Source organism: Mesoplodon mirus (assembly GCF_964341445.2).
Source record: "Mesoplodon mirus genome assembly, chromosome: 12".
NCBI lineage: Eukaryota > Metazoa > Chordata > Mammalia > Artiodactyla > Ziphiidae > Mesoplodon > Mesoplodon mirus.
In genome coordinates, this window is record NC_138988.1 from 84,871,153 (window position 1) to 85,013,735 (window position 142,583).

The 142,583-nt window shown below is 41.0% G+C and overlaps 17 protein-coding genes and 1 long non-coding RNA gene across 18 annotated transcripts; 10 read left to right on the forward strand and 8 right to left on the reverse strand.

Moving 5' to 3' along the window:
• Nucleotides 1–15,787: 15,787 nt before the first annotated feature.
• LOC309813786 (histone H2B type 1-L-like) lies at nt 15,788–16,168 on the reverse strand (the record flags this gene model as incomplete). The annotated part of the gene is made up of 1 exon (XM_082638923.1): nt 15,788–16,168. The coding sequence occupies one exon, from the start codon at nt 16,166–16,168 to the stop codon at nt 15,788–15,790; it is 381 nt and encodes a 126-aa protein (XP_082495049.1).
• Nucleotides 16,169–16,472: 304 nt separating this feature from the next.
• On the forward strand, nt 16,473–16,887 carry LOC309813903 (histone H2A type 1). The gene has a single exon (XM_082639095.1). It carries the CDS (start codon nt 16,482–16,484, stop codon nt 16,872–16,874), a length of 393 nt encoding a protein of 130 aa, XP_082495221.1. The 5' UTR covers nt 16,473–16,481; the 3' UTR covers nt 16,875–16,887.
• A 1,105-nt stretch (nt 16,888–17,992) lies between these two features.
• On the forward strand, nt 17,993–18,403 carry LOC309814039 (histone H3.1; the record flags this gene model as incomplete). Its single annotated transcript, XM_082639369.1, has 1 exon — nt 17,993–18,403. The coding sequence occupies one exon, from the start codon at nt 17,993–17,995 to the stop codon at nt 18,401–18,403; it is 411 nt and encodes a 136-aa protein (XP_082495495.1).
• A 5,693-nt stretch (nt 18,404–24,096) lies between these two features.
• Nucleotides 24,097–24,408, forward strand: LOC309813581 (histone H4; the record flags this gene model as incomplete). Its single annotated transcript, XM_082638567.1, has 1 exon — nt 24,097–24,408. One exon carries the CDS (start codon nt 24,097–24,099, stop codon nt 24,406–24,408), a length of 312 nt encoding a protein of 103 aa, XP_082494693.1.
• Nucleotides 24,409–25,278: 870 nt separating this feature from the next.
• Nucleotides 25,279–25,689, forward strand: LOC309813652 (histone H3.1; the record flags this gene model as incomplete). The annotated part of the gene is made up of 1 exon (XM_082638714.1): nt 25,279–25,689. One exon carries the CDS (start codon nt 25,279–25,281, stop codon nt 25,687–25,689), a length of 411 nt encoding a protein of 136 aa, XP_082494840.1.
• Nucleotides 25,690–27,965: 2,276 nt separating this feature from the next.
• Nucleotides 27,966–28,787, forward strand: H1-5 (H1.5 linker histone, cluster member). Its single transcript, XM_082637347.1, has one exon. It carries the CDS (start codon nt 28,079–28,081, stop codon nt 28,757–28,759), a length of 681 nt encoding a protein of 226 aa, XP_082493473.1. The 5' UTR covers nt 27,966–28,078; the 3' UTR covers nt 28,760–28,787.
• A 670-nt stretch (nt 28,788–29,457) lies between these two features.
• LOC309812943 (histone H2A type 1-like) lies at nt 29,458–29,957 on the reverse strand. The gene has a single exon (XM_082637348.1). It carries the CDS (start codon nt 29,924–29,926, stop codon nt 29,534–29,536), a length of 393 nt encoding a protein of 130 aa, XP_082493474.1. The 5' UTR covers nt 29,927–29,957; the 3' UTR covers nt 29,458–29,533.
• Nucleotides 29,958–29,999: 42 nt separating this feature from the next.
• On the forward strand, nt 30,000–30,984 carry LOC309812944 (histone H2B type 1-L). Its single transcript, XM_082637349.1, has one exon. It carries the CDS (start codon nt 30,244–30,246, stop codon nt 30,622–30,624), a length of 381 nt encoding a protein of 126 aa, XP_082493475.1. The 5' UTR covers nt 30,000–30,243; the 3' UTR covers nt 30,625–30,984.
• Nucleotides 30,985–36,123: 5,139 nt separating this feature from the next.
• On the reverse strand, nt 36,124–45,764 carry LOC309813870 (histone H2B type 1-N). The gene is made up of 2 exons (XM_082639045.1): nt 45,292–45,764; nt 36,124–38,994 (listed from the first exon to the last, which is right to left on the reverse strand). The coding sequence occupies exon 1, from the start codon at nt 45,693–45,695 to the stop codon at nt 45,315–45,317; it is 381 nt and encodes a 126-aa protein (XP_082495171.1). The 5' UTR covers nt 45,696–45,764; the 3' UTR covers nt 36,124–38,994; nt 45,292–45,314.
• A 255-nt stretch (nt 45,765–46,019) lies between these two features.
• LOC309813435 (histone H2A type 1-D) lies at nt 46,020–46,412 on the forward strand (the record flags this gene model as incomplete). Its single annotated transcript, XM_082638298.1, has 1 exon — nt 46,020–46,412. The coding sequence occupies one exon, from the start codon at nt 46,020–46,022 to the stop codon at nt 46,410–46,412; it is 393 nt and encodes a 130-aa protein (XP_082494424.1).
• Nucleotides 46,413–50,837: 4,425 nt separating this feature from the next.
• Nucleotides 50,838–51,149, forward strand: LOC309813653 (histone H4; the record flags this gene model as incomplete). Its single annotated transcript, XM_082638715.1, has 1 exon — nt 50,838–51,149. The coding sequence occupies one exon, from the start codon at nt 50,838–50,840 to the stop codon at nt 51,147–51,149; it is 312 nt and encodes a 103-aa protein (XP_082494841.1).
• A 7,360-nt stretch (nt 51,150–58,509) lies between these two features.
• On the reverse strand, nt 58,510–58,839 carry H4C11 (H4 clustered histone 11; the record flags this gene model as incomplete). The annotated part of the gene is made up of 1 exon (XM_082639097.1): nt 58,510–58,839. The coding sequence occupies exon 1, from the start codon at nt 58,819–58,821 to the stop codon at nt 58,510–58,512; it is 312 nt and encodes a 103-aa protein (XP_082495223.1). The 5' UTR covers nt 58,822–58,839.
• Nucleotides 58,840–60,636: 1,797 nt separating this feature from the next.
• LOC309813925 (histone H2B type 1-C/E/F/G/I-like) lies at nt 60,637–61,017 on the reverse strand (the record flags this gene model as incomplete). The annotated part of the gene is made up of 1 exon (XM_082639120.1): nt 60,637–61,017. The coding sequence occupies one exon, from the start codon at nt 61,015–61,017 to the stop codon at nt 60,637–60,639; it is 381 nt and encodes a 126-aa protein (XP_082495246.1).
• Nucleotides 61,018–61,328: 311 nt separating this feature from the next.
• Nucleotides 61,329–61,715, forward strand: LOC309813395 (histone H2A type 1-H; the record flags this gene model as incomplete). Its single annotated transcript, XM_082638258.1, has 1 exon — nt 61,329–61,715. One exon carries the CDS (start codon nt 61,329–61,331, stop codon nt 61,713–61,715), a length of 387 nt encoding a protein of 128 aa, XP_082494384.1.
• A 10-nt stretch (nt 61,716–61,725) lies between these two features.
• On the forward strand, nt 61,726–67,216 carry LOC309813396 (histone H2B type 1-M-like; the record flags this gene model as incomplete). Its single annotated transcript, XM_082638259.1, has 2 exons — nt 61,726–61,776; nt 66,845–67,216. Exon 2 carries the CDS (start codon nt 66,854–66,856, stop codon nt 67,214–67,216), a length of 363 nt encoding a protein of 120 aa, XP_082494385.1. The 5' UTR covers nt 61,726–61,776; nt 66,845–66,853.
• Nucleotides 64,016–64,445, reverse strand: H3C10 (H3 clustered histone 10; the record flags this gene model as incomplete). Its single annotated transcript, XM_082639370.1, has 1 exon — nt 64,016–64,445. One exon carries the CDS (start codon nt 64,443–64,445, stop codon nt 64,035–64,037), a length of 411 nt encoding a protein of 136 aa, XP_082495496.1. The 3' UTR covers nt 64,016–64,034.
• On the reverse strand, nt 65,987–66,544 carry H2AC13 (H2A clustered histone 13; the record flags this gene model as incomplete). The annotated part of the gene is made up of 1 exon (XM_082637767.1): nt 65,987–66,544. One exon carries the CDS (start codon nt 66,542–66,544, stop codon nt 66,152–66,154), a length of 393 nt encoding a protein of 130 aa, XP_082493893.1. The 3' UTR covers nt 65,987–66,151.
• A 13,588-nt stretch (nt 67,217–80,804) lies between the features above and the next one.
• Nucleotides 80,805–86,638, reverse strand: LOC309813191. The gene is made up of 3 exons (XR_014295450.1): nt 86,212–86,638; nt 84,687–84,787; nt 80,805–82,195 (listed from the first exon to the last, which is right to left on the reverse strand). It is a non-coding gene; the product is annotated as an uncharacterized lncRNA (long non-coding RNA).
• Between the last annotated feature and the right edge of the window lie 55,945 nt (nt 86,639–142,583).

Sequence of the window (142,583 nt, forward strand, 5' to 3'; positions counted from 1 at the left end):
GGCCTTGGAGGTTCTTCTACAGGTGCTCAGGGAAGTAAGTACTGGGCATGTAACAGAAATGATCTCAGCAGATGATCTGATTTTGTGAATTAACATGTTGCTTTCAAATACCTTCAATATACATTACCTGCTAAAGAGAAAAGCCCCTTGCCTTTGGATCAATTCTGTTTTCTGGGTCTCAGTTCCTCCTCCTGAAAATGAAGGAAGTTAGGCCAGATCTCATCCATCCCAGGAAGCCTTCCTTCTGAGAAATTTTTTCCTCGGTGCCACTGAGGTGTGACCAGACCATAAGTCCTAAGTAGCATTATTCTTTTCTCTGACCAGCTTGTAGCTGGAGGACTAGCCCAGTCACCTGTCTCCCAGGACTTGGGGACCCCAAACTACAGAAGAGATCCAAGGGCCACCCTCATGCTCACCCCACAGGACTCCCACACGGTTTCCTGATGTGGCTCAGCCCAGCTCCTGCCTCTCCAAATCCAACTTCAGAAGAACGTTGGTTTGATGATCGAACGGTCATTCTAGAGAACTAAACGGCCCGTACAGTCATTGCAACGGTCAGGGCATGAGTTTTTGCTTCAAGTGACGGGTCAGGGCGTGCTGGAGGCAGGTTGGGGGTGCAAGGGTTCTTTCCACCCTCTCTGCGGGACAAGCCTATGCCTACTGCGCTGGCTCTGGTCCAGCCTCAGTTCTTCTCCTGGTTGTGCTCCGACCCACATGATGCTGGCAGGTCTCTCCTGGCGCTTCTGATTGGCTGCCCACCTCACTCGGTTCCCTGACCCTCTCACATCCATCCTTGGACCATCCTTTCTTACCCTAGCTGCTAGGTAACACCGTGCTCATGGAGCCTGGTGTTGACCTCCGCCTTTTTTCTTGAGCTCATACATTAGATACTTAGATATTTGTTAACCTGTCCCTGCTCTTTATGTTTAATTCTTCTGTTGGTTTAATTATTATAGTTTATAAGAAATCTTACTATCAAATCGGCCAAGACCAACTTTTTCTTTTTTGTAAAAATTGTACTGTTCTTTGGTTGGCTCTTCACATTTCCCTAGGAAGGTGTTCAGAGAATGCCTCCCCAAAATATCCATGCTGGCATAAGGATTATTTTGAGCTGAAGTCAATTGAGAAGAAGCAGACAGAAAAACTCTCCTCTCCCACTCTAGCAGGAAGGGCAGGAGGATTCTTAATCACCAGAGACAACTCTAGACTCATCAGCCCAGAGAAGGCATAGAGTTGGATCCTACCACCATAGTGCCATATAAAAATTTTGTCACCCTAAAGATTTCCTTGTGTGGCCCCCTGCAATAACCCTTTTGAGTCACGGCCCCTTACAAGATTAAGAAGGAATGCTATCTTTTAAGGACTTGTCTTGGTGCTGGGAGAATGTTGCTCTTTATGGTTGAGCAGGTTTGGCCGATGCATCATGCTGGTGCACAACGCACAGTGGAGGGGAGAGAGGAGGCCAAAGGGCAGAGAAAATTTTTTATGTTTAAATTTTTCTTGTCTTGCTGTAAAATGTGAATTTTATTTCACATTACTAAGTCCAGATTTGATTTTTTTTTTTTTTTTTGATGGCCTAACCCTTCAGACGTTTGCAGAGCTTGTGGTCAGAGTGTTGTCTCTACTGCTATCGCTGTACTATTGTCCCTACAGGTTCAAAATGACGTCACTTGTGCTAAAGCCCATGATACTAAACCTGGACTTTAATATCTGACTTTGCTGCTTCTGCCTTCCCCAGAAATCTTATTCGACCAGCTTGGAATTTTCTGGTCAGCACTAATGAGGTAATCTGTCACATGGGCCCTCTCCATTCCTCCCCCTCTCTGTAGGAAGAGGAAATCTGCATGATAAAGACCTCTGCTATTTCCTAACCCCCTCCCCCACCAAAAGAATTTCCTGGCCCAAAATAACATTTTCTTTTCTTTCGCTAATGGCTTCTTTGCCCCACCTTCCTTTGTATAAAAGCCTTCCATTTTGTACCTCCTCAGAGAGCTCTTCTAGTTGTTAGATGGGATGTTGCTCTATTCATGAATCACTGAATAAAGCCAACTAGATCTTCACATTTACTTAGTTGAATTTTGATTTCTTCTTCTTTTTTTTCTTTTAAAACTGCAAAGGTCCCCTTTCTCCTATCATGGTAGTTACTCTCTCCTCCTCTCACCCTTCCCTCCTCCAAACCCTGCAATAATCCACTTGGATAGAGCCTCTCCTTACTGAGTCTGGATTAGCATTTTATTTGACAATATATCCTGGATGAAAAAGTCTTTTATCAGATAAGTTAGTTGTAAATATTTTCTGCCTGTCTGTGGCTTGTCTTTAAATTCTCTAAACTGTGTCTTTCACCAAGCAAAAATTTTAAATTTTGATATAATGCTGAATTGTTTGCTAACATTTTCTTTAGAATTTTTCTAGCTATAAAGGAGATTAGCCTATAATTTTCCTTTCTCTCTTAATCTACTTTAGATATCCTTAAAATCTGGAGCATTTTCCCCCTTGCTTCTTTTAAAAAGAGTTTGTGTAAGGCTGTGTTCTCTCCTATGAGGTGGTTGGAAGGAAAAGGGGACTTGGGTCATGTCACTGTCAGGAAGAAATTTTCTTCTACTCTTCTAGGTTCTTGTGGCTGGTCTAAGAATTAAATTGACATGACACAGATTAAAAGTGTAACAGGGAAGAACAAACGCTGACTCCATGTTGGATCTGTTTCTTTTACTTTAACCTTTGCTCTCTGTTGCTTTCTGTTACTGTAATCACTAAAAGGATGTTGTCTATAGCTATTAGCATACATAATGACCTCCATCAGGGAACCCTGCCCCCCTGCCTAAATGTTAAACTGAAATGCCTTTGTTCAGCTCACAGGGAAACATTCTGACCCTGCTCACCTTCCAGTGGCTGCAAGAAAGAAGAAATTAACACATCCCCTACCCGAGGCTGGTCAAACTAGGAGATATTTTGCAAGACTTATGGCCTTTTAACTTTATTTCCTAACCTCCGCCTCCCCACCTCCTTCTATAAAAGAAACTAGCATCCAGACCCCAATGAGATGGTTCTCTAGGACATTAGTCCGCCATCTTCTCAGATGCCCAGCTTTCCGAGTAAAGTTGCTATTCCTTGCCTCAACACCTCGTCTCCCGATTTATTGCCTTGTCTTGTGGTGAGCAGAGTGAGCTTGGACTCGGTAACAAAAAGGAGACAAAGTTTAATAATATGTATACATGGAAGAACCCAGGAAAACTGAGTAACTTGCCAAAATGGCCAAAGTTCCCACCTTAAATACCGTCTTCAGCTAAAGATAAAAGAGGATGTTGAGGGTGAGGAGAGTCTGTTATGGGAGGTTACCAGGAAAAGCATAGTAAACAAAGGTGATAGTGATAGAGATTTGTCATTGTCTTCTCCATTGATAAAAAGTTTCTAGAGATTTGGTCATTCTCCTCTTTCAGGTACAGGCAGGGAGACACACTTACAAATAAAGATTTCCCTTAAAAATGTAAATGTTCCATATAAAAGGGCAGCTCCTACTTGATTTTCAGAGCCCTCCTCTGAAAGTTCGTGTGCCCGATGCACAGTGAGGCCAAACAAACTGAAAGTTTGAGCAGAGAAAGGTTTATTGCAAGGCCATGCAAGGAGACAGGTGGCTCATGCCCTAAAAAGCCCCAAGCTCCCTGAAGGAAGTTGGGGGGAGGGGGGAGGGTTTGCAGGGTCCGTGATCAGCTTGTGCACAATGCTCTGACTGGCTGATGGTGAGTTCGCAGGGTGGTGTCACAGGGGTTAACATTATCAGTCCTTAAGCTCCAGGAGGCCTGGGTCTATGTGCTTACGGTCCTCAAGCAGTTAACATCTTCCATTTGTTTGAGAGGGGGAGGTTTTTTACATCTGCAAAACAACCCAGGAAATGTGCATCAAATGCTATTATCTAGGTACTTCAGAGAGGATCTAAAGCAGAGGATATGGAGGAAGGCCTGTCCTGGGAAGGCTCCATGGGGTCCTGCTCCTTTACATCCCTTGTCTGCTGTTTCTCAGAATATAACCGGCTTAAAACAATTAATATGCCAAAGACATATTTTAGGGTGGCAAATTCTGCTCCCCTACACTGCAACAAATATGGGCTAGGCGTGGAGTGGAAACTCGGCAGGTGTTACAGATCAGAGACCACTGTCTCTGCGTGACCTAGCAAATATTTTTTAATTAAATTAATTTATTTCTTATACAGCAGGTTCTTATTTGTTATCTATTTTATACATATTAATGTATATGACCTAGCAAATATTGGTTTATCAAATAGTACCAAACTGCAGACACAGGAGAAGCTCTGAAAACTGAGTAAAAGTTCCGCTTTTGTAAGAGACATATTTATAAGGGAAACCTCTATCTGCAAGGATGTCTCCCTCTCTGTATCAGGAATAGCAAGATAACCAAATCTCTAGAAACCGTTATCAATGGAGAAGGCACTGACTTAAATATGCATAACAACCATACCCTGGTTGACCCTGCTTTGCCTGAAAACGGCCCATAACTGATCTAAACCTGGTCACGATCCTTGTCCTTCAACAGGTCTCAGTAATTAATGATCTAAAGGGAACAAAAGAATGCAGGAACAAAGGACTGTTATCAGGCAAGAGAAGTGACAATAGCAAAGATAGTAAATCAGTGGTAAAGACTCCCAGTTCTGTTTCTGTGGTAAAGATTAGCCTGAAGCACATTCTCCAGCTGGCTTGCAGAATTTAAATCCAAGTGCTCAACCACCAGATCAACTGGAGCCTAAGGGATGATGATGTTGACCCTTTATGACCCTTGTGACTTTGACTAAAGCTGCTGACCTTTGCCCCAATTCTAGGCTGAATTCTCCTCTGTTCAAGCTCCTTCATGAATATGCATGTACTCTTAGCTTAAAATTTCCCCAGTTTTGCTGCTCTGGGAGACACTGCTTTGGGAAAGAGCCCTGGTGTTCTCCGGACTTGCTGCAAGTAGTAAATCCTTCCTTCTCCTGATCTTTGGTTTGGTTGTGTCTTTTGGCTATACTCGCTGAGAGGTGAACCCAGTTTTCGGGTAACAACAGATGTAGAAAGAAAGCTTGGAACTTCCCTTTTCTGACTAAAAGCAGAAAATTCTGAGAAATGAGGACTGCCATAAATCCCTTCTCCAGGGGAATTTTATGACCATGAAGAAGATGGAAAGTCAGCACCAAGATGAATCTGCACAAAGATACTTCACTAAAATAACCCTTGTGTTCTATTAATTTTCCCGTGTATTTTCTTCCCACAATTTACATATCTGAAGCAAGGTCCTGGTGCGACACGCCAGCGGCAGATGGCTGGCAGGACACGCCAGTAGTCTTCGTTCCCAGGGGAAGAGGGAGGTTACAGGTTATGGGGGAATTGACATCCGATTGGCTCATCGGTTGCCAGGGAAACCAGCAGAGGGCTGTGCCCCTCACCGCTCCTTTGATAAGCTATCATAGTGGAGATAGTTAACGATCTAAAGATTAGAACAGTCACTAGATGGGGCCGGGGCAAGTACATAGGTATTTACTGATTAGGATGTATGATTAAGAGGGAAGGTCAGTCAGGTGAGTAGGGTGTAGATGAAGCAGGCACTGGTCGAGTGGGGGACGTAGGTACAGAGAGCAAGAGAACAGCCACCTTGGGTGGCCTAATCATACAACGTGTGTGTAGGTTGGGGTAAGGCAGGCATGTAGGGCATTGGACATGATTTTAAGGAATGTAGGTTGATCTACACCTAGTTATACATTAGCTCCCATCCACCCCACCCCTAAACTACGCTGAGCCCCTGAGTGGGGCCTTCATAAAAGAGAAGCTGCAGTTCCTGAAGTGGGTGATGGCAGGAATGAATGAATGAGAAGTATGGAGAGGATGGTACTTAATGAAGGCCACCTTCCAGGTTAAAAGAGGGAGAGCAGAGACCCTGGAACTACTGGATCACGGACTGTTATCCTAGGCCCGAAACCTGAACTCGAATGCAAATGTGTGTATGTGCACACGTTTCTAAGGAGTTTATCCAGGTCTTTCATCAGTTCTTACAAGGATCTGTGAACCACCTGTTAAGAATCCCCCACCCTAGACTTTAAGGGGAGATGGTCAGAAACAGCAGACCAGCGCCCTTCGCTTTGAGCTATGGTGAGCTTTTAAACGGTGTGTTTAATTTGAGTTTAGCCCTTCTGTCTGTGCTGAGTCTGCAGAATTTTCCTGAGAAAGGGACTGTCAGGGAAATTTGTGCTTCAAAGGAAAATTATAGCGCACCCTTTTGTGTCATCTGATTCTGTGAGAGCTATTTTAGAATTCTGTAGATTGTAGATATCTGATAGCAATAGAAAATAACTCCTGTCTATAGACATGCAAATTAATTGTCTACTGGTGGGACATTTTCTCCCTCTCTAGTCCACCCTCCCCACCAGTCCCCAGCCGTGTAAAAGCCGGTTTGGGCCCTATTTACACTTTAATTTCGATATTCCTGATCTATAAATGGCCTCCTTTCTTCGAATTCTCCTTTGAATTGTAGTAACACCTCACCAGTTACCTCGTTAATGAGTTAAAATTTTTTCAAAGGGATTCAGTTTTATACTTGTATGAGAGTCACGATTGTATATTTTTGGGGAAAATTACCCTTTAATAAGACCTTTGTTCTTTATTTGACTGGAAGGAGTTTCTAGTGCCACCTCCATAACCATGGCAACCGAAGCATAAGGCAAACAAACCCACAGAATTCCTAAATCTCCCACAGCCTACTATCCTTTGGGGTGACCAGAGGGGAACAGCACTAGGCTCCTTTCCCTTCCCCTTCCCTCTCGTTCCTCCCCTTCTTCCTCCTTTTGCTCCCCACCCCCTTCCCTTCCTCTCTTCGATTCTCTTCCTCCTCGATCCTCCCCTCCCTTTTCTTCTTGCTTCCCGCCCCTGTACCCCTTTTTTTCCAACTCCCTTACCTTCCACAACCCGCCTGGACGTGGAGCCCCTACACACACACACACGAACACACGAGCCCCTACACATGCGAGGGCGCCCGCGGCCCAGGGTCCAGCATCGTGGGGGGGCGGCTACCGGCCGCTGAGACGCGCCCGAGACCCGGCCGCCCACACCCGGGCCAGCCTCCGGTGTCGCAGGGGGACGCTCTGAGCTTGCAGTGGAAGGGAGGGTTTCCTGAAAAGAAGGAACATTACAAGTTTCTAGTCAGTAAGAGCAAAAAGTAAACATTTTTTTCGGCAAGAAAACTCAGATTGCTTCGATGTAGCGATAAAAATAACAGGTAAAAGCCATGTAGAAAGTGTGCAGGATATTGCTGCGTGAGCATTGGTGGTTCAGTGGTAGAATTCTCGCCTGCCACGCGGGAGGCCCGGGTTCGATTCCCGGCCAATGCAAGGGACCTTTTGTTTTCAAAAAATCCTTCCAATTTCGAAAATGCTCTGGTTTTGAACTCGGATACTTTCTACATTCGAATTTTGACCTACTCATATATTTTGTGACCATAAGACCCGGAGTCACGTCTGCTAGGTGAAAGGGGCAGGCTGGCTGGAGACGGGGTGTTTTCCTAAAAGAAACATCCAGTTTTCTGTGTTCAGAATATATGGAGTCAATCTGCTCCGGATTCATTCTTCTGTTTGAAGCATGAGTAAAGGCAGCGAATGGGCTCTGAGGGAAAGAAAACTGGTTCCAACTTATAAAAACAGCTCCCTTTAAATAAAAATATAATAAAGGAATTACTTTTAACAGCTGTTGTTGCGTTTAGCAGAGTGGCGCAGCGGAAGCGTGCTGGGCCCATAACCCAGAGGTCGATGGATCGAAACCATCCTCTGCTAGATGTTTACGGGTTTTTTTTTTGGGGGGGGAAACGAGGTTCCGTAGTCTTAGCAGCCCAGTTTCCCTTCTTTCTGTACCTCATGAAAATGTGGGTAATTCAGGGGTAGATTTTTATCCCAAGAAAATTTTGAGACGAAAATAATTCACAAATCAGAAAGTCTCTAATGTCAGGTGCCCCATCTCAGAGAGCAGAGAATTAATATTAATCCATCCGCTGAAAGGTGCCCATCTTTACCTACTACTGTATTGTAAACGAGAATTTAAATTTAGAGTTAAAAAGAACCATATATAGCTGATTTCAGTTTCAGAGATTTAGTTAAAGGGAGTTGGGGTTTATTTAAAATGACAGTTTTCAACAATCTCTCCCCCCTGCTCTGTTTTCCTCCTTAGCACTTATCACTATGTAATATATATATCACTATGTAATATTCAGTATTTAGTCCCCCTGTGGTTCCTGTAGTATCTACAACATGGCCTGTCACATCTTGGGCATTGCTCGTTTGTTAAATCCGTTAAAAGCTACCATTTCTAATACACCAAAGACGACTATTCTTTGTTATTCTTCACCTTCTTCTTTTACCTTCTAAAAAATTACAAAAGAGTACAAAAATTACCACACAGAATCTATCTACTATTTAACATTATGGTATATAAACTACAAATGTCTTTTATATTTAAGGAAAACAACAACAACATAAAATTGAAGTACTCTTCAGCTGCAAACCCAGTCCTAATATCCCCTTTCTCAGGGCAACTCTACCATGAATTTGATGTGCATATCTCCCATTCCTTTTTTTTTTATGAATAATTTTTATTTGCAAAGAGTCTGAGAAAAACTCATATTAAAGTTTTCATTTAAATAACACAATGCTTATTTTCAAAAACATTGACAAAGTGCCCACATAAAAGGCTTTCCTTTATGATACCATTGACAGTAAGTCTATTTCTATGTAATAATCTATAACCAAACATATGAGTATACCTAATGTCTACCTAAGTGTCTGGACTGAGAGGCCAAAGGGCCATATTTGATTTTCAGTTGGTTCTAAAGTGAAGGCAACATCTTTATGAACCTGGCAATAGCGGTTTTAGAAATCCTGTCATTAAAGTTCTCTTATCAACTGTATTTAGTTTTTTTCCACATGAAAGTCCTATCACAGTAAAGAATCACTTTAGGTACCAGGTGAGATCTCATTTCATTTTCAGTCTTGCTTACGTGGATTCCCATGGCAGACACAATTTCCATCTGAGGTATTTCATTAACAAGCTTTTTAATCTCACAGATCACCAGAGGAACATGTGATTAATCAAAAGGAAAAAAAATTGCCCAGAAAGATGAAACATTAGTCACTATTTTCTTCTGGGTTCTATTTAAGAAATAAATTTTCAGTTGGTTCTTGGATATTGTAACCATAGATTAAGCATCTTCTTGCAGTGTCAAATTCATGCTTACCTAGAATTTTATTGACATGCATAAAAATGAAAAGAGAAGAGCTCTATTATGATAGTGTCGACGAACAATTAATCAGCTGATCTCAGAAAGAAATGGAAAACTTTATTCAAGCCAAATTGAGGATTATAACCAGGGAACAGCCTCTCAGAAAGCTCCAAGAACTGTTCCGCCCATTAGAAATCAAAACACAGTTATACAAGTTTTTTGAGACAGAGGGCTGTACATCAAACGACGTATTATTGACAGTTTACACAATTCAGATCTGCAAGTACGAAGTTGTGGGTCATCATGGCTCCTTACAAGATCAAGAAGGAAGGTTTTCTTTTAAGGAGTTGTCTTGTTGGTGATAGGAGAATGTTGTTCTTTACGGTTGAGGCCAGTATTTCTGCTGATGGGAGTGGTTTGGTGGATGCATCATACACACAAGGCACAGTGGAGGGGGGATGGGAAGGGGGAGGGAGGTGGGGGGTGGGGGCGCGGGGAAAGCAGCCCAAATGGCAGAGAAAATTTTTTATGTTTAAATTTTTCTTGTCTTGCCATAAAATGTGAACTTTATTTCACAATAGTCATTTTATTGTGGGGCCTCCAGGCACACTCTCTGTGTATAGCACAGCTCCCACAAAAAGCATTTTGCGAGATTGAAACAAAGTTTGTCATCTGTTACATTTGTTAGCAGTAGCTTCAAGTGACCGGCAAGAAGGAGATTTATTTTTAGAAACAGATTATTTCTGCTGGAAGAGAGACTTCAGAGATCACTTTTAGTTCAGGAACAGACCAGGAAGATGAGACCGTCCAGTAAATTACACAGAATGTGGTAGCAGTGGCGGCAGGGTTGGGTGGTGGATAAAACCCAAGCCTTCTGATTCCGCAAAGTGTTATTCTTCAATTATAGTCTTCACTTCATAGCTTTGGATGCCGACTATAGAGATTTCCAAATCTCAGAATTTCCTAGAGAGGCCTAGAAACTGCTTGTGTGGGGCAATAATCCGCTGGCTGAGAGTTGAGTGTCTATTCAATAACGTTTGGAGGAAGAAAATGGGACTCAGACCAGTTTACCTTTGTCCTCCTCCTTCCTGTCCACACCCATCACCTGGAATCATTTGCATTTTATTAATTATCTACAACTTACATTCTATCTCTGAGTTGTAAAATAGCCTAATCATTCAAAGGCAATCAAAGATGCACACCTCCATAGATCATATAATCCTGGAGGCTCAGCCACCTGGCGCCACCCCACCGGGCAACACTGAAAGGACTCCCTGGGAGCTGTCGACTGAAAAAAAATGCACAACCTAAAAGTGGAGAATTATGTTTTATTCCGTGGACCTTCTGAGGACTTAAGCCCAGGATGCAGCCTCTCAGATAGCTTTGAGGGACTGCTGTGAAGAGGTAAGGGAGTAGCCAAGATATACAGGAGTTCAAACAAACAAACACCTGGTGGTCTAGCATCAAAATATTACTGCTAATTAAAGAAAACCAGATATCACAAGTTAATGAATTTAGCGCTTTTTTATGTGTGGGAAGATGCAAGAGTCTGGGCTCATTGAAATCATTCCTTTGATATGTATCTTAACTACCTAGGGCCAGTATCCTGCTTTTCTCCATCCTGAAGCCCCTCAGGGTGCACAGTCCCTGCGGGGCAGTGGCTGATGGCTTGATGGCTGCGGTAAAATCCTTCATTTACTGATATGGCAGGTGACATTTTTTGTCCACAGATCCCATTCACACACTTCCAAGTTTGGTAACTTATTCTGACAACTCATACACATTCTGTTAATAATCCTCCTTTCCCCTTTTACTTCTCCGATGCCAAGTTTTCATTCTCAGGCCTGCTTTTATTGCTATACTGACCAGTGGAATTCCAGGATCTAGCCTTGAAAACACAGACACTTTTTAGTGCTGGAGAGAGGAACAGATCCTGTAGGGCTTCGTAAAATGGCTATTTCTGATGATGTTCAAAGAGGTTGACCTCAGAGATTGTTACTATGACCTATGTTACTACGAAGTAACATTTAAATTGTAAAAGCCTGTAAGTGATTGTCTTTCTCAAAGAAAATGTCTTGCCCTAGTAATAAGCTGCTAATTGGCAGCTCCTTTTTTCCTCAAGATCTTTATCTTTTTGATATTTGTTAATCAGAAGAAGACAATTGTTTTTTCCTACTTCTCCCATATGCGTGGAGATAAAGTAAAAAAATATTAAAAGAAATCAGTGATTCACTAGAGAGCTGATTTCAACAGAATTTGAGTCTGTGCCTCATGTAAATAGAAGAAACAAGGAGCTAAAGGAGAGAGAGGGGCAAGCTGGGTTCAGGGAACAAGGGTGGGCCATTTGCAGAAGGCAGTGGAACCAGGAAGGGAAGAGGTGGAGCTTCCGCTAAATCCTTACCGCCTCTACCTTCCCCTTTCATTTTATTCATTGTAAGACAGGAGAAATAAGAACAGTTACTAAAAAAAAAAAAAAAAAAAAGGAGAAAAATTTGAAAGGACCAAAGAAAAGTAGGTAGAGGAGAATACATCACAGTAAGACAAATATAACATAATTAGAAAAGAATGAGTTTATTTATTAACTATTTAATCTACAATAAACTATTCCAAACAACTTTCACCACTTTTACCTCATTGTTGGTAGGGAGCTGAAATTTTTTAATTATTTGTTTAGTTCACTTTTTTATCCATTTACTTAAATTGGAAAAAAAAAAAAAAAAAAAAAGAGCTGTTGAATGCCTGCTGTGTGTCTGACCCTCTGCTCTGTCTAGAGCTGCCAAGTGAGAAACAGATTCTTTTCAGTTGAGGATTTAGGAGGATGGGGAGATCCAGGCATTTGATCTGGGTTTTGGTGGTATGGAGAGTATACTGGACAGCTTGACATGGACACAGAAATCTCTGTTAATGTCCAGAGTTCTCCAGCTGTGGGATTAAGGGTTTCATGAAGCTTTCAGGTGTTTTTTGTTTAGTCCACACTATTCTACATTTTTTATTAGTTGTGATGAAATAAAATTCATATTTTATGGCAAGATAAGAAAATTTTAAAGATAAAATTTTTCTTTGCCTATTTGGGCCTCCTCCCTCCCCTTTAGTGTGTGTTGTACATCTGTATTAACCAGATCTCCCTAGGAGATAACATTCCTTATTAATCTCATCAAGGGTCACTATTCCTTAGGAGATAGTCATAATCTCATAAGGGGCCATGATGGCCCTGACTCACTACTTGATTTGTATGCATAGATCTGGATTGTGTAAACTGTTAGTAACACGTCATTGTATGTACAGGTCCCAGTCTCAAAAACTTAACTGTGCTTTGATCTTTAACGGGTGGAACAGTTCTCAGAACTTTCTGAGAGACTGTTCCTGGGTTATCAGCCTCAATTTGGCTTGAATAAAATTTTCCATTTCTTTCTTAGATCAACCGATTAATTTTTTTGTTGACAATTGCCAATTTTGAAAATTTGAAGTATTCCTTATTAAAATGCAAATCCTCTTGAAAAAACTGAAAGACTCACTGACCCTGAGCCTGCAGCCCCACGAGGCAACAGTCAAGTGAAATCATAGGGCATAGGCTCTGTAGCCTACAGTTTTCTGCAGTTCCCACTGGTCCCCTTAGTTTCCAAGTGTTAGTTGGCATTTATCAACATCCTTGTGCTGTGGTTGTTTGTAGGGTAGTATTAAGAGAACAGTGAAACATGCTACTAAAACTGGGAAGGTGAAATACAGTGTCAGAAGTCTTTGTACTTCAAGAAAAATAGCAAAGAGCACCTTGTAGCCAGTTTTGCTTTTATCTGCTAGGACCCCATGAGCATTTGACTTTTAACCTCTGGTTTAGGGTATATCACAACTGTCTCTTTAGCTGCAGTTAAAGCTAAATGTAAACATTTTATGAAAGACAATTTGGAATAGAAAGTTGGAATCAAAGCATGGAAAAAAATGGCCTAAATGCTGTTATGGACTCAATCGTGTTCCCTCAAAATTCCTTTGTTTTGAGCCCTAACCCCAAAGTAACTATATTTGGAGATAGGGCCTTTAAAGAGGTAATTAAGGTTAAATGAGATCATAAGGGTAGGGTCCTAATCCGAAAGCCCTGGTATCTTTATAAGAAAAGGAAAAGACTCCAGGGGTGCAGACACACAGAAAAAAGAGTGTGTGAGGACACAGCAAGACAGCCAGCTGCAAGCCAAGGAGGGAAACCAGTCCTGCCAACACCTTAACCTTGGACTTCTAGCCTCCAGAACTGTGAGAAAATAAATTTTTGTTGTTTAAGACACCCAGTGTGTGGTATTTTGTTGTGGCGGTGCTAGCAAACTAATACAAGCATTTTAATAGGATGTTTGTTTGGACTTAGGCAGTAGAAACTGTCAAAGCAGGACTAAGAGACAGAAACATTTGGAAAGGAAAGAGTCTACCTGCAAAGAGGTCAAGAGTCAGACTTTGAGGAAAACACACACACACACACACACACACGTATTTAAAATGGTGTGTGTTGGAGGGGGGAGCTGCAAAATGACTGAGGTTACCACGTGCACATTGGCCTGTTCATGGTGGACAAATTGCAACTCACATGGTAATCATTATCTTGACAAGTCCTGACACATTTCTTCAAAGAGCAGTCTAGCAAAAATCAGGGTATCATTGTTCTGTCAGGTGTTTAGGTTTACAGAAAACATTCAAGTATTTATTACTTTGAGGACCAGAACTAGGGTGAACATGACCCTATTATTTTTTACTTATTTTAGGGTGCAGAATATTTTGATTTCTTTTTAAAATTTTATTCCTTTTTATTTCCACAGCTCTGACCAGAGCACAAAACAATACCTCTCTCCCTCTCTCACATGCGCACAAGTGACTCTTGAAGTGACTAACAAATCCGGCGGTTAAAGGGAGACAGAAATGATCACTCTTCTCATCCTAACTTACTGTTAGTAAAAAGTTGAAGTTAGGAAGCATTTCAGTTGGATCTGGAAAACACGACGCCTTGGATCGGTCCTTCTGTTTTCGTGCCACAAGATGGCAGAAGAGGGCAATACTTCTTATTTCACCCACTCTGAAGGTAATTATCCCTCTGGTCTCTTTACAGTGGAAGAAAAAAATCTCGGAAAAAGCAAATAATAGAAAGAGGGGATGAATATGATGCTGATGAGTTCAGGATGAAATTAGGGGACTGCTCTCCACCAAGTAGGGTAGCTTGTCGGTGGGTTTTGTCGCCAGCTCCCAAGACCTAATGACAGGGGCGCAGGGACTGGAAAAAGAATCTCATCTTAGAGGAGTGAATGACAAACCCGTATATTTTGCAGACCCATTGACCTGTTGACATAAATTCCTGGAGGCTTGTTGTCTGTGACAGGGACAAGACTGTTCGTCTGAGATAGGGTCTATACCTACAACTTTAAGGGAAGTGACAATAGGGAAAGACAGGAAATGTTACAGCCTGGAGGGGGGATGTGGTAGTAGGGGCTTATTTTGCTGTTAATGGGGGGAAAAAGATTTACAATAGCAGTCATTTACTGGTGAGAGGGGATGACAGGGTAGAGGAAAATGTTAATGCCTCCAACTGCAAAAAAAAAAAAAAAAGAATTTAGGCATTGTTGAAAGATGCAGGGGAGGGGGGAATTGAAGGACTTTCGATCATGCCTTGAGAGACTCCATTCCCTAATATTCCTAGCTAGCCCATGCGTTAAGTAAATACGCCCTTCTCTTAAATACTGAGTTCTCTGACTTCTATCGCGGGATTTTAAATCGTGGACTCTAAAATCACTGCCAGGTAACTACTCCCTCGGCCTAGCGAGTCCTGGCATATCTCCTTCCGGCACATCGATTAAACATTGGAAGAACGCGGCTTTCCCAAATTGCTGGGTTCCTTGTTCAACCTTTTCTCCTTAAGGAACGTCCCTGACCTTTAATATTCCCGTTGCACTTTAACATAAACCATTTCAACTCACCCTAAGATCTCCGTAGGATAGACAGGTCTAATGTTACCGCACCCATTCTGTAGTGGATGAGAAATAGACACCAAGAGGTTAATTTCGCCCAGGATCCGACTGCAGAACACAGTACCGTTGTCAGCTTTATGGCTCTTGGCTCCAGAGCCCGGTGCATTTCCGCAGATAAAGAAAGTCATCCTTTTACTTTCGAGAAAATCTCTTCAAAACGCACAACCCTGATGGCAGACTATCTGGCCAATTGCAGCCCACGGCGGGCTTTTCAAAAAGTGCATCTGCCCAATCAGAGACGGGGAGCGTTCCTTGCGTTGAAAAAGTGTAAACAAAAGCGAAATTTTGGCTATTGCAGCTGAGGGCAAAACTGAAAATCTTTTTCAAAGGACGCCAAAGAATCCATACTAAACTTGCATGACACTGCATAAATGCGTATACTAGAATGTTTACGGAGGGCTTAAGTTTTTACCCCGTTTTCCGCTCCCAAACCAACCCCCTACTCTCCCGAGAAAAACTAGACTAACAAGCAAGTGCACCAGCTATTTCTCTGAAAGTGTAGGTGGCTCTGAAAAGAGCCTTTGGGTCACGTGTGGCAGCGGGCCGTCTCACTTGGAGCTGGTGTACTTGGTGACGGCCTTGGTGCCCTCGGACACGGCGTGCTTGGCCAGCTCGCCGGGCAGCAGCAGGCGCACGGCCGTCTGAATCTCCCTGGAGGTGATGGTCGAACGCTTGTTGTAATGCGCCAGGCGCGACGACTCGCCCGCGATGCGCTCGAAAATGTCGTTGACAAATGAGTTCATGATGCCCATGGCCTTGGACGAGATGCCGGTGTCCGGGTGGACTTGCTTCAGCACTTTGTACACGTAGATAGAGTAGCTCTCCTTGCGACTGCGCTTGCGCTTCTTGCCATCTTTCTTCTGGGCCTTCGTCACCGCTTTCTTGGACCCCTTCTTCGGAGCCGGGGCGGATTTAGCCAACTCAGGCATGATGAAAGAAATTACAAGATTCCCGAGAAGCAAAGAGAGAATAGTGAATCGGTCGAGTCCTTTTTATTTACAAATCCATATGCAAATAAGGCTTAGTAAAGTTCTTCGTCTGATTGGTGAATATTATGATGACGTTGCTTGAATATTGTCCAATCAGAACACGCATTATTAGGAAATGCATTTGTCTTGTTTAAAATGGGACAGCAACTCTGGCCAATGGAATAGCTTCTTTTTCGCGCGCAGCTGCGGTTATAAGTTGGGCGTTTTTCTTTCTCTTTAGTCTTTTTGGTGTAGGTTGCGCAAGCGTTGCACTATGTCTGGACGTGGCAAGCAAGGCGGCAAAGCTCGCGCCAAGGCCAAGACCCGGTCCTCGCGGGCCGGGCTCCAGTTTCCCGTAGGCCGAGTGCACCGCCTGCTCCGAAAGGGCAACTACGCCGAGCGGGTCGGGGCCGGCGCGCCGGTTTATCTGGCCGCGGTACTGGAGTACCTGACGGCCGAGATCCTGGAGCTGGCGGGCAACGCGGCCCGCGACAACAAGAAGACGCGCATCATCCCGCGCCACCTGCAGCTGGCCATCCGTAACGACGAAGAGCTCAACAAGCTGCTGGGCAAAGTCACCATCGCTCAGGGCGGCGTCCTGCCCAACATCCAGGCCGTGCTGCTGCCCAAGAAGACTGAGAGCCACCACAAGGCCAAGGGCAAGTAAGGTCTGAATTAATACTCCCATCTCTAAGAACAAAGGCTCTTTTCAGAGCCACCCACAACTTCTGTGGAAGAACTGAACACTGTCCTGAAACCTATCACGAATCCCTGGCTAAGTTTACAGTACTGTACGTTGAAATAATGTAGTCCTCCTATTGATTTGACCGAGCATGCGTTAACTCATCTGGTAAAAACTAGTTTGCTCGATTGTGAAACCATGAAATGGCCGCATTTATTGTCCCCTCCCCAGGAACACATTTCCGGTGATTATTTGTTCCAGTAAATGTTAAATATGAAACCAGTTTTGTCTTGTTTCTGGGTCTTCATCGTTAAAACCCGATGGTCCACTAGGTAACTAAAACTGCCCCTACTCGAAAGCTCCTTTCAGAGCTACCCCTATTTACAGAACAACACCTAATCACTGGTCAATGTAAACGTATCATTACTCCAGGCCTGCTAAGTACACAATTTACATATTAAAGTCCAATCAGCCATTTGATTGCATCAAAATCAATTAATGAAGTCAGATAGTCATTTACTAGTATTTAGTCAAGCACACATCAAGCTCCCCCTTCCCCACACCACGCTGGGCAAAGTTCTGTGTTCAGGAGGCCGGTGTGCCAGAGTCTATTCTGAAATTCTTTTTTTAGGTCTTGGTACAGTCATTAAAAGTAGATCCTGATGCAGTTATGAAATGGAACTACTATTTAGAGAGACTAGCAAATACATTATTTTGCTGTAATTTCCCCCCACATTATCTGAAAAGGGAAAAAGTCTCCAATGAAAAAATGCATTTCTTTTAGGACAATTTAGGCGCTGACTTCCACAAATTCTGAGCCAGACTCGTTTTTTACTGGTGAAACCTTAACGTTTTGGTCGAAAACCATAAACTCAGGATGGAGTACAGCCATAATTATTTCCTGCGAAAACAGAAATCACAAAATTAATAGTATGGAAAACAAAACCTTTTCAGAGGCGGTAAAAACCAAATGAAGATAGAATTAAAAGCCAATCAGGTTACTCCCGCAAAGTTCTGGCCAATCAGGATCGGATCGTCTGTATAAAGTCTGGTCCTGGAAACGCTCAGCTGCTTGTCTCGCGGCATTAGCATAGAGGCGAAGCATGGCTCGGACCAAACAGACAGCTCGCAAGTCCACTGGCGGTAAGGCGCCGCGCAAGCAGCTGGCCACCAAGGCGGCCCGCAAGAGCGCGCCGGCCACGGGCGGCGTGAAGAAGCCGCACCGCTACCGGCCCGGCACGGTGGCCCTGCGCGAGATCCGCCGCTACCAGAAGTCCACGGAGCTGCTGATCCGCAAGCTGCCGTTCCAGCGGTTGGTGCGCGAGATCGCGCAAGACTTCAAGACCGACTTGCGCTTTCAGAGCTCGGCCGTGATGGCGCTGCAGGAAGCGTGCGAGGCCTACCTGGTGGGGCTCTTCGAGGACACCAACCTGTGTGCTATCCACGCCAAGCGCGTCACTATTATGCCCAAGGACATCCAGCTCGCCCGCCGCATCCGCGGGGAGAGGGCATAAACTGTCCTTTCTAATCTGGCTTGGGCGTATTTGCTTCCTCCCAAAGGCTCTTTTAAGAGCCACTTCTGTCCTCATTGAGAGTAGCTGTTATACTAGGATGGGTATTTAGAAAATGGGGGAGAAGGGTTCCCTTCAGAAACTACATATTTATCATGCAAAATGAGTATACAGAATACTTGTCCAGACTACACACACATACCGTGTTCATTTTGTTAGCTATTTAAAAGGACTTGCTGAACAGCAGCTTATAAGGGCAACAGTGTCTCCAGCAATAAGGTCACCTGGACCCTGAGTAATCAAAGATTTCACTAGAAGGAGTAAGTCAACAAAAGAACTTTCAACCAAGTAAACTGGGATTCAGAGCATAAATATTTATTAGCCAGTCCCTCCCCCACTTCGGATATAGTCGGGGTGCGGAGTTCTGGTTGACTGTTACGTGATGTATTCGCAGTGCATGGAAGGACATGCACTTTGCATGCCCTAATCAATTATTGATTTGAACTGTCCAGGGTCCCAGGAAGGCCAGAGTACATCTTGATTAAGCCAGACAATGTTGGTGGTTTGCCCGGGATCTAACAGTAGTGGGCTGACTTCTAATGTACTAATTCAGTTTCTTTTATACAACTCCAAAAAGAAAGAATGAATCTGGCTGAAGCTACAGGGTGTTCAAACTAAGCATTTTTGTTCTCATGAGAATTGCATTTCTAACTGTTTAGTAGTACCACCTGGTAACCCTACGGGATAAAGCTCTGAACTGTTTACTCTCCTTCACACCCATTCCAAGATTTGATACTGTAAAATTAACAAATTAACTGTTTTTTATCTGACAGCTTTCAGGAGACTCCTAATGCAGATGTGCACGAGGAGCAATCCACAGGCACTGTGCATGCCATCAACATCTGGTGACTTCCCTGAGGCAGAAGCCACAGTGAGCCCGTTTGGGACAGTAATACCCCCCACACCACGTGTGCACTTCCCCGTGTCTCCTTATCCCTTACATGAGGTCACACTCACAAGTATGAAATACTAGCTCCAGGAGCGTAGTCTCCCAACTCTGTGTGAACCTGTTGTAAAAGTCGAATTTTGCCCCCTTTTTCCCACCATATACATATAGGGCCAAAGATCTTTTCGTGTTCACTGTTGTTTCTGCAGAATAGAAAAAGCCTGACACAGGCAGGTGCTCATTAAATTCTAGTTGAATGAATGTATACCTGATTAGCAACCTTATAGACACAGATAGCCTCAGTCACTGAGTGCTTCCCACCTTCTGCATTACACACTGCATCACAGATTCTTTTTGAATTCTATGGGGAGTAGATATAATACTGACGACAACAATTATATAAAGCTTTATAGTTTCCAAAGTATTTTCACATGTCTTTTCACATGTGAACTTGGTAATAGCTCCCCGGGTTTAGATGAGGCACATATTAATCCTTCACTCGCTCTAGAAAAGTCTGTCTTTTCTAAAGGTAGCCAAGTATTGGGAGGACAAAGCCAGTAAATCTGTTTCGGATTCTTTCAACAAACCCTGAAAGGGGACGAGATCTGGGTAAGCCTCCAATGACTGTAGGTAAATAAAGGAGGAGAAGTCGTTTAAAAAAAAAGAAAGAAAGAAAGAGCTGGGCAGAAAAGCCTGATTTCCTCTAAGTGGAAAGGCAGAAGTCCTCCTCAGCAAGGACATCTGCTGGGATTTGGGAGTCTTTTGAGATCTGAACTTCAGATCTCAGAGGTGTACTATGGGTCAATGAGGACATGTTCTATTTGAAGCCTAAATTTGATTGTAGAAAAGGTGGTTTTAGGAAATATCCAAAAATTCTTTGATAATCTTCCCTTCAAAAAATGGAACCTAGGGAATTCCCTGGCGGTCCAGTGATTAGGAGTCCACACTTTCACTGATGAGGGCGCGGGTTCGATCCCTGGTTGGGGAAATAAGATCCCGCAAGCCACGCAGCGCGCAGCCAAGAAAAAAAAAAAAGGAACCTAATTCTTCTCCCCTTGAATGTGAGCTGGATTTAGAAACTGGTGTGGCATAAAGCCAAAGTGACAATGAGTACTTTGGAGACTAAGTCATAAAAGGTGCTGTGTTTCCTGCTTGCTCTCTCTCAGGTCACTTGCTGGGGATGGGGAGGGGGAACCCCAGCCGCCATGTTGAGAAGATATTCAGGCAGCCCTGTTGAGACACCGGCACGAAAAGAAGCTGATGCATTCTCCAACAGTCAGTGGGCAAGTACCAACAGCTGTGTGAGTGAGCCATCTCTGGCCCAGTCAAACCTCATGTAACTGCAGCCCCTGCTGACTGCTTGACTTTTCACTTCTTGAGAGACTCTGAACCTGAACCACCCAGCTAAACTACTCTCTGATTCCTGACCTTCAGAAACTGTGGGATAATACATTTGTTGTTTTAAGCTACTAACTTTTCTGGTAATTCACTACACAATAATAAATAACAGATGCAAGAGAAAAAACAAGAAGAGTTAGGAGTTATCTGACAGACTTCACTGGTCTAATACAAGGGAATAAATAAAATATAGTGGGCACATAATAAGAAATTCTCTTTCTTCTGAGATCAAGAAACAAATAAATGGCAAAAATAAGAGCTGAACCCAAGAATCAGTCCATACCTGGGCACACCTGTGCCAGGATCCCCAACAGCATTTTCTAGCTTTATTTTAAAAAACAAACAACAACAACAAACAAACAAGCAAATCCAGAATAACCACCAAAACCAAAGGCAAAAAATCTGAGTCCTTTTTTAAAGCATGACTTGCAGAGTACCAGTGTCTTAGTCTGCTCAGGCTGCTGTAACAGAACACCATAGACTAGGTGTCTTATAAACAATAGAAGTATTTCTCACAGTTCCGGAGACTGGGAAGTCCAAGATCAAGGTGCTGTCAGATTCAGTGTCTGGTAAGAGCCTACTTCCTAATTCATAGATGGCTATTTTCTCATTGTGGAAGAGACAATGGGGTCTCTTTTATAGAAGCACTAATCGCATTCATGAGGGCCCTCCACTTATGACCTAAGCACCTCCCAATAACCCTACCTCCAAATACCCAATACCCTCACATTAGAGATTAGGTTTCAATATATGAATTCTGGGGGAACAGAAACATTCAGTCTATAGAAACCAGTCTGTTTTTAAAGATTAGAAGCTTAGGAACTGTGTTCTTAGCCTCTGTCCCTGTTGTAAACCCAAGAGGGCGAGGCAGTAGAGGACACTTATCCCAAGGCACCCACACCTTCATTTTGATTCTTGTTTTCTCAGTATCCAACCCTGCAGATGCTAGTAAGTTGAAGTGAATGAAAGGGAATCAGAGTTTCTGGCAGCTATTGTTTGATATATTTCAGGCATGATATCTAGCTAAATTAGGAGACACTTAGAAGGGACTATAAAGACCATGGTATTATAAAAATTTGGAAACAAGGTAGGACATTATATAAAACAAGGAGGGAGTGTTAGGCATGAAAAGCTGTGTATATTAGAGAATACATTTAGGTTTTGAGAGAGTTTCAGGAGAAAGTAAGGGGTTTCTTAAAGGGTTTTGCAAATCAGATTTCAAGCCATGAGCAGACAAGAACAGGGCAGAGTGAACTTCAAGAAAGAGGGTGTGAGGAATTCCCTGGTGGTCCAGGGATTAGTACTCAGTGTTTTCACAGCTGTGGCCCGGGTTCAATTCCCTGGTCGGGGAACTAAGATCCTGCAAGACTCCTGGCACGGCCAGAAGTAAATAAATAAATAAAAAGAAGGTGTAGTAAGATGAAGAGAGGAAGAGGCCAGGAAGGGCAGTAGATTCTGCATCTTCAAATTTTTTAAATTGGTCTTGATAGTGCATGGAGGCATAAATGCTTAAGGAAACTTTAAAGATGAAAGCAAGGATGGTGATTGCTTTGAGGTAGGATCAAGAAAGAAGGGAAACTTTATGCTTCCAGTAAGGTTCCGACCTGGTAAAAGGCCAGTCTATGTGGAGAAATAAGACTGTATGGAATGGAAGGAAAGATTTGAGAGGTTAAGTTCATGGATTTGAAAAGACTCCAAATGGCTAGTGGTGTTTCGGATTAGTGTGTGTGTGTGTGTGTGTTTGGGGACAGGAGAAATGAGAATTAGGAAAGGTACTAGTTACTAGTCAGTAAACTAATTTTGAACGAAGAACAATAAAAGAAAAAAATTAAAAACAAAAAAGAAAAGTAAGAGATGTAAACACAATCTACCAGCTAATTCCAAAGGTTTAAGCAAAACAGAGAAAACAAAATCAAGTGTCAAGAAAATAAACGTGTGGCACATCAAATTGAAAATACAGTAATAATGGAAAGGATTGAGCCCAACACTTGGAACTAAGAACATTAAGAATTGTCAGCCAGACAAGTGTGAATCAGTAGCAACCCTCAGAACATTGGAAAAGCAAGTAAACCTACCTCATTTATTCATCTGATTGAAGGGAGAGGAATTCTATGGACTGTAAAGCATTGCCAACATTTCTCTCAGAAAAGAATATCTCTCCTAATGTGAGAAACAAACAAACAAACTCCTAAATATTTGTCCCAATTATTCAACAAGAATTTATCAGGCAATATCATTATTATTTGCTGAGAAAGACAAAAAGGAAGCATTTGAACAGTACTTAATTTAAATAAGATAACATTCTCAAACTTAATTTTTTTATTGAATTATATTTGATTTACATTTTATGTAAGTTTCAGGTGTACAAGGTGATTCAAATATATCTATATATCTATGTACATACAGATATCTATCTTTTTCAGATTCTTTTCCATTATAAATTATTAAAAGACTCAAATTTTTTAAGCTGAGAAATCTGCAGTCAGTTTGTTTCCTCCATGAAGGTGGGAGAAGAAACTTAACAAACTATTTTAACAAAGAGAATCACACCTTTGGGACACATGGATGTGAATATAAATATTTCCAGGGCAAAGCATTGGCAACTGTATTTGTAAATTAAAGGCATGGAGTTTTTGGGTGCACTTGATTTCTCAGTTCAACAAAGGAGAGAAGCGAGGGGGGGTGGGGGGAAGGGCGGTAATCCCTGAGAGGCATTTTTACTTGTTCATGGACTCACCAAGGAAACTACAGGTAAAAGATGACCTTCCTCAAACAGCTTCCTGAAGTGTTTCTAAGTGAGGTGAAGAAAACTTGAAAAAGCCAGTACTACCCTCCAAAATATGGCAGCCAGTGAGGGAAGGGAAAGTAAGGTGATAGGATGAGTAAGGAAAAGGGGAGAGCACCGACGCTGAGAACGGCGAAAAACCCCACCTGGAAGCTATCTATAATCAGGCGGCCAGCCACGAGGTTTCACAAAAGCTCCCAAATGCCTACAATCATCGCTCTTGAGATGCGCCCTTCATTCCAGCAGTCACAAGTCGCTAAGAGATGGCAGAAAACAAAACAAAACGGACGGTAAGACCTGACCAAACCAAAAGAAAGGTCTTCCAGGGGCGGGCGAGCGCAACACAATGTAGAAGTTGGGCTGAGGGATTTTTATTAGGCACCGGGTCTGACCAAGTAGTTTAAGCACCGCCCTTTCCAGTTTGCTGAAACGTGGGCGGGGCTTCGGGGCTGGAACCTCCCTGAAGAGACGCAGCTGGCTTGAGGGGTTCCCAACCAGGTCCGATATACCACTATATAAAACACCGCCTTTGCGAATTGGAGCATTGTATTTGATCGAATTGGTGAGATGTCTGGGCGCGGTAAGGGTGGGAAGGGCCTGGGGAAAGGAGGTGCCAAGCGCCACCGCAAGGTTCTGCGTGATAACATCCAGGGGATTACCAAGCCTGCCATCCGACGCCTAGCTCGGCGTGGCGGGGTGAAACGCATCTCCGGCCTCATCTATGAGGAAACCCGTGGGGTGCTGAAGGTGTTCCTGGAGAACGTGATCCGGGACGCTGTCACCTACACCGAGCATGCCAAGCGCAAGACTGTCACAGCTATGGACGTGGTCTACGCGCTCAAGCGCCAGGGACGCACTCTGTACGGCTTTGGCGGCTAGAGTTGTTCCAAGGCATCATAATGTCGCTTAAAGGCCCTTTTTAGGGCCACCCACGAAATCTATTAAAGAGCTGTAGGCATTAAGGCGCATTTGAAGTATTTTGGAGTAGTTGTGTTGGGTTGGTGGTTTGGGGGGGGGGGCTAAAAGTTAGAAGTTTAAGTAACTTGCGTGTTGTCGCGGTCCCCAGCCCCTCGTCAGCCTTTCCACCTGCAGTGGCAAATTCTCTGATAACTGCTGAGTTGCCAGTTTTTACAGAAGTTTAGTGTAAGCTGGGCTCATTTAACCTATGTCGACTGCGCTCGCACTCCCACGTCAAGGGCAAAGTAATGATACAGTATGACGAGTAATGCCTAAAATACTATTATATCTTTTTTGCAGAAAAAGTTGGCCGACCCTCGTTTTAATAAGCTGAGAGGTTCTTAAGCACGCTGAAGTTTGAGACCACTGGCATAGAACATGGCTGGATTTCGACTTTCAATGCCTCCGTTTATCATAAGCTGGTTCCCTTTTATGTTATTCAGTAAACTATTTTTGTCAAGAACCCAATCATGACATCTTGTACTGTATTTAAAATAGTGCAAGGCACTTTGAGATTCTCTAGATAACACTTTAAGAATTTTGATGCATCCTGCAGTCTTTTAAAGCCAACAAGATATCTCCTCTGTATATTATCCTAATGACCGAAGTAGAAGCGGGAAAACGCTTCCTTTTCTTTGAGGAATAAGCCTAGAACCAATTCTGTGGGCGGGGAAGGACGGGACAGGCGAGGGAGGCATCAGTTTATTGTCCAATCAAGGCGCGAGGGTCCCTATATATATTGGGACGACTGGTTCCTCTTACTACTGTTAAAGTAATTCGCGCCGCTTATGCATGGCTCGCACTAAGCAGACCGCTCGCAAGTCCACTGGTGGCAAGGCGCCGCGCAAACAGCTGGCCACCAAGGCGGCCCGAAAGAGCGCGCCGGCCACGGGCGGCGTGAAGAAGCCGCACCGCTACCGGCCCGGCACGGTGGCCCTGCGCGAGATCCGCCGCTACCAGAAGTCCACGGAGCTGCTGATCCGGAAGCTCCCGTTCCAGCGGTTGGTGCGCGAGATCGCGCAGGACTTCAAGACCGACCTGCGCTTCCAGAGCTCGGCCGTGATGGCGCTGCAGGAGGCGTGCGAGGCCTACCTGGTGGGGCTCTTCGAGGACACCAACCTGTGTGCCATCCACGCCAAGCGCGTCACCATCATGCCCAAGGACATCCAGCTCGCCCGCCGCATTCGCGGGGAAAGGGCTTAAAACTTACACCGCCTTCTATTAATATACCTCATCCGAAAAGGCTCTTTTCAGAGCCCCTCAACTGTCACCAAAAAGGAACTGTTCATTCTAGAGGATACATTACCCCCAAAATAAAAATGGCAGGAGGGTTTTGATGAAATATCTGTTGTGGGCTCAATTGTTACTGTGCCACTTGAGTGCTGCATATTCGGGGATTAAGCTGCAGACGGAGGTTACTGTATTCTGTGCTAGTCAGCCTATTGAGCTGTTTCTGGGGAAGCGTACTTAAAGTGATAACAACCATTAAACCTTTGGCTACACGAAGCGACTGAAGAAAAACTGGCCCATACCTTGTGAAAGTTTATTGGTTTCTGTGGATAATTGTGTAAATGGCAAATGAAGGGTTTTTTTTTGTTTTTGCTAAGTACCCTAGCTCCTTGACTTCAGAAAATGCGCCTCTTGCCTTCCTGTTGCGGAAAGAAATAGTGGTCGAGGTTCAAGCCTCACAGCTGCCAATTACTACTAGCTGTATAGTCTTTGCCAAATTACTCATCTTCTGTCTGGGACTCACCTAGAACAGCTGTAAAATGTAGCAGACGAATTAGTTTGTAGGGCATGCTTAGACTAGTTCCTGACACTTAAATGCTCAATGAATGTTAGCTCTTTTTATTTATTGTGCTCCTCTCCTGTAAAGCATGACTTCCCCCAACCTTCTCCCCCAATTTTCTGAAAGTTTTGTGATTGAAAAAGTGGGAAATACTTAGTTGGAACATTTTCTTGTTAAGATCTTTTCTTTAGATCTTTATTTGCATAGTCCTGAAAGAGGCAGGTCTGTAGCAACGCACCATGAACTGTGTCTGTGAGAAGGAATACAAAACAGCAAAAGAGCCAAATAGTAAGTATTTTAGGTTTTGCAGGCAACATATAGTCTGTCACAGTTTTTTAAAAATACAATTTAAAAATAGAAAAACTCAGTTCGACGGCCATACAAAAATAGGCCACTGTCTAGATTTGGCCATAGTAGGCTATAGTTTCAACTCCAGGAGCTCCTGAAGAGATGAAGTGTATTGGCCTACAGTTTTTCACAGGGGAGAATTGACTGTTGATTGCATGAGAGATCCTAATCATCACCCCATCCAGGCACAAAATCCTGTCCATGCCTCCCCCTCCCACCTCCCAATAAATAGGAAACTTCATCCTCCATTCCACTTCCTGGTCATTGCCTCAGTTCCCTTGGATGTTAATGTTTTCCTGAATTCTCTTAAACTTCTATAACCTCCAGCCCCTTAAGAGCCAGTCCACACTTATAGTCAGTGGCCAATTATTTCACTGGAAGATACAGGTCTATCTTCACTTAAACACACAAAAATATCCACAGTGATGTCCTACAAAAGAAGGTGTTTTGACCGTGTAATTTGTTAAATGTTGATGGAGGTAAGGACTTTGAGAGCATTGGGAAAAGCACCGTGAAAGAGGGACAAAGTCCCACGCCATCTAAACAGTTTGCGCTTTCGAGGGCTACTGGAAGACCTTGAATAATTTTTAGCAGGTTTCAGGGTTTTTTTCTAAAATACATTATCGGGGTTAAGCATTTTTCTTTGTTCTTATTTTATTGGATTCGCTTAGGAATTAAAGATAGAAAGCATCTCAATCAAAAACAAACCAAATTTGTTTGAATGCAGGTCATTGGATCCTGTAGCCAAAGCAATTTCTATTCCTTCTGGAAGAAGTCACTTTGGCAACAGAACTTTTCCTAGCGGCAAAAATCCCATTCTCTAAAGACAGTGGCACGTGGAAACTCCTTGGGAGGCAGAACCGGTTTTTAAAGTAAGATGTATATGGTTAATTTGGGGCTGTAGGCAACCAGCTGTCCTGCGCCTGTGTTACTTGCCGCAGTTTGAAACAAAGTTTATGGCAAAACCACGGAACCTAGTGTCTTTCCTCTTGCAAAAATCAAAGGCCGAACTTAGGGACAAAGCCTTTGAAAAAACGTTCACTTGGTACTTAGTAAAAATTTATTACAACATGCAACTAACTAGCCCGATGCCTTACGCCCGATGCACACATATGAAAAGCTGAAGGGATTTTTAAAAATATCTTTCATTAATTGAGCGTGATTCATAAAAACACAAACAAGTATGTGAACATGGAGGCTGTTTTCCTCCTTTGGAGCTTCAAAGAGTCAAATTCTGTACCACTGTTTTTAGCATTTAATCAAATTTTGGGACTAACAAACACAATTTGGGAGTCCAACCACGAAAGCCGGCTGCCTGAGGGCGGTGGATCGGACGCTCCACCAATCACAGGGCAGCACCGGCTTATATAAGCCCCGGGCCCGAGCAAGGTAGCATTGCAAAACTTGCTCTTTGGGTTTTGAATCTCTCTTCTTCTAGCAGTTTCTTCCATCGCCATGTCGGAAACCGCTCCTGCTGAGACGGCTGCCCCGGCGCCGGTGGAGAAATCTCCTGCCAAGAAGAAGTCTACTAAGAAATCCGCGAGCGGTGGCGCGGCTAAGCGCAAGGCGACCGGGCCCCCAGTTTCCGAGCTGATCACTAAGGCTGTGGCTGCCTCCAAAGAGCGCAATGGCCTTTCTTTGGCAGCGCTCAAGAAGACGCTAGCAGCTGGCGGCTACGACGTGGAGAAGAACAACAGTCGAATCAAGCTGGGTCTCAAGAGCCTGGTGAGCAAGGGTACCCTTGTGCAGACCAAGGGCACGGGTGCTTCCGGCTCCTTTAAGCTCAATAGGAAGGCGCCCACCGGGGAAGCCAAGCCGAAGGCCAAGAAGGCGGGGGCTGTTAAGGCGAAAAAACCCGCAGGGGCCACCCCTAAGAAGCCCAAGAAGGCTGTGGGAGCGAAGAAGGCGGTGAAGAAGACTCCCAAGAAGGCGAAGAAGCCCGCAGCCGCTGGCGTCAAAAAGGTGGCCAAAAGTCCCAAGAAGACCAAAGCCGCGGCAAAGCCGAAGAAGGCTGCTAAGAGCCCCGCTAAGCCTAAGGCAGTGAAGCCAAAAGCGGCGAAACCCAAAGCTGCCAAGCCCAAGGCGGCAAAACCCAAAGCTGCAAAGGCAAAGAAGGCGGCTCCCAAAAAGAAGTAGAAAGTTGGCGCTTAAGAAGCAAAACCCCAAAGGCTCTTTTCAGAGCCACCCAGAGATCTCTGAAAACAGCTGTGCACTGAGTAACGTATATATTTTATTCTCGGCTGGTCGCCAAGAAAAATTGCCCTCTACTTCCACTAAATGTTTTCACCTTTCCTCCTGCTTGGAACTCAAAGCGAAAAACATGATATTCCTTTTAAAATACAACAAAGTTAGAAATTTGACCTGGATCCAGTAACCTGCAAAATTGTCCACAAACATCTTAAATGTGAGTTGCTGACCATTTTCAGATATTTTGGTTCCTGGGTGTTTCGCTACAAGGAACTTTTAAAAAGCCCGCGTCACGTTCAGATAGGTCAATTGTTTCTGTTCAAATGGTAGACGTTTTTATGCCGGTTTATGCCCCACCTAATTCACTGCACATTGTTTTAAGCTCAACAAAAGATTTCCTGGACATCTATTTTAAATTTGATATTGCAGGAATCAAGGCACAGAGCTTAACTTTAGCACTGGCAGAGGCCGAGTAATTTTACATCTTGACACTGCACTTACTTCCTTACCAAAGCTCTTGATTTCTTCCTGACATTCCGAGGACATGACTAGGAGTCCGAAAAATGGCTCAAACTGCTTGCCAAATTACTACATGAAGTAATTTCTTTTCCCCAGGCAATTATGACAATGGAATTAAGTGAAACTACTGTCCCAGCTCCTCCGCAGAAAAAGTAGGTGGCTCTGAAAAGAGCCTTTGGTTTCGAAGGCGTTGCTCTTGAGGCCTTACTTGCCCTTGGCCTTGTGGTGGCTCTCGGTCTTCTTGGGCAACAGTACAGCCTGGATGTTGGGCAGGACGCCGCCCTGAGCGATGGTGACTTTGCCTAGCAGCTTGTTGAGCTCCTCGTCGTTGCGGATGGCCAGCTGCAGGTGGCGCGGGATGATGCGCGTCTTCTTGTTATCGCGGGCCGCGTTGCCCGCCAGCTCCAGGATCTCGGCCGTCAGGTACTCCAGCACCGCCGCCAGGTACACCGGCGCGCCGGCCCCGACCCGCTCGGCGTAGTTGCCCTTTCGGAGCAGGCGGTGCACTCGGCCCACGGGGAACTGGAGCCCGGCGCGAGAAGAGCGAGTCTTGGCCTTGGCACGAACTTTGCCTCCTTGCTTACCACGTCCAGACATAATGCAATATTTTAAAGCCTACACCAGAAGCAACTAAGGGGAAGGGAGAAAATCTCATGTTTTATAGCTGCAGCTGGGCGCGAAAAAGAAGCTATTCCATTGGGTAAAGTAGTAATTCCGTTTTAAAAGAGACGTGTCGGTCCTTTAAATGCGCGTTCTGATTGGACAAGATTTTAATGACGTCATTACCAGTATTCGCCAATCAGACATAGAACTTTACTAAGTCTCATTTGAATATGCAGTTGTAAGCGAGTCGGACTCGCCTCGCCCGTTGCTCACTCTTTGTTTCTCGAGGATTTTGTTAACGCCACTTCACCATGCCTGAGCTTGCTAAGTCCGCTCCTGCCCCGAAGAAAGGCTCCAAGAAGGCGGTGACCAAGGCTCAGAAGAAAGACGGCAAGAAGCGCAAGCGCAGCCGCAAGGAGAGCTACTCCGTGTACGTGTACAAAGTGCTGAAGCAGGTCCACCCGGACACCGGCATCTCGTCCAAGGCCATGGGCATCATGAACTCGTTCGTTAACGACATCTTCGAGCGCATTGCGGGCGAGGCGTCTCGCCTGGCTCATTACAACAAGCGCTCGACCATCACCTCCAGGGAGATCCAGACGGCCGTACGCCTGCTGCTGCCCGGCGAGCTGGCCAAGCACGCCGTGTCTGAGGGCACCAAGGCTGTCACCAAGTACACCAGCTCCAAGTGAGCCACTGGCTGCAAAACAGTTGATCAGGTTCCGTCATATCCAAAGGCTCTTTTCAGAGCCATCCACGCTTTCCAAAGAGAACTGGCACTTAGTTTAAACAGCTTTAGAGGTAGACAAAAGCAATATTAATCTGAAGCCTTTAGTAAATGCTGCTTAATTTGTGAAACAAATTATATTTTGGGTTTGTGGCATTTCAAATAAGATGATCTGATAACAAGTTGTACATGTTACAGCCATCATCCAAAACGAATTTTATTGTGCTTATTTCACTTACCGTCCAGCTCAGCTTTACTCTGAGGATCAATCTTTGAGTAAGTTAGTGGCTAGCGAATTTCAAATGCTCTTTTTTTTTTTCCTTTTTTTTTTTTTTTTTTGCGGTATGCGGGCCTCTCACTGTTGTGGCCTCTCCCGTTGCGGAGCACAGGCTCCGGACGCGCAGGCTCAGCGGCCATGGCTCACGGGCCCAGCCGCTCCGCGGCATGTGGGATCCTCCCGGACCGGGGCAAGAACCCGTGCCCCCTGCGTCGGCAGGCGGACTCTCAACCACTGCGCCACCAGGGAAGGGAAGGGAAGGGAAGGGAAGCCCCCTCAAATGCTCTTTAACTGAACGTTTACTTATCTTACATCATTTTTCAGCAGTCGTACACTTGCCATTCCATGCCCTGACCCTCACCATGCTTTGTAAATATCACCCCAAAAAAGGAATTAAAGGAAAACAAGCAGGTTGTGTCCCCTTTAGATTTTTCAAGTAATTTGATCCTGCTGCATTCTTGAGTTTTAATGTGTCACCCCTTTTGGGAATGGCATTTCTGTTCACTATTATTTTTACATGGTCAAAATTTTAATTGGGAAAAAGAATTTATAGAGTATCCGTTTCTTTTCTGAATCAGCTCCACATTTCATCTCACTCTGTTTTCTCTTTACCTTTTTTCCCCTTGTAATAAGGGAGAAACTCTAAATGAAAAGGCAGTCTTTGAGACCTGAAGGGTGGCATTTTTCTCCAAGGGAGAAGCGCAATCTCCCAGTGTTTAGGCCCGTATTTCAGAGCTAATTAGGCATTCTCAAGAATCAGTGTGGAAATATAAGTCCCAAGCATGCTACAGACTATCAGATATTAAGATAGTAAAAGCCAACATCTTTACTGTTTTTCTAGATATTATTCAATCTTTTCCCATTAAAGGACAGGAGGCCTTGGGCTTCTGGGAATAGAAAGCACAAAATTGGGGCTGAACTTATGAGCTCAGGAACAAAGGAGAGTTAAGCCAAAACTGTAGACAAAAGCCAGTGATTGCCTTCCCTGTAGCCTCAAAAAGTCACTAGAAACATGCAGAATATTTATGGAGTTTAATATTAGTTCATTTCTTTACTACATCAATTAACATTGAATATGAAATTAGAATTGTTATTGATGCAGTGAAGACATGACTAATATTAGGCCTAGAAAGATACAGTTATTTCCTGAAATGCACCATATAGCCGTTCTCCATTCTGTTTCTGTTAAGTCCCAGTTCCTCTATCATCTAAATCCTGTCTGTCCTGCAAAGCCAATCTCAAATCTAATCGCCTCTCTGATTATTCCAACTTGCATTGTTTTACCTTCTTGAAGTTTCTCCAGAGTTTTTTTCCTTTTTATTTCAACCTCTCCCACACACATACACCCTGTCTATATGCAAGCCGGGACCTCCCAGTCTTTCCTATATCTTTATGCCTTTATCTCCATTAGACCTAGGAAGTGTGATTTATTTCTAGAGTATTCTTTCAGTATTTAGCATTTTATTTTACAATATTTTTTTGAGGGGGGGGTGGGCCGTGCCATGGCCTGTGGGATCTAGATATCCAACCACTACATTGGAAGCACAGAGTCTTAACCACTGGACCACCAGATAATTCCCTTATAATTCATTTTTAATCAACATTACCTGTGTCCACTGTTATGATTGGCCTATGGGACCTACACTTGAAATTAGGAGACCAATTCCTAAAACATTTGCCACTTATTTTAAGAGGCCAAGATTTTGGCTTCTCTGAAACAGTTTCCCTATCAGTAAACTGGGCATAACAGCAATTCCTAGTCACATGACTATTGTGAGGATCAGTGAGACTGCTTTGTGAATGTCTAAGAATTATTATGCACATATTTTGTATATATTAAAAAGGAATCTTATACATCTATTTGGCATTTGAAAGGCTTAAGGTCACCTTCATTTATCAAACTGAATCTCAAAGTTCAGCCCGTACAGTGTTTTCTAGTTCATTTTTTCTTTCAATAAATATTTGTTGAGCACATATTATGTCCCATAAACTCTTCTAGGTGCCAGAAATATATCAATGAACTAAACAGAAAGGAAGTCATGCACACATAGAGTTTATTTTCTAATGTGGGAACAGACACGCACATAACAAAAACAACAACAAAAAAAGAGTGTCAGAAGATAATGAACATTAAACATTTGGGAGGAAAACAAAGCAGAAAAGAAGATAAAGAATGGTTTTGTATCTTCCATTTTAAATAACATAATCACAGACTGCTCATCAAGAAGGTGAAATTTTAACAAAGATGAAGAGACGAGGGAGTGGGGAAGATCCTTCTAGGCAGAAGGAAGCAGGAACAAGAGACCCCGAATGTATATGTGGGATAAGGGGGAAATACCCAGTGTTAGACAAGGGACAGCAGGTGGCCAATGTGACTGGGTCTGAGGTGGCAAAATAGCTGGAGGTGGGAAACGGTGCTGGGAACGGGGCCTTCCAGAATGTGTAGGACCGTATATGACAGTATAATGGCTTTGGATTTCATTCTTATGTTTCAAATTCTTAGTAGCTGCAGAAAGCTGTGGGTTTTGGGTGATCAGCTGTGACTCATTTTGACCCCTGATCCTGGACTTCAAAAGGACAATGGGCATGGTGCTCTGTGTGGAAGTGTCTTTACTTCTTTGCTGAAACCTCTCAGAGAGGTTAGAGAGAAGGACTACCAGGCCAAGTCAGGGCATCAGGGACCCCGGAGAAGTACCAAACCCTTCCTTACAGATATAGGAACTCCAGGCCTTTTACTCCCAACAGTTACTTTTTGTTCCAGAATAGTCCTCTTCTCCAAAGCCTCCTGAACTGAGGAAATTCCTCTGGAAGAATCACTGATTTTGAATCTGTTTCCAGTTGGGGGTCACCAGGGACCACACAAACAAGAGCCACTGACAAATAAGGCTCTTTCAAACATCAAACCCATACCCATCATTTAATACATGTGTCCACTCCTGAATCTTAACCTTTCTCCAACTTCTTTAGTTTTTTCTGGCCTTATTTCCACCCTTGTCTCAAGCCAAGAGAGCAAAATCTCTCATATTTCTTCTCATGGTACATTATCCACGTAACTAGGTAATAATCAAAGGGCCACTCTCACTTTTACGTTCCTAGTTTCTCACTCCTCTTGTGTCCAGTGGTTCCCAATTTTAATCATGCATCAAACTTGCTGGTAGAACTTTGAAAAAATATATTACTTCAGAGCTTTGCCCCTAGAGATTCTGATTCAATTTATCAGAGGAGGGGCCTGGACATCTGGGGTATTTGAAATTCCCCAGCTAATGCTGATGGCTATGAGGATTGAGAGGCACACTCTTCTGTACCAACTGTGGGAAGTAGCCTCTAAGATGGCACTCAGTGACCCCTACCTTCTAATACTGGTGCCCTTCCCACATTGCTCCAGCGTTATGGTCAACAGGATATGACAGAAGTAATGGTATGTCACTTTCAAGATTCGATAAGAGACTTCCATCTTGATCACTCCCACTCTCTTGGATCACTTGTTCCAGAGGAAGGAAGCCAGTCCTTGTCTTGAGTAACCTTATAGAGATATCCACATGGTGAGGTACTGAGGCCTCCAGCCAACAGCATTATAAACAAGCTTTTCCTTGGACTTCAGAAGCTCCAGTCCCAGTCAAGTCTTTAGAATCTAAAGTTTAGATGACCTGATTGCAGCTTTGTGAGAGATCTTGAATCGGACTACCACCAAAGCTGCTCCCAGATTCCTGACCCTAAGAAACTCTATGAGGTAATAAATGTTTGCTGTTTTAAGCTGTTCAATTTTGGAATAATGTGTTACCCAACATATTTAGTTAATAAGATACCAACTGAAACCTTAATGATCCTTTCAAGGTCAAATCTTGTTATACCTCTTCCAAGAAACTTTCCCAGATTGCCACATTCCAGAATAATATTATTCCCTCCAAGTTCCTACAGCAGTTAATATTAAATACAGTTTAATGTAATAATAATAAATATTAATTATATTACATTTTATATATACAATTATATATAAGTAGTGTTATATTAATGCTATAATATATAATTTATATATTTATATAACATATATAGATCTATAATTTATATAGAAGTATAAATATAACAATAGTGCCATTTTGCCATTTACTGGTTTATGACATTGCTTATTTTATTCAGTATTGTTCAAACTTCAGTTATTTGAGTTCCACTTTTATGATTTTTTCTTTTTTCTGTATCAGGGTGCAATCCATACTATTGTTTACTTAATATTAAGAAAACAAAATTCTTTAGGGGAATTCCCTGGCAGTCCAGTGGTTAGGACTCTGCACTTGCACTGCTGTGGGCCCAGGTTCGATCCCAGGTCGGGGAACTAAGATCCTGTAAGCAGGGCTGCTCAGCCAAAAAAGAAAAAAAAAAAAATGAAATCAATGTATTTTAAAAGATAACCATAGTGGAAAATTCCTGCCTCTGACCATGAACAGAATACAACTATAAAACAATATGTAAATATATGTATATATTATTCAATTTCAGTTAAATGCTATTTGCTGTCTACTACTTTTAGTCTGAAACTTGTTCTTTGTTATGAAGTTGAAAGACTGGGGAAGGGGGCAAGGATTAACAAGTGTTTGCAAGGTCTTAAAGATCTGCTAGCACCAAATTAATGCTTTCCCAGTTACTTAATCAGAAAGATTTAGAGAGAGTAGGAAAGAGAATGATATTTTCACTCTGTTTCAACATTTTAAACACCAAAGTCCACATACTATTTATGATAATTTTCCATGCCCCCAGTGATACTCAGTACAGATCTGAGAAAATACTGGTTAATTAATGTACTATTTAATTGAGCCACTATTATATGTCTTACTCAGGAAATATAAAGCTATATGACCCAGGGAAGCTCACTTTGTGGTGGAACGTTTATTAAATTATACTTATTTTTATTTCTCATATTATTTAATAATTATTTTGTTGAAAGAAAAAAAATCTGTGTTAATGTCTTTTTCATAGTAACTTTTATTTGTGCACCTCACCTGGGTCCCAAGAACACACTTGGAAGCAGGGTACATCATCTCATAAAATCCTTCTAAGAAAACTGGGGCCTTATTATTATCTCCATTTTACAGGTAATCAGAAGAATCACAGTGTTAGGCTGCACCCTGTAGGCCTGCAAGTCCTGTAATTGCCCAGCCTCGAGACCAAAGAAAATGCCTGGAGACAGCAACAGAGACATCAATGGTTTATTGAACAGGGGATCTTACATGTCTGAAGCAAAGTTCTAGAGTGACTCCCCACTCCGTACCAACAGCAGACAGGACATGGCAGCAGTCTTCATGGTGGGGGTTGGGTGGGGGGTGTACCAGTGTACCAATTATAGGGGGAGCTGATGTCAGGTGGGCTCATCAGTTACCGCGGAAGCCAGCAGAGGAGGACATCCCTCACCGTCCCTTTGGTTAACAACCATCAAGGGGGCAGATATTTCCCTTTAATAACTCAGCATGCTAGAGCCGTTTTGTTCTAAGAATCAGAAAAATTTCTGGTTGGAGCAGGGGCAAGCACTTAAGCAGATACTGATAAGCTCTATGATTAAGAGGAAAGGTCAGTCCTGTGAGTAGGGTGAGGTGAAGCAGGGACTGTTCGATCAGGGGATGTACAGAGAGCAAGAGAACAGCCATCTTGTGTGCCCTGATCATGCACACAGGCTCACTGAAGTAGTATCCAAGATAACCAGCTAACAAGCATTGGGCAGAACTTCAGTCACAAAAGGTTTTCCAGGGCCTATGTTCCTTCCACCTGTTTAGGCTGCTTTGGAGTAGGTTCTTTATTAATCCAGATTAACAGAATGACCTTCCTTTGGTGCTCTATTTGGTTTTGCTATTTTCAGCATTTTATTCCCGTTCATGTATTTCTCTTGCTTATCTCCAGTACATCTGGAAGTTCTTCATTTCGTTTGCTCTAATATTTTGTCATTTGAGGGATTATTGAATGTCAGAGTTTACGTCATGGCTCTTCACTCAAGGATCTGCCCTTAAGCAGTAAACTGTACGGCACTTACATCTTGCTTTTGGCATATAGGGGAAAAAAATCACAGTAGTTATTGGCTTTCATTTATTAAGTGTGCATTATCTTTGGATACTGTGCATTATCTAATTTATTTTTCCAATCTAATGAGGTAAGTGCTAGTGGTATCTTTGGTCTACAGCTAAAGAGACAGAGGATTGGGATTGTAACATTATAGTAACATATTGGCTGTTTTATTAGTTTGCTAAAGCTGTCATAATAAGGTACCTCAGTCTGGGTGGCTGAAAAAACAGAAATTTGTTTTCTCACTGTTCTGGAGTCTAGAAGTCTGAGATCAAGGTGCCAGCAGGGCTGTTTACTTCTGAGGGCTGTGAGGGAAGGATGGGTTCTAGGCCTCTCTCCTTAGCCTGTAGACGGCCATCTTTCCCCCTCTATCTTCACATGTGTTCCCTCTGTACTTGTCTATGTCCAAATCTCCTCTTCTTAAAAGGACACTAGTCATATTGGAGTAGGACTTACCCACTTTCCAAGGACCTCATTTTAATTTAATTACCTCTTTAAAGACTCTATCCCTAAATATGGTTACATTCTGAGGGTTTAGCGAGACGGGGGGAGGCGGATAAAATTCTCCCCATAATAGCTGCCTTCCTTTAAATAGAACAGCCAATAGGAATCAGGGGTGTATGACTACCTTCCCCGGACTAGGCCTAGTTTTGGTTCTTTGGAATGAGGAGGACAAAAGAAACTAAGAATAAGGATAGGTTAATATTTAAATGTCTACTTTAAAAATAACTACATTGTATCTACTGCAAATAATTAAACAGCATTCAGGTCTCATCCACAGTGATACTTTAGCCTCTCACTTGGGCAAACCTGGCTTGCTGAGCCTCTGGGAGAATGAGTATAAAGGGTCTTCCCAGGGGGGGCTGCTGCTTCAGGGAGAGGCCTCTTCTTGTCTATTTCATTACTGCTTTCAAGGCAGAAATAATGGTCAGATAAGAGATATAACAACAACTCCATGTCTCACGTGGCGCAATTTCAGTGGGCAGGTTTCTCTCTGCTCCTTGGTGGCACATATTTCCAACAATTGAAATACAGTGTGTCTGTAAAGCATTGTGTGAGTATAAGTTGCAATTTTCAAACACTGTCTTCTGGAAAAGTTACAGACGGAGTTTAGTTTGTCTTAATTTCAGTACTATAACCAACAGGCAGACTTTGCTATACATGCTTGTTTCCCACAGGAAAGGCAAAAGTTGTTAATTGTACGATGATGATAGGGTAGAGCTATAGGACCCTCCAAAGAGAATTTGACCAGTATTCTCCAAGGAAAAAAAAAAAAATTGACTTTTTTTTTCCTGTTCTTGGGAACAAGAGGGAGAAACTTTTTTTTTTTTCAAATAAAGAATGGCATCTTTTTCACTATTAAGACAGATATGAATGAGTCATCTCCATTTGTTTTGAAAGAATTTAGTTTGATGATAACAAAAGACTACAAAATCTATCATTTGTACACTGATGGCCACTACCAGGAGGCTTATAAACTGATTCTGTCATTGATCCTCTAGCTATTTAGAGAAAATACTCCCCTTCTCCGTGCATCAGTTTGTTCATCTAGAAAATAGGTATGGAATGAGAGTGGTCTTAAAGTTCTATTGCAGGCTATCATCTTCCTACATAGGATGGACTGAGGTCCAGGACACTGGAGCAGCAGGGCACGGTGCAGATTAATGGTATATATTCCTCTATATTTCTTAACTCCATCATGGTTTGTGGTTTGTAGAGGTCTATGTTCCATGGTGTGGCCACTGTGAAAATTTAACACTAGGCTTGAAGTAAGCAATAACTACAGTCTGATGTAGCCTAAGGAGATAAGCATCCCACCTTAAGAAGTCAGGATGTTGTTCAGGGATTTCCCTCCGCCAAGATTTTGGTTCCAACAAAAATATATCAGAGGACTGTCAGGATGGCAGAAGCGGAGAATCCATAGTAGATGTCATTCTGAGTACTCTGATGAGGTTAATTGTTCTGATGACTTCAAAAGGATCCCTTCTCAAGCACGAAGTGATGAATGTAGCTCTGGAAAACAAGGCATAAGCGAAAGTTCAAGGAAAAAAAGATGTGACTGAAGAGATGGTAGCTTTGATAAAAATGTCCTTGACAGTGAGGTAAAGGTGTTTGAATGTTAAGCTCTTTGGTGTGGACACTGCAAAAAAATGGAGCCAGAATGAAATGTCTAAACTTCCAGAGATTTGACTCAAATATAACCTATACTTTTTAAGGTATATCCTATTACCATTTACTGATAAGGTATTGCAGTTAATCTCTGTGTGTTTAAATTTTGGGCTTCACAGACACTTCATAAAAGTTATTGATTTCTTCAAATTTATAAACCTGATTTCTTGAACCAACAATACAGTGTTTAGTCTCTTCCTCTAGTCCTGTGACTAGTATTTATTTACATTCAATTTACCATCTCACTTCTTTGATCATGAACAACTAACCCACTATGGCAACTGATGTGCTAACTTGAGCATCGTTAGCAAGAACTTGAGTTATCACTGGACCAGAGGGTATGCCTGCAGTGACCCATATCAATTTTACACAACTGCATTTTAAAGATTTTAAGGATTGGAAGTCCTAGAGTAATTTATGGGTTGACATTTAAAACAACATTTTAACAAATACTATACCTTGATCCTATGTCCAGTAATAGTAGACTAGGCAACTCAGATAAACCCTGATGCTTAGAACAACTAGAAAACATCCGATTGGAGGGTCAGGCAGCTAGCAAGAAAATGAATTACAGAGCCAAGAATCAGGAAAAGAAGAAAGCCCAGGGTACTAGGCAGCTAGAAAATAAGAAAGGAAGAAAATCTCCATATACTATTGTGGAATGATCTTCAGGATATATATTTTAAAGGAAAAAAAAAACAGAAACAAAAAAAAACCCAAGGTAGAGAAAATTATGTGTAAGATGTTACTGTTTATCTAGTAGAGGGGTACTGGGACTTCCCTGGTGTCCTAGTGGTAAAGAATCTGCCTTCTAATGCAGAGGAAGCTGGTTCCATCCCTGGTCAAGGACCTAAAGATCCCACATGCCAAGGGGCAACTAAGCTGGCTCGCCACAACTACTGAGCTCGCACGCTTCAACTAGAGAGCCCGCGTGCCGCACACTACAGAGCCCACGTGCTCTGGAACCCGCGCCGCAACTACAGAGCCCACACACCCTGGAGGCTGTGAGCCACAACTAGAGAGAGAAAACCTGCACGCCACAACTAGAGAGAAGCCTGCACGCCGCAATGAAAGATCCCGCATGCCTCAGCGAAGATCCTGCATGCCACAACTAAAACCCAAGGCGGCCAAATAAATAAATAAATATAAAAAAATATAATAAAGGGGAACTAAGAATACACAAATGTATGCTTATAATTAACAAACAAATAATGGGAAGTTAAATCACAACATTAAAAATTGTTACTTATAAGATGAGAGAGGCTATAGGCTAAAGGAGAAAGACCTCTTTGAGCATACCTTGATTTGACCTTGGAACTATGTTAAAATATTTTATGTAAGGATAAGGTTAAATTTTAAAAAGCCAAATCCCTAAACATAACAGCAAAATGAAGCAAATGGATCTGTGTATTCAGATGGTAGCATAAGTACACAGGAAATTATTTCCAACTAATTTGAAAAACAGTAAATCAAACAGTCTTAGTGTGACATAATTTATTAAGGCAGCAGTTCTCAAAGTTTTCGACCCATGCACGTTTTAAAAGTATTGAGGACCCAAAGAATTTGTGTTTCTGTAGGTTACTACTATTGATATTTACCTTATTAGAAGTTAAAACTGAAAGAATATTTGTTTTATTAATTCATTTAAAAATGACAATAAGCCCTTTTCAACATACATATTTTATGAAGATAGTTATATTTTTCAAAATTAAAAAATTAGTAAGAAGATTAGCATTGTTCTATATTTTGCAAGTATCCTTTAAATAAGTTTCAGGATAATTGTGAAAGTAATTTTAGCTTCACAGACCCATTAAAAGGATCTCGGGGACCCCCAGGGGTCCCCAGACCACATTTTGAGAATCACTGCCTTTAAGACAAAGAGAAAGCTAACATTTTATTTATTTATTTAGTAAGCACATTGTTGGTGGTAGTGTTGGGGATGGCTGTGGCAGAAGCTGGGACACAGGACAATTTGAGAATGCCTTGGGAATTAGTGTTTGGATTGATTTCCAACAATGGCAATCATTAAAATGCAATTTGCTCTGCTGAAATTTTATTGAACAAAGCATCAGCGAGTTTCTCAGGGAGCTCTTTTTTGAGACTTGATCCTACAGCATTGCAGGAGGTGGAGTTTCCCCTAATATAAGAACAACAGAACCTTAAGACTGTAAAGCCAGGCACTTTCTGGAGAAGAAGATGCTCGTCTCAGTGACATAGGGCACAAAGACTTTGGAAAAGATGAATAGTGCGACACACCAGGTAAACTTCTTATTCAGCTCATCATAGTATTTGTTCCAATTGCTTATTATCATGGATTCATGGCTTTTTATATGCTGAATCTATTCCAGTAAACAACTACAACTGTTCTGTTTGTTTAGTTTTAATTCTCAAGTTAGCACTATTTACACCGTGGGGATTCTTTCAGGCTTTCTTGGCACTCTCCTCATAACTGTCTTTACTGTTACTCCAAACATGGGAGCTCATCCTTGCTTTCAGTTAGCATGGTGTTCTAGACCCTTCAGAATTTCCCTTGTCTCAAAACTTGTAATCAGTTCCTCTTTAAGGAATTTAGTTTCTTGAATAGAGGTGGAAATCTCCATACCAGGGTTTATGTTAGACTGTTTTGCATGATGCACCTGGCTGCATCAGATGACTTTGAGAACACGATGATGACAGACTAAAAACCCTGTTTTTAAAGGCTAAGTGCCTGTTACTCTTTTCACAGAAAGTCCTTTATCTTGTCTCCAAATAAATTATTTTTTCAATCACTCACTTTTCTTCTTGAGCTGATAGCTTCACTCTTCTTTGCCATATAAAACATCACCTCACCAAGGTTCATTTACTAGAGTTTGGGCTGCCTATCTAAACAATGTGTTTAAAAAACAGTGCTATTAAAAATTTTATAAAACATACAATGGACTTTTATCCAGGTATATATTTCTAAGATACACATAATACATTAGTAAGTTTAATATTTCACTTTGAGCTTTTGGAAGAATTAATATAGTCCACAGCTCATAAACATGAGGATGCTCTTACTATGTTTTCTTTTTGCAATGCATTGTCCCAAATGATTCTCCCAGTCATTATCATCTGTACACCAGTTATTTTAAAAGCAAATGAAATTTTAATTTTTCCAACACTTTCCACTTTCTGATTATTCTATTAATTCCATTAAATATAATAAAAATATAATAGAAATTAAAACTTTACATACATGTATGCATGTATAAAGTGTATCCTGGTTAATGGAATCTATAGCTAAAAATCTCAAACGTTTGGCTCTATGCTCTCCATCTCACTGCTGTTCCGTACCAAGAGCCTAAAATAATCAGACACTAGACAGTCAGTGCTTTTATATTTTTTGTCACCCTCTTGGAGTAAGAGTGTTGGAAAAATTAAAATATAACATATTTTAGTAATGTGTGTATAAATAAAACATATTTTATGTGTATATTATATGTATATGCATAAATATATGTACATATACATACATGCACACACTCATATTATGGTATAATTATTTTAATTGCAGAAAGCATTGAATTTCAATTTCTTAAGATTTTTGGTCACATACAGCTATTTGGCCAAATACAAATACATTAAAACATACAGAGTTATCTTAATATATCACTAGTTTATTTTCAAGATATCAGTTTAAAATGTTGGGGAAGGAGTAAATTAAAACGAAGCTACAATCAAATTAATACAATCAAATTAATATCAAGAATTATTTTTTAGGGGCTTCCCTGGTGTCGCAGTGATTATCCGCCTGCCAATTCAGGGCACAGGGGGTCGAGCCCTGGTCCGGGAAGATCCCACACGCTGCGGAGCAACTAATTCCATGCACCACAACTACTGAGCCTGCGCTCTAGAGCCTGCGAGCCACAACTACTGAGCCCGCGTAACACAACTACTGAGGCCCGCGCGCCTAGAGCCATGCTCCGTAGCAGGAGAGGCCACCGCAGTGATAGGACGGTGCACCGCAGCAAGGTGTGGCCCACTCTGGCCGCAACTAGAGAAAGAACGCGCGCAGCAACAAAGACCCAAAACAGCCAAAAATAAATAAATACAATGAGCATCTGAGGTAGTATTTGTTCGTCTCATTCCACACATGAGGAAAATAAGGCAAAAAATAAAATTAAATTAACTTAGCAATGTTATGCACATAAAATTTCTTTAAAAAATTACTTTTTAAAAGTCCAATGTTACATTTATACAATGTCACATATCAAATTTGAGTGGGATATTTTTATACAATTCATATTCTCAAAACACTGTTCCACAGAACCAACTAGTAAAAGACACTGATATATTTGAGCAATATTTTAGGTGCAACTCCAGTCACATCACATATACATATTCCTAGTACTAAATGAGGTGTAACTTTATAGTTTTCTTTTTTTTTTTCTTGGACATGTGCAAGGACTTTAGAAAGTTATCATCATTGAACATTTATCATTTTATGCATGAATGGGCCATGCCTACACTCTCAATTTTATATCCTGTATTATTTTCACAATTAAAGCAGACACGATATAAAAAGTCACTTTTAAGAATTAAAACATTAAAAAACCCCTAATTTATAAATGGATATTTTTCTTCATTCTAAGCACATGAGGAAATCCTCTGGGAAATATTTTGTCTCTATGTTTTATTATAACCTACATTAAAATGATTCTTTTTAATATGCCTAATATAAAGAGTCAGAAATTTGAAATTATAAATCACCTAGAAAAAATAATATAATACACTTTGCAAAGATGTAGGTCATACTTATTAATTCTGAACGTAAGCCCTTAAGCAAAGATTCAAAGTAGTTTCCCCATCGCAAGACTTTAGTCCTTAAGAGACTTTTCATGGCTAGTCACTCATTTGTCTTGGCATACTGCAAATTAAACATATTAGGTCACCTATGTATTTTCACATGCAATATGAACAAATGGTAATTTTTGCATCAAGTGATCACTTTGTAGAATAACATACTTTTTTGGGGAAGCATTTCCATGCTGATTCCCTGTAAAGACTAAAATAGCTTTAAATATGCCATTCATTCCTAAGGGCCTAAAATGAAGAGATGGATTTTGGTTTCCTGAACTGAGGATAGGGGAACAGCCCTTCTCTATTTTTAAAAAATTTATTCCAATGAATAGAGAAAAGTAAATGCAAGTGACATGCAAAAAGAAAGAAAACATGGAGAGGATCCTCACAGTAAAGGCAGGAGTAGGACCTAATCCCTCCCATACAGAGGAATTTCACTCAGAGAAATTAGGGAGTGCAGAAAATGGCAGAGTTCTTCCAACAAAGCCGCGTGGCCCAGAAATCTCCCAATCGGGATAGACTCACGAGGGACACCGTTGGTAAACTTCAAACTGCGCGCCCAGCGTCTGGATTGGCTATCGATAAACGTGACACCTGGTTGATGTGTGCGATAATTTGAATTGGATTCTCACTTCTATTTGTTTTTCTTCTGCCTTTCTAAATTAATATTTGGCAAACCCAAACCCAGGGAAAGGGGAGGAGAGCCAGCACCCCTCCCCAAAGAAAACATAAGTGAATAAAACGATTTGTACCTTTCTTACTGTGTGCCAAGCAATTCATTAGTCAGGTATGTAAACGTTAAAATTAAAGATGGAGCGCTCAAGCCATTGTTAGCAAAATCTTTTGCCGAGTTCAAACTTAAAGGCGAGCGGATTTTCCTTTGGGACAAAGTGCATTTTGCCTTCTTCACTACGTTTGTCTGATAATGAACCTCACCCTTTTCGACATAAAAACATATAAAAATGTCTCGAGCATTGCTGCAGCACCACCTATATTGTAGTGGAAGTAATTTCTAACAAGATGAAAATGAAACGCGAACAGAAGGAAGACCAAATGAAGACAGAAAAGATGACCATCTGCAAACCAAAGAGAAGCCTCAGAATAAACTACCCCTGCTGACAGCACATCTTGGCCCTCTAGCTTCCAGAACTGCAAGAAAATAAATGTTTTTTAAAGACAAAAAAAAAAAAAAAAGGAATCGCGGAACTTGTTATACTTTAAACCAAATAAGAAACACCTGCTGCATAAAGTGAGTGCCACTTCTCTTCAGAAGATTGAGTGGCTCTGAAAAGAGCCTTTGGGGTGTGGGCCTAGCCTTACCGCTCGCTCCGCTGCGGCCTGGCTCATTTGGAGCTGGTGTACTTGGTGACGGCCTTGGTGCCCTCGGACACGGCGTGCTTGGCCAGCTCGCCGGGCAGCAGCAGGCGTACGGCCGTCTGGATCTCCCTGGAGGTGATGGTCGAGCGCTTGTTGTAATGAGCCAGGCGCGACGCCTCGCCCGCGATGCGCTCGAAGATGTCGTTAACGAACGAGTTCATGATACCCATGGCCTTGGACGAGATGCCGGTGTCCGGGTGGACCTGCTTCAGCACTTTGTACACGTACACGGAGTAGCTCTCCTTGCGGCTGCGCTTGCGCTTCTTGCCGTCCTTCTTCTGAGCCTTGGTCACCGCCTTCTTGGAGCCCTTCTTCGGGGCCGGAGCAGACTTCGAGGGTTCAGGCATGGTGCGGAGTTAACTGCCAGGCAGTTTAAAAAATAACAGGAAGAATGAGAACCAGGCTGAGTCCTCTTCCTTCACAGCTTCTTAAACAAAGGAGGTAGTGAGTAAAGTCGAGCGTCTGATTGGTGGTGAATCCTGGAAACGGCACGTTACAGTGTTGTCCAATCAAAATAAGTGTATTTCAAACTCCGATTTCATTGGGTTAAGTAAAACTAGTTTTAGCCAATGGTACACCTTCATTTGCGCGCCCAGTGAAAACTATAAGTAGGGTAGCTCTCGCTGTATCTATTCAGACCTAACTCTTATTGGTGGGCTTTTACTTTCATTATGTCTGGACGTGGCAAGCAAGGAGGCAAGGCTCGCGCCAAGGCTAAGACTCGCTCCTCGCGGGCCGGGCTCCAGTTCCCCGTGGGCCGAGTGCACCGCCTGCTCCGCAAGGGCAACTACTCCGAGCGGGTCGGGGCGGGCGCGCCGGTGTACCTGGCGGCGGTGCTGGAGTACCTGACGGCCGAGATCCTGGAGCTGGCGGGCAACGCGGCCCGCGACAACAAGAAGACGCGCATCATCCCGCGCCACCTGCAGCTGGCCATCCGCAACGACGAGGAGCTCAACAAGCTGCTGGGTAAAGTCACCATCGCTCAGGGCGGCGTCCTGCCCAACATCCAGGCTGTACTGCTGCCCAAGAAGACCGAGAGCCACCACAAGGCCAAGGGCAAGTAGAAGTCCGTCGTTCTTTGCAACTCAAATCTTTCCAAACCAAAAGGCTCTTTTCAGAGCCACCCACCTTATCAATAAAAGGAGCTGTGCTTTCAAAGTCACATTGTTTTGGAAAGCAAGATGCTGTTGAATATTAATCCTATAACAAAGTTTGGCTAAGTCATTTACATCTAGGTTATTTTCCCCAAAGTACCTTAAATGCCTCCCCAAATGCAAAACATTTGCTTACATAATTTAGGTTAAACTTATGAGCAAAATTAACATCCCTGTGATTCCTCTACAGGGGCAAATGTCCATCTGAGACAAAAAATTTAGCACCATACGACTTTGGCCTACCTTCCCTTCTAATTCAATTCAGTCTTACTGCCCACCACACACCCTCCTAAATGGGAATAGAGTAGTAATCCAGACAGGTAAATTACTTGTTTAAAAGTAACTTCAGGCAGAGAATACATTTCATAATGGACTGTTAACATCAGTGATGGTGAAGTAAAGGTGGTATGAAACTGCATTAGGAAGAGGGTGTGCCTTAACAAATAGGAAAGGTCGACATTGTAAATCACTTACCAGGTTCTTATAGTCCTAGGCCTGTCAATGATTTTTGCTTCCCCTTTCCCCCACCATCATCGCTCTCACCTCTCAGATCACCAAGTCACCCTAGCTAGAGAGGGCCTTCAATTCCTCTCCACATCAGCTCATGTGTAGTTTTCCTTATGAATACATTGTAATGAAAATGAATTTCTATGGCAGTCCTAGTCCATTGGAATAGGTTTTCTGAGTCTCCTGAAATATTTGTTTTACACACACACACACACACACACACACACACACACACAGACCCCCTGCGGTGGAAGCGCCTAGTTCTAACCACTGGACTGCCAGGGAATTCCCAGTATATCCTATATTTAAATCTGAACCGCAATCACATGTAAATAATATTCCTTGGAATAAAAGTGACCTCAGCAATCACAAACAGGATGTAAATGTTACCTTTTTTCCCTTTTCTTTTTGGCTTCATTATTTGATGTTGGAAGACCCGAATCCTGATTTCAGTGAATCTAATTATTCAATTTTTCCCTCTTAAAAACTTATCTGCGGGACTTCCCAGGTGATCCAGTGGTAAAGAATCCGCCTTCCAATTCAGGGGGCGCAGGTTCGATCCCGGGTCAGGGAACTAAGATCCCACATGCCACATGCTGCTGGACAACTAAGCCTGCAACTAGAGAGAGAAAACTGGCACGCCACAACTAGAGAGAAGCCCGCGCACTGCAACGAAAGATCTCGAGCACCACAACTAAGACCCAACGCAGCCAAAAAATAAAAATAAATAAATAAATAAAATAAATTTAAAAAAGAAAGTCATCTGCATTACTTGCGTTTGTATATTTTAAACAACTATATCTCAGAAGTAGAACTGTCAAGTAGAGTAAGTGATACAGCTTCAAGGAAGGCCTATGAGTTCTTTAAATTTTTAATAATAAAATATGCTGTTGTTATCATTATTGACATTGATCATGCAATTACTAACACTTGCTTCATTGCATCATTATATTCCCCATGGCAAGAACCACCACATTGTTAAAATAATGCCTTTACAATTATTGATGTGGTTTTGATTGATAAAATCAATGAAACTATAATCAAATAGTTGATAAATGAATATAAATTTTTGTTTTAAATAAAATAAAATATTCAAGTGTGACATGTCATTGCTTATAATTCCACGTGTTAACTGAGTTTTTTAAATTAATGGACTATTAACCCAATTTCATTGGATAAGGCACTTACTGTTCTTTACTATCTACATAGTCAGAAAAAAAGTAAAACTTGTATTTAAAAATGGAGATAACAAAACCTTCCAAAAATCTTGCCAAAATAATTTAGATATTTCTAATTTCAATTAGATCCTGAAGAACTTTTTAGGACTCCATAGTTTATACTGTAAAGTTGTTTTCATAAGAGGTACAGTTCAATTTTAGTAGCACAAGATTTATGAAAGTATTATTTAAACTTTATTCCTGGAGTTGGTCTTCCCATTAATTTCCCTTTCTGCAGACTCTGGACTACCATGAAAGAACTTAACAGTATCTTCCCATATTAGATTTGTTGTATATTGTCGGGGAGCAAGGATTTTCCTCTACCCTTCTAAGGTTCTTTTAGCTGGTCTAATCATCAAATTGACATGAGATAGATTAACAGGAGAAAGTCGAATTTAATTCATACATACAGAAACCCCACATACATGAGAAGTTCAAAAACAGAAAGGTAAAATGAGGTATATATGCCATCCTGAGCTAAGGAATGGCTTAGTGCCTTCCAAGCACAGGAGGATAATTCACATGGGCAATAAGAGGGAAATCAAATATTGGGTAATTAGTTTGCCCTGCCATGCAGCTGGCTCACTTAGATAAAATTTTTCTCCGATAATAATTTTCATAGTGGGAAAGACCCCCCAATTCAAATCCTTCTAAGTAGTTAAGGCAGGGGCAGAAATTTATCTTGAGATTGCAGGATCTCAATTGCCTTTACCTCAAAATAATCAATGTGCAAATGTGGAACATTTGGGGGAGCTCTTTCTGAACACTTTTGGTATCTTATCCATTAGTGTACAAATTCCCTTAGAGTGGAGACTGGGTTTTATTCATATTTGCATATCCCCAGACCCTATTTCAATGACAAGCCCATAAAATATAGTCAAAAAATTCTGTTACTTTTATAATAATAAAAATCCTTATAAACTAAATAAGTGATATAAATAAAGGCAAAAAAGAAGTTGAAAGTTAAACAAGGATGAGATCACATGGAGGAAACTGTAGGGATTTTCAAATGAATAACTTCAAAGTAGCTAAACTGGAGGAAGGAGCCTAAAGATCAGAGGGGTCCAATGAGCAAAGACAAGTTGTAAAGAGTTACACTGCCTTTTCACTTCGTGATATTAATTTATCTGTAAAAAAATTGATCTGCATGACCTTATTAATTTGGTGTACCTCCTACTTCCTTCTCCATTCTAGCAACAGTCTCACATTTAAATAAATGCTACTGATGTTAATGACTATTAATTACCTGGTGGAATAATGAAGACACTGAGTGATTTTGGGGACCAGTAACTTGGAAGAAGGCAGGGACACTGGACAAGGGGCAGACATTAAGTACAGAGGATTAGGGAGCCTTCAACAATACGAATCTCTGAGGCTCCCAAACAATGCCTTTCCCCTAAGGTTGTTTTTTGTGGTTTTTATAAATTTCTCCTCTTCCAGACCTTTATCGATGCTTACTATTTCAATTGTTTATATGAAAACATTAGTTTCACTGGTTCAGTGGCTGACACCTTCCTGTAATTAAAAAAAAAAACAAAAACAGACTAACAAGAGAAAAACAAAGTTTAATACAGTGTACTTCTCATGTATACATGGAATAAACAGAGGGGAACTGAGTAAAACTCCCAGAAGTGGCCCGAACCGCCACTTTAAATATCATCTTCAGCTAAAGACAAAAGACATGGGTGTGTGTGTGTGGGGGGGGGGGGTTGTAGGACGTGACCCGGAAGAGCACAGTAAACAAGGGGAGGCCGATTAAATCCTGCACCTTCTCCATTGGTAAGTTTCTTGTGAGTTATCTTTCTTTTCCTGGCGCATTGAGTGCGATACCCTTACAAATGGAGATTTCTCATGTAAATGTAAATTTCCCTTAAAAAGGGGTAAATCCTATTTTGTTTTTAGAGCTTCTCCTGTATCTGCTTTTTCTCAGAAACAATCCGCTCAAAATAATCCTTATGCTAAAGGATATTTGGGAGTGGCGTATTCTGCTCTCCTTCATTAGAAATGTCAGTATAGTATAAACCCAAGTAGAGTGAAGAAGTAAATTTTTCTTAAATGGAAAAAAATAATTTATTAAAAAAAACACCGGCTGGTAGGGAGTTGGTTAAAACTGTATTAAAGAGTATTCATAAGAATAACAAGCATACATAAAAAATGTATTTTATCTTTAAATAAGGGAAATTGGTTAAAATGTAATCAAAGAGGTTCCAAAATGCCATTTGCGGCATTGCATACATTTTCTTTGAAAGAATATGTGCTTTTATCTGTTCACCAAAATATTGATACGAAATTAGCTACCAGCAATGATCTATGTGTGGTGAGATGAGTTTTGCCCTTTTCCACAATATTTATGTTTTGCGTTCGCATTCAAAAGCAATTGTTAAAGCCTTAAACACGGTAACAAAATAGTTACCACCGTGTGAAACACAATACAAAGGAACAAAAAAGGCTTTTTTTTTTCCCCTTTGGTCAAATTCCCCTCCCCGCTCCCGGGGCGGGACTTCCCGCTACATTTCTTCAGGTTCTCAGTTCGGTCCGCCAACGGACGTATAAAAGCCTGCATCTGGGAGGCCTGGAAGTTAACCTTTGTTAAGCCTCTAGGTTAATCAGCATGTCTGGTCGCGGCAAAGGCGGTAAGGGCCTTGGAAAAGGGGGCGCCAAGCGTCATCGCAAAGTTCTGCGCGATAACATCCAGGGCATCACGAAGCCCGCTATTCGGCGTCTGGCCCGGCGTGGAGGTGTGAAGCGCATTTCTGGTCTTATCTACGAGGAGACTCGCGGGGTGCTAAAAGTGTTTCTGGAAAACGTAATCCGGGACGCTGTCACCTACACAGAGCACGCCAAGCGCAAGACTGTTACCGCCATGGACGTGGTCTACGCGCTCAAGCGCCAGGGACGCACCCTTTACGGCTTCGGCGGCTGAGTGTTCGCGCTCTTTGTTCAACAAAAGGCCCTTTTCAGGGCCCGCATCTTTTCATCTGAGGAGCTGTGATGCTGGTTTGTTTTGAGCTTGCTTTTTCACGCTTCACATTCTCTACACCCTTGGCTCTTCGCTTTTCTCCTTACCCTTAACTGTTTAGGAGCACAACTTACACGCTTTACTGTGAAAGTTCCTTTGCTCGAGCACAGAAAGCTTAGATGGTCATAAGCTGGAAGTAAACGGGTCACCCAAATACATATGACTTGAGAATTTTACCAGAGTGGCATTTCTCTTTGTAGATGGAGTGCAAGCGAATGTTTAGAAAGGGATGGAAGAGAAGTGCACCTGGCTCCTCACTAATTCGTAGCATGTTTAGTATACATAAGGCCTTAACGATTCGATCACAATAACCTAGCTCCATGTGTCCTCTGCTCAAGAAACAAACCCGTGGCTGTTAAATAGGCTTTAACACTCCAGTATGGAAGGCTGATAAAGGACAGGCTCACTGTAATATCTCAGAATAGTTGGTGAGGGTGGGATGTGATTAAAAGGCATTTCAACTAAATTATAAAAGAAACAAGGTCGCATTACAGAAATGTTCTCTACGGTGAAAAAAATACAGGGCAGCCCTCTAAGCTAGGAGAACTAAGTAAAATAAGATCCTTGGCAGAATTTTTCCTAACACATTAGGAAATCCAGACCTAACCTCAAAGGAGGCCTTAGTATCTTCCCACAGGTCTTAGAAGCTATAGGAAAAAACCCAAAGCCAAAGGTGAAAGCTTGACTAATGCAGAGACACAGACTAAAGGACAATTGCCCACATGTACAAAAAATGAGAAAACAATGACCAGATTTACATATTTTATAGCTGAAGTTAAAAATTCCCTTGCCTCACCAGTAGTTAATATTCATAATGTCAAGCGCTAAATACGCATCTAGCCAGTCTCCCAACTCAGGAATGTTTTCTCTTTGAAATACAATCAAGGAAGATAACAATCTCTGTTCCGTAAAGAGACAGGCCTAACTTCCCTTACCACAAGATTCCATATTGCTAAGCCTACATAATGTTTGAATGGGTTGTACCCATTTAGCTGTATAAAAGAGATTTCTCTCTTTGCTTTGCCAATCCCTTTAGCAAATTGCCTGTGACGTGCTTCACATTCTGGTTTAATGCTTATGCAATAGTAAAACTTTTCTGTTCCTACTCCCTTTTTGGAGAGCTTTTCTGAATTGGGAGATTTTGCTTTTAATTATATTTCCCCAACATTTTCTGAGGGTCTATTACTATTTGTGGCTTTCCATTGATTTCTCGAATAATTTTGACAAAAGTCTCTCAGTTCTTTAAAAAAGAAAAAAAAAAAAACCCAACAATCAAAAAAAAAAAAAGAAAAGAAAAGAAAAGAAATCCCTAAGCATTCTGTGCATAGTTTAAATGCTATCTTATACCCAATATTTTAGTATTTGGCTGTAGAAATCTCTTATTACATTCATAGCCTGATTTCTTTTTGATCTTACTTTTTCTAAATCCAGACCCCCAAATTTTGAATAATGAAGCCATTAAGGTATTATCTATTTATATCTAAATTATTTTTGTAGCTGTGACCACTAGGCCACACGTAAGGTTTGTTCTCTCATTTATATTTGTAATGAAGCATATACAGTTGTGAGAATTGTTCTCTATATATTGTGCAATATTTGAAAAAAGAGGGCAAATCAAAAGAAGAAACTATACATCCCTAAGTTAACCAGATAAAATGTTATTGATATAAATGTTTAACTGTTATACTTTTTAAGTTGGGTAGACCATAATTATATGCATATAAAAGACACAAAAAACTGCCAACAGATTTTGTTCCTAGGTATAAATACCTTCTCATTTGGTGACAATAATAGCAAATACTTTATGGCATATATCAAAGGGCACTCGGAGGTATGTCAATGTCCTCACTATTCATAATACATACCTAAATTGGGGATTCTATCCTACTCCATACTGATAATGTTCATTAATATAATACATTGACCAGACGTTTTCTCTCTTATCATCAACAGATAGTTGCTGGTTTTCCATACAGTTATCTCTAAAGGCCTCTGCTACAAAACAGATCTGAAATTGAGTTTTCCAGAAGAAACTTCAAAAGAACTTTAATAAATAACTGTACCTGATACTGTCAGGCTTTACCACAGGTCTGATTTAAGATTTTGTAAGCCATATTAGAAGCAGGCTGCTTAACCCAAGATCAACAAAGCAATGATTAATCACTTTTTTTTTTGGCCACATGGTGTGAGGGGATTTTAGTTCCCCCACCAGGGATCTAACCTGTGACTCCTTCAGTGGAAGTGTGGAGGCCTAACCACTGGACAGCCAGGGAATTCCCAAGAATTAATCACTTTGGACTGAATGAACTGATTTGATTGTGGCTAAAGGTCCTTTACTAAAACCTTTTTATACTTTCAGTTGCTATATTTTTCAAGCTGACTCCTCAAATTTTAGAAAAATATTCCATTAAAATAACTTTTGATAAACAGTAATACTTAACAATGACTTTTGAAAATATAAAATATAGATTGATTGGCCCTGTCTACAAAACAGTACAGAAGAGTGATTGGATTTTATATAAAATCCTTTTTCATAGGAATGTGGTTATTAATATAGGCTTAGAACTAACCACTCATCTAAAACAAGTAAGCCTTCATCCTTTTTTCACAACTATGTCATATTAATAAAAAACAGACCAAGTTAAACAAAAGATAAAAATTTAAATACTCTATTATAAAATACCTATCTAAAGGTATGAACATACTTAATCAAATTCTTGGCTTCCTAAATATTATGAAATATGTATTTCTTATACTATTTGCAGAGATTTAATTCTGCTACAGAGAAACAAATGTGATGGATGAAACTCATAAGATGCACTAAATACTGTATAGATAAGTAGTTAGAAAGTAGAGCACATGTGTGTTAAGTATAAGGAGAAAGGACCAGGAGATCTGCACGATCCTTGAAGCACTAGTTATACCTGATACACCTGGACACTAAATATGCCTGGGATACATGAGGCACTAAATATTCCTGATACACAAAATATATTTGGGATATGAGGTATCCTTTCTGGCCCCCATGCGTCCTTTGCCCAAGATAACACAAATAAAACCCATGGCTATTTGGCAGGCAAATTGGTGAGCAACAGATGTGGCCAGGGGTAATGATCTCTCTTTGATAGATACTGACCAGGGTCTATCTGTGGACCTTCTTGCCCAAACCTGGACTCTGGGCTTCATAACCAAACCATCAGTAAGGAAGGTTGATGCAGCAGAAAGATACCTGAACATTGTGTAACCCATGATTCAGCTACTGTGGCCCATCTCCTTGAAACCTTATTTTAAGTCTTAACTTACCTCACATCTTTCCCCTTGTCTCTGGTTATGTGTTTAAATTGATTTAAAAAATCATGCATACCCAACATTTTGATTTAATTTGAGTCTTTTTATGCCATGGGAGAGCTTGCCTGGTAGTGTGTTTGGAGGCTACCAGGGCATCAAGGTACCTTCCCACAGGACAGTGGGGAGTCAAATGTGGAAGTAGGAAAAATATTAAGGAAACTGAAGCCAGTAACCTAGGGGAGAGAAGACGGTCCTCAAGCCAGGGTGGTAGCATAGTGGTACAGAGAATTGATGTTTCCATATATATTTTGAAGGCAAAATCAAGAGGATTTCTAGAAGAATTGAATAGACAAGAATGAAGTAATTATCAACTAAATGGGGGGAGTGTTTTAATGAAAGATTAGGAGGGGGGAATACCAAGTATTCTATTTTGGACATGTTAACTTTAAGATGTCAAACATCCATGTGAAGAAAAAATATAGGGAACTGTGGGGAATTCTCTGGCTGTCCAGTGGTTCAGACTCGGTGCTTTCACTGCTGAGGCCTGGGTTCAATCTCTAGTGGGGGAACTAAGGTACTGCAATCCACTCGCCCCCCACCCCCACACACACAAAAAAAAAAGAAAGAAAAGAAAAGAAAAGAAAAAGAGAAAGAAATTGGGTATATGTCTGTCTGGATTATAGGAGAGAAGCCTGGGTTGGCAATATAAAATTGGAAGTCATTACTGTACAGATGGTATTGAAAGTCTGAACTTGGTGAGATCTTCAAGCGAGTGAGTACAGAAAAAGTAGTAAAAACTTAGCCCTGTATCACCCAACATTAAGGGTCTGGGGAGAAGAGATGAGCTAGCAATAGATACAGAGCATCTGGTAAGAGAGACCCAAGTGAAGAAAGTATATCAAAGAGAAATTGTAGGGTCAATTATGTCAGTGTTTCCAATAGTTCAAATAAAATGAAGACTAATAATTGGCCATTGGATGTAGAAAAATGATTGTGTATTAGTTTATTTTCTGTCTTTCCCTAGTAAAAAGAGACTTTTTTTTCCTTGCTGTATCACCAGTGCCAAGTACAATGCCTGAAGCACAGCAGTCATTAGTAATATTAATGAATAAATGAATTAATTAACTAACATTCCTGATGCTATCGACTGAGAGCTTTACTGTATACTCACTAAGTTAGAGTCCTGAACAAGCAATGAAACTGTGTTAAGTAATACATGCTGATTCTCAGGGTATTTAGTCACGATACTTTTTTCTATTTGTTAAGGTTTTATTGTAGACTATGTTGTGCTTTTTGTTTTTTGGTCTGCATTGGGTCTTTGTCGCTGCGTGTGGGGTTTCTTCAGTTGCGGCAAGCGGGGGAGCGGGGGCTACTCTCTGTTGTAGTACGTGGGCCTCCCATTGCGGCGCCTCCTGTTGTGGAATATGGGTTCCAGGCGCGTGGGCCTCAGTAGTTGCAGCATGCGGGTTCAGCAGTTGCAGCACGTGGGCCCTAGAGTGTGCGGGCTTCAGTAGTTGTGGTGCACGGGCTCAGTGGTTGTGGCTCTCGGGCTCCAGATTGCAGGGTCAGCAGCTGTGGCACACGGGCTTTGCCACTCTCCAGTATGTGGGATCCTCCCCGACCAGGGATGGAACTCATGTCCCCTGCATTGGCAGGCAGATCACCAACTACTGCACTACCAGGGAACTCCTATGGTTTCTTTTCTAAGGGTAGTTTTCCCAGTACAGCTGGAAAGGAAAGCCAAGAAGTTGTCCATGGTTTCTGATGTCTCGATTCTATAACCGCTGAACCTAGCAGATATTTATAGCAAGAACTTTTTATGCAACAAACTTTAATCCATTAACCACAGATAAAATAAGCCCATGAATTTTGAACTAAATCCTCTCTTGGGAGAAAGGTAAGGACTTGAATTCCTGGAAAGGCCCTCTCATTGCAACAAAGGATGATTGATCCTTTGTCCCTTAATTTGGGTCTGAGCTTTGGGTCTGAGAGTTCCACAGCCTTTGAGAGCATTCTCTTAAAGTTGAAATTGATGAAAAGATGGTATTAAAACACTGAGATTTCCCCTTAGATCTGAAAAGGCCTGTGGGACCAGTAGAAGTGGGAAGTGCTAATGAGTTGTATTTGAGGTGACCCAATCCTACAGATTCTGATTAACTGGTCTAGGGAAAGACCAGTTATTATTTAAACAAACAACTTTTTCATAGTAATTCTTATGTGCCTTCACATAAGAGACAGATCTTTTGTCCACATGATGTCTGGGTTTCTCTTTGGCAGTTAAATTCTATGGCTATTCAGAAAAATGAGATGAGGTTGATAGAAAGTGAGAAAGAGAAATACAAATATCACAGCAAACCTATCCAGTTATGCTGTGATCATCCTCAGAAGGCTAAGGAAGGCTCCTCCTGCCTTTTATTTACCACCCAGAATGTGAGTACAAACTAACAGGTGTGACACTGTAGGAATAATCAAGATAATATCTCCAAGTGCAAAAACTGGTTCAAAAAACATATTGACTTTAGGGTATTTCCCATGGCCCCATAACAGACTAGAGAATCTCAGCTGGAATGTGGTTGTGCTGCAGTTAGGGATGAGGCATAAATGAGTAATAACTGCTTCACTTTGCACTTACTATTTGTCAGGCACTGGTACTTAAGCACTTTTCATTTATCAACTCATTAATCCTCAAAACAGTCCTTTGAGCGAGGTATCAATATCATTATCACACAGTTGTATAAATGGAGAAACTAAGGCCCAGAAAAGATGTGTAACTTAACCCGTTCTCACCACAAGAGAATGGTGGTATAGGTTTAATCCCAAGCCATCTGCTTCTAATGATTATGCTTAAACGTTTCATCATCTTGCATCCCTTTGGTAGTAAAGTCACAAACAGGACATTTACATCTCCTAAAATATTTATTTTTATCTTTTACATCCTAAACAGAGATTATTTTTTATGTCCAAAATATATGTGGGTCTGCTTAGCGGTGCCAAATCGGACGATTTTTCACAAGTTGAAAACAAGTACATTTTTCATTAACATGCTTACATTAGTGACAAAAGAATTAAGAAAAAATATGTCTAAATAAAACATGTGCTCTCCATACGTGGACCAGGAATTTTGTACTTTTGCTTTATCTGAATCCATTACTATAACTGTCCCTCCCCAGTTCTTGTCACCAGTGACATTCACCATTTCACCAAATACATAAATTAAGACTTAATGAGCACTAATTATGAGCCTCGCCTTTTAAAATCAACCAAAAAACCCTTTACTCACTTGACTCTATGAGTGGACTAATTTAAGTTTAAAATGTTCTCCCTATCCTTTGTGGTAAATAAGTGATCCTGACTATCCCTCCAGGCACATAGAACATGCCTGCGAGCTTGATTTGACAAGATAGTTATTACCTTTAGAGGGGCGGAGATGTCACTAACTAACCTTAAAGACGAATTCTTTTTCTATAAAACACTTTCCCAGTTTGGGATCTGAATACACTTTTTCCAGGTTACACTGCCAGACTCCAGATTGTGTGTGACTTCTTGCCAGTGGTACAGTGTATTAACTGATACAAAGTTACCCCACTTTTAATAGGTGGTTAAACTATAAAAATTACTTTGTAAAAGAAAAAGTTACATAGTAGCGAACGTAGGCATCTGCAAGAACTTTCCTCAGTACCTCCTTTAGCAAACTACACAACTAAAGACCCCGTACCAATTCAGCGTGAACATATCCTTAGGTAAAGAATTGACTGGATAGCGGTCCTAACGACCCCTGCTGTACCTAGGCAGGATTGGGAACACACGCGTCCCAGAGTAAGCACAAAACAATTTCGCAGACCAAAGTACAATAATTAAATGCTTTTTAACATCTCTAAGCAATGAAAAAATAAGAGAATCACAGCTCTTTACAAGCGAAAAGTAGGAAGCCCTGAAAAGGGCCTTTTGTTAACGGAACAGACACAAAACCGAACAATCAGCCGCCAAAGCCATAAAGGGTGCGTCCCTGGCGCTTGAGCGCGTAGACCACGTCCATGGCGGTGACGGTCTTGCGCTTGGCGTGCTCAGTGTAAGTGACAGCGTCCCGAATCACGTTCTCCAGGAACACCTTCAGCACCCCGCGAGTCTCCTCGTAGATGAGGCCGGATATACGCTTCACGCCACCACGCCGGGCCAAACGCCGAATAGCAGGCTTGGTGATGCCCTGGATGTTATCGCGCAGCACCTTGCGGTGGCGCTTGGCGCCCCCTTTTCCGAGACCCTTCCCGCCTTTCCCACGACCCGACATGAGGAGCACTTAAGAAGCTCAACAAAGCTTAGCTTCCAAGCCTCGCAGATGCAAGCTTTTCTAGTTCGTTGGCGGACCGAACTGAGAACCGGAAGGCGGGAAGTCCCTCCCTAAGGGGGGAGGGGAATTTGACCCCCCAAAAAAAGGAAAAGAGGCCTTCTCTGTTCCTTTGTACTGTTTCACGCTGTGGTAACTTTTTTGTTACCATGTTTTAAGCCTTTAACTGCTTTTGAATGCGAACGCAAAACATTAGTGTTGTGGAAAAGGGCAAAACTCTTTATCTCACCACACAGAGATCACTGCTGGTAGCTGATTTGGTATTTTGTTGAATAGATAAAAGCCCATATTCTTTCAAAGAAAATGTATGCAATGCTGCATATGCCCTTTTAAAACCTCTTTACACTGGTGTATTTAACTCAATTTCCGTTGAGTTTTTAATAACAAGTTATTAATGTCTGCTTATTATTCCTTCCCATGAATTCTCCATAGCACAGTTTTAAGCAATTCTCTAGCAATTCCTTAATCAGCCAGATTTTTTAAAATAATTCTTTTCTCCACCAATGAAATGCGTTTAACATCACACTTGGAGCTATTACTAAAATTCTATTGTGTTCTATATACTATGGTTTCCAAAATCTATTTGTTACGTTCAGAATTAATTTGGGGATAGATGTGTTTTTTTTGTCTTTGGTTGATCAAGTGGTCAGCAAGCAAGATTTATGGATTTATTTGCCAGTGATAAAGTACCCTCTTTAATTTCTGTAATGTACTGGGGACACTAGTTCTTCCTATTGTGTTTCCATTAAAATGTTTTAAACATTGTAACTTGTTTCAAGAAAAAAGAAAACGCCTTTGGGATTTTTGGAGGCACCAGACTTTCCTGCCAACATAGGAAAGGTATAATCATTTCAAAGAGAACTGAAGAGGTGAAGGAAAAATTTTTAAATTTCCAATTCTTTTCTCTTACAAGAGAAAGGACTCAGGTTTATTTTTCAAACTGCTCTTGTTTATTCCATGACTAAAAGCCATCTAATCCCTTTAACAATGCTTATCATTTTACAGTTACGTATGGGAGGTGGTGGAGCAAGGTGGGGTACTCATTGAAAGGAGAGGGAACTAGGTGAGAAACTAGAAAATGGAACAATCTACATTATGCTGTCGCATAACTCTTAAGTCATCAAGTCCTGTCAGCACTCGATCTTAAAATTACCCTAGCTTCCAACTATTAAGGTTGAGATTTTAATAATGCATAAGGTTGTGGGCCCGTTGCAGCTTAGGGAGGAAGCACTCAGACACGCTGGCTGCGAATTCGGCCTCCTTGTCAACTAATACCTTCGACATCTGAATCCTCCTTGGATTCCTTACTTCAATTTCATAGGCAGTAAGTAGCTAGCTAAGTAGCTTATTGGATAGGACCCAGAAACTAGGTAGCTTATCGGGATAGGATCGAGACAAGATTAAAGAAAACCCCAGGAGTTATTGCGATGCTCTGGCTACTTGCAGTGTAATGAGTTATCTTCAAATACTTCTGCAAACCGAAGGATACATGCATTATTATTTCTTCACTAAGTACACGAAATCTATTTATGATAGTGAAAGGTAACTGTAACGAACATGCAAAAATGTATGAGAATCAAGGCTCCCCCAAAAACGTACAAACTTTTAATCTAAAGCTATACCTACACATTCAAGAAAACAAGAAACATTTCAAAACAGACCTAACAACGGACAAGCTCTTTTTCGGAAAGTGTAGGTGGCTCTGAAAAGAGCCATTGGGTGTGAGAAAGTCTGATCAATCGCTCTGCAATCAGTGACTCACTTGGAGCTGGTGTACTTGGTGACAGCCTTGGTGCCCTCAGACACGGCGTGCTTGGCCAGCTCGCCGGGCAGCAGCAGGCGTACGGCCGTCTGGATCTCCCTGGAGGTGATGGTCGAGCGCTTGTTGTAATGCGCCAAGCGCGACGCCTCGCCCGCGATGCGCTCGAAAATGTCGTTAACGAACGAATTCATGATGCCCATAGCTTTAGACGAGATGCCAGTGTCCGGGTGGACCTGCTTCAGCACCTTGTACACGTACACCGAGTAGCTTTCTTTGCGGCTGCGCTTGCGCTTTTTACCATCTTTTTTCTGGGCCTTGGTCACCGCCTTCTTGGAGCCCTTCTTCGGGACAGGAGCGGACTTGGCAGGCTCAGGCATGGCGAAGAACTGCGATACAAAGTATAAACGAAGGACCAGGAAAACAACAGGTACCTCTTTAATAAAAAGGCTTTATGCAAATGAGGTGCGGTAAAGGTTTCTAGTGATTGGTGATTCTTCTCCAGTGAAGTCATAGCTCAGTTTTGCCCAATCAAGGTAGGCATCCTGCATAGTCGCGTTTCCATTGGCCTAAATGAAAGTAAAATGTTAGCCAATCGTACAGCTTCCTTTTCGCGCCTAGCAGGGCCTATAAAATATGCGTTTTTAAGTTTTTGCTTGTTATCTTTGATAGCGGTTGTTGACCCCGAACCATGTCCGGGCGAGGCAAACAAGGCGGCAAGGCTCGCGCCAAGGCTAAGACTCGGTCTTCGCGGGCCGGCCTCCAGTTTCCCGTGGGCCGAGTGCACCGCCTGCTCCGCAAGGGCAACTACGCCGAGCGGGTCGGGGCCGGCGCGCCGGTGTACCTGGCGGCGGTGCTGGAGTACCTGACGGCCGAGATCCTGGAGTTGGCGGGCAACGCGGCCCGCGACAACAAGAAGACGCGCATCATCCCGCGCCACCTGCAGCTGGCCATCCGCAACGATGAGGAGCTCAATAAGCTGCTGGGTAAAGTCACCATCGCTCAGGGCGGCGTCTTGCCCAACATCCAGGCCGTGTTGCTGCCCAAGAAGACTGAGAGCCACCATAAGGCCAAGTAGGGATCAAGTTTGGAAGCAACAAAAGGCTCTTTTCAGAGCCACTTCTATCATCATAAAAAAGGTGACACGACTTGGTACATTTTAAATTTGTTCTGTGAAGTACAGGACTGATACTCTCCAGTTAGGCTTCAGTCCTAGGGTAGCCTCATCTCTCCTGTTACACATTTCTGAGTTGCTATTTAGGAGTCGTCAACAAAGTTGACATTTGTGTTAGACTAATTTCAGTCACTGAAGCTACAAGGTTATTGACATATCTATCGAGGTCCATATGTGGGAGTTAGGCAAGTGGCATAAGTGAGTTTTTATGAAGCCAAAACATCTGTTGGAGGGGCCCTGAAGTGTTTTTTTGTGAATGATACACAAACTCATTGGGGGTGTCAGTAGAAAGATAGTAAATCCTGCATCTTAAAAAATTTGCTTTTAAAGAGTTGTTTTAAAACGCTTACGATACCAGTCGTTATTTAGGCTGGGAAAACTAAGTAGATATACAAATAGAACAATCCAAGCTTAACTGTAGCAACGATGGTGCTGGATGCTATTGATTCCAAGAGCACTAATGATTAAGACTTACAGTTTGAAAAAAAAAGATGAATTCTTCTGAAAAAACCAAAGGCCATTTTCAGAATAATGAAGTAAAAGATTCTGCTATGTTCGTATTTCTGATCAGGCATAGCAAGGTCCTTTAATTCTATGCTTTAGTAAAGATTTGGAACATGTATGCCACGTGGCAGTTTTGCCATTTCAAGAAATGCAGGCAAAAGGAAGTTTCTTGTTTCCTCTTTTATTAAATTCTAATGCACTTGATTTCAACAAATATCACACACTTGGGTACCATGCATTAAGGATACAATGTTAATGAGATGCCGCCGGTCCTAAAGAAAATCTAATGGGGAGAAACAAAAGTAAATAAAGAACAATGTAGCAAGATAAGTAAGCTCAGAATATAAGGGGAGCATAGAGGAGTAAGATCTGTGAGAAGTAACACTTGGTCTGAGGGTTAAAGGAAGTCGGGAAATAGAGGAAAGTGTAGGGATTCCAGCAGAAAATGAGCGTCACCAAATTCATGGCTTGTGGTATGTGCAGGCAAATGACAAAAAGTTCGATACTGGCAAATAAGGCAGAGTGGTCACAAGAGAGGAAGAGCCAGAGGGATCTCTAGGCCAGTCCTTTGGTTTCAAATGCTTTATATATACTAATGACTTCCAAATCTTTATGTCCATCCCAGACTTATCTCAAGTTCAGACATACACATACATCTACTTTCTGATATTCTTGTAGATCTCCGGGAAATTCAAAATGTATATCCCAGACTGAACATCAATCATCATCACTACTTTCCCAGTGAATCTTATCTTAGTACTTGGCATCACCATCTTACCCATTAGCATGAGCCAAAATGGTCTGGTGTCTGAGTATTCATTTTTGTGAGCCATTACTATAGCAAAACTCCAAGTTCCTTGTATGGAATGATGAAATTATGTTGAAATCCCAGAAAAGCTTAGGCAGAATGAAAACTGACTACCGGAATTCAGCACATAGAGAGTTTAGAGACATGGAATATTTGTATCCACATAATTAGAAATGTACACATAACTAGGACTGCTCATTTCCCCTGAATAAATCTTCAAATAATGAGAACTGAAAGATTACTTGGGGAAGCAAATATACTGACTGCATATATCCAGGGGAGGGTGCCCTACCCAGCCAGCAGAAAGGGCCATCTCTGTTGTGGGCCCCTCTTGACTTAATATCTCAGTTCCCCAAGCCAGAAGGCCCTGTTTACTCAAGAATACCAATCTGATTAGAAATTGGCCTTAGATGTGCCCGGGGCGGGGGTGGGGGACGACTGCTTCCCATCAAATCTTTTTTTCCCATAGGAAGGCTGATTCCTGGGAGGGGACACTCAATTACTTTTTGCTTAAGGTGTTAATCCACGTAGAAAGCATTAGATCACTTTAACTTGGTAAAATATTAGCATCACCCCAAATCCCATGTAGAAATCATAGGTCCTACATTTCACAAGCCCCCTCAGAAAAGGAATGGGCATGATGACATCTGACAGTCTAATCGTAGCAGTAGTGTGTTTTCTAACTAAAAGAGAAATTAGGAATGTAAGGAAGATCTAACCACTTGTTTTACTAAGTTGGGAGATGGAAATAACACAAACACCTAGTACTTAGAAAATCACAATGTATAAAGTTAACCTGTCTCCCACAAGCAAAGCTAATATCAGTAACTAGCAGGGAAACAGTCCTTTTTCAGTGTGCATGTGGGCGGCTCTGAAAAGAGCCTTTTGGGGTGGATGGGAGACCTTCAGGCTCACGCCCTCTCCCCGCGGATGCGGCGGGCAAGCTGGATGTCCTTGGGCATGATGGTGACGCGCTTGGCGTGGATGGCACACAGGTTGGTGTCCTCGAAGAGCCCCACCAGGTAGGCCTCACACGCCTCCTGCAGCGCCATCACGGCCGAGCTCTGGAAGCGCAGGTCGGTCTTGAAGTCCTGCGCGATCTCACGCACCAACCGCTGAAACGGGAGCTTGCGGATCAGCAGCTCCGTGGACTTCTGGTAGCGGCGGATCTCGCGCAGGGCCACCGTGCCGGGCCGGTAGCGGTGCGGCTTCTTCACACCGCCCGTGGCCGGCGCGCTCTTCCGGGCTGCCTTGGTGGCCAACTGTTTGCGCGGCGCCTTGCCACCAGTGGACTTGCGAGCGGTCTGCTTAGTGCGAGCCATGGCTAGATGGTTCAGCTAGCACAAAGGCGACGCCTAGCCACTTATTTATAGCGAGAGTCACAAGCTGATTGGACAAAAGGAGACCAGGACTATCCAACCGGTAACCGGACTGGTTAGGACTCGAAAATTTTATTTGTTGTTCTCCCAATCCTCCGATATCGTCAGTTATCTGTGACCTCAATTTTTTTTTCATTTTTCCTGTAAAGTTGTTTGCTCTGTAACAGCAATTTCCATAGAAATAAATACAAGCTACATAAGAAACAGAAACTTTTCTAGCAACATTAGAACAAAATAAAAACAGAAGAAATTATTTTTAATAGTATTCTGTTTAACCCCAGATATCTAAAATATTCATTTCAACATGTAATCAATATAATTGTTAGATATTTCACATTTTTTTTTATTTTGCACTGTTTGAAATACAGTGTGTATATTACGTGTCCACTACTTTGTTCAAACTAGCCACATATCCAGTGATCAGTGGCCACAATTGGTTAATAGCAGCGCTGTACCATCACCCCTCAGCTTTCCTTCAAACACGAATTTTAAGAACTTTAAAATTTTTTTCAGTAAGTACAATCTGATTTGCATGTGAGGAATTAAAGGGTTAATAACTTCATAGGGAAACTCATCCTTACATGAACTTCTTTTCATTGTTAGTTAATATAAAACAATTCCATTGCAGCACGACAACAAGAAGACAACAAGAAGGAATTACATTTTAGGAATGTAATTCCTTTGTTTTTAAAGAATCTAATTCCCCACCAGTAACCTATGTTTACCGCAAGCTACACACCCCTTGAGTTTGCATCTACATCCAATAATTCCTTAGCAACTGGCAGAACCTTAGGAGAGCCTCCTTGCCTGGCGTCTGATACATCTGATCCTCCCCCTCCCCCCAGGGCCTAGAAATTACCAAGGCAAGCTTTTTTTTTTTTAAGGAAAAAATGATCTAATCCCATCAGTACAGGGTCTTTTCACAATAAAAAGACTAAGAAAACGGCATTTAAAAACTAGAACTTAGCATTTTTATCCTGAAACGAATGATCATCGACTTATATAGACACCTGTTTGTATGGATGTGTGCAAGGGAGCCTGGAAAATACTTGAGAACCCAATAATAAACAGAGTATAATCGCCAGGCACCTCAGCTAACTTTTCCAATAAGAAGCCTGAGTATTTAAATTTTCCTTAATCAGCAATGTAAAAGGTAATGTACACTGATGTGAAATTAGGTCTTTCTCAGAAGTCTTACGGCTCCAAAAACAGCATTTGACCTAAGATACAGGTTTGGTTTGATCCCTGAATACTCATATGTCTAGAACCCAGAAAACAAAAATTTCTTAAAACTGCCACAAAAAGGCACATTGACCTTCCACCAGAAGTTTGTGCTTTCCAGAGGTTCATGATGGGTAGAGGTGAAGGTACAATACTTAAGAATGACTCACTCCACATAACCCCTCAAATTTGCCAATGCTGATGAATCAAAATTTATAGGTTATTTCACACTTTAACACGGAGTGGAAATCAGTTCCTAACACAAGTTTTGAGGTTGGTATAATTCACCTATAATGGTCCTAAGTATTATCTAGAGCATAAGCTTTATAAACCTAGTGCTCAGTTCTTCCCAGAAAACTGTAGGTGGCTCTGAAAAGAGCCTTTGGTTTGATTGAGAAACTTGAGCTGCATTAAACTAATCCAGACTTCTATTTGCCTTTGGCCTTGTGGTGGCTCTCAGTCTTCTTGGGCAGCAGCACAGCCTGGATGTTGGGCAGGACCCCACCCTGCGCAATGGTGACTTTACCCAGCAGCTTGTTGAGCTCCTCGTCATTGCGGATGGCCAGCTGCAGGTGGCGCGGGATGATGCGCGTCTTCTTGTTGTCGCGGGCCGCGTTGCCCGCCAACTCCAGGATCTCGGCCGTCAGGTACTCCAGCACCGCCGCCAGGTACACCGGCGCGCCGGCCCCGACCCGCTCGGCGTAGTTGCCCTTGCGGAGCAGGCGGTGCACTCGGCCCACGGGAAACTGGAGGCCGGCCCGCGAAGACCGAGTCTTAGCCTTGGCGCGAGCCTTGCCGCCTTGTTTGCCTCGCCCGGACATGGTTCGGGGTCAACAACCGCTATCAAAGATAACAAGCAAAAACTTAAAAACGCATATTTTATAGGCCCTGCTAGGCGCGAAAAGGAAGCTGTACGATTGGCTAACATTTTACTTTCATTTAGGCCAATGGAAACGCGACTATGCAGAATGCCTACCTTGACTGGTCAAAACTGAGCTATGACGTCACTGGAGAAGAATCACCAATCACCAGAAACTTTAATCTCACCTCATTTGCATAAGCCCTTGTTGTTAAAGAAGTGCCTTTTACTTTCCTGGTCTTTTGTTTCATTTTGATTGTAGTATTTCAGCATGCTTGAGCCTACCAAGTCCTCTCCTGCCCCGAAGAAGGGCTCCGAAAAGGCGGTGACTAAGGCACAGAAGGACGGCAAGAAGCGCAAACGCCGCCGCAAGGAGAGCTACTCGGTGTACGTGTACAAGGTGCTGAAGCAGGTCCATCCGGACACTGGCATGTCGTCCAAGGCCGTGGGCATCATGAATTCGTTCGCTAACGACATCTTCGAGCGCATCACGGGCGAGGCTGGCGCATTGCGCTCCACCATCAGCTCCAGGGAGATCCAGACGGCCGTTCGCCTGCTGCTGCCTGGAGAGCTGGCCAAGCACGCCGTGTCTGAGGGTACTAAGGCTGTCACCAAGTATACCAGCTCCAAGTAAATGTGTTTATAGGCGTTGCCAAACCCAAAGGCTCTTTTCAGAGCTACTTAACACTTCTCAAGAGAGCTGGGGCACCTTGCCTGTCATTTCCGTGCGGGGGGGTGGAAGTGGCGGGGAGAGAGGAGGAGGAGATGTCTTTGCTGAATTTGGGTAATATTTGAAGAGGTGACGTTTAACCCAAATTTGGTGTTAACCTGACAAATGTTCAGACAAGTAAGTGCATTTTTGCGAGCACTTCTGGTGTCAACACTACGTTTTTTGATTCATCTAGCCCGTCTCTCCAGGTTTTGACTGGACAGACAGTACCTGAAAACCTCGAGAACAACAATGACAACGCCAGGGGAATCCAGGACGTCACAGTTAGGAAGCCCCAGATTAAAATGTTTACAGTTTAGCACATTCTATAAGTGCGCCTGGGAGCCTGTAAGCATTGTGAATGGAAGCCATTTTTACGTGTACAGGAACTCCAGAACCATTCACTGCATAGCCCTTTTTCTCGTATCACTTTGCAGCAGACCACGATGCCGTACACTAGTGCAGGAACTAAGGAACAAGACGTCAGCTACAATATGTGATCTGAACAGTTAACTCCTTAAAAGAAAAGATAGGTACCCCTGAAAAGAGCTTTTACAATTGAAAACAGCAATACAAGATACAATGCAGTCAGCCGCCAAAGCCATAGTGGGTGTGTCCCTGGAGCTTGAGAGAACAAAGTCTACAGCAGTGATCGTCTTGCGCTTGGCACGCTGGGTGTAGGTTATGGGGTCATAGTCACATTTCATAGCAAGACCTTCAGCAGCCCGCGGGTCTCTGTAGACGAGACCGGAGATGCACTTGACTCCACCGCTGCAGGCCAGGCGCCGGATGGCGGGCCTGGTGATACCCTGGATGTTGGCACACACGGCCTTACCGTGGCTCTTAGCACCACCATTAACCCTAGCCCCTCCCCGCCTTGCCGCGGCCTTGCCATGTTGAGAGTACAGATACACCGAAATTCTAAAGTCAACAGTGGAAAAAAGGTGTACTCAAGGCGGGGGTGGGGTGGGGGGCAGCCGTTTATTTGAATTTTTCGGACCAAATTGAAAGCTAGAGAAACTCGAGAGGGAAAGACTCGCATTTCTCGTTCCGCCCCCTTCCTTTTTCCAAACAAAGGCGGAGGAGGAAGTACCCTCTTCTCCCGAAGTAGTTGAGTTCATCTTGGATAAGGTGAGGCCTAAGGGGCGGTGCCCTTGGAGGGGAGAAAAGGTGCTGTGGACACAGAGATGTATTTTAGGTACGAAAAAGAGATTAACCAGAGAATGCGGAATGTGCTGGATGGCCTAGGGGCAGGGATGGATGGAGGCTCTTTTTAATTGTGCCCGTTTTAAGCACTTTGAATTTTGAACCATATGTACACATTGTCCATAAATAAACAAACAAAACACACGTAAGGTAATAAATGCTTCAGTAGAGATGTGCATGGAAAGTCCAAGGAGCACAGAATAAATAATATTACCAATAGAGGAGGGTGGTGTACAAAACAGCATTCTGGGCACTTGAAGTAAGAAAGTGGATATCACATTCAAGGCATCGGAAATGGTTAGTGGGACTAAAGTCTACAGGAGTGGGCTTCTCAAAACGATGACAGGATTTCAGTATAAAACCACTAGGTATGGACCATGAAACGTTTATCAGATAAGATTCTGAAATATTCACGATTCAAGATGCCAGTTTAGCGTTGTATGGTTATTTAAATGAAGCAGACTCTCACATTACTTGTTAAATTAATCTAGCAGTCATAGGAGTTTCTTTGTTCCTCTGAGCATGAAGGAGAAAAAGAAAGTACCACTGGTCCGTTTTGGAACTAGTAGTCCTCTTTTCAACCAGCTAAGAAGAGATGTCAAATACAGCATGGTTACCTTTGCAGCCAGCCAGGGGATCAGAATTGCAAACTGCATAGATCTATATCTAAGGAATATGCAACAATGTCTAATGTTTGGACTTCCTAGGAGATCTCTTACAAATCAAGTGAGACTCCCACATTTTTATTAACTGAGAACAGACAACTCGGTGGTAGTTTTGAATACCGGCAGAGAATTCCATATTGGACAGGAGAAAGAGAATCTGACAACTCTTTAGATCACATTCTTTTTTTTTTTTCTTTTTGCGGTATGCGGGCCTCTCACTGTTGTGGCCTCCCCCGTTGCGGAGCACAGGCTCCGGATGCGCAGGCCCAGCGGCCATGGCTCACGGGCCCAGCCGCTCCGCGGCATATGGGATCCTCCCAGACCGGGGCACGAACCCGTATCCCCTGCATCGGCAGGCGGACTCTCAACCACTGCGCCACCAGGGAGGCCCTAGATCACATTCTTTTGACTACTTTTATGAAGGAGGATTGGAACTGTAATTTCAGGGGAGAGGAACATCTTGCTTTTTTGAGAATCATTAATTATAGACTTTCATTTTTAAGGTTAGGTTCTGAAATTTAAGTAGTTAATATTATAAGAAAGAGCAGGCCTGAGTTCATATTTTACATGAAAAATAGAAAAAAGACTGCAGAGGATTTTATCCTTCAAAAGGGCTTTATCTTCCACCATCCAGGAAGTCCTCTCTACTGTACAGATTTGCTTATTGTCAATAATAAGGGTATTCTTTGTTTTTTGTTATTTTCATATGTTTAGTAGGTACATTCCTCACCTTCGTTCATGCAAGTTTTTTAATAAATTTGTTTTCTATAACCTCATATTCTTCTATGAGAACCTACTATTTAGTCTGTCTCAGCAGGTTTATAAGACAGAAGTTGTAACAGAGATGCGATAATCCATAGAGCTTAATGAGGGCCTGCTTTCCTTAAGGAGAAACCTGACTTTCTCCCCTAGCCTGTCTTCCTCTGCAGTGTTTCTATAAGCCTTAGTTGTTATAAACTGGAAGTAGCAATGGAATGCTTCAAGTTGGGACTTTATTAGGATTCTTACATCTGAGGAATATATTCACGATAACAAAACTCACAAGAGATATTCATCAAACTAGAATTCACTATATTAGTTGTAATGAGAAGTATGCCTGGCCTGACTGACCAATTTATTGGTCATATATTGCTTTAGTAAGTCAAGAAAGTAAATGAAGTTGCCTGATTCCTAAGAAACATTTTCATAAATCTTTAACAGCACTGTAACTTCTCTCTCTTTATTCTTGGTATAATTGTATCTTAAACAGTCACACTTGCAATCTAGCATGAATTGTCTCCCTGGAGGATTTTGAGGTAGAGGTCACCAACAATCCTCACACCTCACCTTTCCTTTGCTCAGATTCTAGCACTCTGTCTCAACTCCGGTGCACATATCTGTCATTAAATTGTTGGAATTTCACTTTTATATCATTTTACATTTGACTGCATGATTTCTTAATATCTGAGAAAGGAAGTGCTTTCAAAGAACCTCATCTATCTATTCCTGCTCCTGTTATGACCAGTTTCTATTTCTGTACCCTTTCTTCAACTTCTGGGAAAGAACCCCACGTAAGGTTTATAAAACTGAATTCCCAGATGAGAGCCCCCAAAGATGCACTTGCGTATGGGAGAGGTTAGCACCCTTCAGGCTCTCAAATGTGTTGATTTAGAATCTCAATATCTGTGTGTACAAAAAAAGACTACAGACTTAGGTACACGGGTCTCTCACTGTTGCGGCCTTTTCTGTTGCAGAGCACAGGCTCCGGACGCGCAGGTTCAGCATCCATGGCTCACGGGCCTAGCCGCTCCGCGGCACGTGGGATCTTCCCCGACCGGGCACGAACCCGTGTACCCTGCATCGGCAGGCGGACTCTTAACCATCTGCGCCACCAGGGAAGCCCCAAACTTAGAATTTTAAAACAAAACTTTGTCATTTATAAAACTGTGCTGCAGGAAGAAAGGGAAAGGGGTGAAAAGGAGACCTGCAAACTTAACCAAGCAGATGAGTCCAGCCTCTCGTTAGTGGCCCCCAGGTTTTCCTCTCCCTCTCCATGCAATGAAGGTAGGAGTTAGAACTCTTAGATACCAATACCATGGTTCCTTGGCACAACAAGACAAAACAAAACAAAATACCAGAAAATGGATGATCTGAGGTCACCGAGGGGTGACTTCACTACCACAAAGAGGCAAATGCCATTCTGGTCACTGTGCGATCACAGACAAGTCAGTGAAACTCATTGTACCAGTTTCCTTATCCACAAAACAGGGGTAGAAAGCCAGCCCAGTTTCATCAAAAAGTTGTTTGGATCGAATAAGACAATATATGTATCAGTGAAATAATTAAGCATCATGCAATAAGGGAAGAAGTATTATATAGAAAGTATTGCCAATTCCAGTTATAAATCAGGCATATCATTGTAGAGCCAAGGATTTTATGTGACCCAATCAGCCAGCAAAAGGGAAATTAATTTATTTCATCATCAAGTATTTGTTAAGCACCTATGATTATGTGACAAGCACTATGCTAGTATGGAGGATACACAGTGAAAAAAAAGCCTGTGAAAGCTCCTGCTCTTGTGGCACTTTGAGGGGAGGGGTAAGCTAGGCAATAAAAAAATAAATTAATAAAATTCTTAATATATCAGCTCCTTAGTATGTGATTTGGATAAAAATAAAGCAGGAAAGGGGATAGGAAGTTGGGGATCTCAGTTTTAAGGAGGGTGTGCAGACAAGGCGTCGTGGAGGAGTCATTGGCATAAAGTGCTGAGTCACTACCTGGGGGAATCTGTTCCAGGCAAAAGGAACAAGTAACCAAGTCAGGTACTTAGTGTGTTCTGGGAACTGCAAGAGGCCGTTGTGGCTGGGGAAAGGGAGCTATGGGGTGAGCAGTTTTGAGCTTCTTGTGTCTTTTTCTCTTAGTCCAACTTAATTTCTGCACAGAGTCTTGACAGCCTGCATGTTTTCTAAATAGCTGCTGAAAAAAATGCCCTGCAAAGCAAGACGAGATGGCGCCACCTCTGCTAGGCTCTAGATCCAGGAAAGCAAACAGTATTATTGCAAAACCATCCCGAAAGAGGTGAATTCCAACAAAGGAGTCTTGTTCTCAGCCATACCCCAGCACCAAGCGCAGAGCCTGGAATGTACACTCAGTGAATGACGCCCCAACAAATTTTTTTTACAGCTTAATATAATAACCGTACTTAGCACTTAGATGGTGTCTTTGGGGGAGTTTTCTTATCTCTAATCATCCCACTCTCACAAAACCCCACACAAGCCCAACAATTTTGTAAACAATCATCATTTTTGAAAACATATGACAAACTTAAATAGCCCCATAAGAAGACACTGACGTTCACTAAAGCATTACTTATAGTGGCAAAAAATTGGGGACAGTCCTACTGGGTAAAACTAAGGGAGTAGATCGGGAAAATTCCTGTTTCTAGAGTCGTTCAGGTTACTGTTACTGCATAAGAAGCAGCCCAAGCTCGGTGGCACAAAACATTTTATTATGTTCGTGGATTCTGTGGTCAGGAATTGGGGCAGAGCGCGGCAGGAAGGGCTGTCTGCTCCAAGACGTCTGGGGCCCCAGGTGGAGGATCACTGACTTGTGATTCTTGGGACAGCCGCTGAGGGCTGGAATCGTCTGGAAGCATCTTCACTCACATGTCTGGCAATTGACACTGGCTGTGGGCTGGGACTGTCTGCCAGAGCACTTTTATGTGGTCTGGCTTCCTAACTGTGTGGTGGCCCAGAATGCTCAGACTTCTCATATATTCCAAAAGTGAGTCTCCCAGGACACTCAACCAGAAGCTGTGACTTCCCATCTCAGGAGAAAAGTCAAAATCCTAACCAGGTCCCACACAGCATTGCCAGTGTTCACCCTTAGGAAAGGTCCCTGAAAACCCAGATGAAAATGTCGTTTTACAGAAGTTGTGCAGTCCTCACGATAATTCTTGGGTATAGGACTGTCCTGAGCACAGCTGGACTTCCAGCATCTCTGGCCCTGTTCCGTCAACGCCAGTTGTGCCCTGAGCCATTGAGACACCCAAAACACCCACACGTTTTCAAAATGCCCCTCCAGGGGGTGGTACAGGTTTGTTGGTGGGGTGGGGGGAACACGTTGTTTAAAATTCACTAGTTGGGATCCCGTGCCTAAAAGATGGATATTTGTCACAAGAGATACCTTTCCAAAATGGTTCCTCGTGGGCCCCATGGTGTAATGGTTAGCACTCTGGACTTTGAATCCAGCGATCCGAGTTCAAATCTCGGTGGGACCTTAGCAACTGTTCCCGTTTTCATTTTTATTTCTGCAATCTCGTCCCTTAAAACCAGCATTTCCCCCTGTAATCCAGCCCACCACACGTCAGTCATAATGAGCAATAGTATCTTGGTCAAGCTTCGGAAATCGGAGCCCACCGGCTGCTGGAGCGAAGCTGTATGCAGAAATCAGCGCCGCGGGGAGCAGCCGCCAATCCTGTAACCTGTGCCCAGGTCCAGGTGCGGAGGGGCTGTCTCTCGACTGTCTCCCCTGGCTTTATTCCTAGAAAGGAATCTATGTACGCATGCAAACGGACTTTCTGTTTTTAAAAGAATGGCCACATTACCCTAAAACTGGAAAAGGAAGTCTAAACTGAGACGTGATAAATATCTGATTGGAAGCTGCTTTCCCTCGCGGCTTTGCTCTTCACTGAGCTTTCTCAGAGGGTGGCATCCGAGCCCACACAGGCAGAGCACGATGGGTTAGCAGTCCCGGGCCTTAACCACTTTCAGGCCACCTCGTCCCATCTTAGCTGCAAATTCCTTAGATTCTTTCTTAGACTTATGTTAGTAATACTTCTGCACTTCGATTAAGTTGATCCGTGTGGCGCAGTTCAAACTGCAGGTAGCAACCCATGAGGGAGCAGCCCTTGTTGTCACCTTTGAGAATCCTAAGACAGGACAAGTTCTTTCCACTTTGCTCGGGCAGCTTTCCACATTTTAATGATTGCTGCCCTAACCTGCCCACATCTCCAACCTCATTTGTCACCGTTCCTATCACACACTTACCTCCAAATTAGCTTCTAGTCACAAATCACGATAAAATTATTTCTATTCTTCCATTTTTTTTTCCTCTCCACATTTAAGATGCTAAGTGCTCTAATGGGTGAAGTAGACAACATGCAAGAAAAGATGGGCGATGTAAGCAGAGAGATGGAAATTCTAAGAAAGAATCATAAAGAAATGCTAGAGATCAAAAACACTGTAACAGAAATGAAGAATGCCTTTGATGGGCTTACTGGTGGACGGGACACAGCTGAGAAAAGGATCACTGAGCTTGAGAATATCTCTACAGAAACATCCAAAACTGAAAAGCAAAAAAACAAAAAGAAGGAAAAAAAAAAAAAAGAGAGAGAACTGAATATCCAAGAACTGTGACAACTACAAAAGGCATAACATATGTGTAATGGAAATTTCAGAAGGAGAAAAAAAGAAACAGAAAAAATGTTTGAAACAACAATGACTGAAAATTTCCCCATATTAATGCCAGACACCAAACCACGGACCCAGGAACCTCAGAGAACACCAAGATAAATGCCAAAAAAATTATACGTAGGCATATCATTTTCAAACTACAGAAAAACAAACATAAAGAAAAAAATCTTGAAAGTTGATAGAGGAAAAACAATTACCTACAGAGGAGCAAAGATAAGAATTACATCAACTTCTCCTCAGAACACATGTAAGCAAGAAGAGAGTGAAATATTTAAAGCGTTGAGAGAAAAAAAAAATCTAGAATTCTGCACCCTGTGAAATTATCCCTCAAAAGCGAAGAAGAAATAAAGAATTACACAAACAAAATTTGAGAATTTGTTGCCAGTGGACCTGCCTTGCAAGAAATGTTAAAAGAAGTTCTTTAGAGAGAAGAAAATGACATAGGTCAGAAACTTGGGTCTACATAAAGAAAGAGCATCAGAGAAAGAATAAGTAAAGATAAAATAAAAACTTTTATTTTTCTTATTCTAAATTGATCTGACTGATAACGGTTTGTTCAAAATAATAATACCAACATGTTTGATTGTATATATAGATGTAGATATAGGTATGAATAACTGAATCACTTTGCTGTACAGTTGAAACTAACACAGCCTTGTAAATCAACTATACTTCAATTTTTTAAAAAGGCACAATCCATTAAAGAAAGAATTAAAGCTGAACTTCATTAAAATTTAAGAACTTCTGCTCTGTGAAAGACACTTTGAGGAGAACGAAAAGACAAGACAGACGGAGAGAAAATATTTGCAAATGACACATCTAATAAAGGACTGTTACCCAAAATGTGTTAAAAGTCAATGAGACAACAACCCAATTATAGTTTATGGCAAGTAAATTTCTATGGCGAGTAATTTTCTAACTTCTGTTTTTTTGTTTTTCTGCAAGATGCCTCAAACAGCAGTCATCAAGATTCAACATCTGAGGCTTCAGTCAGGTTTAAATCTGAATTGTTAAGCGGTGAGGAGTTTGCCTTCACCTCATAAAACCGTGCAGAGAAAGGCCTCGCTAGGATTCGAACCCAGGATCTCTTGTTTACTAGACAGGTGCTTTAACTAACTAAGCCACGAAGCCACCACTCCTCAAAGATACTGAGCATCTTATTTTACAAAATGTCATATTTTAATCTGCAATTTTTTTTTTTATTTCAGCAGTTTCTTTGGGATTTAACTAGAAGGTGTACCTGGGCAGGAATCTCTTCTAGGAATGGAACCTTGATCTGGCCAGAGATAAAACTCAGAACTGGACAGCCAAAGGACTTGAGGGGGCCGTTTCTTGTACATGAATTTATCAGGCAAAGAGAAAGATCTGGGTGTGGACCCAGTCAATCCAAACATTCCCAATAAGGATTGGGCTTCTTCATCAACTTGAGCAGTTGTCCTTGGACCCTCTTTGCTTGTCTGGTACAGCTGACACAACTCTTTCATTGTGGGGTTACCTGAGGGACATTCACACATTAGGTGTTCAGTATTAATTAGTTATAGTCCAACTTTGCTTCAGGATTTCATTTCAGCTCTGTCTCCTCCAGATACACCAAAATTCCTATTTGGGAGTTTCTTTCATGTATTCTTAAGTTCCCATGACAACTTTCAGCACTCTTAACTCAGTGTTGCCAGAAGGCAATTGATGTTAGAATCACTTGGGAATGCTTGGTAAAATTAAGAGTCTTGGGATCTATCTACCCTATATCTCTTTGGTAAAGGATCCATTGCAAGAGGGGTTCTGAAATCTGCATTTGTAATAAGTCTCCCGGGGGATACTTTTGGCCGAAAAGATTGGATTCGCCATTGTAACAATCGCTGGCTTTTCTGGAAGCCCTTGGAGTTCTGGTGCGGTGTCTTCCTGTCTGTAGCCCATACCTAGCTCAATGTGTTTCTTTTGTGGACATATTGGGCTGTCAGTTAACGCATTTTGTGATTAAAATCAAAGTCACAAATTGAACTGCGTCTGTGTCCACTAGGGATTTCCAAATGTAACCCCAAGGTGAGCTCGTTTTAATATAATGTCTTTGGGGCCCCAACCTTTTACCTCCAATGCTTCGCTGGGTGTGGGGTGGGGGCTTGAATTCAGCAGGCAAAACGATGATCTCTTAAGGAAAAATTGGGACAGCGCCTTTGGTAAAGTCGAGGTAGTAGGTGGCGTTAATGCGGTGGTTTCTATTGCTCTCTGCTCCCCTCCTCCCACTCGTCTTCTCTTTTTCGTACTGAGTAAAGAAAAACATTTCTCTGGAACTTGAGGTGATCTAGTGAGAGAGGATCGGAAAAAGTGGGCGGTTTCTGAAAGCACAGGGAGCTTGCTGTGTTTTCTCTGTAATAATCCTCCTCTTATTTTGATGCAACTCCATAAAAGCAGAAATAATTCAGTATTTCCTTAAATGCGCACCACAAATACATTGCTTTTAATTAAAAACTAATTGCAAAAGCAGAGAGCTCAGCAACCGGGATGGCCGAGTGGTTAAGGCGTTGGACTTAAGATCCAATGGGCTAGTGCCCGCGTGGGTTCGAACCCCACTCTCGGTAGGTTGAGTTTTGATCCCCAGATTCTTTCCGGAAAGAAATACAGGCCTTTGGAAATATACGTGATTGATTACATGTCTATTTTTCTATCCTTTTGTGAAAACACTACTTTGCTTTTTGTCTTCAAGCCTAAAGAAATTGCTTCAGTAGGCAGCATTAAGTGTGTGGATTATATTCCCCCCCGTTTTATCAGATTGCCAACATAAGAAAAACCACCCAAATCAAGTCTGCCTAAAGAGATTTCAACACTCCAGCCCTTTGAGTTCTAAGAGGAATGGAACTTTGGACCCATTTTTCTTCAGGCAACAGTAAAGAAGCTCTCTGTAGCCCCCAGGATGTGAGTAGGGGGATTCTCATTGTTTCCAAATGGTTGTACTCAGAAAGCCCAACTCTGGGCAGCCTGGGCTGCCCCTCCAACTCTGGAAAATATTGATTCCTCGCCAGCAGAATACGAGTTTTTTATTTTGTTTTCCCAGTTTAAAATGTAAAAGTGGTCCCTTAGTGGAATTTTTTTTTTTTTTTGCATTTGTCTTGTAGTGTTATCGAACATCTTTTATGTTTAAAAGCCACCTGTATTTCCTTTTCTGTGAACTGCTTTTTAATATTCTTTACTCGTTTTTCTACTTGTTAGGTCTTTCTCTTCGGATTTTTAGGAGCTCTTTAAATGAGTCGATTAAGTCATGTTTTGATGTGTCACAAGTAGTCAGGTTGCTATTTGCCTTTGCACTTTGTGGCAAATTTGGACATGTAGACTTTGAACTATGCAGGTGAAATTATCAGTCTTTTCTTCTGGTTTTATGTCTGACTTGGATATGCCTTTTCCCACTACAGGATCAGCAAGGGTAATAAAAGAACTCTATGATTTCTTCTAGAATGTCCATTATTTCTTTTTATATTTAGATCTTTGATATATTCGATTTTTTCTGTGTCTTAACATGTGAGGTATAGATCCAACTCTACTTTATTTCCAGAGGATTACCAGTAATCCCAACACCATTACTGAATATCCATATTCTCTCCACTGATTGAAATGCCAGCATATTAAATTCTGTTCTCTTTAAAATTCAGAGGACCAGAGGCCTGGCATCTTTAAGATGATTTGAAAGAACGTGGATTTTGAAACTCAACCATCATATATTCTAATTCTGGCTTTCCCACTGACTCTCTGAGCCTTGATTTCTTCATTTGTTAAATGGGGATAATCATCCCTACTTCATGGAAGGTAGTTGTAAGAATGAAAAGATTACATATTAAGAAGGGCTGGCAGATTAAGAAGGGCTCTTTGCCACTCTGCAGGTTAGTCCCCTTTCCCCTTAGAAGAAACTCACACCCTTCCTTTATAGTAGTCCTTAAAAGAAACCCAGAAATCAGATAAAAATCATCCTGTTAAGTTCCTTATGTTTTGATATCACAACACCTAGATTCCGCATTTGAAAGTTCTCCGATCCCAGTGGCAGTTCAGTGGGTCATTTTCATGAGCTGCCTTGGGTTTCAAGTCTGAGCCACCAGCTTCGCGTTTGCTCCTGGCCATGCTGGGAAGAAGGAAGGAAGCTCCTCCTGAGAACTTTTATCTGAATAAGCTGGTTTGAGAAAGGCTAAGTTTCTGTGGAGAGGCAAGATTCATCTCTACCAAAGGTGACTTTTCTAATCTTTGTTTCTTTCCCTTGGATGGGGTAGACAGAGGATGAGTGGAGGGTTTGTTTTTTTCTGAAATGAGACTCCAGGGAACAAAGATTTTACCTTTATTGAAACTTTCTAAAGAGAAAACACAGCAGCCTCTTAGTGACTGGTTAGCAAAGTTGTTTAGAGTGTAATGCTGATGATACCAATGTCCGGGTTCCATCCCTACAGAGGTTAAATTATGTCATTTTGCTTCACAAGAGACTCAAACGCAGATCTAAAAGTACCATCCCACTCCCATCTCTGCCACAGGGAAGATCTGAACTTGTTGTATCTTAGATTATTAAATTCTTCCAATCATGGATGCTGCAGGCAATTTCTACTCAACTCTAGCATCTATTGTTGTTTCTTGAGGTAGGCAGAATTCTATGGTGGCCCCAAGATGCCCTCCCCCTCGTGCACAAGTCCTGCACAATCCCTTGTACTGGGAATTTGATTAGGGTATGCTATGTAGCACAGTTGACTTTAAGAAAGGAAGATTATCAGGAGTGAGCCTGATCTAATTAGGTGAGCCCTTAAAAGGGACTGGGCTCTTCCTAGAGTCAGAGATTGTGTGAGAGGAACTGAGGGATTTGAAGTGAGGGGTCTCTGTTGCTGGCTCTGAAGATGGAGGGGCCGACGGAATGCAGGCGGCCTGTGGAAGCTGAGAGCACCCAGCCGGCAGCAAGGGAACGGGGATTCTACCATAACCTTGAGAGCTTGGACTGCATTTCCGTGAATGATTTTAGCCTTGTTAGATCCTGAGCAGAGAACTCAGCTACCCAGTGCCCACATTTCTTACCTATAGGACTCTGAGTAGATAAATGGGCATTGTTTTGTTAATCTGTAATAATGGATTATGCAGCAACAGAAAACTAATAGATTTCTATTTGTTTATTTTTTAAAGCAACTAATGTAAAATGTGAAGATGGAAGTGTGATAGCAGAAAATTGAGCTGTGTCTGGTAGAATGTCAAGTGCCTCTGGGGGCCACTCTCCATCTTTGCTTTCCCTGTCCCCTTCTTGGGGACAGGGAGAGCAAAGATGCTACTGACTCTCTTGAGTGACCCTCACACACTTCCTCCCTATGGATACCTGGAAACCAGTATTTATATTTTAGATTAATATAAGCATGTTTCCTAAGTGTTATATATGTTATCTATTGTAGATATTAATTTCACATCTAACACGTAACGTAACAATAACTACCATTTGATCCCTTAAACTACTTGTTTTGCAGCATACATCTTGACATTAAGTATGCAGCACTGGGCTGGGGACGACTAAAGTCCCTACCCTCCCAGGCTTCTGGACAGAGGAAGAGACCTGACAATGGTGACTCTAAGAGGTATCTCTTAGTATCCTTTAGTTTTAAAACTAGAATATGTATATCCCTGGGAATAAATGGACACAGACAGTTTTAAGGGAATCATTTTCCTGACCTTGGACACCCATGAGGACTGAGTGAGCTGCCTGAAAACTTTCTGCTTTCCCACCTCCTTTTGTCACAACTCTTCTCCCACAAGGAAAAAGGAGATAACTCTCAACCATCCCATATCTTACCCTTCATTATTTCCCCAAGACACAAAGCCTCCTCGAAGCATCTGACAAAATGACTCTAAAAAATGGTGTCAGAAAGTGAATGTCTTTAAAGACTGGTTAACAAAATTGTTTTGCAACTCAGGTGGTTTCTTATTGTATTTGCTTTTAAACATGAAAGAGGGTCTAACCCAGTTGTCAATAATAGATAAACAGAAATTTTTAATGGGGACTTCCTTGGCGGCCCAGTGGCTAAGACTCTGTGCTTCGAGTACAAGGGGTGCACGTTCAGGTTCAATCCCTGGTCGGAGAACTAAGATCCCACATGTCGCACTGCACGGCCAAAAATAAAAAATTTTAATGATAATATGGTTTTAGCATGTAATACAGGGGTTAGAAAAATTAGAATCGCATTCCTATTTCAAAACTCCTTTAATTCCTATCTACTTATTTAACTCATAGCTATAATAATGAAATAGACATAAAATTGATGTTGAAACTGTTTCAGTTTTGCAACAAGGACTATTCATCCATGGATACACAAATTAATTAGAAAATATTAGTCCCATCCATCTCATTATGAGTTTTCAATTCAATTTTAGTTTGTATGTCTATAACTTATCAAAACATACACTCACAGTGATTTGATCTAATAAAAATTGCAATAACTTAATGCAGAAAACAAATTGTTAACTCAAAGCTATATAGTCACCGGAAATTTTTTCTTAAATTAAGTTCAATGTTTATACTTTTTTTGTTGCAGAAAGCACAACAGAGTAGATCAAAAACAGCCATGTTACAATAGAATGTATTTTTGTGGGGTAGGGGAATGAAAATACGAGTTCAAATACAAAAGAGAGGATGTAAAATTTCAAATGTTAGAGAAAACTTATTTTTTTAAATAGATGATAGTCCATTTAAAAAATATTCACTATGGTATTTAGATTCATTTAGAAGAGTGATGGAACACATTTTGAAATGTCACAATTTACAATGTACTGGAAATCAGATTCTTTACAACTGTTTAAACTTATGTGAAATTTTTAGATGTTGATCTAAAAATGTGCAGGGGGGTACATAATTTTTCAGAAGAGTATGCTTTCAAAGTTTGAAGACTACTACTTTAGAGCAGGAGTTCTTAACATGTGAGTAACATAGTGGCTACAAACACAGACTTAGGAGTCAGTCTTGCTGGTTGTGTGACATTGGGCAAGTGACTTAAATTCAGCTCAGTCTACTTATCTGTAAAATGGGGACAGCAACAATACCCTATCTACAGAGATAAAGTTGTCAAACTTCAGCATACATCAGAATCGATTAGAGGGTTTGTTAAAACACAGACTGCTGGGCCCCACTCCCAGAGATTCTGCCTCAGGAGGTCTGAGGTCAGGCCCCCAAATCTGCATTTCTAACAAGTTTCCAGGTGATGCTAATGCTGCTGGCTCAGGGACCACACTTTGAGAACCTTTGGTCTATCTCATAAAGTCATTCATTGTGAGGATTAAAAACATTAGTACATAAACATTCTTAGAACTTCACTGGCCCACAACAGGTGCTAATACATATTAGCCAATCAGTTAGGATTGGATTCACTGCAAAAGAAAATTCTACTCCAGTGGGTTAAACAGAAAGGAGTTAGTATATGTCATTTAGCAAGAGGTCCTGAGGTCAATCATCCAGGGCTGGCACCACTGTTCAAGAATGTCATGAAGTTCCCAGGCTCCCTCTGTCTTCTTTGCTCAATTGTCTTTGTTCCGTGGCTTTTATCATCACAGACCTATAATAGTTGCTGTTCCTCCAGGAATCTTGTCTGAATTCCAGACAGGGAGAGAGAAGAGCAAAGGATATAGGGTAAAGAGTTGATGGAGCATGCCAGCCAAGTCACAGCCCCTCCCTTTATATTTTATTTTTTTAGAGAAGTCACTCGTATTTTTAAAATGTTTCCAGAAGTCCCCCACGAGCGACTTTCACTTGAATCTCAGTGGTCAGACCCAGCTCACGTCCCACCCCAACTACAAGAGAGAAGGAAGGGAAGGATTTTGGCGCTCTAGCTACCATGGTGGAGGAAATCAAAGGAGAAAGGAGTTTAGGATAAATAACATACAGCATCTGCCTAAAGGGTTTCCATGAACACACAGAAACTCATGCAAAATATCAAATGTATGTGTATTTTTTTGAGGAGTCAGTCCACAGCTTTCATTAGATTTTTAAAGATCAAAAAAATATGGCTCTCAAGCCCACATTTCTTGACTCAAGCATCCAAATGTTTTAACAAAAAGGATGTCTACTCCTCTGCATGCTCCATCTCAGCCATCACATGAAATCATAAAACCTGAGAGCATGGAAGCCTCTTAATTGCTCTCTCTCTTCCTTTTTTAAGAGATTCTACTGAACTTGTAAATGCTGCTTATGTTATTTAAATACCTGTTTATAAGTAGTCCTACAGGGTAGTTCTTGCGGTGTGCCTGTGTTTTAATGTGACCTCCCAAATAGATCATATACTTCTTTAAAAAAGACTTCTTCATGTATTTTCTTCCTGTTTCATTTATATAAAGTTGGGGAACAAGGAGCATTAACTTAAGAATTAAGTTCTTCTGTCCTGAATTTCAGGCTGGCATTAATAACTGGAGATTTAGGTTCCCTGACAGAAGAAACTGGATGACTATTTAAAGAAGATAGGCAGGACTGGATTTATTTCTTTTCTAACTGTTTAAAACACTGAAGTCTGTACTTTGGGCACCTCTGCTTTAACTATCAAAACAGAGCAGCAGCTGGCAAATTTATTTGCGGTTGCCATAAAACCATATTAAATGTTATTATGAATGGTTTCCTTAAGGAATATGGATTCCTGGTGTCAAATGAGATGTGAACTCTGGTCGGATATTTATTAGGTATTATGGGTTGAGTTGTATTCCCCCCAAATTCAAACATTTAGGTTCTATCCCTCAGTACCTCAGAATGTGACCCTTATTTGGAGACAGGGTCTTTAAAGAAATAAAATGAGGAAAAGTTAAAGTGAGGTCATTAGGGTGGGCCCTAATCTGACTGGTGTCTTTATAAAAAGAGGAAAGATGAACACAGTGACACACACAGAGGGAAGACAATGTGAAGAGACATAGAGAAAGGATGGCTATCTACAAGCGTAGAAAGGCCTGAAACAGATCTTTCCCTCACAGCCCTTCAGAGGGAATCAACCCTGCTGACACTTTGATTTTGGACTTCCAGACTCCAGAATTGTGAGACAATATATTTCTGTTGGTTGAGCCATCCAGGTGTGGTACTTTGTTACCACAGCCCTAGCAGACTAGTACAGCAAGGATTCTCTGATGTTGTACAAAAGTTTTCTCTTATTCCTCACATTCAAGGACCACTTCCTTCTTTCTCCATGCAAGGACACTATTATATAAAGGCTGAGCTGTGGCCGAAAATTTGCCCATGCTTTTCATACTTACAAACACTTTCCTAAATATATGGCCCCTCTGATGTCAGAAAGAATGTCCCAAGTTTTAGCTTAACACAGAGTGTGAGCAAAAGTGTTGTGGGCAACTTTCATTCTGTCATGTTGCTTAAAAGGAAGTTGCTTGGTCACAATATTTTCCTTCTCTTTCCTATAGGCTGTGATTTGGTTTTGCCCATGTGGACAAGGATAGTGCTCTGGAGATCGCAGAGCAGCAAGAAAAGCACAGGCCACTGGAGAACTTTTTGGAGAAGAGCTTCCAGAAATTTCTGGCTTGCCTTTCAGGACATTCACATGATAAATAAATTTTCTATCCTACTTAAACCACTGTTACTTGTTCTTTGGGGTTCTAATCATATAAACAACCTAACAAATACATGAAAAAAAAAAGAGAATAAAGGGTTGTTAACTGAGGAGGTGGCTAAAGTTTATACACACTTACCAAGATTATTTCAAGAGTCTCTTAACTGATTTTACTGTTTGGTGTCTTGCGCCTGTCTAACACATTCTCCACATTCTGCCTATAAAGTAATCTTTCTAAGATACAAATCTGGTTATGCTACTTCTCATTTAAAACCACTGCCTAGAGTTGTACTGTCCAATATGGTGGCCACTAGCCATATGAAGCTAATAAAATTAATAAACATTCAATAAAATAAATTCAATAGTACTAGCCACATTTCAAGCGTCCAATAGCCACAGGTAGCCAGTGACTACCATGGTGGACAACACCGATGTAGGACATTTCCACCATTATGCAAAGTTCTCTTGGACAGCACTGGGCTACAAGATGCATGTCTAAGTCTCCTACATGATCTATAAAGCTCTTTCTCCCCAGACTTACCTGCTGTTGCTATACACGTTACCAGAGGTCAGCAGGCTGTTTCTCAGATCTGCACTGTTTACCATCCTGCTGCCTGGGAATTCTGTCTTCACCTTGTCCATCTGGAAAACAAGAATTCATGTTTTAAGTGTTACCTTCTCTATACACATATACTAAAAAAAAAAAAAAAGAGCCAGAAGAATTGAACATGATTCAAGACTTATTTCTGAGCATATCTTCTCTTTTATCTACCATCCCTGCAAACAATAGCAGATGAAGGAGGTTCTTCAATTAAAAAAAAAAAAACTTGATTAGAAAATGGAAAAAGAACTTGAACATTTCACCAAAGAAGATATATACAAATGGCCAATAAGCACCGGAAAAGATGCTCAACGTCGCTGATCATTAGGCATATGCAAATCAAACCCACAATGATACTACCACCTCACACCCATGAGGATGGCTACTATCAAAAAACTCAGAAAATAACAAGTGTTGGCAAGGAGGAGAATAAATTGGAATCCTTGCATACTGTTGGTGGAATTGTAAAATGGAGCAGCGGCTATGGAAAACAGTATGAAGGTTTCTCAAAAAATTAAAAATAGAATTATATGATCCAGCCATTCCACTTGTGGGTACATACCCCAAAGAATTGAAAGCAGGGTCTTGTAGAAATATTTGTACACCCATGTGCAATAGCAGCATTATTCACAATCCAAAAGGTGGAAGCAATCCAAGTGCCCATCAATGAATAAATGGATATACAAAATGTAGTATATACATACAATAGAATAATATTCAGCCTTAAAAAGAAAAGAAATTCTGACACATGCCACCACAAGGATGAAACCTGAGGGCAAATACATTCTCAACCATATCTTCAAACATCCCTGATTCTTATACTAAGCAATCATCTTGCTTTTCTTTCTTTTTGTTGAAGAAATATCTGCTTAAACATAGAAAAATATTGCTGAGTGCCTCAGATTAGACAGCATAAAATGAGAACTGTCTTCTTCTACTCAGTCTTTGTATTATCCAAGTGTTGGACTCAGTACCCTGCTGATAAATTTCATTCGGAGAACCTCTACACACAAATTAAGTGCTAGTTAGGCCCCAATGCTTCGTGCTCCGACTAGACAGTGTCAGAAGAATGGTTTCTGCCCAGAAGAGTAAAGAGTGAGATGCACTTCTTGGATCTGACAGCAGCCCAGTGATTATTGTCACCCGCTGCAAACTAGCACTACCTAGGAAATTTAAAAGCTCTCTAGGTGGTTCTAAAGTGAAGGCAGGCTGGCTGTGGAGAGGTACTGTCTGATGACGAACACCCCCCCCTTTACCATTACACAGCTCATATTTACTTGATACCCAGAATCATCAAACTGCACTCAACACAGTCGCAACATTTCTGCCTTGCGGGTAACAGTTTTCCACCAAGTATTATTACCCAGAGCATGTGGACTCTCCAGCACCTGTCGCTCAAGAGCCTGAATGCCTCCCTGCATGCGTCCGCCCCTCACAACCACACCCATAAATAGTGACTCGTTACCTATTACCATCCGCAAGGCCAGGCCGCTTCCGGATGGACCTTATTGATGGCGAGGGTGTAGGCCTGTGCCATCTGCTCTCTGGCCAGAGGCGTCTCTGCAGAGTCGTCCACTCCGCTCAGCTCCCAAATCCGCGGAGGCTGTGTTGGGGTCCGGAGGCGAAGCGCCGGAGCTTACTTGTCTTTATCCTGCGCCCGCCCCGACACCTCCTGATTTTTGCAATCTGCTGCTTCTGAGCAAGAATGTGCGCCATGGAGGCCAACTTTAGTCCCCGACTTAGGCCTCTCGACATTTGCCCAAGTCCCACCTTTGTCAGGTTGGAGGCTCCGAAGCCTAGCCCTTCTCAAGCCGCCTGGAAGCACCAGGCGGTGCTGCCTGGGCACGAGATTCAGGGCGTTCGTTCCAGAGACCGCGGAGGCCCACTCTCCGGAAAAGAAAACGGCGAACTCTTCCGCCCTGGGGTTGAAAAAAGGATGGTTTACGTCCACGGACGTTATTTCCAGGTCTGCTCTAGGAACCTGGGAGGTTTCTGCGTCTCTGTGGTTATTTCTAGCTGTTAAAGCTTCACGTGCCTTTAACTCGGTCCCAGGCCCTGCCTTCTAAATGTGCTGGGAAGGTTTGACAGAGAAATTATTTGGGAAAACTTCAAAAGTATATATGCAAAGATAGAATAGTACAATGAATTCGATGTTTGTATCTCACACCTTCAACAATTATCAACTCACGGCAATCTTATTAACATATAACCCAATCCTCATTCCTCCAGACACATTGTTTGAAGTAAATCTCAGACACGTGTCATTGATAAATTTAACACAGCCTAGGCTAAGATGAAACGAGTTAGACACTTGCCTCGGGCACAAAATTTAAGAGGCTGCCAAAAAGCTTAGCAATAGAGACAAATAATATTTTGAAGCAATATTTTTAAATGAAAATTAATGTAAAAAATCCATAATGAGTACAGTATGTTAAATAGAAAATCAGTATTACTAATTTTTCCTTCTGCTTAGCTCCTATATGACTGACACAAGACTGAAACTAAAGTATCTCTAAAAGATAAGGATGCTTTTGAAAAACATAATCACAATATCCTTATCACATCTAAAAATAATAAAAATAAGATCAAGTATCAAATCATTGTTCAAATTTCACCAGCTTTATATATTTTGTAAATATATTCTATAATATATATTATAAAAATCATACATATGTACAAGATATATAATATCTATGTGTTTTACAAACAATTCATTGGACATATATGTCTCAAGTTTTTGAATCTATAGTTTCTCTCTTTCTCCTTTTCATGTAGAAACCTGAGGTTTTGTTTCCCAGGGACTTTTAAGAATGCACACATCAGAAAACTCAAGTCACTCACTCCAGTGTAGGGGAGGGAAAATAATCTTTTCCTCTACCCTTCGAAATTCTCAGCTAGGTCCCCTGTAACAAAAGACAGATTAAGAGGAGAAAAATATACAAATGTATTTAAGTTTTTGTGATATGGGGGCCCTCATAAGGAAATGAAGACCCAAAGAAGCAGTTAAGAGTTGATGCATATATACTGAATCAGAAAAAGAGTAGTAACATTATGAAACCATGACAAGGCAAAGGGGGCTGGGCTAGGATAGTTAATTGGGTGAACTGACTAGGGAGATAAGGGTTAATTTGTAAAGATTTCCCTCAACCTCAACTTTCCATCCTTAATAATAGAAATGTTACTTTTCTCTGAGTATAAGGAAGACATCTTTCACATGGAAATTTTATCTCCTACTTTAAAGAAAAAGAAGGAAAATTAGAGTGTTCTTCTTATAGCTGCTATTTTTCAACTGCCTTTAGCTCAAAATAATCCTTATGCCAAAAGGGCATATTTGGGGCCGACATACTCTTCCATCCTTCACCAGCTTCAGTCTATTTCCTAATGGCAAAGCCCACAGATCAGCAAACCTACCTCACAAAAGCAGACTTTGCAGATGGACGACCTGAAACTAGAGATTGTTCCAAGACTTATATGAGCAGGGAAAGCCAGAGTACTAGATCCTTTCCCTTACCAGCTTTCTTCAGCCACACTGGCCATCTGTCCCTACAGCACTGCAAGGTCACTTGGTTTTAGGGCCTTTGGAGTTGTTTTGCCTCAAATCATTCATGGCTGACTTTTTTCACATTCCCTTATCAGCTTGAAAGTGACCTCTGCAGGGTGCCCTTCCCTGGCCACCCCATCTAAAACAGCTTTCCACCCAGTCTTCTCCATCATACCACCCTGTCTTATGTTCTCATAAGTATAATACACCTACCACTATTCAGAATTATCTTGATCCTTCATTTGTTTACTTGTTTGTCTCTCCCACTAGAATGAAAGCTCCATAAAGGCAAACTCTTTGCCTATTTCGTGCACAGATTGGAAACCTGTTGAGGTCACAGGTGAGTAACAAGGAGGGGCTGGAGGGAGAGCTCTCTTAGCTAAAAGACATCTCTTAAATAAAAGATATCTCTTAGATAAAAGTATCTAAGGTCCATATGTTATCAATTCCATAGACATAGATCATCTGAAGCATTATGTTATCATCAAAGGTTTGGCGACAAACTTCCATCAGGCCTGGTCTGGGAAAGCTGTCTTGGGAAAGCTGATATCTGGGTATGAAGTTTATGTGAATGAAAGAGTAGGACAGTAGGAAAGGGGTAGGAATGTGAAGGTCTCTCAGATAGTGGTAATGGTGGGTTATGGTACTACGATGGAGTAGTGGGGCAAAAAGAAAATCAAGGAATGTGGACAAGGATAGAGATATAAAAAGAGAAACAAGGATCATAATCAGTGGAATGGGTAAAGAGAAAAGATTATGATGGCTGTGGGATAGCACAAGAAAGAAAAGAGAGAAACCTGGTGTCTGTCAATCAGATAGATGAGTAAAACGATCAAGGTCCACGAAGGAGTAGGATCTGTAGGCTGATCTATGATGGGTAAGCCTCACTGTGCAAAAGCCAGCTAAAAAGTCAGAAGTCATTTACAGTGTTCCCAATGTCAAGGCCTTCTCTTACACTCCATCAATTGCCTAAACTCTTTTAAGTTTTACTTTACCTCAAATATGGACCACAGCTTTTTTAAATGGATTTTTTGGCCTTTATTTCCCACCATTTATCTGTACCACAACTGCATCAGACAATGTTGATAGCTAATCAGTGTTTTGAGTTTCAGAAAATAGAATCCACTCTAATTAGGTAAAATTAAAAGGGATTTCTTATGAGTTTACAGAGTTTCTTGGAGACCAGAATCAAGTGTGGATACTACACGGTCGGAAGCACCCAGCCATGAAAATGCTTCGGTAGAAATCTTACTGCTGCCACTTCTGGTTCCACAAAACCCTAGACAGTAGCTGCAGGTAAACTAAAACATCCCAACAACCATGCACGTGTGAAAGGATTTCAATCTAAAATTGAACCAGAGGATATGAAATAGAGAATCTCACACATGCACCCTCAGAAGAATGGAAGGTGAGAACTGAGGGACTGATTTCCCCTAAATGCCTGTTTTACAGAAGACAGAAACTTATCTCCTGATCCATGGATAGCCGCTAATCTGGCTGGGCTTCCCCCGCTTTACACTCCTTGCCCGTAAATACAGCCACCCCAAACCCTCAACAGACCCACCCTTGGCTTGCTACATGATGCGTTTCTTGAATTGCAATTCCTCTGCTATTCCCAAATAAACTCAATTTCTGGTCCTTTTAACTTGCCTCAGTTTACCTCTTTATTTAGACTGACATATGCCAGAAGAGCTAACCAAGCTTTATCTCACAATATTCATTTCTCCAAAGTCTCGCACGAGTACGTCTGCTCAGCCAAAGCTACGTGACACAGGGAATCCTAGTGACAAGGAGGTCTGAGAAATGTAGCTTTTAGTGCTGCAGGCCCAGTGTATCGGAGGCACACTACAACGGGGTGGCAGAGGTGTAGAAGCCAGTCTATACTACTGGTCACAGTTGCTACCTGGTATCCATTTCACCCTTTGTCTTTCTTAATATAATTCTGATTTTGTTCAGATATGCACTACTCATGCACATAAACTGGATAACTCAGGAGATTCTACCCCCATTTTAAGTTCCAGGGGCAATTCATGATTAGTCTACGATAAATATGTATGTCCTGTGCCTTTATAGGCGATTGATTTACAAATTTAGGTTTAAACCAATGAGCAAAAGTGTTCCCCTGATGGCTATTATCAGTTCAGAGGTAGGGAATGGATCTAAATTGTCATAATCAAACTTTCATGATTGTAAGAAGTTATGATTTCCTTTTGAATCATGAGTAAAGAAAACTGTCCCAGGTTACCACGGAGGCATCAAATGTATGGCCTGCACAGGACTCGAACCCGCAACCTTGGTGTTATTAGCACCATGCTCTAACCAACTGAGCTAACAGGCCACCATGTGCACCATTGGTCTTCGTTAATATTTTTAACAGCGTTGACTGCGTGGAATTTCTTTACCACTAACAGGAATTTCATCAGTCGTATTTCCACCGGGCCCACTTTTCGTTAAAAGAGAAAGTAAAGAAGAAAGCTCTGTCTTGGTCAAGAATGAACCTTGTCTTTCAGGACATCCTTTCTTGGAACCAATGCAAATTCTTTTGTAACAAGTACAAAAACCACTTGTAATGAAAATGGCAAATTGAAACATTCGATTTTAAGGACTTTGATGTATTTGCATCTTTGAGACCACAGTAAAGGATGATAAGAGATGGGAAAAGAGTCTTCCAACCTGCAGACTCTTTGGGAATGAGAAGAATGAGTGGTTGGAAGGAATAATAAGAGCAGTATTTTTAAAGAACGACTAATTTAAAGCAATCCATCCATCCATCCCTGAGCAAAAATTAAAAGCTTCCTTCCACAAGGAAATACTGGAAATGTAATGCTTGTGATAAACAAAAGGCATATGACCTTGATAATGAGGCTGAGCTAGGAAAAAACGCATCGTGAAAAAGCTCTAAAATGAACCCAGGAAATAGTAATGAACAAAACTTTGTATGAACAAACTAGGAACTAGATCTGAGGTGAGGAAAGTCAGTTGATTCTTAGGACAGGTAGAAAAGAATATACATTGAATTTGGGAATGAATGTAGTGTTGTGAGAATAAAATAGACCTGCTTTTTAAGGTTGATCCCAGAATTGCTATGCTATACTGTAGTTCTGGTTTTTCAATATTTACTATTTAGACATATGTACCAGGCACTATTTATGTGTTTCAAATGAATTAACATATTTAAATATAACAACTAACTTATGAGGTGGGTATTATAACCCCACTCATTTTACAAATAACCAAGGACAGAATTTAGAGTCAGCATTCTCATCATTTAGCTCTAGAGAACTTCCTTTTAACTAAGTCACTAAACTGCTTCTTAAAATCATGTTCATCATTTTGTTGCTGGATTACTATATTCTGAGGACCCTCCTATTCAAATAACCAAATTCATAGCATCTTGATTTATACCCCAGGGTATTAGTTGCTTCAATTTTCAATTAATATTAATCTCACCACTAATATTGAATATGTAACATGGACCTGAAAACTCCTATCCCAGATAAGGAACTCTGAGCATCAGCCATGTGCACTGCATTATTATGGCAGGGTAATTCTTTCTAGGAATTTTACTCTTTTATTTAGTAATTCACTTCCTCTTCTTGGTTCCCCAATAAGGAAAGGAGGTATATTGAGAGCAAACACCCTAGAGATTGATTGATTTTTTCTCCCTCTTTGTTTTTCTCTGAAGTTTTTTTTCTTTTTATATTATACGATTATTTATAAAGGTTCATTGTAGAAAATTTAGAAGGTGTGGCTAAACAAAAAGAAGAAAATAAATATGGTCCATAAATTCCACCATCTGGAGGGAATTACCATTCAACACATTTGTTGAATGTCCTTTAATATATGTGTGTACACATTCTCGTTGAGTTTACACTTTTAAGGTTCTAAATATATATATATATATATATAAAATGTCAGACTTACAGAAGAAGTGCAAAAATAATACAAATAACCTCTATATACTCTATATCCATTTTCAGCAATTGTTAACACATTTTCTACATTTGTTTGGTTTTTTGTTCTCTCTTCATATGTACTCATTTTTCCCCTGAACCATTTGAGAGTTAGTTGCAGTGTATTTTTTTTAAGAGATCATATTCGTGCGCACACATTTTTTTGTACTCTAATTTGTCGATTAGCTATATTTCCTTCATATCTTTTCATGAAGGACAATATTGCCATACTGAAAAGTGAGAGAGAGAAATCAATAAATATCTGTTGAAATTATACCTAATTTTATTTGATTATTGAGCAGCTTGGGAGCCCATATTCAAACCTCTTTGAACATTATATGGCTTAAGAAAGTGCTTTATTTCACATTATAAGAGAAAATTACGGATATCATCTCCATCAACTCCTTCCTTGGGTTGGAAAAGCCTACACTTCGTACAATGGTTAAGAAGTTTGCAGAGTCAGTCAACTTCTGACTGGCAGGGCCAACTCATTTTAAAATAAACTGATCTGACAGTGTACAAAGTTGAAAGTGCAATTTGGGACATCCAATATATACTAAGAGAAAAGTGCAAATGCAAAACAGTGAATAAATAATTATGCTATCTTTCGTGTGGAAAAACAAGAAAAAGTAACAATCAATATACATTTTACTTGTATATGCATAAAGAAAACCAATAAGGATAAATGAAAATTTAAGGACAGACTTTACCTATGCGAGGTGATGATGAAAAGTGGGCTGGTGGGGGATAAGAATGGAAGCGAAACTTTCCAATGTATCTATTTTTAGTTTCTCTTTTTTTAAACATGTGAATATCTTATTTATGCAAGAAAAACAAAATTTAAAATGTTTAAAGTTATGTATACCTTTTATGTTGGTATAAATGTGCAGAGTGTATAAAATAAAGATCTTTTGTCATTTTTTCTACTTAAGTTTTGGACAATTTTTCTTTCTATTTTTAAATCTTGTTTTCTCTTCGACGGAACTGGGGAGTACAGAATGACCCAGAGGGAGCAACATAAAGAATGGGTGGTTTTACAATTTGTTCTCGGAGGAAGCAATCAAATAACCCAGTTTTTTCTCCAAGAAATAGTTTCCTTGCAGGAAAAAAAAAAAAAAACAAAATGAAATAAACAAAGAATGGCTCTCTGTTGTACCTTTTACCTACAGGTTTCTGCTACTGTTGTGCTTTGTGAGTTGGAGAAGAGCCTGGAGCCTAGAAACGGTACCAGGCCTTGTGGGGGGCGGGGGGGGGGTCTGTTTACTCCGCCCAAGCAAGCTTCTAGAACCCCCTAGCAAGGAAGTTAGAAGGAAATGTGATAGTCCTACTACGTTCAGAGACTCTTCCTCTGTGCAGTTCGGACGCCGGGTACAGAACTCTAGCATTCTAGGGTAGGTTTATTCTTTTGGGAGACAGAAAAGGTCAAAGCGGCTTGGCCCGTGCGGGAAGCGTTATTAGCACCACCCTCTAACCCTCTGAGCTAACCGGCCGGAACAAGGTTAGCATTCTTCAAATTACCAACGAAACTTAAACAGCATTGTCTTGCAGTTTACACTGGAAAGACAGAGTTGCTTCTTTGGCCGGGGAAATGGATGAGGAGGGAAGAAAAAGCTTCTTATTCTGTCTCAAGGAAGTGTCCTTCTTCCGGGAAAACTTAATCTTTCTCAAACATCGGATTCTGGCCCGAAAAGACTCAGGCCAACGTCCCCAGGCAGGGCCTCCTGAGACCGCGACGGATGGATCACGGAACTGACCATTGAGCCGCCACAGACCTTGAAGGACTCGGCTCCTGCGCGCGGGATCCAGATCCCTCTCTGCTCCTGGAGACCATTTCAGGCAGGTCAGCTCCTCTTGGAAGCCTCGGGACCCGGGAACCTGCACCCTGTGGCCGCCTGGCCCCGGGGTCCTTCCGTGGTCACCGCGACCCTGAGTCCTCAGCTGTGCTTTCGGGCCTCCCTCTCCGCGCGGAGGAGTCACGGCCTTGGTGCTGCAGTGCTGGTCATCGAACACTTGAGTGGCTGGGGTCCGCGGGAGGGAAAGAACCTTGCGGATGGCTTCTCAAGAGCATCTGACCGGCCATGTCCTTGGGTAGAACCAAAGACAAGGGATGTCGAAACCAGGACGTGTCAGGGGTCAGGTCAGTTATCTGGACCTGAGAGGAACGTTGGGATCTGAAAGGGAAGGAGGAGCCGAGGCCCCAGTTGGGCAACTCAGTGGAAAGAGGCGGGAAACCTCCTTCGAGAGGCATAACTGAGAAATGCACCCTTTCCAGGCCGAAGTGCACCCTGATCCACCTGCGGGCAGGTGTCAACCCAGGGAAGGGCCAGTAGAGCAGTTAATTCCTGAGTCACCCTCTGCTCTCTTTGCTGGGTTCTACTTCTTCCCTCCTTCCCACCACGCCTGTTTCTGTTAAGTTCGGGGTAGTAGTATTTTTCAGAAGTTAATTGACCTGTGTACATTGTAAAAAGCCTTCTTTATGCTCTCTCCCGCCATTTATAAGTACATGTGTGCATATATATCTATATATATTACATAGTTTCCTTTTGGATATGCAGTGCTAGTATATAAAGTGTTTAGTATTTGGTATTCACGGGTTTTTTTCCCCCTAGAAATGAGAATCATATCCTTTGACTAGCTAAATTTGCCATTTATTTTCTAACTTTCCATTTCAATCCTTTGCTTTTAATATCATAAATGTAAATGATTCTTCTGGTTCTTTAGCACCTTTCACTAAATTTGTACATCTTCCAAATCAACTTGCAGGTGTCTTCATTTGTTTTGTTCTGTGGTGAAAGTTTTGAAAGTTTGTAGAGCAGAATATTATTAGTAGTATCTATCATTCTTGTTTTACTAGGGTACTTGGTATGGTTAAGTGATTTTTGAAAATCTGGACCACATTCAGACTTACTTTGATAGTAGGCCACAGTCACTTGCTTTTGGTCATAGGTCAGTTCCCTGGAAAATAAACACTGAGGTGGAGATTTGTGTGCAGGAGTTTTATTGGGAGCACTCTTAGAATCAACAGCAGTGAGAGGGTGAGGGAAGTAGGATTCCTAAGAGGCAGAAGTTGAACTTGCTGTTGTAACAGCGGCCTCAGCTGATCTCACTGGGATATCTGAACCTGAAATGGCCCTTCAGTAATGTTCTGAACTGAGGCTGGATTTGAGCTGCACCCAGGGGCAGGTATACCTTTGAGCAAGGTGCCTCTTTTCCCTTGAGGGCAGTGCCCAGAGATCAACCCAGTAGTAAGCGATCAGAAGTCAACATTCCTGAAGTGGAGAAATAAGTGCTGCCATCCCGAGGATGATTTGACAGGTGCAACAAACACAGTTCTTCCAGCAACCATGTGTCAGACATGTGCTAATCTTTGACCAGTAACGCCTCAACACACTAACAGAGAAGAAAGCAGGTGTGGTTTAAACAAAATGCTGGTTAGTAGAAAGCCATTTCATTTTTTCTCTTGGGACAAAAGTCTTTGACCCCTGTTGCCAGAGTTTACAGTCTAGTGAATCTAGTGGTGTCCACGCTGGAACAATTTCCCAGGAGGAGATAGTCATCTTAATCTAGTCCCTGTATTTATTCTTCCAAACGAATACGTTTTCCTTGGTTTTGACTGAGACAAGGTGTCTTATATATATATATATATATATATATATATATATATATATATATATAAATCACCTGTTAAACCAGTTACTAAGCTCATTAGAGCAGAGATGTGTAAAATTGTTTTCAAATGATATGTAACCAAATAACACAGTGTGACAGGCTCTGTGGCTTAGCTGGTTAAAGCACCTGTCTAGTAAACAGGAAATCCTGGGTTCAAATCCCAGCGGGGCCTACTCTTACCCTACTGAGCAACGTGGTAGAGAAGTATTTTTCTCTGGGTGAGTAGAAACCAACTTGAATTGACACCCGATGAATCTTCCAATACTCCAGGACTTAAGCTTTGCTTGGGAAAAATGGGGCACTTGTAGAAGAGGACAGAGGTAGAAGGTGGAATAATATCCAGAGAAGCATTCCCGATACACATACCAAGGGTAATTGAAGGACTCTGAATATTTGTCCGAATCATGATATTAGCAGTGGATAGGTAGCCTAGCCTAGCAGAGGTTTGCCCCTTTATCCAACTGTTTGAATCAAGTGATGGAGATTCAACAGCTTTAAATACATGCCCTTTCAGATATCCTTTGGATTTGCCTGATTACTGAGAGGTTTAATTATTTTTTCAACCTCAAACACACTTGGAATTGAGTTCGCACTCAATTTTTTTTTTACAATGAACCATTAAATGGCTAATGGCTTTTCTAATTTCAAGGTCATAAGTAGAAGTATTTATCAAGTACCTTTGAGGGACAATGGATAGTGCACTGAAGACAGAGACCCATGGTCAATGGGGGTGAGTTTAAATCCTCTACCATTGAATCATTCTTGCTACTCACCATTTCTCCTAGTAAACCTGCAATTTTCCCTTGCATTTTTGCTCTTACCTCTACTCTAAAGGAAGAATAGAGGAAGGTAAGGGGAAAAAATTAAAGAAAGGGCTAAAAAACACCCTAATTTAAACTTTATATTGAGTACTGTAATAGCTGTTTCTACTTTTTAAGTGATTCTGGACTCTAGGACATCACTGAAATTTTTGAAAAGAGAAGAATATGATGTCATCTTAAGAGAAAAATGGTTAGTGACAAAACATATAAAGCATCTAACAAGAGTTTGGAGACAAATGAAAAAAGCATTTTGAGGTCTGAAGCCTTAGACTCTTTTCTAGACAGATTTTTACATAAAAGTTCTGAAAAACACATCAAATCCTAAAAACAAATGTGTTTCTGTGTTATCTGCAGTTTCTTTTGGCATTCTAAGATATATCTTAAAATAATTTGTCAGACTCTACAAATGCTCAATCCCCCATACTTAGAAATGTGCACAGAATTCTACAAGCAATGATTGCACCCTAAGTACCTTCTTGCTTCTCACTGTCATGGGCCAACAGATTAATTACACCTTTGTTGAGCATCAGGTATGCAAATGTGTCAGAAGACTGACATTTTAAAGAACCCCTTAAAATGGAATTGAATCTAATCAGTAATATTCTGTACCTCCAGAAATGTTGACTACTTAATAGTACTAAATGATAAAACTATTGTTATTCTATAAAACAGCTTTAAACAAATCATGGACATTCACAATCATGTCTTTGTTAAAGGGACTTCTCTCTAACTGAAATGCTATTTCATTCTTGACCTAAACAATTCTTCATTCAAACTTCCTCCCCCATTAAATGTGTCCTGGCTTGGGATCCTCAAATGGACAGCTCCTCTTTTTTGCTCTCAATGTAGGCCTGACGTTGTCTTAGGCCAGCTGTGTGGTTCTTTCTTCTTCATGACCAGGTATTCATTTCTCGTGTTGGGCACTGGATAAAGTTTGGTGAATCGATTCAAATGGAAAGTCCCTTAAAAAGGTGGAAGGTAAGGCACGGTGATGATGGAAAATGTTGGGGGGAGAGAAATGATTAAGAAGTGTTTCCACTTGGTGCCCACACACTTAGGTGTGTGAAGTGAATATGATAACGACTACACTATGGAAAACTACTTCCAAACATTGTTACTCTGCAGACTCAACTGAGATCTTCTGGATTCAACTGTCCTTGTTTCCTGTTACCATACTTTCTTCTATGTGTCTACAATTCCACATAAGCAGCACACCAAACTTAGGAGTCTTGAACATCCACAGATTGTTAAGTTTAAAGTTCTCTGAACCTTGCACCTAAACCACGATCACACATGGAAAAATCGAAAGCACTCGGCACTCTCCAGGGCTGACATTTACATCTCGTCTCCATTGTGGAGTCTCTGGAGCTGATCTTTCCTTGGCTGCCTGCCTGGAGCTGAGCTTTCAAAATATCCATGTCTGAAAGAGGTCTCTCCCTAATATCAAACTCATATTTCCATTGCCACCTGCATTTCACATGAGTACCACTTGCACAGTACACCATGAGCTCAACTGATCATCAATCCCACTGGAAATCTGTGGTAAAACTTGACTCCTCCCACTGCCTTACCTGACCAATCAAATTATCTCAAAGTCTTCCTGATTTTACCTTCAGCATATGTGAGATGTCCTTCCCTTCTGTTCATCTGTTGGTTCCTATTTGGATCTTCAATATCTCTTCTTCACCACAATCTACAACAGCCTCTTCCTGTTCTCTCTGTCTCCAAGACTGGCCATCTAAAGCCATTCTCAACACAGCAAAAATCTCTGGCTTAAAATACAAAACATAATTTCCTCCTTAAAATTTCCCCATCTTAAACCTTTCTTCTTTTTCTAATATATGCATTTTAGCCTATATATCTCCCTCTAAGCACTGCTTAGTTGCATGTTGTATTTTCATTCTTTCAGTTCAAAGTATTTTCTAGTTTCCATTGTACTTATACTTCATTTAGGAGTGTAATGCTTGTTTCCCAGTATTAGAATTTTCTAATTATCTTTTTGTTATTGACTTCTAGTTTAATTCTGTTATTGTCAGAAAACATTTAAAAAATTGTTTTAGCCCTTTAAAATTTATTGAGACTTGTTTGATGGCACTTGTTTGTTTTGGTGAATTTTTAATATGCACTTGAAAATAATGTGAATTCTGCAGTAGTTGGGTGTAGTCTGAATGTCTGTTAGGTCAAGTTGATTGGTTACTAGCTACGGTTCGTCTTCTCTATCCCTACTTATTTCCCCTTTTCTGTCAGTTTCTCATCAGCTGCTCAAAGTGGTCTTTAAAATCACCAACCATGATTGTGCTTATTGTAGTTCTTGTTTTAGTTTTCTCAGTTTTGCTTCATATAAGAATTGATATGTCTTCTTGCTGAATTGATCATTTTATCATTATGAAATGTTCCTCTTTATCTTTAGTATGACTTTTTACTTTGATGTCTACTCTGTCTCGTATTGTATACCCACGCCAGCTTTCTAATGGTTGATGTTTTCATAGTTTATCTTTCCCCGTCACTTTACTTTCAATCTTTTGTCTTATTTTTCAAGTGTATGTCTTGTAAGCAGGACACAGAGGGCTCCTGTTTTTCTTTGTTTTGTTTTACTATTTAGCCTGCCAATTTCTGCCTTTTAATTGTTTATTCCATTTACATTAAATGCAATTATTTATATTTGGGTTTAAGTTGGTCATCATAATTTTTTTCCATTTGTCCTACTTGTGCTCTGTTTCTCCTTTTCCACCTTTCTTTGAATTAATATTTGTTATTCCATTTAATCTTTGTTTAACCTAACATGTAGTATCGTTTCTCTCCAGCTTCTTTTAAGATGTTTTTATCTTTGTTTTTCAAGAATTTCAACATAATTTGGCTAGTTAGAGTTTTCTTTATGTTTATCCTGGTTTTATTTGCTGAACTTATTGAATCAATGAGTTGTTGTCACATTTTTTCCCCATTGAGCTATAAGTACCCTTAAGATTAGAGCATTTTAATGTATGTAAACTACACTTTGATTAAAAAAAAAAAAAAAACCTTCAATGATAACGTCTATACTCCAAGAATTAAAGGGCAGTCTCCAATCTCTCATCATATTCAGATTGAAATCTACCTTCCCCTCTTTGGAAGGCACATCCCTCTTCCCTCTGATCTGGCTCATATATTTCCATTTAAGTCTCATTTCTTTCCATGCCTTGCTTCAAATTCTTGGATTCCCACCCCCGCTCCACTCCACGAACTATTCCCACTTCATTCAGTTCCCAGTAACAAAATTCCCTTTCTACCTCTCTACAACCATCATACTTCTTTTCATCTATGAAGTCTTAGATTTGGTGTCATTTTCTCTGGGAAGCCTTCAAGGGCATTCTAGTTTTTTGGCTGTCCGAACAGGTTTCTTCTGAACATTGTGGTAGATATATTTGGTAAACGCATTTCTATTCATGTATAATATTGTTGATTTCCAAAAAAAAAATGGAAAAATTTGAGATCTAGGGCATCAAGGAATATCTTCATCGCGCTTCTGCGTGTCTGGTTTCCGTAGTGTAGTGGTTATCACGTTCGCCTAACACGCGAAAGGTCCCCGGTTCGAAACCGGGCGGAAACAGGTCTGGCTTTTCCTTCTCTGATTTCTGAATTGTTTCCCATTTCGGCACAAAACCTGTGCTTCCTTTTCGTGGTGCCAGACTTCAAAACATACACAGACATTTGCGCTTTTTTTTTTTTTTTTTTCATTTGCGCTTCTTTTGAGGTCCAGGGGTTTAAAATGAAAAGCCGTACCGACGCCACCGGCGCTGAAGCCCGGGTCTCCCCGCCTCCCCTCCCGCGCAGGTCGCGGGCCGCTCTTTCTCCTCCTGCACTCGGCGTCCTCCCGCTGGAAGGGCCTAGAGGCCGGAATGGTGTCAACCCGAGGAGACACCCGCTGCACAAGACCCCGCCTGCTCTGCGCGGGAGACACTGGCTCCCTTGGACGTGTGGGTTTTCTGCGAAGTGACTTTCTCCTGAACTTCAGAGAAAGAAAAGTGCTCCACTTCGAAACTGAGCAGTGACCGCAAACTGTCCAGTTATGCTTATTCCTATTGGTACCATCCAGTAGTTCCAAAACTCATCAGGCGTAGATGGGGAAGAAGAGTTGTGGGGAGGAGTAGGGGTGGGGGGTTGAGTAAGAGAAGACCCCTGCCCTCAAGAACCCCCTGGGTATCTGTCCTGGAGAAAGGCGACTCTTCCCTGCATTTTCGGGACCGCCCCTTCCCCTCCGTTCCCACCACCCCAGGAAGATCCTCTGGGTCTGCTTCTCGGCGGGGCTTGATGTTGGGCTATTCAACTCCAGGGGGTGTCCCCCCGCAGGGGGAAATGCCGGATCCGCCCCCTCCCCCCACGCCACCCCCAGGCTCAGGGAGGCCTCGGGGCCCTCGCTTGTCGTTGATTCCTTTTCTTCAGCGGAATCAACGCAACGTTTTCCTAAAACTCAGCATCTGGCATCCATCTCAGGCGGAGACCGTCCCGGATGAAAGGAAGGATCCTGACCATTTCTGAAATCAGTTCGGTATTCGGGCAGTTTGAGGGATTTCCCGGAAATAAGAAAGGGTTGAGAAGTTTGGTGACTTGTTTGTGTATATTTCATGATATATTTGCTAAAAACCATTAAGGAGGACAGTTTTTCTTTTGGAATGGACATAACACAGGAAGGAGGGTGCTTCCGCTTTCCTGACCCACCTTCAGGGAAATTATTTCGTCTTGCAAGCGTTCAACTCAGTTAACATCCGTGCCTGCACGAAGTGACCACACGGGGGCGACAGAGACTGGGATCTCCGAATGGGAAGCAGGGGCTCCGAATTTGCCCCTACCAGCCTCTTGGAGGGTTCTAACGATCCTTGAGGTGAATTCTTTCAAACTTATTGGGGGAATTTAACTGGGTTTTCCTTAGAGGTTAAGTCACACCAGATCTCATATTCTGGATATTTTGTCTAGATAAAGGCAAGAGGAGGCAGAAACAAGCATTTTAAGAGTCTGAACCACACTACACGTTGTAGATGTCATATTATACAACACATTACGTATAACTGCTCCAAATACCAACTCTTAAATACTTCTCCACCCTCATGTCACAGCTCACTCTCTCTTTCAGTCTGTGTTCCATACTCATGGGCCTTCAGGTAATCCGTCTCTTTGCACATGATGTCTCCTCTAGTTGAAGAGCTTTGTGCTTGCCTCCTTGCTTAGTTATCTCTTGCTCGTGCTTAGATCTCAGCTGGATTATTACTTTCTCAGGGAAGACTTCCTTAAAATCCCTAAGTGAACGTCCTGTATTACTCATAGTATCGTGTATTCTCTTTCCCAGCACATTTTACATTTATCAGTGTGATAACTTTCTTAATGTCTGTTTCTCTCACTGGAATGTAGTAAATTGCATGAGGGTAAGAGCAGCGTCTAGTTTTGCTCATCAATGAATCCACACTGCCTTGCATATACCTGATACAAAATAGACACTCAGTAGATACTGGTGTTAAGATTGAACCCTTACCATGATTCTCTGAGGAAGGTATTCTTTTCCTAATTTCACTGCAAGACTCAGTATCTCAGTAATTTGAGATACTGAGTCTTGCAGTGATCGCCTATCTGGCCTAAGTGTGGATCTAGTGTGTGTGTTATGACTCAAACATGAAATACGCCTGGCTCCACATTACCTGTTCATTCCTTAATATCCTATTGGAAGTGGGTGTATTTTCTTCAAAGTCGCAAAGCTCTAATCTTTGCACCTGCCATGGGTAAGGGAGGAAAACCTTTTTCCCAACCCTCTTAGGTCTGTAGCTGGGACCTATGAATTAAACTGACAAAGGACAGATTACTTAAAGAAAACGTTTACAAATTTTATTGATGTTAATATTTTTATTTTAATTTTACATGCACAGAGACTTCACAGAAAAGAAGTGAAAACCCAAAGAAGCAGTTAGACTCAAAAGATTTTATACTGTTTTAACAAAGGGCAATAAATTATAGAGCAGTAGAGACAGAGAAAAGAGGGATTTGGGCTTCCAAAGGCAGTAATCTGGGAAGGTAAATACATAGGGAAACTAATAGAAGATAAGGGTTATTTTAGCAAGGTTGTTTGTGCAGAGTCATCTTGGTGTTGACTTTCCATCTCTGGTGATAAGGGTTGTTCTCCTCCTTCTGGTACAGGAGATGGGGAGGGGAACATCTTCACAAAGGGAAATTTACGCCCTGCTTTTAGGCAGAGAGGAAGAGGGCTGAGGGGCCTTCCTGCGTTTGCTTTTTCTCCATTGCCTTCAAAACCATCCTTATGCCAAAGTGGCATATTTTGGGGTAGCATATTCTGATTCCCTCCCCATGTCATGTTGTTGAAACTAAAAATGGGAAAGAAAGAGCTAGAACAGTAGTAATAGCTACCATTTGTTACCAGCTATTAAATCAAGTAGTTATTGATTTTTCATATATAAACTAACAAGCAAGCCTAAGGGGGTAGGTGCAGTTGTTATTGACAATCATTTACTTGTTTTATAGATGCAGACACGGAGGAGTGCTCAAGATCACCAAGTTGTAAAACTTGGAGCCAGTATTTGCATCCATGAGTGACTGGGGCTAAAGTGTTCCACATTATTGCAGTTTTCTAGAAGAAGGGTGGGCCTACAGAAAGACATGGATACTGAGCGTAGAATATGAAAGCGATTTTACCAGATTAGGGAGAAGGCAGAGAAAGCCAGATATGAAGAGTCTCAGAGGACATGGAGAGTAACCAGAGATAACTGTCACAAATATTATGCTTGTTGTTGGTATTGTTCCCCTGGAGGAAATAGGGAAATGAATATTTCAGAACAAAAGGAGACTTGAATTTTTTCATTTAAGCGAATGGGTATGAACAATGGTCCTGATGTTGAGGCAGTGTTCCCTAAGACACAGTATATAGATTGCTGCCTTTGAATGTGAGCATCAGAAAAGTTCTAGTCAAATACATGGTTCTTGTGGAGGAAGCAGTTTGTTTTGAACCATCCCAACCTCTGTAGTTCTTCCTCTTCCCCCAAGTCAGCCAACACTGCTTCCCTATCCTCCCCCCCTCAACTTCATCCCTAACCCTTAAGGCATCTCTGGAAGAGCAGAAAAATCTTTAGGAAGGAAGTCTGAATGCTGGGTTTTAGTCTTGGTTTTATTACGTTGTGATCCTGGGAAACTTAATAACCTCTCTGCATCTCATTTCCTCATCTGCAAAATGGGATATTAAAACCCATTTCATTCATTTTCAGCAAATATTTATTGAATGTTATCCATTCAATAAATGTACCAGACATTCCTCAAGGTACTGGGAGTCTAGCAGTAAACAGACAAAAATCTCTGCCCTCACTGGAGTTTGCACTCTCATAGAGGAGACAGAAAATACACAAAATAAACAAGCTAGTTTTAAAGTGTGTCAAATGATCATAAGTGATATGGAAAAAAATAAAGAACGGGGAGGAGAAGCATCGGAATGAGGGGAGATTATACTTATGGCCGTGTTTCACTGATAAGGTGATATTTGAGAAAAGACCTGAAGTAGATAAGGGGCTGAGTCATACATATATCAAAGCAAGAGTATTACCAGCAGGGGGAACAGTCAGTGCAAAGACCCTGAAACAGCAATGTGCCTGATACATACAATGTAAAACAAGAGGGTCAGTAGTAACGGCAGCAGAGTAGGCAAGAAGGAGTACAACCAGAGAAATGAGATCACAGACAATCCAGTAGGCCCAGTGAGGACTTTGGCATTTACTCTGATGAAATGAGGAGTTTCCGGTTCAGTTTTGAGCAAAGCTGTGCCATAAAGTGTTTTAGGTTCACAATCTGCTTTTCATAGATTGTTTTGTAGGCATGAAAAACGTGGAAGAAGGGAAACCTGTTAAGAGATTTGTGCAATATTCCATGTTAGAGATGAAGGTTTCTTGGAGCAGGGCTGTAGCAGCTGGGGTGGTGAGAAGTTTTTCAGATCTAGATACATTTTATAAGTAGAACAAGACAATTCCCCCACATCCGTGGAATGAAAGAAAAATTGGAGTATTAAAAAATGTTGCCAAGATTTTTTTTTTGCCTAAATATCTGAAAAGTCGAAATCGCCACTGAGTGAAATAAGCAAGCCTGGAGTTGCAGAAGTTTTTCTTGGGGACACTTAGAAGTCCATGATCTTATCTCTTCTTCCACCTTGCATGGAAACAATGCATACTTGTCTTTAGTCTGATGAAGGAAATACCTTTCAGTGAGCTGTGATGGCCGAGTGGTTAAGGCGTTGGACTCGAAATCCAATGGGGATTCCCCGCGCAGGTTCAAATCCTGCTCACAGCGTCCTCGTTTTCGATGTGGCTTCGGTAAAATTGACTGCTGTGCCAACTCGCCTCACAGAAATCCCTCAGGCTGCAGTTGCGATCTAGAAGCCAAGATTTTAAAGAGGTTTAAAGACCGTGGGCGGCTGCCAGATTTCAATCCCTTTCATTGTTCTGTGAGCCTCCTGAGCCCAGCCTCCCCACTGTCCTCACTGGGTTTAGAGCGCGCTCAAAAGTACTGGCTGCGATGAAATGAAGTTGTTAAATCTGTTAAGAGAGATTACAGCAGCAAACTGTACAGAGGAGACGTTGTAATTTGGGAAAATCGTTCCTCTTTGTGATTGTAGAGAGCCGATGATAAAGAACGCTTCTTTAAAACATTCCCAGGCAGCAATCTCCAGTGTCTGTCCTGATGTCAGCGGCTGCTGGTGAGAGCCATAAAAATTTAAGATAATATTCCATCATATTTGCTACGCGCTCTTTAAGACAAGCGTTTTATACAAACGAGGAAATTGAGGCACAGAGAGGATATATTACATTTTAACTCCTGACTTTGCCTTGAATTTCAAAAACTTGGTCTCCTTCTTAACGTACTAAACCACTCTTAAAGCACTTCTGCATTTTCAGCTATTTTGCCTATTTTGAACAGCTAAGTACATTTTTAAGCCAATTCTATTCTGGTTTCTAAGTTTATTTGTCAAATGAGATTATTAAAATGTATATTTCTGTTGGATTCTTGTCTCCTTATTGCATTTTGAGGGCAGATGAATATTCTGAGGGGAAAAAAGGAATGAAGCGCTCAAAACTAGGCAGTAATATAAGCTGGGTAAGAAAGGATGTGAAATAGAGTGAGGAAAAGTGAATAGATGACTGAGTTCATAGAGATTCGTTCAAGCAACGAGAGCTGCTGCATACTAAGCACCAAACAAGTTTTCAACGCATAGTGAGAGAATAAGTGAAGATTAACCATTGTTTTCAAAGAAATCATTTTATGTAAATCTATGTTATGCAACCAAAGCACAAAAGAAATCATGCTTTCCCAAAGTCCATAAAGTCTCTGGTTTTAACCTCTTACTCAATTAAAAAAAAGCAATCAATCTTTCGGCTGGCATAAACTGTGGATAGTAATGAAGATATGAACATGAAAATACTCAGCCAGCAGGGGCCAGTGGCGCAATGGGTAACGCGTCTGACTACGGATCAGAAGATTCTAGGTTCGACTCCTGGCTGGCTCGATAAGCTTGGTTTTTACTTCATCTTCCTAGGTACTTTTTTCAAAAAGATACTGAAACAATTTTTAAAGTCTTTCGAATGTATTTTCGTGGAAGTAATCCTTCACCTTCTGTCAGTTGAGTCTGAAAGAGACTTCAGAAGCATCAGAGGACCATCCTGAAAATGTTCTTCCTTTCATCACTTCTTGAACTTGAGAAAAGATATTGGCTGAAAAAGACCACTGGAAGGGAGGGTTTTAAATCAAAGAAACTTAAAAAAAATAAACGAAAAAAATTTTCCTGGCAGTATCTTCTCCATCAATATTTTTTCCCGTTGGGAAGAGTCCGCACTCACAGAGGACTACCCTGCACAGCTCTTTCCTCGCATGACTACTAGCAAAAAGAAAAGGGACGTCTCCTGGGGAAAGGTTGAGTCAAGAAGGGTTCGGCTGCTGGGGACGCGGGATGCGAGAGGCTCCTTGCCTCACTCAGTTGGGCGCATTAGGCTCCAGTTCTGAAGCCCGGCGGATGCCCCTCTTCCTCCTCCCTCACCAGCCGTAACTGACCATCTTCTGGAAGTAGGCAGGAGCTGGGAAACCGGACCTCAGTGGACAGAAGAACCAAGAGGAGTGCCCTCCCCGTTATTTTTTTTTAAAAGTAATCACCCCAGGAGAAGATAGATGAGCGTGTAAGGAAGACGTGGGAAGGCAGCTTTGGAGCGGCCCCTCCAAAGAACAGAACTGCCTCTTTTCTGTGTGGAGACAGAACAGAGAGGCTGGGGGGAAATCACTGCCAAGGCGGGAGGGTGGGTGGGGGGTGGGGAGGATTTCTCAAACTAAACCAAAAGAGCATCTTAACATGTGGCTCGATTTCCGCAGGTGTAGCTTGTATCCTCGCTCTGCACCGCAGGTAAATTTATCGAAGTTGCCGACGTGAGCTCTGAGGAGCCCTTGAGGCTGAAACGAAAGGAACCACCAAGCGCGCTGCCTCCGGGGGCCCAAGTCTATTGGGCTGTGAATGGATTGAAAGGAGAACTGGCGTCTTACAGCTTCGTATCCCGTTCCCAGCTCTTTACTGCTAAAGGGAGAAAAGATCTTCCGTGAAAGCCAAGCGGCAACCTCACGTGGAGCGGGCATTTACCTTGGAAACTGCCTGGGATAAGGAAAGAGAAGGAAGCACAGACGTTACGGGGACACACCCCGCGTCTCGCTGCTACTAGGACCACGCTCTAAACAGCTCAGTCACTGGCCAACCTGAGCTTGCTTCCTTTTCTCGATTGAAACTCGTTTACAAGCGCCAAAATAATACTGTCTCCTGAAGGTTCACAAAAACTAAGCAGGCACATTTCGTAACTCTTTTAAACCTTAATCCTTCCCTAAAACACAACAGTCTCGTTCCCACACTACTCCTTCAATTTTCTTCAATAAACTTGAACTTTTAAAGTTACTTTTACTTTGAAAAACTACAACAACCAAGGTGAAACGAAAATACATAGCCTTCTTGTTTCACAAAGACAATATCTGAACTTCCGGTTCTGAGCAGCAGCGTTTCGGAGTTAACAGGTACTTTGGATTCTAAGTGCCTACTCGGCAGGCACCAGAAGGTCAAAACCACACCTCGACTGGCCGCTTCGGGAATCAAACCCGCGCTCTTGGTGTTATTAGCACCACGGTCTAACCAACTGAACTAACCTGCTACTCTGAAAGTTATTCTCTTTTAAGAAAGTAAATTCGTTTACATTTTTTTGTGTTTGAAAAATAAAAGGAACTTCTTTTCCCCCGCTCCCTCTAACTACATTCATAGACTTTCATGAGGAAACTACACTATTTCAATTCTTCTTATTTGGACTAGAAAATCCACGGAGAAATTTTCGTGCAGAGGCTGTCTAGTTTATTTGTGGAGAAAGCACTGTTATGAGATTTTCAATCGTGAATGAAGGGAGCCTCCGGTTTTTAGAAGCATGTCCCTGCTGGATCACAAATTGCAAACGTCTTTTTAATGACTTGCAACTTAGTGACCTAAGTTTTTCAAGTCGGTATTAAAATTTTCACCCAACTGTGCATTCTCTGTATCACTCAACTTGCATTTTGAGAAGCAGGGGATCCAAGCACTAGGTCGGAGAGGATAGAACAAGTGAGATGTGCTCTTTGGTCCTTGGTGAGGCTATAGTTTTTAACATTTGAAGGTGAAGGAATCTCCTGCAGCCTCGGGAAATGTCCCTTTACATTTCCTGAGGTTGTATCATTTCTACTTTTAGAACTTTCATGCTGACTGACCCCTAGTTAAATTTTCAATGAATACATTAATTTAAAGCTAAATGAATCAGCAAGTGATGATTTTGTTGATTTTTAGGCCGACGCTGGCTCAAGAGAGAAGTGTGGGTTTCTAGTGGTAAATATTCAACTGTTACTGGCTCAAGTTCCACCAGAGTCTTCTAAGTTTTATTCCTCTAGTCTTCAAGAGCTCTTGTCTTGGGTTTCAAGAGCTAAGACTTCCAGGTGCTCAAAAATCACAGAAAAGACATCTATCTGACACCTCTTCCGCAGTCACATGTCCTCTGTACGTGTCAAAATCAACCACATTCTGGCTTTTGAAGATCCTTGTACATCCCACAGTTTGTGTATAGATCCCTGATGTTCACATAGAAAGCCTTCGCGAAGGAATGAGCTTGTTTTAGTAATTTGAACACCGAAAGAATTACTGTAAATAAGTGGAGAATGGAAAGTGCTTATGCCCTGCTTCTTACAGATGCCTTTAATAACATCTAGGTGCAAACTAAATAAAGCACTAAGTTTTGTGGGGTATTTTGAGTTTTGTTTTGTTTTGTTTTTTTCTTTACCGCAAGGAATTACTTGAAGCTGTGGAAGAATTTATGCTTATGGGCATAGAATTGCATTTTGCCATGGAAATTAAGGGTAAATGTATGTAACCCCTCACTGTATAAATGGCACTACGGACAATATATTTGAAGGTGATGGACACTTGGTATTGAGTCAGTATCTCCTTAGTTCACATTTACAAAAGGATGACAAACAATTGCCGAAACCCGGGATTGAACCAGGGACCTTTAGATCTTCAGTCTAACGCTCTCCCAACTGAGCTATTTCGGCCACCCCTTAACGAGCTTTCTCTCAACTACTCCCTTTAAATAGTCTTTTCTTAACAACCTCTTCCATTTCAGAAAGAAAAAAGAAAAAATTTTGCCTTGTTTTCTGAAAATATAACGTATTTCCCCTTTCAAAAATAATTGTGCCAACAACAACTCAGGCAATGGGGAAACATACTCAAAGTTTCCTGAGTATGATAGGAAGAACAAAAAAACAGTGATAAAAGAAAATTTATGTATTGTTCTTAAGGATACGAATTGGATAGCTATAGGGGTGTGGTGATTCAGAGTTTCCTGTTGGAATGGTAAGCTTCCTAGATACATAAGACAACATCATTTGAGATCATTTCTAGCTTGACGCTTAAATATCTTTTACTCTTTCAGTTGTTTTTTATTCCTTTCTATTCTATTAAGGTATAAGTTATATACAGTAAAGCACCCACATCTTAAGTGTACAGAGTGTTGATTTTTACAAGATTACACCCCTTTGTCACCATGCACGCTCCCTCCTGCTCCCTCCGATTTGATACCCCCCCGAAGTAAGCCACTGTTCTGAACTCATTCACTATATCTACTGTCATTTGTTTTTAAACTTCTACACTGAATCCGGTAGACTCCGCATTCTTATGTCTGGCTTCTTTCACTCAATATTGTCTTTGAGATTCATCTATGTTTTCTAAAGTAGTTAAAAGCAGTTTGTTCCTATTTATCGACTTCCATTTTATGGATATACTACAATTTACTTACCCATTCTAAAGTCGATGGACATTTGGTTTTCAATGTAGGGTTATTATAAAAAGCACTGAACCTTCTTGTGCATGGTTTTAGGTGAACATAATCACTGATTTATTAGATAGATACATAGATACATAGGTAGAATTGCTGGTCTATAGGATATATGTATGTTTAACTTTATTAGGTGCTGCTAAACTGTTTTCCAAAATGCACGTACCAGTTCTCACTACTGAAAACAATGTATGAGGCTTCTGCTTGCTTCACAGCCTAGCCACTACTGGGTATTGTCATTTTAATTTTAGCTACTCAGGCCAGGATGTAGTGATAGGTCTTTGTGAGTTTGACTTGCATTTTTGATGACTATGATATTTTGCATCTTCCCATATGCTTTTCCCCATTTAAAAAATTGGGTTGATTGCCAGTTTCTAAAAAATTGATTTGTAGTTCATTATGTATTGTGAATACAAGTCCTTTGTCAGATATATGTGTTGCAAATATCTTCTAATTTGTGGCGCACCTTTAGTTCTCCTAATTTTGTATTTTGAACTTTTCAGTTTTAATGAAGTCCAATTGGACTTTTAATCAAGTCCAATCTTTACAGTTAGTGCTTTTTTGCATCCTAGTTCAGAAATATTTGCCTACACTAAAGTCATGAAGCTATTCTATGTTTTCTTCTAGAAGTTTAAGTATTTTACTTTTAACATTTAAGTTTATATTCCATTTTCAATTTATATATGGTATGAGATAAGGATTGAAATCATTTTCTTTACTATATGATTTCAATTGACCCAGCATTATTTATTGAAAAGTCAATCTTTTCCCCACTGAATTGCAGTGTCTCCTTGTCATCAAACAGGGAACTGCATATGTGGTTTTTTTTCCCCCATGCTCTCTTATTCTGTCCCATTGGTATATGTCTGTCTTTACACCAATATTACAGTGTCTTAATTTTTCTAACTTAAAAATAAGTAATAATATCTAATAATATAGGGGTTCAGTTTTGTTTTTCTCACTTTGGATTGCCATAGCTATTCTGGATTTTTAAAAAATTATTATTTCAATATAAATGTTAGAATCAACTGTCAATTTCCACCTCCCACTCTCCCCCAAAATCCTGCTAGCAGTTTTTTGTTTGTTTTTGGTTTTTGGTTTTTGGTTTTTTGGCGATGCATAAAATCTATAAGTAAGTTTGGGGAGAATTAATATTTTAGCAAGATTGGATTTTTCTGGCCAGGACCATGGTAGATTCCTCCATTCAAGTCTTTAATTTCTCTCAACAATGTTTGGAAGTTTTCAGTGTTGAAGTGTTGTTTTAAAAGATTAACTGCTCTGCATTTGATATTTAACAATGCTATTTTAGATGGCATTTCTTCTTAAGTTTCATTTTCTAATTGCTTATTGTTAGTATCGAGACATGCCATTTATTTTTGTATATCCACTTTATATACAGTAAACTTGCTGGATTTACTTATTAATGATCATTGTTAGTGGATCATTTGGATTTGTATGTATGCTATCATGTCAGTGTGATCAATGCTGATTTTACTTCTTTCTAGTCTTTATACTTTTTTTTCCCCCTTACCTGCTGTTTAGAACATCCAGTACAATACTGAATAGAGGTTACTATGGTGGACACTCCTGTCTTATTCCTAATCTCAAAGAAAGCTTTCAATATTTCACCATTGCATAAGGTTAGTTGTAGGGTTTTCTTTTCCCCTGAATACTCTTTTATATTAAAGAAGATACCTTTATTCCTAGTTTGTATGAATTGTAATTATGAATGGGGATTGAACCTTATTAAATGATTTTTCTGCATCTATTGAGATATACATATAATTTTTTTCCTTTAAAATTTAGTGTGGTAATGTATATTGTTTTTTACAGGCTAAACCAAATATTCTTAAATTTACAGAATGAGTTCCATGTGGTCATAATAGATTATTCTTTTAATATGTTGCTGGATTCAATTTACCAATATTTAGAATTTTTCATTTATTTCCCGGAGATATATTGACCTGAAATTTTCCAGTTTTATAATGTCTTAGTCAAGTTTTGATATCAGGATCATCTAACTTCATCAAGTAAGCTGAGAAGCTTTCCTTTTATATTATCTGGAAGAATTTGTGTACAATTTGCATTATTTCTTTCTTAAATATTTGGAAGAATTCACCAGTGAGCTATATTGACCTAAAGTTGAATTTGTAGGAAAATTTCATATTAGAGATTCTATTTTTCTGATTGATATAGGACAGATCAGATTTTCTATTTCTTCTTGTGTCAGCTATGGCAAATTGCATTTTTCCCTCTGTGAGAAATCGTTTCATCTAAATCGTTAACTTCATTGGCAAAAAATGTTAATATTTCTGCTTTGTTGATTTTTTTCTATTGTGTGTTAGCTTTCATTTCAATGGATTTCTCCTCTTATTTTTAGCATCTTCTTCATTTTACTTTCTTAGAGTTAATTTGCTCTTGTTTATCTAGCTTCTTTTGATGAAAGCTTAAATATTTGATTTTCAACTTTTCTTTTTAACATATACATTTAAAGACATGAATTTGCCTCTCAACACTGCTCTAATTACACCTCAGCACTTTTAATATGTCATTTTCATTATCATTCAATTCTACCTATTTTATATTTTCCATTTGATTTCTTATTTGGCCCCAGTGTTATTTAGAAATGTGTTCTTTGCTTAATTTCCAAATAGTGGGAGATTTTCTAGATACATTCATTGATTTATAATTTAATTCCACTGTGATGTGAGAGTATATACTACATAACTTAAGTCTTTGGAGATTTTGCTCATGGCTCATTATATGGTCTATTTTGATGTATGTTCCATGTACATTTGAAAGTAATATGCATTCTAACACTGTTCTATATATTGTTTTAGATATGTTAATTTGGTGAGGTTGGCTAATCATGCAGTTTAAATTTTCACATCTTTACTATGTCTAGTTTGTTCTTGTTCCTTGAATTTCCTGAGCATTTTTTGTTTGTTTGTTTGTTTTACCCTGACAGGTGTTTGTCTCTTTAGCTGTGGAAGACTGTAGGAGATGACATGCTGGCCATCAGATATTTTGAGTTTTTAGTCTCCTATCTCCTACAGCTTCAAATCTAGCAAACATCTTGAAAGGGAGAGCAGCTGTGTGTACAAGATAGAGGCCTGTCTCTAGCTGGACTTTCTGTTTTAAACAGTATGATTATGGAAGATTTTACTCTGTCCTTAGAAGCCTTTGGCCAAACTCCCCAAGTATGCTTGTATAGTCCCCCAATCTATCAACTGTCTCATTAAGGAAACTAATCATATTTGGGGCTCCTGTAGTTTCTAAATTGTCATGTCAGCTCCCTTAACCAACCAAATCCTTTCGGGCTTCTCTTTCCTCCAGAACAGTCCTTTTACAAGCTAATCTCAGTATGTTACAAAACAAAAGAAAAACATCCAGTTAATATAAGCTCACCACAGAAGGGTTTACCATTCTCTGAAACTCCAATTCATACAGTCTTCATTGTTTCCATAACACTCCCATGTTTTACAAATATGATGTTTGTAATTGTGATTCATCTCACCTTCTTTCTTGTTGTAGTGGGAGTTTTAGGATTTCGTGTCCTACATAATTTTTCTCAGAGGCAGAAGTTAAGTTCAAATTTCATATTAAGGGGCTTGAACTTAGGACCTCATCTTAAAAGAACTAAAGCTTTACCCAGCATACTACCCACGTTAGCCATAACAAAGACACAGTCTTTGTCTTTATCAAGAAGAAAGAGCTCGGATACTTGATGTGGACATTATTAGAACCCACTGATCCTAATAAAATTATTTCTTACACCATTTTACATAGAAAAGTGCTATCATAACTATTTGAAAATGGAAATAAAATATTTAGAAATGTTTAGTTGTTGTAATTAAAGCCTAATTAACTGAGCACCATGAATAATGAGAAATCCCAAAGTCAGACCTACTGCACCATTAACAACAATAACATTCTAATCTATAAATAGGAGTCATTATATATATATATATACACATATTATATATATATAATATTATATATAATATATATTGTATATAATTGCAAAGACAACACATGGGAAATGTCCACAAGGGAAATTCATTCATTAGAGACTCAGTGTCCAGATATTTATTGGTAGCTGCCTAGCATGTACCAGAACTCTCAGAAAGAAAGAGTTCAGGATAAACCATATTGTTTGCAGTTTAGGCAGAGTGAGCCACTTGTGTCATTTAAGAAATGGTGGGAACTATTTCAAAACCTTAGTTTCCAGATGCCAGCTAAGGGCCCATCTTGCAAGATGGTTTTTCTAAGAATAGCAATCTCAGGCTTCTATGTTAACCCTTTTCTGTACAATCCCCTTAAAAGTAACTAGACCCAGAGATAAATATTTTCTATTCATCTGATTGAGATTTCCAAGCAATTTCCAATGCAAATAAATTCACCTGTAACTCGTCTACTATCCCCTATAAAAATCTAAGGCAAGCCACTTTGCAGAGACACTGATCTTTGACTCTGGAGTTCTCTCCTGAATGTAATAGCCTGAATAAAATAAATCTCATTTATTATTATTATCATTTATTATTATTTGGGTTTTGTCTTTGACAGTTTGTTGCCATGAGTCATAGCCCACCTCAGACACCCATCTTTTCCATCCAGGCACCGAGTCCTCGCATGCCTGCTGTGGCTCTTTCCTGACTGGCAATTTGGAGATCCCTCAGTGAGTCCAGCTCCTGGGCCCTGTGCTCCAGACATGTGTCAGTTGTAGCATGGTAAGGATTTGATTTTGTTTCCTTGTTTGAGCACTATTTTGGTTTGGTTTTGTTGCCAGTTTTTGTTTACCTTTGGCATTTGGGGTTAAAATATAAAATCCACCCCTCAACCCTCACCATTACATGCTTTTGCATTATGATAACAATTCAGTTCATTACCTCCTAAAATGGCAGAATTTAACTACTAAGACACTCTTTTTATTATGTCTTGATTACTTAAGGTAACAAAGTCTTTCCACTTTCGAAACAGCTAAGGTTATTTATAATTGCATTACCTCCTATGTTTACTTTTTTAACTAGACTCTATTCTTTAGAGAATTTTTAGGTTTACATAAAAACTGAGCAGAAAATACAGAGACTTCCTATATACCATCTTTTCCCCACTTCGGAGTTTCCCTGATTATTAACACCTTGCATTAGTGTGATACATTTGTTACAATGGATGAACCAATACTGGTACATTATTATTAGCTAAAGTCTATAGTTTACTGTAGGGTTTGCTCTCTGTGTTGTATAGTTCTATGGATTTTGACTAATGCATAATGTCATGTATCCATCACTATAATGTCATGCAGAATAGTTTCACTGCCCTAAAAATCTCCTGTGCTCCATTTATTCATCCCTCACACAAACCACCAACCCCTGGCAACCATCAACCTTTTTCACTGTCTCTATAGCCTTTTCCAGAATGTTCAATAGTTGGAATCATACAGTATGTAACTTTTTCAGACTGACTTCTTTCACTTAGCTATACACATATAATGTTCCTCCATGTCTTTTGCATGGCTTGATAGCTCATTTCTTTATCGTGCTGAATAATATTTTATTGTATGGGTGTACCACCGTTTATTCATTCACTTAACAAAGGACATCTTGGTTGCTTCCACATTTTGACAATTATGAATAAAGCTGCTATAAACGTCTGTGTGCAGATATTTGTGTGGACATAGGTTTTCAATGCATTTGGGTAATTACAAAGGTGTACAATTGTTGGATCATCTGGAAAGACAATGTTTAGTTTTGTCAGAAACTGTCAAACTGTCTTCCAAAGTGGTTGTGCCATTTTGCATTCCCATCAACAATGAGTGAGTCTCTGTCTCCACATCCTCAAGAGCATTTGATGTTGTCAGTCTTTTGGGTTTTAGCCTACTAAAAGGTATGTAGTGATATCTCATTGTATTAATCTACAAATCCTTAAATATATATGTTCAACATCTTTTCATACGTTTACTTGCCACCTGTAGTTCTTCTTTGATGAAATGTCTATTCAGATCTTTTGTCCATTTAAAAATTGGGTTGCTTACCTATTGCTAAGTTTTAAGAGTTCTTTGCGTATTGTGGATATGTGTTTTGCAAATATCTTCTCCAGTCTGTGGTTTATCTTTTCATTCTCTTTGCATGGGCTTTCACAGAGCAGAAGATTTTAATTTTAATGGAGTCCAATTTATCACTTTTTTTCTTTCACCGATCATACTCTTGGTGTAGCATCTAAAAAAGTCATTGCCATGGGAGTTCCCTGGTTGTCTAGTGGTTAAGATTCAGCATTTCCACTGCCCTGGCCCAGGTTTAATCCCTGGTTAGGGAACTGAGATCCCGTAAGCCCTGCAGATGGCAAAAAGTCATCACCAAACCCTAGGTCTGCTAGATTTTCTCCTATGTTATCTAGAGAAGTTTTACATTTTACATTTAGGTCTGGCCTGTCATCTACTTGAACTAATTTTTGTGACATAGGATCCGTGTCTAGACTGTTTTTTGTTTTGTTTTGTTTTGGCATGTGGATGTCTAGCTGTTCCTGAATCATCTATTGAAAAGACTGTCCTTTCTCTATTAAGTTGTCTTTGCTCCTTTGTCAAAGATCAGTTGACTATATTGGTTTAGATCTATATCTGGGCTCTCTATTCTGTTTCATTGATCTATTTGTTTATTCTTTCACCAGTACCATATTGTCTTGATCACTGTAGTTTTATAACTAATCTTGAAGTTGGATAATGTCAGACCTCCAACCTTGTTCTTCAGCGTCCTGTCGGCTATTCTGGATCTTTTGTCTTTCCATATATACTTTAGAATCAGTTTATCAATACACATAAAGTAACTTGCTGGGATTTTAACTGTATCTTTTGAAGAATTAGCTCATTCAGTCTAAGTAATCAAATTTGTGGGCATAAATAATAATATGTAATATTCCTTTATTATCTAGTATTCGTGGCCCCTCTTTCACTTCTGATATTAGTAATTTTGTGTTCTTTTTTTTCTCTGTTAACCTGGCTAAAGGTTTATCAATTTTATTGATCTTTTCACAGAACCAGCTTTTGGTTTTGTTGATTTTTTTCATTAATTTCTTGTTTGCAATTTGATCGATTTCAGTTCTAAAGTTCCATTTTTACAGTCATTTCTTTTCTTCTTCTTACCCTTGATTTATTTTGCTCTTCTTTTCTAGTTTCCTCTGGTGGAAGCTTATTGATTTTAGATCTTTCTTTTTTTTTTTTTTCTCATATATACATTCATTGTCTATTTCCCTTTAAACACTACTTTCTCTACATCCCACAACTTTGGATAAGTTGTATTCTAATTTTTATTAGTTCAAAATATTTTGGAGAAACACAGTTCAACCAAAAGACAGAAGGAATATATAAAGGTAAAATCAAATATTTTATTTTTATTTTTAAAATCAATCTAACAGATAACAGTTTGCTAAAAATAATAGCAACAATGTATTCACTGATTATAACTTATAGATAATTGAAATGGATAACAACAGTGTTATAATTGATGGGAGGAAGGAATTGGGAAAATTCTGTTATGAGGTATTTGCACTACACATGAAGTTGTGTAGTGTTATTTGAAAGAGTATTTAGATTAGTTATAAATATAAATTGTGAGCTCCCCTAGTTTCTGGTGGTTTGCTGGCAATCTTTCGTGTTCCTTGGCTTGTAAATGCACTACTCCAACCTCTGCCTTTCTCTTCACAAGGCATTCTCCCTGTGTTCATGTCTGCTTCCAAATTTCCCCTGTTTATAAGGAGATGTCATATTGGTTTTATTGGATTAGGATTCCCCTCCTCTCCAGTATAAGTTCATCCTAACTTAATTAATTTGCATTTATCCACATTACATCTGCAATTATCTTATTTCCAAATAAGCCCACATTCTGAAATACTGGAGGTTAGGGATTCAACATATGAATTTGGAGCAGAGGAAACACAACTCAACTGATAACAATGTAGTTGTAACTTGTCTTTTTATTCACTCTGATAGTCTTTGTTCTTTATTAGTGTATTTAGAACATTTATATTTAATGTGATTATTGCTATTGTTGGATTAATATCTACCATATTTGTAACTACTTTCTATTCATTTTCCTATTCTTTGCTTTATTCTTTGTCTTCCACTCTGTTTCTGCCTTCTCTGGGTTTAATTGAGCATTTTATAGATTCTTTTTTCTCTCCTCTTAGCATATCAATTAGAGTTTCTGTACTGGATACTCCAACTAGTACTGGCTCCAGCTGTGAGCTTTTGCTCCTGGACTTCTACCCCCTGGTTACTGTGATTCATGGGATCTGCCTCTCTCTCCAGTTTTTTTGTCAGCAGGTTTCCCTGTGACTCAATTCTCTGATATATCTAAGAAGAGTTGTTAGTTTTGAATTTTTCTTAGCTTTCCTGTTGTTGTGAGGTAGGGAGTGATGACTTCCAAACTTTTTACAATTGGGGTAGAAACTTGAAGTCCTCTATGTCTGCTTTTAAAATTTTATCATTACTTTGATTAACTAGGCAGCCAAGTATTGTTTTCCAGTAATATGTGATCCTGTTTAATTAGGTGTTCGAAATATCTGACAACTTTTGACTTTTTTCTTCCTCAAATCAAGTCCTAAAGTACATCATTTGCAGTTAAAACTGGCTTTGAGATTTCCCAGAAGGTCCTAGAAAAAGAGGTAAAAAGAGAGGCGCTAGAAAGAGTTTAATTTATTTGATATATTACAATTGATGAGTTGCATGGGAAGCGTTGTCAAATTGGAAGAGGTATTTAGCTCTCTACTTGGAGTTAGTCAAACAGCAAAGTCCCCTTGACTGTCCTCACTTCTGACACTATTTGCAAGTTTGGGGGGGTTCCCAGAAATACCTTTGGGTTTGATAATTCACTAGAAGAAGTCACAGAACTCACCAAAAGCTATTATGCTCACTGGTTATGACTTATTACAGAAAAAGGATACAAATTAAAATCAGCCAAAAGGAGAGACATATAGTGTAGATTCTGGCAGGGTTCTAAATATAAGACTTTCCTTGTCCTCAGGATGGGTTACCCTCCTGACGTCGATGTGTGACAATACACACAGACTATTGCTAGCTCAGGAATATGACCCAACCTTCCTTGTCCAGAATTTTTATTGGAGTTTCATTACATATGCATGAGTGATTGACTACCCACATGCTTGAACTCACTCGCTAGGCTGACTGATACTGAGTGAACCGAAGCCCTCGCTGTAAATCACCTGGTTGCTCTTTCTGACATGGCTACAGAGAATGGCCAACCCCACCACCCCCTGCACCCCAACTACACTACTATTAGATGTGATATAGATTACCTCCCAAAAGCTGAGAGCAAAGGCCAGACCTCTCTTTGGGTGTGGCCAAATTTTTCTCTACGTGGGAAGGGATGGGCTCCTCCCCAGACCCTCACCTAGAATGGTATCTGGCAAAGAGAGTGAGAATAATTCTAGTTTTCCAAGAAACTAATAACATAAATGAATAGCCTGTACTGAGGGGAACTTGTTGGCTGGGGATAGGAATAGGGAGGGCCATTATACATAAAATATTTTGAACCATATGAATATATTATGTATACAAAAAATTTGAAAATTAACAAAGTAGTTATATGAAATATAATTTGGACATGCCAAAGACACAAAGTAGGCCATATTTATGTTATAGATAAAATCACTTGGAGACCCTTTAAGGATACAAATCTTTTCAGCTTGCATCAGCAACAGAAACAGAAACTGGGGAGAAATAAATAGTAAAGAAACCCAAAAGGTCAAAATGGTAAGAAAAGTTTCTTGTTCCACTATTATATAAGATGCTATAATTCTATAGTCTAAAAAATTATTGGAGTATTCTTATATGAACAGGAAAATTTCTTAAGCAGAATATTTAACTCTTTTTCATAATAGTATGAGATCTACAGTAATTATTTACCCTACGATGGGGTTAAAACAAACTCATTTCGAATTCTAATTATTAGCCAAACATATATATTAGTCTTTTATTTGGCAGAAGCATATATCAACTCTAGAAAAACCTTGAGTAACAGTGTTCAAAATGTCCAATATTTTCATCTGGAACAACCAAAAAGAAACACTTTTTTTTCCTTCTCATCATTCCCATCCAAACCACCTTACTTTTTCCTTCTTCTTTTCCTATCCTCCTCTTCTATCCAAAGTTCTGACTTTATTCCACTGTACAGTTTTGATACTCTATTGATATTTTTGAGGCTTTACTAAGTGTCACATACTGGACTACTTAATTGAAAAAAAATTTTTTTAAATAAAGTCATGGCAATTGTCCCTGATAAGCAAACTAGTAGGAAGACAGTTGTATGTGTAAATACATCATTTTTACAATGAGATAAATGTGAATTTAATATTACAAATTACCTATTAGTAAGGAGAAATAAATTATCAGATTTTTTTCTGGGCCATGAAGTATGAGTAGGCATCTGTCACATGGACAAGAGGAAGATGAGCATTATCTGTGGAGAAAAGAGCTGAAGAGGTCTTTTTTATTTGCACTGGCAAATCTCTTTTCTGACCTCAGATCTTTACATTCCTTTAGTGAAAGAAACTGCAAGACAAAACAAAACTCCCTTGCTAATGTTGCTCATTTCCCAGAGCTGAAATTTAACCTTTATTTTGCCAAAATGAATAAATTAAATCAATACAATAAACGTTCACCCTAAGCAGTGAGAACGGGGTAAGACAAAGTAGTGCTGTAAAGGAAGCAGAGACCTCCACGAAACCACAGGCGGAAAAAGTATGTGAGAGTTACAGTCTCTTCAGTCAGCAGCTGAGCTGGGTGCTAAATAAACAAGCAATGAAGATGCAGTCCCTGTCTCCCCCAAGGAGCTTATGACCCAATAAATGAGAGTGAATTAAGATAAGACTGAACTAATACATCAAGTGCCTGGCACAGCATATGTAGCTCACAGGAGAGCGTCAGATCCAAACCGTGGAGGTGGAGCTCTCATCACGCCCTGAGGACAGACTGAGTGATCTCCAATGGAAGACGTAGAAGCAAATGAAAAGGAGGAGCAAAGAAGTTTCAGGGCAGAAGAGGAGTATTTGCCAAGGTACAGAGGCCTTCGGGAACATGGACTGTGAGCACAGAAATATTGAGAGATATTAAGGAGGTAAGATAGAATTGAGAAGACTCAGTAACAGGTAAATATGGGGAGTGTGGAGAAGCCGGGAATCAAAAATGTTTCTCTGCCACAGAGATCAGCAGAGTGTTAAGCTAAGTAAAAGAAATCTAACACAAATGGCTACAAACGGTATCATTTTATTTACATGAGATTCCAGAAAAGGACATATTATAACTATAGAAAGCAGATCAGTGGTGGCCAGAGGCAGGAGTGTAGGGAGATGATGGACTACCAAAGAGCAGGAGGAAACTTTTTAGGGGAAAGTGCTGTTCTCCATGTTAAATGCAGTGCTATGTGTACAATGGTATATAACTACTGTGGTAGGCAAATGAGGGTTCCCCAAAAGATGTCCACACCATAGTCCCCAGAACCTGTGAATGTGCTTCCTTACATGGCAAAAGGGTCTTTGCAGATGTGATTAAGGTAAGGATCTTAAAACAAAGAGGTTACCCTGGATTATCCAAGTGGGCTTGATATAATCATAGGGTCCTTAAAGATAGGAGAGAGAGGCATAAGAAGATGAGAGTCAGAGAAGATGTGACAGCAGAAGCAGAGATCAGAGTGATGCAATTGCTGGCTTTGAAGATGAATGGGGCCCATGGCCAAGGAATGTGGGCAGCCTCTAGAAGCTAGAAAAAGCAAGAAAAGAATTCTCTGCGAGAATTTCCAGAAGGAACACAGACCTGCCAACAGCTTGATTTTAGTCCAGTGAGAGCCATTTCGGACTTCTGACCTACAGAACTGCAAGACAATAATTTTGTGCTAAGCCACTAAGTTTGTGCTAATTTGTTACAGCGACAATAGGAAATTAATACAATTATCAAAATTAATCAAACTGTACACTTAAAATGGGTGAATCTTATTGTACATACATGTCTTACTAAAAAGGAAATGTTAGAGAACTGTATCTCTGTTTTCTGTTTTGAACAGTTCCGCAGAAGCTGGTGTGATCAGAGTCATTACAGAGTTCTAAAATCAAGCCATGGAAACCAGGGACAACCCCAGCCCTTGACTGGACTGAGATTCCTACAGGAAACATGAATAGCCCCTGGAGACATCTTTGTGCTTCTGGCAACTTTACTTTCACACTGTTTCCTCAAACATCATTTGGCCACTGTCTTAACTAGTATTATAAAATATCATGTCATGCATTAGCTTTTAAGAATCATTGAAGAGGTTTTTCTGTTTAAAAATTCAGTAAGTCCCTTACATACAAACGAGTTCCCTTGGGAGAGTGCATCTGTAAGTCCAATTTGTTCCGAGGTCCAACAAAGTTAGCCTAGGTACCCAACTAACACAATCAGCTACATAATACTGTACTGTAATAGGTTTATAATACTTTTCACACAAATAATACATTAAAAACAAACACAAAAATAAAAAAAAATTAACCTTACAGTACAGTACCTTGAAAAGTACAGTAGTACAGTCCAACAGCTGGCATTGAGTGCACAGGCAAGAAGACTTATGAATGGAGGAGGGAGAGGAGGTGGGAGATGGTAGAGCTGAAGGATCGTCAGCAATAGGAGATGGAGGGCAAGGTGCAATTTCACTAATGCCTGACGTTGGTGGCACAGGTTCTGGTTCCTTGCTGGATTCAATTCTATCTACCCTCTTGAAAAAAACGATCCAGTGATGTCTGGGTAGTAGCTCTTTTTTTCTCGTCGTAGATGACATGGTAACACTGGATTGCATTCTGAACGGCTGTTGCAACCTTCGTGCACCGTTCTACCTTCAGATCCCCTACCTCAAAACTAACAGTGCCTCCTCAAAGAAAGAAAATCCCCTTGCTATTGCCTGCATCGTGAATCTCTTTGGTTCTTCAGTTACTTCTTTCTCTTGTCTCTCTTCGTCCTTTCTCTGAGCCTCCAATTCCTGGTGCTTCTTAGCAGTACCATCTACATCACCACTGCTTTTATGCTTGCCTCCAGACATCCTGGGCTTGAAATAAAGATACTGTACTACTGTACTCTATAGAGTACTGTACAGTAAAGTACACAAAAACACACCCACTTGTAGCGGATGCACGCACATGACAAGGTACGCCAGACACGTGAACTAACTTACGTGGTTGGATGTGCAAACACACATTCACATCTTTGAAAGCTCGCAACTTGAAGGTTCGTACGTAGGGCACTTACTGGAGCGACCTCTGTTCCTTGTTCTTCTCTAAGTATGCTCATGGGGCCATTCCCACGTCTAGGCTTTTGCATTTGTTCTTACCTCTGCCTCCACCTCTTTCAACCTATATATCCAAGACTTTCTCCCTTATTTCCTTCAGGTTTCTGCTCAAATGTCACTTGCTTAGAGAGGCCTTCTCTAACAACCTCACCTCATATAGCATTCCCAGCATAATCTCTGGTATCCCTGATCCCTCTTATACTATTTTTGTTTTTCTCTATAAAACATATCATCACTTTGTCTAACTATATATTTATATTTAATCGTTCATTGTTTATTTCTCCCTACTAGAACTTAGATTCCAGAGAGCAGAGGCTTGATTTTTTGAATTTTACTGCAGTAATCTCAGCACCTAGAGTGGATCTGGCAAAAAGCAGGCATCAGGTATTTGTTGAATGACTGCCTTTGAGATACAGTGCGCAGGAGAGGGAGTGGATTTGAAGCTGATGATTATCCCACGTGTTGATGTAACAGACCTGCGTGAATTTCTGGACAAAAACGTCCTATAGGCAGTAGGATGCATAAGTCTGGATTCAAATGCGAGGACTGGATGGGAAAGAAATCTTACAATCATCAGTATTTAGAGAGATGTTGTAATCAAGGGAATGAATATAATACAAAGAATGTATATATCATTAGATGAGAAAAAAGCTGAGATAGAACTGTGGGATATAGCCATATGTAAGAGACAGAAGAGAAGGGGGGCCCTGTGAGACAATGAAATCCAGGAGAAACTGGTTAAAAGCAGAGCCACATTCAATCATTTATTTCAGACACAGCGTCAGGATGAATGTCGTTTTTCCAAACCAGGCCGTTTATTTTCTGATGAAATTAGGAAGAGATACATACATAGCCACCTATGTTTCATTGCTGGGGGAAATTATTTTCTGTTCCCCAGTCCGGTGTATGTAAAGTAGGCGGTGGAGCCTGACTCAAAGCACATTTATATTTCAAAGGTGGAGTTCAGCAACCTCACTGCACATCTTGTGGAACTCAAAGCTAAGATGCCTGACAGCAGCTTCCGCAAATCCGTGAGCCCCGGTGACAGCTGCACGAAATTGCAGAGCACGAGACCCAGGTTTTCCTCCTCCTTACTCAGTCGCCAAGGATCTGAGAAATGGTTTTTTAAAAGGAGCGAGGAAAGGGTGAGGGAGACTCATCTGAGGCTGTACATCCTGACTTTAAATTCTCCTGATTGAGGAGAATCGAATTTGCTTGAACATGTTCAATTTGCCTCCTTCTGGCTTGTGATTTCTTCCTATGTTTGAAAAATGACCAAACATCCTCCTTAATCATGGAATATCTGCATTCTCACCATGGAAAATGTAATAACCTCTTCTTAGCTTTTTCTTTAAAGAAGAGGGACAGAAAGCAGTAGAATGAAAAGAGACTGAAATCTTAAAGGGCAGAAAACATGCTCCAGGTGAGGCTCGAACTCACAACCTCGGCATCACCCGCACATATACTGCTGTATAAGTACCGCGCGCTAACCGATTGCGCCACTGGAGCATGCTTTCTTTGCGTTCTCGGTGCGCACTCTACAGAGTCAGGAGCGACGGGAGCGTTCGGTCCCCGAGACAAGCTGGAGCTGGAGCTCGTGGCACTGCCAGGGACCCTTTTCACCCCTACCCTCCTCCACCGCGGCTACCCTGGCGAATAAAACACGCTTTGTTCGAGACGCTTTCATCTTTCGCGGAAGCGTGTATGTGATCCTTCCTCTACGCCAGCGGAAATCAGCATTTCCCCGGGATCCGGGGGTGCTCCTTTTAGAAGCCCCGAGAGAAGGCTGAGGAGAAAGAGCGAGCGGACTCTGGCTCTTCCTCGCCTTGACCCCAAGAAGGGAACGATATCCATGGAAGACAAGGGCTATTTGGCTGAGGCAGAGCATCACCGCGCACCGCCTGGCTGGTCCGTGATGCTTCCTACCAGATGGAGGACGCCTAGAAGCCGAGACAGCCCAGCCCTCGCTCCGCGAGTCTCCCAGCACCCGCCGCGCTCCTGGAGGGACTACCCGCCTCGCTGTCCAGCACCTCCAGGCTGCGCCGCCCGGTTCCTCCAAATCCTCCCTGAGCCTGCATGAAAACCGCATTCGAAGTCATACAGCCAGCTCGTCCGGCATCTTTTGCGGGAAAAGCCAGAGTGGTAACCGCTCCTTTGTGACGCGTGTTACAGAAATCAAGGCGGTGTCCACCACCCCTAATCCCACCCTGCTCCTCCACCTGTTTTGACCTTCTTTAGAGGTTCATTGCAGATAGTTTGCTTCTGCGATCTAATGCCCACCCAGTATCCTCGTTTCCTGCCTGGGGCATCTAATTATAAAGGCTAATTTTGTTTATTTGTGTGTTTGCTTGCTTGTTTTTGGCGTGGGGAAATCGCAGCTGTCACATACACACGAGATATGAAGGCTTTTGGCTTTTATGGAATAATTCCTGTCAGAGAAAAGGAGATTGTGTAAAGAAAGGAATAGTCTATTCCTGACCACAGAGTACTTAACAAACAGGACAGAGAGTAATAGAGCAGTGAGCAAATTTCTCCATGCAGACGCATGAAGGTATGTGAGGGCAGAAGTGTTTCCACATCTCGGTGTCTATTGCATTACTGAATTGGGATCTTTACATACACCTTAAAGTGAGGAGCAGTGAGAAGCGATATAGACTCTTTAGTAATGACCATCTCACCACACGATCTCCTCCTACATTCCCACCACACAGTCCCAGAGAGAGACCGAGATATGCCTGAACCTCTAGAGGTCATTCCATCTAAATAACAATAGCAGCCACTAGTTGGATCGAGCTTATCATGGGCCAGACACTGTTCTAAGTGATTTATATAAACCTCATAAGAGCACTCATCGTGCTGTGTTCCAAGTCTGGATCTAGGTAAGAAGAACCAGTATCTAGGGAATTACTGTTCTGAAGAGATGAAAACTTATAAGACTCACAGTATGTCACTGGATATTAAACTGACTTTCATTAACACAACATAAGCATTATAATGGAGAAAAATGTTGATAGAAAGCTAAGTGCATTTAATTGTTAATGTTAACACACACACACACACACACACACACACACACATACACACACATTCTGATCTCTGCCTATTCTTCCATGGAAGGCCAGCCTGTATGGATTACAGCATGGGCTCCCCTGCCCTGTGACTTCAGCTTTGAGTTTCATTTGTGGGAGCACTAGCAGGAAACCAGAATGAGAGAAGACAGAGAGGTTGGAGTATTTATTTCTCTGGATCCCTTTCTCTGGGTCAACTTGGTCTAGTTCATCAAAGTGGACATTTCCTTCAAGCTCCAGATAAATACCAGAAGTGAAATTGCTGGATCATATGGTAGTTCTATTTTTAATTTTTAAAGAAGCCTCCATGCTGTTTTCCATAGTGACTACACCAATTTACATTTCCACGAAGGGTGTCCTTTTTTTCACATCTTCAGCAACATTTGTAATTTCTTGTCTTTTTGATAATAGCTCCATCTTTTTTTTTTTTTTTTTTGCGGTACGCGGGCCTCTCACTGTTGTGGCCTCTCCCGTTGCGGAGCACAGGCTCCGGATGCGCAGGCTCAGCGGCCATGGCTCACGGGCCCAGCCGCTCCGCGGCATATGGGATCCTCCCAGACCGGGGCACGAACACCGTATCCCCTGCATCGGCAGGCGGACTCTCAACCACTGCGCCACCAGGGAGGCCCCGCTCCATCTTTTAATTGGGGTATTTAGACCATTAATATTCAGAGTGATTATTGATATAGTTAGATTAATATTTACAAATTCATTATTGCTTTCTATTTGTTGCCCTTGTTCTTTTTTCCTACGTTTGTCATAATACACTTTTTCTGACTTTTGAGGTTTTAATTGAGCATTTATATGATTCTATTTTCTCTCCTGTCTTAGCACATCAGTTATACTTCTTTTACTTTTTTTAGTGGTTGCCCTAGAGTTTGCAATATACATTTGCAGCTAATCCAAGTCTACTTTCAAATAACAGTATACCATATCATGAATAGTGTGAGTGCCTTATAATAACAAAATAATCCCAATTCGTCTCTCCTGTACCTTGTATCATTGCTGTCATTCATGTCACATACATGTAAACATACATAAGCAAATATATATACATATACATATGATATGCAAATAAGCATACATGAGCAAATACTTTGTTTACACTCTTATTTTGAACAAACTGTTATATGGCAGATCAATTAAGAATAAGAAAAATACAGGGTTTTATTTTACCTTCATGTATTCCTTCTTCAGTGCTCTTTCTTTGTCTAGGTAGACCTGAGTTTCTGACCTGTATTTTTTCCTTCTCTCTTAAGAAGTTCTTTTAGCATTTTTTTTTGCAAGGCAAGTCTACTAGCAACAAATCCCCTAAATTTCTGTTGGTCTTTCTTTTTTTTGTTGTTTTTTTCAATTTATTGGCTGTATTGTGTCTTCATTGCTGCACGCAAGTTTCTCTAGTTGTGGCGAGCGCGGGCTACTCTTCACTGTGGTGCGCGGGCTTCTCATTGTGGTGGCTTCTCTTGCTGTGGAGCACGGGCTCTAGGCATGCGGGTTTCAGTAGTTGTGGCACGTGGGCTCAGTAGTTGTGGCTCGCGGGCTCTAGAGCACTGGCTCAGTAGTTGTGGCTCACGGGCTTAGTTGCTCTGCGGCACGTGGGATCTTCCCGGACCAGGGCTCAAACCTGTGTCGCCTGCATGGGCAGGCAGATTCTTAACCACTGCCCCATCAGGGAAACCCAGAAGTCTTTCTTTCTTGCTTGCTTCTGAAGGATAATTTTGCAGGGTACAGAATTCTGGGTTGGTGGGTTTTTTTCTCTCAACACTTTATATATTTCACTTCACTCTCTTCTTGCTTGCATGGTTTCTGAGGAGAAGTTGGATGTAATTCTTATCTCTGTTCCTCTATGGGTAAGGTGTTTTATCCTCTGGCTTCTTTTAGGACTTTTTCTTTATCTTTGATTTTCTGTAGTTTAAAAATGATATACCTACTTGTAGTCTCCTTGTTATGCATACTTCTTGGTGTTCTCTGAGCTTCCTCAACCTGTGGTTTGGTGTCTGACATTAATTTTAGGGAAAGCCTCAGTCATTATTGCTTCAAACATTTCTTCTCTTTCTTTTTCTCTTCTCTTTCTGGTATTGCCATTACCTATATGTTACACATTTTGTAGTTGTCCTACAGTCCTTGAATACGCTGTTCTGTTTTATTCAGCCTTTATTCTCTTTGCTCTTTCAGTTTTTGGGTTTCTATTGATATATCCTCTAGCTCAGAGATTCTTTCCTCAGCTGTGTGCAGTCTACTTAAAAGCCATCAAAGGCATTCTATATTTCCATTAGAGTGTTTTTTGGTCTCTAGCATTTCTCTTCTTCCTTCCTCCCTCCCTCCCTCCCTTTCTCTCTCTCTTTCTCTTTCTTTCTTTCTTTCTTTCTTTCTTTTTCTTTCTTTCTTTCAATTTCCATCTCTTTTCTTACATTGTCCTTCTGTTCTTGCATGCTGTTTACTTTATGCATTAGCCCCCTTAGAATATTAATCATAGTTGTTTTGCATTCCTGGTCTGATCATTCCAACATCCTTGCTATGATGCTTGCTCTGTCTTTTCAAGTGTCTTTTTTTTGTTTTTGGATTTTGCCTTCTGGTATGCCTTGTAATTTTTTCTTGATAGCCAGACATAATATGCTGAGTAAAAGGGACTGCTGTAAATAGACCTTTAGTAATGTGGTGGTGAGGTGTGGGGGGCAGGGAAGTGTTCTGTAGTCATATGATTAGGTCATTGACCTTTTAGTGAGTCTATTCATCTGGACTGTGAACTTCACAAAATTTCTGTTTTTTTTCTCCCCCCCCCCTTAGATGAGATAGGATGATTAGACTGGGCTGGCATTGGGTATTTTCCTTCTCCCATATAGAAGGCTAGAACTGACTGAAATAGAGTATTTCCCCTCCCCCAAGTCAATATGGCTCTGCTAATACCCCATCAGGTTAGGCTCTGGTTAACTAGTTTCTCCCGAGAGCAGGCCTTTTATAGATGGACAGAGTCTTCTGGTGTATTTCAAAATAGTTCTTCTTTTTTTTTTCCTCTGCTAGTATTATGAAAAACTTTTTCTCCAATATTTATTGTGAGAACTTGGTTGAACTCCTGGTGGTAAATCTCACAATATTGTTAGGGCCCCCCTGTGACTGAGTTCTCCTGGAGTTTTTAACTCTCAGAGTTGTCCACATTGAGCCTCCAGAAATTCATAAATTCATAAATTCCTAATTACAGTTTAGTGCTCGTTCCCTGGCAGTTTCTGGTCATGGGTCTCTTCTTGGTAGGTTTGTGACTCGTATTCACCAGTTTGTCTCTCCAATCTTGCCAGTAGGGGTTTGCCCTCTATTCTCCTCTCTCTTAAGGATTCAAGAAGAGTTGTTGGCTTTTAGTCTGTTCAGCTTTTTAATTGTTGCTAGGACAGGGCAGAGACTTCCAAGCTCTTTACCTGAGGAACTGGAAACCATGTGTTGCGTTTTTTAAATTACTGAATACAGTGCCACATAATTAAGAGCTTTTTACCAGTGTGTGCCAAAATCAAGGTCCCTGAAGTTCAGTGGATAAATTGCAAATATTATAGATATTAACACTGTAAAGTTATTACAAAGATGGTTTTAATTTTCCGTATTATTTCCCTTAACACCAGGCTAAATAATTTCCTGATAATGTCATCTGTCTACAGAGTACATGCAGGTTTGGAAATGTGGCATTCACTCATTCATTTTTAAAAAATGTGTTCACACATATTTGAATGCCAACTTGCTGTGGTGATACAGCTCTAAACAAGGCTTGGTTTCTACTATCAATAACTGTCACATTAGAAGAAAAAGAGAAAAAATACATCAATTATTTACTAGATATTATTCAATATATGCTATAATAAAGGTGTACAAATGGTGCTATGAAAAGACACCTCTCACCTAGATTGAAGGTAAAGTGGTATATGAGCTGAATTCTGAAAGATGAGTAGGACTTAGCTAGAAGAAGGGATGGAGGCATATTTCGAGCAGAGAGAGTGGTATTCATGAAGCTATGAAAAGCATAAAAAACTCTGAAGACTGAGGAACAACCAGAGTCCTCAGTTGCAAGAAACAGACAGCTACTCTGGTTGATTTTAATAAAAATGAATCATCTGTGCCTGTCCTGCATCTTTAGCAATTTACAATAAAATTTTCAAACATGGTACAATATAAAGTGTGTTGGATTGTTTCAAGAATCCAAAGTACTTTTTGAGGAATGTATCTGTGACTTTTGGGTATTATTATATTATTAATTATTTAATACAAATGTGGTATATGGAAATTCCATCATTTTAATCTTTGATATAGATTCTTGATTTTAGCAATTTATGTTAGCCATTCAGAAGTGATCAGGGGTTTGCTTTTGCCGACAACTAATTCCAATAATGAGATCATAAATTGAGACCGGGAAGATTAGTTGCTTCCTACTTAGGTAGAATCTTCACCAGCACTGTGTTACTTTCTTTGTTCTTCTCTATGAACTGACCTTAGTTCCTTGGCTTTCAGGTAACTTTTATGCCTCCTAAGGTGTTTGCAAACTCACCACACTGGTTACATTTCTTCCGCTCGGCTTAATTCAACAAACAGTTACTGAGCACCCACTAGGTTCCACACTCTGCAAGGCTCTGAGATACAATGTCAAACAGGATATGACTCCTGCCTTCAGGGGAGCTTAAAGTCCATTAGGTAAGTATGATAAAATCGATAATTACAATATCTCTTTAGGCCTATAGCACCGAAGTTAGTCAGGACTCCGCGTTGCAATTTACTGAATCCCAATAAAAATTACTGATAGTTCATCAGCTGGCTTATATTGGTATTAATTGTATTGGTGGCACTTCGAGTGAGGTTTTCATACCTGAATTTCAGATATCATCAAGAATTCAGATGGCACAGCAGCTTTATTTCTGTTATGTAATTCCTTTTGTACTTGAAAAGGTCCATTTTTAGTTCTAGGTTTTGGTGTCAAGGATAACCGAAACTCACCCCTTAGAAATACATCTCTTAATTAAAGTCTGCGCGGGATGGAAAACGAACGTTTTTAAGGCCCCAGTGAGATTCGAACTCACGACCCCTGGTTTACGAGACCAGTGCTCTAACCCCTGAGCTACGGAGCCTGGGTTGATCAGCTTTTTACTCCTTGTCCTAAAGCAGATTATAGACTAAAATCTTTAGATTTTTGTGGTTTTGTTCTCTTTTGATTGGTTTCTAGAAAATTTGACGCTCTGCCCTCATCCCCTTTTCGAGTTTCTGGGCTGTGGTCAAACAAATTCCCTCACTCTCAGATAGTTTTAACATCCCATTCGATTCGCTTTTGTCAAAGGAAGTACAAGACCCTTAAATCACCTCTCAGAGTTTTGTTTGAATCCGGAGCAGCCGACGGTCAGAGGTTGCACGTTGACGAGAGTGGGGAATAAACAGCTTGCCCATTTGCCACGATGCAGAGGTTGGGGTGAGAACTACTGGGCCACTTGATTTTAGTTACAGCCACGCCCGCTGCTCTGCAGTAGCTTTCGCACCGATTGAAGGCCAGATATTCCAGACTTCAGTTCTTAGAGCCTTGGGGGAAAGCAGGCAAGATCTGTCTCAAACTCCCCGATATCAGCTGTCAGAAGAGAGACTGAGGGGTGAGGGTAATGATGAGGCCAGCAGGAGGAAGGAAATGGAGCGACCTCCCGGGAACAGAAGCCGAGGAGAGGCTCTGCCTTTTGTAACCTAGTCCTTGAGGCTGGAATACGTTTTGGAGCCTCAATCCGGGGCGTAAAGAAAGGGCCATGTTTCTCCTCCACCGCGCGTCGCTGAAATCCAAATAGAAAAATTCTGTCCAAAGGAGCTGTGGCAAAGATACCAGAAAATTGTTAATTTCTACCCGGGTAAAGGGGCTGTGAGGGTCACACACACACACACACAAATCTGTATAGCGACTCAGCTCACACAAGCAACAACCATAATGTACAGAGAGCTGGTAAAGAAGAAAACTCAACCACAAATCCTAGGTCTCCTGTCCCAAGTCAGAGGCCCTGTGCACCTGAAACAAAGCAAGGACTGTTTTCTTGTCTACTTTCAGGATTTGATAGCTGGCTAATAAAGAAACAATGGCTCTTAATTACAAACAAAGAGCAAAACCAAAACACCTCGACTACTGACAAATACAAGTAACATTAAAACAACTCAGCGAAATAAGATTTATTGGTGGAGAAGTGGGGAATCCAGTCTCTGTGCATCTGTCCCAACCCGGGATACAGTTCTCCCATAATCCAGAGGAGAGGCTGCAGTCTCTGAAAAGCCAGCCAGCCAGCCAGCTCTCTAAAAGGTCTCCCAGGGTAAAAAATAACACACTCCACCTCCCACTCACCAAAGTCATATACAGGCAAAACAATGCCCCTGTGACCTGGAGTGTCATAAATGCAAATAATAGGGAAACGCAGTAAAAAAAAGAAATGGGCGTATTAAAGAAGTTGAAATTGAGGGGAGTGAAAGAAATGTGAGGTCAATTTTATCACTACTACTCATCAGCGGCTTCCTAAACTTCTCTGGACGCAAGGTCTGCCTCCTGCTTTCCGGAGGAGCCAGTTTGTTCAGATTCTCCAAAATCCTAAACTTGCCTGTGCAGAAGGGCCTGTCTCCGGAAGCTCCGCCTCATCTCCTGAGTATCAGAGAAGAAGGGGATGCAGGCTCAAGAGAGATCATAAAGTCCCAACAAACCTGTGATTTGCAGTTTTCTCAGATTTCATCCTGTATTTAGGTATAGTGTTCACCTCTGGTTTTCTTGCACCTAAAGAAATGTATAACCTCAATGAAATATGGCGAGACGGGCAACAGGAAGAAACTGTCCTCAGGACTTTTCAGTAACATTCTCCTCAAGGTCTTTCCAGTTTCTGTCTGCTGCCTGGGCCCAAAGTCACATGCTTTAGGGTTTGTTCCCATTTTCAGGTAACAAAATGTCCATTACCCAGTACTCATCATGAATTTATTGTCTCTCAGTCCCAAATTCACCCTTTTTGCCTGCCTTGTGGAAATGGATATGAGTCCTTTAAATAGTTTTCTTTTGCCAATCGGCACTGAAGCTCTGCAGGTAGAGGATGGTGGAGAATCATTGCAGGAGGAAGGGGGTTTTGCATCCTGGTTTCCACGCACTACTTGGACTGCTGCTTCCCCAGGACCTTGCTCCTACACCAGGCATGGCTTTCCTCTGCTTCAGGATCCAGCAGCAGCCAGCAGCCACCACTTCCCCTGGCCAGCGTCCCCCTTGAGTGTTTTATGAGTGCTCTCAGTGAGAGACCTCTCCAAGAAGAGCTTTCCAAGAAATGCTGGAAGATGGATCTCCAGCCAGTTCCAAGGGCACATTTCAAGCAAGTTCTGCTGGTACAACCCGAGAGCAATTTCTCCGCTCTTCAGTGAGCCATGTCCGTGCCTTCCCCATCGAGGTCTGGATCTTAGCTAGGGATGGGGTGAAGGGTAGAGGGCTCTTCCTTCTGTGCTTTGGCTCAGCTGTAGGTGAGGGGCACTTCCTAAGCTGTTTTCAGCCCTAAGGGTAGTGACTGGTCCTTATATTTGCTATTCCTTTATTCGTCAGTGTTGTCTTTACTTTTTTACTAGCCAATTCCTTGTTTCTCCAACCCCTTCCTTAGGTAATAATTCTATATATTAAACTTTCCCTGTTCATTATAAGAGAAATACTTTCTGGAGAGGTAATGTACAACATGACAACCGTAATTAACAACACTGGATTGTATATTTGAAAGTTGCTAAGAGAGTAGATCTTAAAAGTTCTCATCACAAGGAAAAAACGTTGTAACTATGTGAGCTGAGAGTTGTTAACTAAACTTAGTATGGTATCATTTTGCAATATATACATATGTCAAATCATTATGTTGTACACCTTAAACTTACACAATGTTATATGTCAAATATATCTCAATAAAACCAAAAAATAAATAAATAAACAACTTTTCCTGCCAAGTTTATTTGTTCCTCTCTCCTCATTGGACCAAGACTGATCCATAACTATTGCCATGTAACAAATCATACTAAAACTTAAACGGCTTAATTTATCACCTGTCATTTATTCATTCTCACAGATTTGTTGGTTTTCACAGAGTTTGGGCAGAGCACAATGAGGACGGCTTGCCTCTGCTCCGTGATTTCTGGAAACTCAAGTGGAAGACTCTAAGACCGGGGGCAGGAAATCGTCTGAAGGACGGGTTACTCAAATGTCTGGCAGCTGCTGCTGGCTGTGCACTGAGACCTCAGTTATTTTCCATGTGGTCCCTCCCTGTGGCTTAGTTTGGGCTTCCTCACAGTGTGGTGGCTGGGTTCTGGGGACAGATGTCTTGAGAGAAAACTATTGGAAGCTTCTATCACCTTTTATGACCTAGCTTTGGAAGTCATAGAGTATCTCTTCCATCGTAGTCACAGGCCTATCCAGATTCAAGGGGAGGGAACAGAGACCCCCCCAAACTCTGGAAGGAAATGTGTCAAAATTGCATTCAAAGAAAAACACATGGCATGAGATACAGCTGTATGGCCATCTTTGGAAAATACAATCTACTACAGGTTTTTTATGACTGAACTCTAACCACTTAGAAGCCTCTATCTCCTCAGATTTCATTTATCCAATGTCCCCTGGACTTGTAATGAAAATTTTGAGACATTAAAATAAATTAATATTAATATTAAACAGGCGCCTAGGAAACATACTACCCAGCAGTTCATGGAATATTGACTGTGCTGGGCCCTGCAAAAATCAGTCTATAAAGAAAATTGAATTATGGCATATTTCAGTTGCAATTTCATGTTCACATTATATTTTGATAATATCCATTTTCAAGTATCCCAAATATTTTAAACCTGTATTCAGACGTTTTCATCTACAAAAAATATATATAAATAGACTTCAAGAGTGTATAGGAATATACCTATGCTTCAAGGTATAGGAGGCATTAGTGCAAAAATTCAACATATGTATATATTAAAATATAAACTGTCAATTTTGCATACTTTGTAATTGTACTGTTAGTATAGTGAAAAAATAGTCACAATAAAAAGACTAAAATCTACAAACAATAAACTTATTTTTTAAAAAGAGATGTTTCCCATTTAGTTTTAGAGTAATAGATGAGGTAATTACAAATTGAAAAGTGATAGCTCTCAAATTTAAGTGTTCCATAGATTTAGATTTTACAGCCTAATTATAGAAACTTGGTGATACTCCTAGTTATCGGAATTTTAAATTTCTTCTCTCCTTTAATCCTAGAATAATCATTGCAACAAAGATATTTCTTCTCTTTTTTTTTCTTTTTGTTCCCCCCGCCCCCGCTTTGGCTATTTCATTTTCAGTCACTTAAACATATTTTTTTTTCAGTCATAAAAGGTAAACATTATGTTTCAGAATAGCTGCGGTCACCCAAGATGGGTAATATTTACTGGAAGGCATCTGAGAGCTCTAGAGAGAAGAAAGGCAGGATTATTACTGTAGAGCACAAGCGACCGTGAAGGTCAGAAGATGGTGATGGGTGGAATGAATGATGTAAGTATGGCTTCAGGAGATAAAAATCACAGCTTGGATGGGTTGAGAACAAGGGGACTGACCCTCTCTTGTCCAGAGCAGTGGAGTTGACCATTTATTCACTTAAAGTTTCCACCGATCCTGGGGCAGCATAGAACTGGACCTGCTGGATAAAGGTTTGAATCACAAAGAACACAGAGACCTGGGGTCCAGATCACATGTGGGGGTCGGGGCCATAGGAGGAGATTTGTGTGAGGCGCGGGACCCTGGTCTGGCGGGCGGCGGAGCGGAAAGCAGGAGACTGGGCTGGGAGTACTGGGGAAGGGGGAGGGGCGAGGAGGGAGTGTCGCTCAGTACCCTGCCACCCCGTCTCCAAGGCAGAAAGAATTATTCAGGTCCTCACTAACGCTCGTACTCTCCTACCTCTCTCTGTTTCTCAGTCTCTGAACTCAGGACTAGTCTGACAAATTTTCAGAAGCTTCCTTCTGGGACGCAGCGGGGCGCTAACCTCTCAGAGTCTGCAGTATAACACTTTCAAAGAAACTAACGTGTCAGGATGGCCGAGTGGTCTAAGGCGCCAGACTCAAGCATTTGCTTCTCATCGTTGGGGCTTCTGGTCTCCGAATGGAGGCGTGGGTTCAAATCCCACTTCTGACACATTCCTATTTTGTTTCACTTTGCCACGTTCAGGTCAAAAGTTTCACCTTGGATAGCTCATAATAACAACCCTCAACATCGCAAATATTTCCCACCCTGAAGGACACTCGAAAATGAGAATTCCCCAGTTTGAGAATCTTAGGATACTTTCAGAGCTATATGGAGGCAACCTCCAGCGCTGCCTTCTGTGAGATTCCTCTTCCCAGGAAAAAAATACCATAACAACTTGTGGTCTTTTCCTTAGTGGATCAACTGACCAGTCATCCACACTTGGATCTTGGGTTTTTACTATGGGAAGAATTACTGAAACCTTCACTGCTTTTCTGCACACAGAAAGGAATCTGTTATAAAGTTCTAACAAAAAGTTTCCTTTGTCACCTTCTTATATCACCTCTAAAATCTAAGAGGGAAAGTCCCTCAAGATTATGACACTGCCGAAAACATTTTTTGGTTATCAATAGCCAAAAAATGCTCATACTATTAAAATTAAGTAAATTGATAGCTCATTTTGAGATTTCTTTTCAGAATGATGTGATCTAGATGTCTTTCATTTTATAAAGTAAAAAATGCCTTCTATGAAGTTCTACATAGGCTAAGTAAGATCTTGGTCTTAAAATTAAGATCTTAGACTTCTGCAGCTTTGACATTAAATGAGTTTTTCTTCCTGTATAGCTTTTAAATCACTACACAGCAATTTTTCTCCTAGAAATGTATCTCAGTGAAATTCCAGCTCAGCTCCATACTTGGCCTTACCTAGTGTAGCATTTTGCAGTACCAGATTGTTACAGGCAACCTAGATGTCCATCAGGTGTACAGCAGTGGCCACCCATGAATTTCATACTATGTAGTAGCTGCACATAGAAGCAGATGTAAATGTAGCAAGACAATAGATTTTTCAAAGTGCGTTGAGTAAAAGAAAAAACATCAGGATGAACAGTGCCAGTGAAAATTAAAATCACACAAAGCAACAGCATTTTTTTTAGGGTAGTTTCTTTTCTAAAGAACATTAAAAACTTTAGAGAGGATCTATATGTTGGGGGGGAGAGGAAAGGGATGGATACAGGCCATGAAACAAAGTAGAACTGAAAATGACCTTTCATGGACCAATAACACAAATGAGCCCTGGACAACCAAGTGTGATTAACTTACCTTTTGAACCCAAAGCCTCTCTTTCCCTTCCATCATTAAATTCCACTTTTTTACACTCTACAGATTCCTAAGCACGCACCACTCTTTTCTGCTCTGCATTTCCCCTGCAATCATGAAATTCTAAATTATTTTTCTCCATTCTCCTTTTCATCTTTTTCAACCATTGTTTAGAGTTGGGACTGTTTATTTTCCTGTTACTGGCTTTATTTTCTATTTCAAAGCATTCCTACTGTATTTTGGACTAGACAGAGAAACCTAAAAAGTATTGATAAAATAAAAATAATTTTACAATGTTAACTTCTCTTTATAAGGTACCCAACACCTGCTCAAGATGCTGAGTACTGAGCTCTGAGGATCCTTCTAGCCAGGAAATTGTTACAGAGCTTGATTTAAAAAAAAAAAAAAAAAAAAAAAAACTTAGGAGACAATGTTCTGAGTACTTGCCACTTTCCCCAACGTGTCATTTCTTATTTAACTTGGGAGATGGTAAAATAGGTATTGTGATGTTGTTTTTAAATGCAAAAGGCAAAACCAGAAACTGTATATACTTTCTCCTTTTATATCTTTCTCATTAATACAAAAATACAAAGGCTACAAATTGATTTTAACAATTGTATGATTGTTTCCATTTTGTTTCTTTCAATTCCTCTCTATGGGGAAAAGCTGTGAATTTTCCAGTAATTTCCCCACTGGAAAAGTCTAGGACTTTGCATGGGAAACCCTTAAGCTGAGCTACCACTAAAGAAAGTCTGGGTCCTTCTGGCTGGTGTGGTCTTGCAGGAGACTGGCCTTTGATTTGCCAACAGCGAGGCAGACAGTGTAATGTTTTCCTCCTGCGCACAGCAAGTGGGTCTCTCCGGGAAAGGGAAATCTTCCTGGTTACTTTGTATTTTTGTTTTGTTTTGTTTGTTTTTGAGTCAAGTTCCTGGGTTTCGTTAAGATCAACAGGCTGACATAACAAGGCACGACCTTCTGCTGGAAATCCACTGCCGGCTTCTCTCGGGAAGAGAGGGTCATCATCGGTGGCGCTAAGATTTTTAAAATGTGCCCAATTGGCTGTGGGAATACTCCAGGTTCCCTAATTGGGAATTTTCTTTTGTCATAAGCTTGACTGGAGGTTCGAGAGATGCTGGTGGAGGGGTGCCTTTAGAGGCAGAAAGGGCCGAACTACGGAAAAAGCGAGGATGATGCTCAAGTGCCGGGGGAACCAAGGTGGGAGGGCAAGAGTGAGATTTTTAAAAGGCTGAAAGGTGAGTGTGCCTGCCGGGAACAAAACCGAATGCTGTCAGAAGTGGGATTCGAACCCAAGCCTCCATGTGGAGACCAGAAGCCCCAAGAGAGGGAAAACATAATGTTTGAGTTTGGCGCCTTAGACCACTCGGCCACCCTAACACGACAGCAACAGAACCTCAGCGGTAACAATTCTGTCCATGATTGAAGACTGTTCCATCCAGGAGGGAGAGGAACCAGTCATTTTTAGAAATTACAGGAGCAAACCAAACACTATCTGCAAAACCGAAAGACAGGAAAGGAGGAGTTTTACGGTGAAGACGTACGCTGGGCGAGAGAACTGATGCTGCTCTGAAAACCCGGAGCCCACATCACCTATTTTGAGTCTCTTTCTCCCACTCCACCCCTGCTGAGCACGGTTACAAGACCGACCTTAAGGAGTAGGGGACCTGGGATATAGATTTTATCGGCCCATGTTGCAACTACCGGCTTTCAGGAGCTTTCCCCGCTGCTCACAGTATCTCACAGTATTTTATCTTAAGTTTTTATTGGTGGAGACTGGGCCTGTGAGTGGGACTTAAAGATTCCCTGTACAGTAGTATTTCCAGCATCTTAACCGTTCCTGCAAGGGTCCACTCCCTTCTCCTCTCTCCTCTTCTCTCCTCCCTTTTCTTCCGTTGCCATTTTTCTCTCCAACTTATCTTCCCTCTTCCTTTCTTTCCACCTGCGTGAAAGAAGGGATGTGAAGTGAACAGGCAGGACGGGTTTATTATAGGACACATAATAAGAGAAATATAGAGCATGGAGGACTCAAATTAGGTCTTGGTCTTGGTTTAAAATCTCTACTGAGTTTTAAAAAATGTTTTTGTTGTTGTTAAAATCCCTCCTGCTTTGGTTAAAGAGAGAGGTTCATCCAATATTTTCTTTCCATTCTGTCCCATAGTAGCCTTTAGTTAGTCTCCTAAATTAATAACCTTCAGAAACGTTTCATTTCCTACAGAAAACAACCCAAACACATATGTATGAACTGGCAAAACAGCTATTGAAAGATCCAATTTTGTGTGCACAATGATCAGGGGTGAGTTGTTTTCTTTTGCTTCATTTTTGGTCTTCATGCAGAGAACCTAAAATACAGTTTTAAAGGCAATGCAGGAAGAGTAGAAAACATGAGGGTCTTGAATCAGATGTGTATGTTTGAATTCAAGCTTCATCACTTACAAAACTGTGGTGTGTGATATTTTATATTATTGAGACCATCTGTGAACACTTCCTTCATCTGTAAATTTAGAGGGAAATCCCTACCTCAAGATTCTTGAGGGATTAAAAAGAATTTATGTAGGTACTTTCCCCAGCAAGCCATGTGACGAGGAGCAGTCACTGAAGAGACCATTCACCCTTGAGGTTCTATTTACAACCTCTGGCATTTATACAGTTTTGCGACAACCCAAATTCCCTGCTCCATTTCCTTTTCTAAACTATGGTGTCCTACCTTCCAAACACTTAGGAAATGTGCTCTGGGTTCTCCTTTTCTGCCAATTAATAATCTTTCAAACGTAACAGCTCCCCCTTTCCCTTGGTCATGTGCTCTGTCATTCAGCCCTCGACATTCCAGTCAGGAGTTCTCTCTCCCTCTTTTGAACCCCCCCAAACATATTGGTGTTATCATTCAAAGAAAAGCTGAAAACTTGACTTTCAAACAAATATAATATGAACACAGTGTCGAAGATTTCATATATCTCACTAATCAATGAGTAAGCTGTTAAAACTGCTTCAAAGGAGAATATGAAGAACAGACAACAATCTGAAAGGATGAAATAAATGTGCTAACAGATGCAAAATTGGTTAATATTCTGTAGGGCAATAAAACTTAAGATTGGACTTATTTCTTCTATTGGGTAAAATTGTATCTCAACTGAGCAAAATCCTTTGCATTGATGTAAACAAGAACCATTTGCATTATTATCAATTTCTGTGAGTTGACTTCTCCCACCATAGAGCTCCAGAATAGCCTAGTAAATAGAAAGTCAGTCAGAGGTGCACACCCCTATAAAATCAGATAATTCCTACGTGGTCAACTAGACTAATGCCCAGTACTTCACTAACACAAAGACCCAGTAAATTCTGTTGTTCATTTTAAAATCTTGGACACATTTTCCTGACACATATGACAATTTATATAAGTCGTCTAACAGTAAGCTAATTAGGAGAGTGTTAGTGGAAATGGAGACATGTTTGATCAGGTCCCTGAGTTCTGACTCTTGTCTTAGTTTACCTATTTGTAAAACTGAGGGGGTATATATTTAATTACAATGCTGTCGTCAGGTGGAACATTTTAAAATCTTTTATACTTTCCTTAGTTTACATGCTTTCTAATGGACTCTTGTGTTTCCAAGATGAATAAAAACAAATGTATTATCCTGCTTTTGTTTTCAATCTTTCTTCTATCCCTCCCCACTTGATTATTTAAAATATCAGGTGTATGTAGCGTGAAAGGAATTCAAAATCAGCAGGGTCTCCAGAAGGCAAGTGAATTTTGTTTCCCATGCCCAATACAATGTGCAGCTCAATTGAAATGGTCAAAATCTGGCAAACCAGAGAAATAAAGACTCCACATTAGAGATTCCACAGTTTGATTACCTCCATATTAATCCCTTCTGGGAACTTTTTGAAGCTTTCACTTGTAAGGATGTCTCTTAGGGGAAAGAGCAATAAAAATACATTTTCCACAAACTGTATGTGTGCACTTGAAAGAGGTTGTTTTAAGAGCTCCTGAACAGAGACTGGGACAGCTTAGGCCATAAAGAAGATAGTCTGTGATGGCAGTTATTTGCACAAAGTCATGGAATTTTCTCATAAGCTAGAAATAAATGGAATAAAGACTTCTGCAACTGAGTTCCACTTACTCAAAATAAGTTAGAAATTGGCTTGAAAAGAGAACAGTTTCTGAAATAAACATATAATGTGGAATTAGTATCTGCAAGTCTAAGTTATATTACTTGAAGCATCTTGGAACAGTAGTCTTTTTTTTTTAAGTTTTGTAGGTCAGTGTTTCTCTCATTTTAATGAGCTTACAAATCACCTTGGGATCTGGTTAAATGCAAATTCTTATTCAGTACATTTAACATATGAAAGAATCACCTGGAGCAATTGTTAAAGCGCAGATGCCTGGGCTCCACCCCCAGAGATATAGTCAACCCTCCCGTATCCTTAGGTTCTGAAATCCTTGAATTCAAACAACGGCGGTTCAAAAATATTAGGAAAAAATTTCCAGAAAGCAAATTTTAAATTTGCCATGCACCAGCAGCTATTTACGTAGCATTTACATTGTATTAGGTATTATAAGTAATCGAGAGATGATTTAAAGTGTACGGGAGGATGAGTGTAGGTTATATGCAAATAAAGTCATCCCTCAGTATCCTTGGGGGATTGGTTCCAGGACCCCTAAGGATACCAAAATCCGAGGATGCTTACATTCCTTATATAAAATGGCACAGTATTTGCATATACACACCCTTCCATATATTAATACTTCAAATTATCTCTAGATTG

Bases quoted from the DNA above. Each gene is read 5' to 3' on its own strand.
- LOC309813903 (XM_082639095.1), top strand. From the start codon at position 16,482: ATGTCTGGACGTGGCAAGCAAGGCGGCAAAGCTCGCGCCAAGGCCAAG.
- H1-5 (XM_082637347.1), top strand. From the start codon at position 28,079: ATGTCGGAAACCGCTCCTGCTGAGACGGCTGCCCCGGCGCCGGTGGAG.
- LOC309812943 (XM_082637348.1), bottom strand. From the start codon at position 29,926: ATGTCTGGACGTGGTAAGCAAGGAGGCAAAGTTCGTGCCAAGGCCAAG.
- LOC309812944 (XM_082637349.1), top strand. From the start codon at position 30,244: ATGCCTGAGCTTGCTAAGTCCGCTCCTGCCCCGAAGAAAGGCTCCAAG.
- LOC309813870 (XM_082639045.1), bottom strand. From the start codon at position 45,695: ATGCCTGAACCCTCGAAGTCTGCTCCGGCCCCGAAGAAGGGCTCCAAG.